Genomic DNA, 115,215 nt, shown 5'->3' with positions numbered 1-115,215 from the left:
AATATAAAACATTTTATTTTAAAAAATTAAACTAATAATTATTTTATAATAAATTATAATCAAAATGTTTTATTTCACAACTAATATACTTAAAGAAAACTTAAAAATCTTTCATTTAAATATAAAATAATTTTAATTTGGTTTTTAAGATCTATTGCTTTTATATAATTTCGTATTATAATCATATTATTTTAACATATTGTATAAATATACCATAATATACCATAATATACCATAATATACCATAATATACCATAATATACCATAATATACCATAATATACCATAATATATTGTATTGTAAATATTCTGTTATTAATTTAAATTAATATACAGTTTTTCATTATTTTTTCATTATTTTTCATATATTGTATTTAATTGTTTAATAAGTTTGAACAACATTTTGAAAAAATACATATTATGTAAATTTAATATTTGTAATAATTTATATAAATTATTTATTTAAATAATTTAAGTTTAATATACATTATTTTTAAGTTAAAATATTTAAACTAATGATAATTATTTAAAATACATGATGAGTTAAAATGATTTAAAATAAACATTAAAATATGAATAAATTTATTTTTTGTTTGACATGCTTTATATGTAATTTTTGCTTAATTTATACAATTAAAATGTTAATATTAATARTATAGTTTAATAGGAACTTCAATATTAATATTATTTATACAATATATAATAGAACTTTTGATATAATTTATAATTTTATAATTAATAAATAATTGCAATTTTGTAATAACATTTATAATAACAGTTTTTTCTATATAAGACAAACACTGTATTAATTTATAAATAGTTATAAGTATAGTAATCTTATAAATAAATAATATATAATTAATTGGTGTCCAATTGTTTGTGTCTAATCCTAATGTAGTTAAGTATCGGAAAAATATCATTCATATCTCCGGCACTCCTCCTAAAGGCCATCCTTCTGATGGGTCCCTTAAGACAAGGTGTTGTCGACTCATATCCGGCAATATAGTTGGCTCTCTTACCAAACCTCGGAGGCTTCTTCATGTCATAATTATTACAACCAATCGGTGCTGCGCTTAGTATTATTAGCGACAAATAACATACAATTATCAATAAATAAAACGCTGATATCTTTGATATCTCTACCATTTCAGCAATTAATCGGTAAAGTCTCTAAATTTATAAATAAATAGTTTTTTCTATATATATATATATTATTGGTTTTATTTTAATTTAATATTTAATTTAATTGTTATTTAGTAAAAATTACATTAATTATTTAATTAAGTTAAACAGCTCAAAAAAATTAATGTTTAAGAAATAAAATAAATATCTAATTCAAAATTATATTTTGTGAAATAATAATTATTAAACAAGTTTAATATAATTAATATTAAAGCAGCAAAACATTTCAAAAATAAGTTTTAAAATATAATGTAATTTTTAAAAACAAGTTAATTAGTATTAATATAACTTTTTAACTTTTATAAATATATTAACATGATTAATTATAAAATATAAAACTTTTAAATACCTTTAATAATTGAAGATTAATAAATTAGTTAAACTAAATAATAAAAATCACAAATTTATAGCATTTATTAAATAAGTTTTTGTTCAAATGATATTCAATTTATTGTTCACACATTTTTTACATACATTTATAATAAAATAATTATATTGTAATAGTTTTGAGAACTCAGTTGTTGGCTATATATGTAACGACACCAACACTACTATCTGTCTAATGAATGGCTACTCTAATGCTCAGACATAACAAATGCTCACCAATTGTCTAAAAAAGAGACAAAAGTTTTTTATTATATTGAGTTTTGTGACGTTATGTCATCTAATGTTTAGTCTCACCTCACCATAAGCTCATCACTAATGATAACACACATACACTTCGGTGTTGAGGACTGTTAGCCCTAATACTAGACATGACATACAGTTTTTAATTATTCATTACATAATAAATTACATAGTTTATTTTATCAACCGTTTTATATATACTTAATATTATTATTACTAGTGTCTTGATTTCCAACTAAAAAAATTATTTTGTCGGTTCAACACTTATAACTTTGACTTAGTATGTCCACCTAACTTGACCAGTGGACGCTATTTCCGAAATTTTATTATAACTATAAATAACTATTTGTTGGGTTAGAAACTATAAAAACTTATAAATAACTATTTCAGTTATTTTGAAAAATATAAGCATTAAATTGTAAAATTAAGCACAAATATATGTAAAAACAAAAAGTAATAGTTATATAAATTATATAAAATGTGTAAACTGTTTCAACTCATATTACTTTTTTAACAATAGAAATAATTAGTTTATTTATATAAATCATTTTTGTAAATATGCTGAAAACAAATGAATTATATATCAGTTGAAATATTTATAAAAAATAAATAACTATTTAAATAACTATTTGGCTTTTTTAGCAACTATATACAACTATTTAATACAGTTTAAATAACTATTTTAAAAACTATTTGACTTTTTTAGCAACTATTATAACAACTATTTAATAGAGTATAAAAAATTATTAATCAATACACTAATTATTACACTTATCAAGATTATTCAATTCATTATCTAATTTAATAGAGTGTATATTACTGTTAAAATTATTGATAACATTTATTACTAATCTAACATTATAACATATTTTAATAATTAATAATTAATGACAAATATTGACATATTAAATTTAATTATTTCAGATATTTAAAATAATTTATTATAATAATATAAAAAGTATGCTAAAAGTTAACTTTATTTTTTCTCGGAAACATATTATCTCTAGTATTTATCTCTTGGGATAGATTTTTATCATTAAGGTTTCAAATTGAAGTTAATAATTTAATAGTGTATTTATATCAAATTTATATGCAATGTATAGAAAAATTAAAATTTATCATTCAATGATTCATTAATAAATAATTATACTATTATTTGTTATTACAAAAAATTTAATATTCATTTGACTTTTAATGTTAAATGACATCAACACATATACTATAGTCTATTACAGTTAAGGAATTAAGTTTAAATATTATTACATTTTGTGTAAACAATTGAGTTTAATCTGAAATTGATATTTCTCTTTAATAGAATTATAAATTATATTATTAATCTTAATATATTATAAAACAAAAATTAAATTAATATATTTAAAATAATATATTTTGTATTAACAAATAATATAATATTCTGATAATATTTATTATTACTATAAATACAATATAATTGTTGTTTAAATTAAAAAGCATAACAATATTGGTTAACACTATTATAGAGTTATTGTTGCATTTAATGTATGATATATACTAAATAGTACATTAAGATAATTTGTTTTTAAATATTATAACACTATAAAACATAATTTTATATTATTTTGCGAAGAGAATCAATTTTGTCATAATTAATATTTAATGGTTTATTAGAAAATGTTAGTCAAAAATATATAAATAATCGAAACATTATAACTATACAATGAAATATAAAGTAATCAATAAAATATACAAAAAATATAATTAGATAAATAATAAAAATAGCATTTTTTCTAAGAAATTAATTTTATCATAAAATACACACTTCATGTGTATAAAAATAACAAAAACATGACAATAGAGAAGTGAAATATTAGTAATATAATTAAATTAAACAATTATAGTGTTATTTGCCAAACATAGAGAGTCTATAATTTAAAGACAAACTTTTATTGTTATTATTTTACTGTAACTTATTTATCACACAAACACAACAATTGATGGATTATATAGTTTTGTTGAATGTGTCACTATTTTTGTTGTCAGGAAATGTATAGTCAATTGAGGGGTTTAATGACTCGGACTTTACTAGGAATTTACTGTATTTTTTATATTTTATTATATATTCAATTTAGTAATAAACTTCTGCTATGATTTAATTAAAATATTATTAAAAATTATTAAATTAAAATATGACAATAATTTCTATTAAGTAAACAATACTGTTTTTTATTTCTTATGGTTAATATAATAAGTTATATAATGATTTAAGTTATTTATTATTGTCAAACATATTTTGYGAGTGATATCTCTAATTTATAATATAAATAATCAAAAATATATTTTAATACATACAACATATTTAGCAAATTCTAAAAATACAAATCAATTAATTAATAACAATTTGGACAATTATACTAAAATTTATAATTATAAACTATAAACTATATAATTAAATTATAATTAAATTTTCAAAAAATATATTATTTTGCAAAAAGTCAAATTTTAATTTTCATATAATTGACATATAATTAAAAATAAATATATATTATGTGGCAATTATTTTAAAATTGTATATTTAGATAAAATAATTGATTATAATTTTAAAATATTTTTAAAAATATTTGATATTATTTTATTAAGAAAACAAGTTCATAGTTTAAAATAATGTTTATTTTAAAATATAAATTATGACTCATTTTAAAAATTAATTTATATAATTAATTAATTTTTATTTTAATTACAGCTCTTAATGTGCTTTAATATGTTATTTGATGTCATTTTTAAGTGTTTTATTTTATAAAAAATTAATTTGTTATAAAAGATAACATTTATATAATAGTGAATATTAAAACTTTATTTAATTATATAAATAGGCTAAATATATTTTTTAAATTAATAATAAAAATAATACAATAATTAGACTAAATGAGGAAGTTTTTGAATCACCCAATTTGAATGATACAACTTTCCTCTAGTAAATAATCAAAATTTATAAACTAATAATTTTGTAATCTATTTAAAAATGAAAACAATATTGTTTTAAATTTATATTAGTTATTTAAACAAAGTTAGTTAAAATGATTAAACTAACTATAAGTCTATTTATAATTATAATTTTTTCACAAAATTCATTAAATGCTGAATTGCCGACACTTTACGAGTATTATACTAATGGTAGTATCACTAGTGGTTTGATAAGTGGATCCAACGGATTCACATTAAATGGTAAAGACATAACACTTTTGAGTGGAGAAATGCATTACTTTCGAGTCCATCAAAACAATTGGCGACCAATTCTTGAGCGAATGAAATCGGCCGGACTTAACACTGTTTACAAATATTTAATAATATATCAATTGATATAATATTAATATTTAATTTAAAATTTAGATACAATTTTACTCGCCTTGGAATTTACACGAAGAAATTCCTGGAAATTTTGACTTTGAAACCGGAATATTAAATATCAGTGATTTTTTGACAGCAATACGTGAAGCAGATATGTTTGCTATGTATAGACCCGGACCGTACATATGTGCCGAATGGGAGTTCGGAGGTCTACCCGCTTGGCTGCTCAGGGATTCTAATATGAATGTCAGATCCATGTATAAGCCATATATAAAAGCAGTTGAAAGATATTGGAAACAATTGTTTGATACAATCAGAGGATTTCAATTCACTGTAAACGGCGGACCAATTATTGGCGTCCAAATTGAGAATGAATTTGGATCTCTCGGTAATACTGCTAAAAGTGTTAATGATTTGAATTACATCAAGACTTTAGGATCAATTGCTAAGAAATATGGAATTCAAGAATTATTGTTTACATCAGATGGTCCTCAAAGAAGTGGATCTTCTAATGGTTTGATATTCGCATAAAATATTTATTTTTTATAAATTGCTTTATTTTATAGAATATCTCCAAACAATTAACTTTAATAAGAATTCGTTGAATAACTTAATGAAACACAAGAAAGCAAATCCAAGTCAAGCCTTATATGTGGCCGAGTATTGGATCGGTTGGTTTGATAGATGGGGTGCTAAATATCATAACACACAAAATGTCACATATTTTGCTCAACAATTTGATGAAATAGTATTTCAAATGAACTCATCGTTTAATGCATACATGTTTATAGGCGGCACTAACTTCGGATTTATGGCCGGCAATGTAGGCACTATAGACAGTGGTGTATTGGGACAGGCATTTATAACCAGTTATGATTATGATTCACCTCTTACTGAATCAGGTAAGGTATATCTAATATAATATTGCATTATTTATAAGTATTAACTCATACTAAAATTATTAATATTTAAGGTAATTATACGATTAAGTATTGGAAAATTAAACAATTAATTCAAAAATTTAATGATGAAAGAAAATTACCAAAATTACGGACACAATTACCGCCTCCTATTAATAAAGCAGCAAATTATGGGGTGATTAATATAACTGAGAAATTAAGTTTAAGTCAAGTTTTGAAATATATAAAACCGTTTCAATCAAAAACTGTTGTTTCAATGGAAAACATCAATTTAGGCCCAAATTTTGGTCAAAACTATGGTTTTACTTTGTATCGCACAGTTATACCAATTAGTAAAGTCATAACTTTTTCTAAAGGTATTTAATTTTTTAAACAAATTTTTCAAACAAATAATTTATTTTTGTTTTAATTTTAAAGGCAAAGTCAACGATAGAGCGGCAATTAGTGTGAATGACATTCAAATTGGTTTTGTTTATTCAAAAAAAGTTCATTTGAACACAAAATACCTGAAATTGTTTTTAATTCAAACAATAAAACTACTTATAATTTAGATATTTTGGTTGAAAATATGGGAAGAGTTGGTTTCACAGCAATGATTAAGAATATGACAYTACAGAGGAAGGGTCTCAATGAAGATATAATCATTGATAGCAAAGTGCAAAATGATTGGCACATCTATGCTCTAGAATTAAAGAAACAGTTTATAGATAATCTTAAAAATGAAAAATGGGAACCAATTGGCAAATATTTAAGTCCAGCATTTTATAGAACATACCTAACCATTGATGACTCACCACAAGACACATATATCAAGTTTGACAATAACTGGACCACTTGTGTTGTGTTTGTCAATGGCTTCAATTTGGGTCGTTATTGGAATGTCGGTCCACAACGGACTCTATACATACCGTCACCAATATTGAGGAAAGGATCAAATGATATCATATTATTTGAAACTCAGAAAAATGGATATCAAATAGAGTTAATAGAAACACCAATTTTAGGTTAAATACAGGATATTTGAAATAAAGTATCAATATTTTTATAATTTCACAAATAATAATTAAAAATCACTTATATTGGTATTGTGCAATGAAAGTGACCCTTGATATAAATTTTTTTAAAACTAATTTTATAAAAAAGTTAATTAAGTTAGATTAATTTTATTTTCACTTTATAAAACTATAACATCTCCTCATTTGTCATGAAAATTTTTAATACATTTGATAAACAACTTCCTGTGGTTTTTAATCGAAAAGCACATCGACTACCATTTAGACATCATCTGGAATTTTGATTTTTTCGATGTTAAAGGAGTGTTGTATTGATCGAAACAAATAACATTTTGACAAAGCAATATTTGATCAATATGATAATTCATGAACCGTTTTAATCAATCTTATAAATCACTTCGAATTTACTAATAAAAAAAGTTCTGGCATATTTGCACTTAATTAGCCTATTGTGTAAAAGCAAGATTATATAGTAGTTAAATAAATGACAGATATTTTTAGTAAAATGAGGTCAAATCTGTTTTAATAGTTAATAAAATCAATGACCAATATATCTCGAATTAATTTAAATTAAAACATCAAATTTATCACTTATAATTTATATATTAATTTCATTTAAACCTTTGATGTCAGTCACGGACTTTCTTTATCTTCTACATTAACACCTTTTGTTTTTAATTTCTTTAACTAACGCTGATATGCTCTCTTAGTGACGGCTTCAAGATAAGTATAGCTAAAATTTATTGCGGGTTTCAATAGATTAGTTTTGTAATGATATTCATATTCTATCTCATATTTTAATTGGATGTCATGCGAGTTCAAGCCGTCTAACTATTTTATTTTAAGTTATATTACAATTCTTTAATATCAAAATTAAAGACTAGTAATCAATGTATCTGTATGTGAACAAATCACTTTTTAAACATTACATGGGGTCACACAAAAATAAAGTTACTTTTTGTTATTTGATTTAGCTCACTTTCTATACACGGCACCAATATATATACATTTGTATGTTTACTGATAATAATAATTTATAATCTATTTATGATTTAATAAATTTTGTTATTAAAAATAAATTATGGTCAGTCAAATTTTATAAAATAAATTTTTGTTAACTAATTTATGATTTAAATCTGTATATAATATAAATTAGATTGTTTTGATTATTATAAAATTATCTAATATATGTTAATTTAAGAATATAGTCATTAATAAAAGATCCAATATATAGGACACTCTGTTTATCATTGATCCGCACTTCTCTGACCTCTGAAAGCAACGTATATATCTCATGATTGCCGTGAAGTGTTTGAATAATATTGCCATTGATGTCGATCTCAACAATCATACCATAATTTCTTGAACTATCTTTGAACAGAATGGCCCCTAATATAAATCCACTCTTAAAATATGATCCAAATTCTTGAAGAGCCGATACATTGAGGATATCTCCGACAGATGTGATAGCACTTCCCAACAAATGTGTAAAACGACACAAAAATTTTCTCATAAGAGGCCTATCCATATAAAAATCAATATTAGATGGCTTAGAGGCAGTCCTAGCAGATCCCAGTGCTACCCAATATGTCTCACATTTAGTGTCAACACTTCGCCTTATATTATCGGGTTCTCCCGGTAGGTCTGCCAAAATAGCCGACTCTCCTTTTTTAGGACCTTTAATATAATGTTTGATAACACGTCGTGTAATCCATTCATTAAATAGTATAGAATTTTTGTCGTCACTTATTTCCATACCGTTTGGCAATAATATATCTTTTACGACTGATTCTACTTTACGGGCATTTATGTCATATTTGACAATTCTTCCCGTATCTGATCCAAAGACAGTAAACATCATTTCAAAAAAGTCAAATCTTACACTAATATCGGATACATATAATACATGTCCTCCATTAAGTCCTGCGCCCTCATCAATTGCTACATCATTGAAAAACTTTGATGATTGTCCTCCCAGTGCTTTGGTGTCTTCAATATCAAAAACAAGTTCAACTTTTGGTGTCTTTGTAAAAATATTTTTCACCAAAAATACACCAATATTTGGATCGACAACATATAGTGTTCCTTTAGAGTCAAATCTCATACCCGCCGGACGACTACACTTTGACCGGTTGTATGGATTGATTTGATAACAACTTTTCTCTGAAAGTCTAAGCAATCGTTTGACATTATTATCGTTCACTTCATAAAGATATCCATCTTCAGCGCCGGTGATTAGTCGGCCATTGAATTGTGCTATAGATTCGGGTCCCACGATCTGATTCTTCAATATTACCGACGATTGTGTTAAAGCATCGTTTGCTTTGAACGGACCAACAAATTCTTCGGGTAATTGTCGGTCACGTGGTTTCGGGTCGATGTCAAGTAATATATTTGCCGGTAATATTAATATCAGTGCAATGAAAACACCAAAATAAAGAGCTATTTTAAACATTAACTTGATCATTTTAACAAAGTTACATTATTTTTTAACAAATATTATTATTATTTACTATTATGTAATATTTATCCAATTTAGCTTTATTTTTTTTAAATGTTATACAGAAACATTAATTTTTATTCTCATTAGACAATAAAAAATTAATATAACAGTATTGGATTCAACATTAAGTATACACTTAAAGTAAGATTTTTAAAAATATTATATTAATATTTCTATCAAATCACAGCAACTTTTATCAATGAAATTATGTTGTACTTTGAGATAAAAATAAATTGATAATAATTAATAAATTAGTGCTTAACATTGATATAACAGCTAATCAGCTAACAGTAATTAATATACAGTGAATGTATTGTAACGTTATATAAAAATAAACAGTTAATGAATAAAAATTAAACATAGTATTTATATAACATAAATTATATTTATAATTATACATTTGTAGTATAAAAAAATATTGCATATTCAGTTTTATATGAGTAATTTCTAATAAATTTTTCTTAAAAATTTTATACAATGTTTCTGAGTAAACGTACAAAATAAATTACAAAAATCTATTAATTTTGTAAACTTTCACTAGTAATTAAATATCAATGTCTAATAAGTAAAAAAAATTAATTATTGCGATATATTGTACAGAACTGATATGAGAACATAAATTTCTTTTAGAAATTTTCAAAAAAGTTTCTAATTCTCTAGAAATTTTCCGTTTTGACATTTAKGTCTATTACACAGATTAGTACTCATCTGATTTTTTACATTAATAGTAGAGTACATATAGTATTGTTAATCAATATTGACGATAATTGACTCTAGGCAATTTTGAAATAAGCATTATAACAAGGTTATCTAAATTATATTAATTAGTTGTTAAAAATTATATATCATTTATATAAATTGTTTATTTAATAATATTTTTATAAATTGTTTTATCTATAATATATTATTATAATATAATTAACAAAATAAAGTATAAATAAAACTATGTATTAAAATACAATTTAGTTAATGACATTTCTAATTATCAATTAAAATAAGATAAATAATTTGACAAATTTATCTTTTTAATGTTAATTTTCCAATAAAATTATTAATATATGAACCAATATATAAAACCGATTCCTTATCATTGAGAGGCACTTCTCTGACTTCGGACAGTCGGGTATAAGTGTTGTCATTTGTCTGAAGAGTGTTCACTATATTGCCATTAATGTCGATCTCAACAATCATTCCGTAAGAATTTGATTCAAATTTCATAACTATTTCTTCAATGAGACCACCGTTTTTTAAATACAATCCATAACTCTTTACTAAATCATTGCCAACAATCTGACCGCTATAGTGGACAACACTACCCAAGAGATGCAAAACACGACAACAGAGTTTTCTAAGCAATGGTTTCTTGAGATAATAGTCCAACTCATTTGGTTTGGTTGTTATTCGTGCAGACAAAAGGGCTAACCAATAGGTCTCTTGTTTAGTATTACCACTCCTCCTAATATTGTCCGGTTCTCCGGGCAATTCGCTTATCAACTCAATTGACTGACCCTTTTTGGGTCCATTTATATAGTGCTTAATGACTCGTCTGGCGATATATTCATTAAATAAAATAGCATTTCTGTCATCAGTTATTTCGACACCATTTGGAAACAACAGTTTATCCGCCACTAAATTGACTTTTCGGGCATTGATATCATATTTAAATATACGTCCCATATCTGAACCCATTATGATTAAGATAGCTTGGTGACATCTAAATTTTGTGCTCACATCTGATATGTACAGAACATCACCACCATTAAGACCGGCGCCCTCATCGATGGTCAGGTCGTCTAAAAATTTCGATACCTTTCCCATTGCATTGGTTTGTTGTATATCAAGGACTTGTTTTATATTTGGATGACTTGAGAATACATTTTGTATTGAAAATACACCTAAATTTGGTTCGACAACATAGAGTACTCCTTTGGAATCAAATTTAAGACCCAGAGGTCGGCCACAGTTTGTTAAATTAGTTGAGATATCATAACAACTTTTTTCTGCTAATTTGAACAGTCGTTTCTTAGTGTCTTCACCGGTAATTTCATAGATATACCCGTCAGCAGAACCGGTAACCAAGCGATTGTTAAATAAAGCAATAGACTCGGGACCTATAATTTCATTGTCCAACAGTTTGCTTGACTCTGATAATCGATCATTCAGTTTGTATGGACCTTCAAATGCTTTGGGCAGTCTATGCATGAATTTCTTGGGTTTAATGTCCAGGAGTACACTTCCAGGTAATATCATTACAAGTGTCGCAAATGCACAAACATAAAACAATATTTTAATCACTGTTTTTAACATTTTTGAAAAATTTTTATATTCAAACTTCAAAGTATTATAATGTTATACAGTATAGAAATATATATATCGGTAAGTTTATAATGTTTATACTGTTATATATATATATATATATATATAAGAAAAAATTATGTTTGAATACAATGAAGTAGTTTTATTTATTGTTTAACAAAACCATTATTAAAGCTACAATGTATAATAAGTCAGCAATTTTAATCAAACAATAAATAACAAATAACAGTATAAAAAGTTAATCACAAATTAAAACAATTATAACTGACACTATTATTATTAGTTGTAATAAAACTGAAACTGAATATAATTTCAAGTGTTTATTGGATATTAACTTTTATTATATTATATTATTTATAAATTGTTTCGTAAATGTTTCATAGGGTTTTTATTAAAAAAAACATTTAAGTTGAATTTTGAATTTTATTTCAAGTAATTTATATGTTATTTTTCCATACTTTTTATAGATAATCAATTAATTGGTAACTTATCAAAGTAAATAATACTAATTATTTGCGTCAATAAACCAAAGTTTTAATGAACAATAAATGATAAATTATTGATAATACATATATAAAAATTACATTCACTTCAATGAGTTGTTCAAATAATAACTTAATATTGTTTTTGATGTGCGATAAGACATTTTATTAGTTATTAAGTTAATTATAATTCACTTTTGAATACTTAAATTAATTTTATTATATTATAAATATTTTATTTATAACTAAATATCTACTGTATTTTAAATTATTAGTAGTATTGTAAATTTATTTTATTAGATAAACTTCTGTATTACACTGTATTTTTATAATAATTAATAATAATATTTGTAAAAAAATATTAGTTTTATAATTGCAATAAAGTTTAAATTAAATATTAGTTCTCAATAAAAGCGACATTATTTGCCATTTGTTAACCATTTGTGCATAAATTGCAAAATGTCTCAAATGACAGGATATTTGTCACAAACATTGCATAAATAGATAAATAATTTCCATCTTTTAAATAATTTGTATGTTTGACAAACAAATGAAAGGAAAGCATATTTTTATTTGAATTAATTATTTTCTAAAAAACAAGTTTACATTTTGTCACATTTGTATAATTTATTAATAATACTGATGTCACCATCACTATAGCCATCATCTACTGGATGATCATAAACAGTGTTTGTTGAGACAATTGATTCAATAGTTTTGCGACCATTTCTGCTGAAAGCTGTCGGTCCGTATAACATAATTGAGTCAAAATCAAATGCTGTCATCAATTGATTTTCGTTTTCTATTAATTTAGCGAACTGGTAGTCCATACCAAACTTGATGTTTTCAAAGTGTATTTTGATATATTGATCCCTATCCGGTCGGTTATGTTCATGAAATAATCCTATAGCGTGAGTCAACTCATGCATTACTGTCCTTAGATAATGACAACCCTCTCCCAGTGATAAGTCTTGTCTTCCATCATAACGGCCCACATATGAGTTGCATCCCTCACCGAGATATACAAACACATAATTTGCTTCATTTGTCCTCATCTTAAATGTAATACATGTCCGCTGAGTGATGTGATTCATTGTCCGATGAATAAGATCCAAGTGCTCTGTTAATGAGTCGTCAATTTTATAGTAAATAATACCATCTGTCCATAGATTGACCACTTTGGAGATGGCTTTAAAATTGCCATTTTGTCGGACTCCTAATATATCGCCTTCAAAAAGTTGCGGATTTTCCATAGGATTTCTACCATTTTTATCCACTTTAATATAATTACTATTTTTAATAATCGTTAAATATTAAGAGTTTTAAAATCATTATATTACCTGGGTATGACATCAAAGTTTGAAATAAGTATAATATTGATAAAAATGTATAATTAGAGTAAATTTTGATTATAAGGGTAATAATCTTACCAAAATATTTACAAAACATAAAATTAAACATTTTTTAATATAAAGTAAAGTATTAGAAAACCAAAATTTCATATAAAATAATTAGTATTTTAATTTTATTTCGTTTTTGTAATTAAATTATGTAATTTACAATGCGGACTATATTAATATATCGAAAATTAAAATAATTTAGTATAAAAATTATATTTATAATAAAATAAAATTTGCTAAAAATGATGATAAACCAAATTATTTTGTTAAATGATTTTAATTATTGTATATGATCAAGCTAAATTTTAATTATTATCATTTCAATTACATGTGTTTATCATAATATTGATTACGGTATTTTAAATTATACACATATAAAATTTGAAACTAGTAAATAGGTTTTATTTAAATTTTATTTTTAGTTTATATTTTAAATATAATTAATATCAAATTATATTGATATTAACTAATTATAATATAGACAGCATACTATTTAAATTATAATTTAATAACTATCATTAAATATAACATAAAGTAAAAGTTGTCTTATACAGTATAACTTGATGTACATTGATTAGTAGTGAGGTCAATGCTTTATAAATAAAATAAACTTTTATGAGTATTAATTTTAAATATACTATTATTTATTATGTTTAACTGATCAAATAACTATAATATGATTATTATTATTATATATATATAATGTTTTTTTGTGTTTTTATAATTATAATATTTGAAAATAATATTTATAAAGCTTGTTATGTATATACTGTATATCAATGCATATATTATTATTTAATTTTATTTATAATTCAGTATTCAAATGCAGTATAAATATATTTTTACTAATAAGGAGTTTTAGGTTATTTATAAACTACAATATACTGAATAAGTTATACACTGTATACAGTATAACTAATAGCTGATAAAGTTTGACTGTTAATCTTTTAACTATTAATTTAATTAAATTTTGAGTGACAGTCATTTTTGCTTAGTTTTAAAGGGGTATTATTAAACGTATTAAACAAACAAATACTGATTAAATAGTATTTATAAAAATATTTGACAAAATTATAAATAAAATAAATATGATAATACACTAAAATGAACTGTATCCATCTATGAGTGAGTGAGTGAGAGAGAGAGAGAGAGAGAGAGAGAGAGAGAGAGAGAGAGAGAGAGAGAGAGAGAGATTTATATGTATATTGAATATAAAGTTTATAAATTTATATTTATATAGTGATCTAATTTCCTCATATGATATTCATATGAAATACAGTATTGAAATACCAGTCATATTATACTGTAGTGCATTGTAATTATGTTTTTAGTCATTGTATCCAAAAATGATGGTTAAATCTCCATAAATATGCAGTAAATATAATATATCCTGTTGTTTGTATAGCAATGTTTATCATTGAATATCTCATATCATTTTGTGGCAATAATTATTATAAACATATTTAATGGTTGAATTGTATTGAACCAAACTTTTAACTTTTATTTTCCTTATTTTTTTTGTATACTTTTTGTTTATAATTTAGTGTTTTGTCTGTTAATAACCAAAAATGAACTGCAATTGCAATAAGTTATTGATTTGTTTCTTAAAAGTTGTTTTATTTTTATTATGTGTTTCGCATATAGTTTTGTACACAAAATTGTATTCAATTCCCGAATACTATCACCTATTAGATGCCGAAGCACTAGACAAAAGGATATTCATCTTAAATAAGATTATCTATTACTCACTTTTGTTGATTTGTCTCATTTCTGGTATATTCAATGGATCTGTATTTCTTCAGTCATCAACTATTGGACTGTTTTTCATTTGGTACGAAAAACATAAGCAAAATCCGGGTTTATTATGGACCGGTAGTATTGAACACATAGCTAACTATGTGTTGCTTATATCAGTGATAATCATTGGCCAACTCTTAGCATTTATAGTATCGTCTTTACGCTATACACCCGTACACTACCGATACTCGCCTGCCATCAAAGCAACCAATGATTTCAGTTATAAACACAATCGCAACACAAGTGAGACCTCATATCTGCGACCGACGGCTAATGGCAACAGTCAAACACATATCCATTATTTTGATCAGTAATTTCCAGTTAATCACTGAAATTCATCTCTTATTTTATTTGTGATGTTTAGTTGAAAATCTATGTTAACTTTAATTATGTTTAACACTTTTTTTTAATTGTTTTAATACATTTATTATGAATATGCAATCAATTAAATCTACTTATTATTATACTATGCATTACTGGTATTGTAATAGTATTTTTTAATTATTTAAAAGTTATAAAAATATCCCAATAATGTAAATCTGATTAAAATATTTAATATTATTTATTTTTATACTACAATATTGTATAATTATATTATTAAAAACTATTATAGAAGATACATGAAGATGCTATTATATGATATATTTACTTTTAATAAATAATGTATATAAAATTATAAATTGCGTAAATAAATAAATAATAATTTTTATTTAAGGTCACTTATTACTTACAATAAAGTGTTTAATTATACACAAATTAAAATTATATTTTATATCTAATAACTTATTATTTAAAATATAATAATAAATTTTATTAACAGTAATAATAGAAATTTGTTCCTTTAGTAACCGATTATCAAAAAATAAATATTTAGGTTAACATTAAATCAGATAAAAATAGGTAATAAATTGTATAAATGATATTTTTAATACATTTATCTATTAAATATATACATTGTGTTGATTGAAAAAATGAAATATTTTGCTTATAATATATTATTGAATTTATGAGTTGATATTCATCACAACGACAACAAAAATTTATTAATTGAATAAACTGTTAATGAATTCAATTTTGTTTACCTGACAATGATCTAAATATTTAGTTTATTTTAGAGTTTATTATAATATATTAATAATATAGTATTAAGGTTTCAAATAAACATTATGGTTTTAAGTTGAATTGAAGTTTCAATTGAAATATTACTTAAATAAGTGGATACTAATGCCAGTTCCGATGCGCCGATATCTCGGTCGGTCAGCCCTACAAAACAATGACCAGAGACTGATCCCGGCTATAGTTGCCTGTAATTTCTCCATATGTTTCCTTTTGTTTGGTGTCTTCTTGACCATTGCTGGTATTATATTTCGGTCGATAGCTTCTTCATCGACAGATCCAGTAACACATGAATACAACTATAATCCCTCATCGACTGCAGTAACTGTGGGAACAATTATTTTGAGTGTCGGTTCAGTGCTAACAGCCATTGGATTAGGTCTACTGTTATATGCGTGGATTAGCTTTAAAAGATATGAAATGGTTAGAAATAGTCAATTGCATCAAAACTCGACTACCAATAGTAGCGTTGGATCAGTTAATAACATTTATGAGACCACTTTCCCAAATGGTCAATCCAGTAGTCCACAAACGGTCATTCAATCTCATCCATACCCACAACAATCTACTGATTGTAGACCACAACAGGTGTACACTATTGATAATGATTACGAACCGCCACCCAGTTATGCATCTATTGTTGGCAACTATAGCGCAAATAATAGTCAATCAACGAAACACTATTAAAATAAATAGTATTCATATTTATATATTATTTTACTTAATTTTCTACTTGTATATCGGAAAAATATTTTAGATAATTACAAAAATTATTATAATTAAATTAAGCATTTTATTTATTAGATAAATTAATTTTTAACTTAATCATTTATAATCTATAATTTATATAATTATCTATATTTTACTGTTAAACATAAGATTACCAAAGAAAGGTTACCAAAAAATGATCACTTGGTTATCCTCACCAATAATATAATAATTTTAAAACATTTAACTAAATAATTTAGTTGTGAAATATATTTATAATTGAAATATGATATCAAATGAATTTTCTTATATTTCTATTTGTATTAAATTTATTAATAATAATATAAATGTTTTTCTTTCTATAAAAATGAAATATAAATTATATTTCAATGCTGTATTAAAATGACAATTATATAAATAAAATATACTATACTTTATAATAGAAAAGTTATTTCAAACTAAATACAGTATAATATGATATATAAAATAAAATGTTATTATCTATTGATTTAAAATTTAATATCCTAGATTTATTTTAAATTTTATAAACAATAAACTGATGTATATCTGTATATCGGTCACTGTCAACCATAAATGTCTCAAAAGTGATAAATAAATTTAATTACATATTAATGATTGGCTAATACAGATATTAAGTAAAAATTTAAATAATCATTAAATAGTTGAATAATAATTAGACAATAATTAAACAATTGTCTTCTATTTCATAAGTAATATATATTTTATATAATTATTTAATTTAAAGTATAATTTTTCTAAATATATATCTTTAGTTTATTAAATAGTACTCTATATATACATTTATAATTAAATGTTATATTAGATTTTATATAAATATATAATTACAAAAATAAGTATATAAATAGTACTCTATATATAAATAGTACTCTATATATAAATATATATATATATATATATATATGTATAATGTAATGTAAAATATAAATATATATGTATATATATATATATATATAACAAATTAATGATTTGATTATAAATTAATAACTTAATTAATGCGACAAAATGTAAATACAATAAAATAAGCAATTTATGATAATTGTATATTTAATGTTAGGTATTTTGTTGAGTCAGTTAAACATTAATTGTCTAATATTATGAAAAATATGACAAAATTGATAGTAATGTTGAATAATTGCCAAATAAATAATATGAATGCTATGAATGTCTCAATAAATTCAATACTTTATTTACTTATTACTTAATCATTGCATATGTACTGTAAATTTACTAACATTTTAAACATTTCATAACAGATTGTTATAAAATATGATTCATAAGGATTTTCAAATTCATGTTATCATTTAAATTATAAAATTTTAATTAAATAATTTTTAATTTACATTGAAAATATGTTTTAAACAATGAATAATAGTGTGATAAGTAAATATTTATATAAATCATAAATATTAATCAATTGAATGAAATAATCATGAAATTCATTAAATATTTTTTGATAAGTTGTCTATTATATACAGTACTGTATAGTTATATCGTGTATAGACTGTATAATACAGTTATTTAACAAACATAGCAACCGTTAACATATCTGTTATAATCATACAATATCTACATGTGCATAATTTTGATTGTTTTATTTAAATATAAGTAAATGTTTGAATGTTTAACGAGAGTAATGATGAGTGCACTTATCAGACATGTATGATATGAGACAATGATTGCATTCAATATTAATAACACTTTCACTCTTTTGTCAAACATTTAGTGATTACTTGACTGTTGTTGTCATCAATTGATACCTGTTTTGACACTTCAGTGATCATAACATTCAATCACTTGCAACCCATTTATCATATCATAGACTATGTCTTCAATACAGTCATTTCAAGACTCAAAGTTTCAAAACTTTTATCACGCCTTTAGTGAAGCGGTTAAAGACAACGAAAGTACGGCAAATATCGGCAAAATCATCGAAATGTACTTCGGCTCCAATACTAACCAATTGGCCAATAATTGGATATTTTGTCATCACTTACTTTTCACTTTCATCGGCGAATCGCTTGTTCCCGAAGAATCTGTCAATCGATTTGCAATTAACCAGCGATTACTGGGCGATCGGTCACAATTGGTCCGTCAGTTTGTCCATCAGTATCCAGAGTATCAGTTAAATTTGATACTCTTGTTGGCCAACATTAAGATCACTCTTCAGTTAACTGACGATCTATTTAATGAACTGATTAAATGTCTTTACGAGATGAGAGTCATCTCACAACACGCTTATAGACATTGGTATCTCTGTAACCGTGACTTCGAGGGTCGGGTGAATGCAATCAACAGTTGTCTCGATTTACTTGACTTTATTAATGAGACCCGAAAAGAGATTTTCTATGAGAACTACAAACAAGACATAGAGTGATCTCTTATATAATTACCAACTCTTCTTAACACAAAAAATCCGTTTTATATAAAATAATATTTTTATACATTCAATGATAATATCATATATTCACTAATTTTTACTTTTAATTTATATATAATTGACATTACTTTTGATTACTTTTATTGATTATTTGTAATTTCAAAATTATTTTCATAAGTATTCATAATAGCTTTAATAAGCGGCCAAAATGTTTATAGTGATACAAATGCCAAAACAACAAACATTATTATATTACCGGTAGTGTTAAAATAGATATAAAAATTTTAATGTAATTTTAATAATAATATAATTTGTGGTTTTAATAAATAAAACTATTATTCAATTATCTTATGACTACAACTTATTGCCATTTTTTGTTACTATAGTTTTATAATATTATCATTAATCAGTTTATTATTGTATATATTTAATACTACATATTATATATATTGTATTATTAAATAATTTATTATGTTGCAATATTGAAATAATTATTTAACTAATATATATATATATATATATTGTTAGTTTATTTAGTTAATAAATCATTTCTTAATGAATATTTTTATCATAAATTTGAAATTAAAAATAGTTAAATTAGTTTTTTAATGGAAAACAAAAAGAAATAGTGAATAGTAATAATATTTTATATAAATTATTTATAAAATAAAAATAATTCTAAATATTTAATTACGATATAAAAAACTATTCATTATATATTATGACAATTAAGTATATGATAATTTATTAAAGTAATAATTATACTGTAAATAATGAAAGACAATAATTAGTTTTTATGTAAATAATTTGTGTGAAACTTGTGTTGTATTATCATCTGTTAAAATTTTTTTTAAAAAATTAGATATATATCTGTATTCATAAAATTCAGTTTTCAATAAAGCAAAAAAAATTAATTTTAATAATATATATTTTACTTTATACTTATAAACAATGTCAGCTAAATTAACAAATAATTTTAAAATTAAAGCACATTTTATTGGATTATTGTTAACACCGAAACAAAATCGTGATATTCTTGTCAATAATGGTTTAGAAGATTTTGAAAATTTTTTATCTAAATATTTGATTTTAATTTCACCCACTTTTGATGACTATGCTATTGGGAACAGACCTCGACGTAGGATTGTCCGCAAACTAATAATATTGTTTGTGTGTGTAATGAATTGTCTCAGATATGGTATATCTGGATCAGTCAAAGATGTCAATATTCAGGCTTTCTTTAGTGATTCTAATGCTTTGATGGGTAATCAAAGTCTTATATCGTTAATGATATCGTTGTTTGCATTTAATGTATCCATATATTTATTAATTGTTATTTTCTGGTACGACATTAATGGCAAGTTATTTGTAATTAATTTTTTGAATGATATTAAACGAGAAAAAGTTATTTTTCCATTAAATAATATTTTAAGTCATAAATACCAATTGTATGCAAACATTTACGGCAAACACGTTATGCGACCGCTATTTTATTTGATGACATTTTGTTGTTCAATAATTTTTATCATATCATCATTTATTGCTTACTTTTTGTGTCCAGAAATGCAATTTTCATTAATAAATGTCATCATTTGGAACAGCATATGGTTGTTATGGGTGGCCATCGAGTTCTCCTATTTTATGGCATTCTTCGGCTTTCTTTACTTATCAACTCTTTATTGTCGCTATCAATTCAAACAAATAAATCAATCCATTGATAAATGTGTCCGATCATCGGTTTTAAACATTTGTCAATTCAACCAATTAATCAAATATCATCATTTGGTGACAATTAATATAAAACAATTGAATCACTTTATCAAACACATACTATTTATGGTATACTATATGTTTACACCAGCAATAAGTATGGTATTGTTTATGGTGATCGACAAGAACAGCAACAACTATTACAGAGCTGTCTATTCATTGGCCATAATATTCTTGTTTAGCGTATCCCTCGTCACTAATATGATCTGTGGATCACTTCACAAGTGTAGCCATCAGTCGTTGGCAATGCTTTACATGATATTAGTTAGACAACGATTGTCATTGTTTARCAAATTGAAAATATTATCATTTATCGAGAAATTATCTGCAAATGAAATTGCATTTTATATAATGAATTTATTTCCTATGAATAACAGATGTTTTGCTAAATATATAATTAATTTTATATTATATTTTATTTTATTTGTTAGCACATTTAAACTAATTTAAACTAATTTATTAATCTATATTTTAATTTAAATATAAATAGTTAATAAAAAATATTTGTAAATAAACTAAATCAATATTTTTGCATTAAATTTATTTATTAACTCTTTTAATCGATAAAACAATAAAAAATATTTTTTAAATACCGTAATGACATAAATTGTGATACAAATATTTAAAAGTCTGAATTGTTTAATAAGATAAATACAGGAAATAATTTAGCTGTTAATTAAAAATAAATAATTACCGGTAATGTGTAATAATAAAACAGATATGATTTTACAGATAAAGCAATTATTTATGATAGAGTTTGTCAAACATTGCAAAGAATGGATGACTTAATCCATGAGTGACTCGGATGTGATCTTTGATAAGTTTATACCAATACTTAAGCAATGGTTTGGTAGCCTTTTGTGAATATTGTGAAAAAAGTATAAAATTGTTTACAATAGTTGAAGTAATGTATGGATGATATTCGCCAAATATAAGCTGCAATTGAACCATGAATTGTGTGTCCATTTCATAGTTACGGTGAACAAGTCGTGCAATACGGGAATCGCTAATAGTTTCCCAGAGATTCACGTGTTTGTCATGCATTTCATCGTATTTATTATAATCGATATCTTTATCCAAATTGAGTCGACACTTATGACACTCACAATCATAACCAAAATTATCCATTAATTGTTTCTTTCGTTTCTTCTTATTTTGATTGATACTAATCCTGGATCTCGTAATCTCTTCGCCAATTGCTATGTCTTTAATGGCTCGAACTTCAAATGTAAGACCTGTTTGTCATTAAATAAATAATGATAATTGTAATCCAAATATCATATCATATTATATCAAATCAAACCATTAGATATCATTGCAGTGTTTGGGAAACACGAGTGTTGAAAGTCATTGATTCCAATAGTGATACCACAAGCTATGGGTTTATCCGAATCGTTATTCATTATGTCGTTTGGATTATCTGTATAATAGACACTTCCAGATGTCATTCGCAACTCAAGAAATGCGTACCAAAACACCATTTCTTGTATATCACTATCGATTTCCAACAATTCAAAGAGTGTTCGCAATAAATTCAATTTAACTGTATTTTTCCTATCTTTGGCCACTTTGTCGACATCAATGTCCATATCTTTAATTCTAAGATCTGTTCGGTCATATGTCTGATGTTGTTCTTCAATAAAATGTGGATTAGATTTGCTGTAAAGACATAGACGAAGAATAAGATGGTCGACGACATCAATGGCTTTCTTGTGGTAAAGTGCGGCAAATGTCTGGCCAAACATCACTCGACACTCCTTTTTGTGGCCATTATTCCAGTCATTCATTTGACAACTTTGATCGCAATAAAACATTAGATGACATTTGGCGCACCTCTTCAGTTGATTGGATAGTTTGAGACAATTGTCACAATGTTTTCCTTTATAGTCGTAATGAAGACAATGTATTCGTGATTTAATTTCAAAGACAACGTCTCCCGGAATATAACATTGCTTTGAGATAACAGGCATTTCAATGGATGATAATGTCTTTGCAATGGATGATAAAGACTAATTAATTGATGACAATTGCATGAAATGTCAGTTAAGTTACATCTTATAACACAAATTGTATGGAAAATAGTCATCAATTTGGAAGACTATCTTAAAACTCGACGAATTGAGACTATTGTTAGTTTATATTAAATATCTKGTAAACCATACATTCAATTTAAAAATGATCAAGGACATAATTGTAGATAATATTAAACTCAACATTATTGTAATTGGTCATTTTTTGATTAATTGTAAATCCAATTAGATAATAGTCAACTATTCTATCTCAATGTTATTATCATATCTAATTTGATTTACAATTAATAAAAAAATGACCAATTACAATAATGWTGAGTTTAATATTATCTATAATTATGTCCTTGATCATTTTTAAATTCAATGTATGGTTTACAAGATATTTAATATAAACTAACAATAGTCTCAATTCGTCGAGTTTTAAGATAGTCTTCCAAATTGATGACTATTAATACCTTCACTATTACTTTGTGTACACACAGTATACTAAATACAATATAAATACAGTTTACTAAACACGTGGTTATTGTAACATAAATGCCATTACATTATTATATTCATTGATTTATCATATAATGAATAAAGTATTGAATTTTAATTTAATAATAAATTTTGTTTTGGTTTAACCTCTTATTTSTAACCAAAAGTGACATTTGCGAGAAATCTGTGGTTTAATTGTGTTAAGCTTTACCAAAGTTTTGCATTGTTTAGAAGTTACAAGACTTAAGGCCCGTTTTAATTAAATTAAATCATAAATTGTTTGTTTATTATAAATACTATATTTTGTAGTTTAAAAAGTTAACATCATATGCAAGTGTCACTACAGTATGTACGTTATGTGTAGTACACACACAAAGCATACCACTCCTATGTGGGGTTCGGTAATGAGGGTCGCCTACTGTGCTTTATATACTGTATGTATGTAATACATACTATGTATATATTACCGTAATATTGTAATAATACAGTATTATAGTAAATAATTTAAGTATTATTTAATAAATTGTCGACATTTGCGACAATCAATAATAACTGAATCAATCTTTTGTATGCATTCAACATTACCGGTAATTATAATTAACAATTACCGTTATATTTAAACAATTGAGTAAATATAAAAAAATTAAAAATATAGAGATAATGTCTAATTATTTTCAATATTAGGAACTATTAAAAATTTAATCATTTCAATAAATTGTTACTTTTAATACACGGTTACATAAATAGCAAATGTAAATGAAATTACAATATAATTCAATCAATTATCAAATTCAGTGATTTTAAAAACTTTTGTAAACATTTCATACAATGGATGTCCTAATCCATGTGTAATCTCAATGTGTTCAATGATACGATTGTACCAAAGTATAAGCAATGGTTTGGTTGACAAATGAGAATATTTTGCATAAATTAGATAACTGTTGACCATTGATGTCGTTATGAAAGGATGGTATTCACCGAAAATCAGTTGCATTTGTAATAAAAAACTCGAATCCATTTCAAACTTTTGGTTCAATCTTTCGGCCGTTTTGTAGTTATTCGCAGAATTCCATTGTTTTTTGTGATCAATCAATAACTCGTTGTACTTCTTATAGTCCAAGTCTTTGTCCAAATGATAGAGACATCGATAACAATGACATTCAGTCCAAAACCTTTCTCCCAATTCTTGTTTCCGATAACTTCTTCTCTTATCGATTTCAATCCTATTTATAGTGATTTCTTCGCCAATCATTATCTTATTCATGGCTCGCACTTCAATGTTAAGATCTAATTAAAATATATATCATATAATTAAAACATTTTAATAATAAACAATTTTCTTTACTATTTGTAACTATGGCTGCATTGGCAACACATGAGTGCTTAAAATCGCTGATCCCAAGAGTGACAGTTAAAGCAATGGGCGGTCTGTTAAGACATCGATTCAACTCAAATACATTTTCGCTTAAGTACTGAATCGGATACAATAGTTTCATCCGAAGACATGCATACCATCGATGAAGATCATTGATATCATAGCTTTCTTTTAAATATTTTAATCTTCCAGTGATTGCCATGAATTCTGTCACTCGTTTGGCATCTTTTGAAAACCTTTGGAAATCTACTTCAATGTCTTTTAGTCTAATCTTTGATCCATTGTATGTTTCAACATAATTGTTGACAAACTGTGTATTGGATTCAACGCAATGATAGAGACGAATCAAAAGTCTGGTAAATGAATCCATTTTTATATCAAAGCTCTTGTTGGCCATCACTCGACACTCGCCGTTGTGACCATTAGTCCAATCATTTATCCGACAGTCTTCTGAACAATAAAACATTTTCCCGCATCTGTCGCACGTCAACAACTGATCCGCCCGTTTCAGACAATTGTCACAATGTTTGGCCTTAACATCACTATGAAGACTGTGAACAAGTGGTTTACATCTCAAGATGACATCTCCAGCATTATATGACTCTTTGGCAGTGATAGTCATTGTTGTCTTTGTTGTCATCATTATTATCATATCATTCATACCATTCATTCAACTTTTATACCATTTATTACAATCATTGCAATCAAACCAATCAAATCATACAAATTCAATCACTTTTCACTAATAATACATTTATCACACAAATAATGTCTATAAATGTAATATAACTTTATATCAATTGACACTTAAAGGGTTGTAAAGTATATGTCGTTATGTATGACAACAACTATTGTTTAACATTATGTATCAATAATACCTATGGATCGCAAACTTATTGTAAGTCTATCTCTCAAAACTTTTCAACACTTTTTTTTATATTACTTGTATATAAAGTTTATAATACTATTGCATTCAATAGTAGTTTTCAATTATTTATTATACGGTATATTAATATACAGTACATTCAATCAATTATTCGCTGTATATATACTTAACTATACATTTAATCCTTTAACACAACTTTAATTTATCCAAATTTTATAATTATTATACAAGTATTATATAATATATTAATACATTTTTTTTGTATTTCACACTATTATCTATTAATTTTGATCAATTATGACAAATTAGYACATTATATTTAAGTATTTGACAAAGTTTTTAATAATATACAATACATATTATAATTTTTAAATAATTGAATGTTAATGACATATAAATAATTTATGCAATCATATTATAAATGAATTGAAATTTTTGAATATTTCTTAAAAAGATGTGATTTAGTGGATGGTCGACACCGTGAGTGACTCGAGTGTGTCKGATAACCATTTGGTGATAATCCATAATCAATGGCATTAGTCTACTATTAGGTATTTCATAAATTTTAGCCCAAAAATGTATATATATTATGTGATCCAAAAGAGATAAAGTTAGCAATGGATGATAATTGCCATAAATGCGAGAATAGAGAGAAATGAGACGATCAGACAATATCTTTATAGGAGATCTCGACTTCAAACGTGAAACAGTGTCTCTAACTTCTTCTATAATGATTTCATCAATTATTGAGTAATTGATATTTATGTCCAAATGTTGTTCACATTTTGGACATTTACAGCCATTGAAACCAAATTTTKTGTCCAAAATGAAGTGTCGCATCGGTTTATTTCGCTCAAGACTTATATAACTTACTGTTATTTCTTCTCCGACATCAATGTCTTTCAAAGCCCTCAATTCAATCGAAAGTCCTAACAATTGATAAAATAAACTATATTTATATCATATATAAACTTAATAATTATGATTACCATTGTTAACGACGGCTGAATTTGGCAGACATGAGTGACTCAAAGACGATAATTGAGGACAAAAAGCGAAACCAAAAGTAAAGACAATACCATTATCGTAACAAATAAGGTTAACAAGTGATGGATTCATACAAACTAAAGCAACACTTTTAACAAGACTTTTGCGATCACATTGAATGCCAATCAGTCTTAAGATGTTTTGTATGCCATTAAACATTATATTTCGTGAAAATTGTTGACGAAATATCTTTTTGTTAATCTTAATATCGTTTATTGTTATGTTTGATTCGTCCAACAATTGAATCACTTGTGAACTAAATTCAGGACATCTTTGGTACCGAAGATAAAATCGAAGAGCAAGAAGTTTGGACGTCGATAATGACATAAGAAATACATAGTTGTTGTCAGACATGTATCCACACTCATACTTATGGTATGACTTCCAGTCCTGCTTTTGGCACTGTTTGTCGCAATAATTCATTTGAAGACATGCCTTACATTTCTTCAAATTGGTTGATGGTTTGAGACAATTATCACAAAAATCGCCTTTAAATTCATTGTTCACAATGTGAGCAATGGGTTTAAATTCTTGAATGACATCACCCGTAATAAAAACTTTTGGAGATTTTAATGGCATTATGTAATTATCTATCAAATGCTTTTAATTTATTTATGTTTTGTCTTATTTATAGTAAATTAACCGGAAGTGCTTTGAGATCTCACTTATGGTGTAATCTTTATCGGCATTATTGATGTCTCTATCAATAGTTTCCGACAAAAGTTTATGATTTCAAGTTTATTACCATATCGTATATGTATTGATACATATACTGTACATACTTAACATATACAGTAGTAAACTGTGATAAATAAAATGGATATTTTTGCTAAATTAGTTAATTTTTCAATAGTTTTATAAATATAAATTTAAAACTAATAATTAAATTTAAACAATTTATAATTGACTAAACAATCAATGTATAAATTGATATTTATCTAGTCATTTGTTAATAATAGTGAAAATAACTAAATTGTCTCAATTAACTAATTGTTTAATAAACTAAGCAATTTGTTTAATAAAGTAATTGAAATTTGTATGAAATCATTCAAATAATATAATCTTATATGAAAAGTAAGAGTCAATGACTAAACAATATTTATTAAGAAATTCAATTATTTTGTAATGTTTTCACTGAAGACCCAAACAATAAAACACTTTTGAATTTTATTTGTCATTTAAGTCTCCAAATGTATTGAATAAATAAATATTAAGTATTGACACAAAATCGGCGCCTTTTGAAGGTTTGCCGACAATAGACTCAATTGTCAGTATTTGAAAACTAACCAAACCGTTAATATTTTGTTATATTTACAAATAAGATTGAATCCGATAAACTAAAACTATTTTTTATTTTATAGTTTTAACAAAACCAAACCGTTTATGTTATCCTCTAAAATAATGTCTRCAATTAAGACATCAATGTTTGCGCCAAACAATTGCATATTTGATAATAGATTTGATGTTACATTATATTTGAGTAAAGTATATGTGAAGACTAGGGTTGGAAAAATACAAGGTTTTGAATTTTGACTTTATAATACAATAAAATACAATGTACAAATTACAATGTACATTATTCAATGTATTAGTATTATACAAATTTTAAAACTAATATACTGTATATTATGTTAAAAATTACTTAAAAATATTTASTGAAAATATAATTTCTAGAAAATGCATTATTATTATAATCCTTATTTCTAAGTTATAATAATCAAATAATTTAAAATAAAAAATGAAATTCAATAAAAAATAATATTAAATCTATATTTATTATAAAACATGATTTACTTTGTTTATATCAATGCTTTTAACATTAGGTGGTACTAAAAAAWATAATCCAAATTWGGTCATGTATTTTACATTTTATTATTTGTATTATACAAACATTTTGTCTCTGCCAACACTAGTGAAGACACTTTGTCGACAACAAAATTAAAGCATTGCTTCAAATAACTAACAATTTATGAAATATTGATTAATTGATTGTTATTTATAAACTAAATGCCATTAATAACACCAAAAGACTTAACCGCCGGTCAAATCATTTATGATATCAAACCTGTGGCTCATATCGTATGTCAAGAATTTAAGAACAAATTCTGTGACAATTGTCTCAAACGATCGGATGGTTTGTTGAAATGCAAAATATGTGGACAAATGTATTATTGCGGTAAAGAGTGTCAAAAACAGGATTSGAAGACATACCACAAGAATGAATGCCAACATTTGGCAAATAAGAAGTTCAATTCTAAACATTTCTTAGACGAAGAGATGCTCTTTCTTCGTATTTATCTTCGGCTCAAAACTTGTGATTCATTTGCTATCAAGAAGTATGACTTGTTTGACGGCTCACAGATGTGTTTAAACGACATTGAGTTTGATGAAGAGGTCATTAAAAAAGACACCGAAAGGATGGAAGAGTTTGGACGAGTTTGTTCTCACATGAGATCAATTGGCATCAAATGCGATGATAAACGACTTCTTCATTGGTTTGGATGTCTKTCTAGTAATCCATCGCATGTCGGACTTAAATGGTATGGAAAAGACCCGAAAGATTATGATTTGGTTTCAGAGATAATTTGTCGCGCATTTTGTCCACAATTATCATCACTAAAGCACTCATGTCTGCCAAATGCAGCCCACGTTACCAATGGTATGATTTGTTATATTATTATTATATATCTACTACAGTATGATATWGTGTAATAAATTGAATATTTCTTGTATTATCCATTAATTCATTAATAGGTTTATCACTTCAATTGAGAGCTATTAAAGACATGAATAAAAGCGATGAAATAACCATTAGTTATATTCGTTTGGATCAAAATAAAGACAAACGACTTATGCAATTGAAGACTGATTTTTATATGCAGAAGTGTCAGTGTCTCAAATGCGATCAAAACTTAGATAAAACTGTTAATTATGAAGCATTTGATGACATAATTAAGAGAGAATTGAGTCAATTTGCAACATTCACACCATCTGATCCAAAAACATGGATTCAATTACAATCTCTATCTGAAAGAGTCATTCCTCTCTATTGTATGGTTTACGGTGATTATCACCCATTTCTGACGGCAACTCTTATGGAGTGTTCAATGGCTACATATATGACGGCAAAGATTGCACACAAATCAGCGCACAAATGGAAACCATTGCTTCTCGAGTACTATCGTCTCGTGGATCAGCACTTGAAGGTGACTCACGGTATCGATCATCCATTGTATGACATCTTTTATTCTTCTTTTGTTAAAATGTAATCATTTCATAAATTTATAATTCATATAAAAATCTTGATTTACGGTAATTATTATAAATTATAGTTATCGGTATTTAATATTTAAATTTTCTATAATTATTTGAATCATTAATAATGTGAAATACAAAAAAAATGTTATACTAAATGCTTTTTAAAAATGTATTAATATATTATATAATACTTGTATAATAATTATAAAATTTGGATAAATTAAAGTTGTGTTAAAGGATTAAATGTATAGTTAAGTATATATACAGCGAATAATTGATTGAATGTACTGTATATTAATATACCGTATAATAAATAATTGAAAACTACTATTGAATGCTAAACTGTATTATAAACTTTATATACAAGTAATATAAAAAAAAGTGTTGAAAAGTTTTGAGAGATAGACTTACAATAAGTTTGCGATCCATAGGTATTATTGATACATAATGTTAAACAATAGTTGTTGTCATACATAACGACATATACTTTACAACCCTTTAAGTGTCAATTGATATAAAGTTATATTACATTTATAGACATTATTTGTGTGATAAATGTATTATTAGTGAAAAGTGATTGAATTTGTATGATTTGATTGGTTTGATTGCAATGATTGTAATAAATGGTATAAAAGTTGAATGAATGGTATGAATGATATGATAATAATAATGACAACAAAGACAACAATGACTATCACTGCCAAAGAGTCATATAATGCTGGAGATGTCATCTTGAGATGTAAACCACTCGTTCACAGTCTTCATAGTGATGTTAAGGCCAAACATTGTGACAATTGTCTGAAACGGACGGATCAGTTGTTGACGTGCGACAGATGCGGGAAAATGTTTTATTGTTCAGAAGACTGTCGGATAAATGATTGGACTAATGGTCACAACGGCGAGTGTCGAGTGATGGCCAACAAGAGCTTTGATATAAAAATGGATTCATTTACCAGACTTTTGATTCGTCTCTATCATTGCGTTGAATCCAATACACAGTTTGTCAACAATTATGTTGAAACATACAATGGATCAAAGATTAGACTAAAAGATATTGAAGTAGATTTCCAAAGGTTTTCAAAAGATGCCAAACGAGTGACAGAATTCATGGCAATCACTGGAAGATTAAAATATTTAAAAGAAAGCTATGATATCAATGATCTTCATCGATGGTATGCATGTCTTCGGATGAAACTATTGTATCCGATTCAGTACTTAAGCGAAAATGTATTTGAGTTGAATCGATGTCTTAACAGACCGCCCATTGCTTTAACTGTCACTCTTGGGATCAGCGATTTTAAGCACTCATGTGTTGCCAATGCAGCCATAGTTACAAATAGTAAAGAAAATTGTTTATTATTAAAATGTTTTAATTATATGATATATATTTTAATTAGATCTTAACATTGAAGTGCGAGCCATGAATAATATAATGATTGGCGAAGAAATCACTATAAATAGGATTGAAATCGATAAGAGAAGAAGTTATCGGAAACAAGAATTGGGAGAAAGGTTTTGGACTGAATGTCATTGTTATCGATGTCTCTATCATTTGGACAAAGACTTGGACTATAAGAAGTACAACGAGTTATTGATTGATCACAAAAAACAATGGAATTCTGCGAATAACTACAAAACGGCCGAAAGATTGAACCAAAAGTTTGAAATGGATTCGAGTTTTTTATTACAAATGCAACTGATTTTCGGTGAATACCATCCTTTCATAACGACATCAATGGTCAACAGTTATCTAATTTATGCAAAATATTCTCATTTGTCAACCAAACCATTGCTTATACTTTGGTACAATCGTATCATTGAACACATTGAGATTACACATGGATTAGGACATCCATTGTATGAAATGTTTACAAAAGTTTTTAAAATCACTGAATTTGATAATTGATTGAATTATATTGTAATTTCATTTACATTTGCTATTTATGTAACCGTGTATTAAAAGTAACAATTTATTGAAATAATTAAATTTTTAATAGTTCCTAATATTGAAAATAATTAAACATTATCTCTATATTTTTAATTTTTTTATATTTACTCAATTGTTTAAATATACCGGTAATTGTTAATTATAATTACCGGTAATGTTGAATGCATACAAAAGATTGATTCAGTTATTATTGATTGTCGCAAATGTCGACAATTTATTAAATAATACTTAAATTATTTACTATAATACTGTATTATTACAATATTACGGTAATATATACATAGTATGTATTACATACAGTATATAAAGCACAGTAGGCGACCCTCATTACCGAACCCCACATAGGAGTGGTATGCTTTGTGTGTGTACTACACATAACGTACATACTGTAGTGACACTTGCATATGATGTTAACTTTTTAAACTACAAAATATAGTATTTATAATAAACAAACAATTTATGATTTAATTTAATTAAAACGGGCCTTAAGTCTTGTAACTTCTAAACAATGCAAAACTTTGGTAAAGTTAAAAAAACTTAATTTTTTTATATTTACTCAATTGTTTAAATATACCGGTAATGTAATGTACAGGTATTTCTAATACAGTAAATACTTAATAATTAAATATAAGCACAAAATCATTTACAAACAAATAAAAAATTAATACAGTTTATTATACGATTGCTTTTATACTATTAATTAAATGATGAAACAATCGTATAATAAAATGTATTAATTTTTTGTTTGTTTGTAAATGATTTTGTGCTTAAATTATATTAATTATGCACTAAATAGTTATAAGTTATACTGTACAGTATGTGTATATGTATGATATTTTTAGTGTTTTTTAGAAATACATTATATTTAATAATAATTATTATAATTTATGAATAAATAAATGTTTAAATTATTGGTCGATAATATAAATTTTATTATCATTATTTTATTATAAAAATATTAAAACATTTTATCTTTACATATATTCATAAAGACATTAACACATTTAATAACAAATATTACAATATAAATCTGAAATCAAAAGTAAACTATTAATTAAAATTTACAAAATAATATTAAAAACAATAATTTATTTATCAAATAAATCTTTCAAAATATTTGAGGCATTTGTGGTCCAATATTAAAATTTTCATATAATGTTAAAATTGACTAAAAATATAAATTACAGTTTGAATAAACAGTTAATTGATTTAATAAATAAATAGAAATGAAGAGATCAATTAAATTGTAGATAAAAATTGAAAAATAAATGTCACAATTAATAGTTAATCAATTTGTTTCAATTTAGTTCATTAATATCATTACAAATGCAATTGAGATTAAAATATATTTTTTCATAAATTAATTGTTAATTTTATTATTTCATTTATAGTGATGACTAGATCTCATTTGACCACTTAGTTGACCACTCATTTGACCGCCGGTTCGGTCATAAATTAAACCGCTTTGTGAGTTAGCGGCAAATAGTTTAACGGTTTGCGGTTCACTCTCAAACCGTACAACTGATGTCCTCCAGTGATGTCCAACATTTGAGGACTCGGTATCACAACTGGTCTCTTGTTGTACAGTTGCTGTCAAATATCAATGAAATGTTGGAAACATATATTAGTAATTATTTATATAATTTAAAATCATTCAAATTAATTGATTACTCGGATATTGATATATATGAACATCAGACCGGAGCTGACGGGGTGTCCGCTTAACGGTTGCGTATATAGCGTCGTGATCTGCATTGTACTGTTGATTGTGTTGTTGTTGTTGTTGTTGTGGACAATAATATTTGAATCATAGATATTTAGGACAAAAAAAAAGACATTAATAAAAGAGATTTAGTTAGTGAGTGCTTATTAGAGATAAATGTTTCCACAAATTGTTATAAAGTGGCTCTTAATGGAAGTGTTGGGTTTCAAGACAACCAACACAACAACACTAATAGTCTAGTTGTCAAACATATAAGGTATTTATATATTGTATATATTTGTGTTAAGAGATGTTCAGTGGAGGGGTTATGAGGGGATGGAAAGTGTGGGCCAAAAATAATCAAATAAAGAAATGCAATACCGATTTAAGTGGCGACTGGCGTGACATCGAGTTTAGTGGCACTCGTTCTTCATTATCACCCATTTTGGTCATAGCGTACGGCACAGGATAGTGAGCTGCCATGCCTTGAGTGCAGACGTCCTCCAAAGGCAGTGACATTTTCTTTACATGACTGGCGTCCAGTTCCGTCAAATTGACACTTTCTGTACAGTCCTGATGCGACACTTTGTTTGGACTATAATTTGCTAAACATTTCAATTTATATAATTTCATTAAATTTTTATTTATTTAAACAATTTTCAAAGCAATCAATGTTAGTATAATTGGTATTGATTTGTATTGACATTCGTAACATAAAATAATATCATTATCRGAAGCTTACAGTATATATTAGATCCATGTCTTGGCTTTCGCGTAAATATCACATAAACCAGCGATAAGAGTACTATCACAACAACTAACGATACTATTGAGGGGACGACTACCAGAACATCGGCATAGAAGGGCACAGACGGTGCAGACTTACTGCTTGACAATACTCCCGGTTCATCGTCTATGGAGGTAATCATTGAAAGCATAAAAAGTTATATAAATGTATAGATATATAGATATAGATATACTGTACTGTMATTTAATTATATTTAAATATTCAATAAAATTGTTTGAAACCTTGCAATTGAATGGAATTAGTGGCAAATGTGTACTGGGCTTCAGTACTTCCGGCCTCATTGAATGATGTTATCTTAATGTCATACGAAGTCGATGGCATCAAATCGCTTAATACAATCTGTTTTTGATCGGTAAAAGCCCGGTTCGATAGTGATATCCATTTACGACTTTTTTGTGATTTGTACATCACTTCAAAGTTTGTTACCGGACACCCACCTATTAATTACAATTATATTAATTAATTTTTAAATCTTTCAAAAATGTTTAGTTAGATGTGATACCATCGTGAAAGGCATCCAAGTATATGATGGCAGTAGTGGTGTTAACGCTGAGCAATGAGTTCTTATCGGGTGCTACCGGTGCTGTATTAATAGGTAAAACAAACATTAATTTTTATTAAATATTATCACTATTTGTTTAAACATAAGATTATATTACAGATTATATTTGACTTTCTTTTGCTTATATAATAATTACTGCATAACACATAACACTTATTGACAATAAAATTTTAAACTCCGAAATTGATATTTTGTTTGTTTTGCTTAATAAAACTGCAATAATGACCAAAACTTATAAATAACTCAATTGAAGATTATGTTTAGATTGGTCTTAAAATTCAATTTCAAGTCTTTTTCCCAAATAATTTTATTTTCATTGTATTGCTATTATTATTAACATTTGATGACTTGAGACTTATCTTATTTTATAAAATATATATTATGTTTGTATTTGATATCATTGAAAAACATTTTGTTTCGAGTCATTTGTTTTAACATAGAGTTGACATTAAAACACATTTTGAAAACACACAATGATTTTGGTTTAAAAAGTTACTTATATTTTTATTTGATGGCCAACTATAAGTAAAATTTCAATAAAAATTGACAATAAATCTAATCATTTTCCATTAGATTCAAATATATTTCTTATAAAATTGAAAAATAAACTTAGTATTATTATAATTATATTTAATACAAATCTTATTAAAATAATATATTAATTGACTAAATTATTGAATTTTTRAAAAATTTATAATACTATTATTAAAAAGTTGATATAAAAACTAAACAAAAATTCATTGAATGTCAATTCAGTATATGTGATAAGTTATTAGTCTTTAAAATATACAATAAAATTTTATTTGAATTATTGGTCTCAAGAGTGCTATAATAAAAGCTTAAAAATTTAATGTTGAGCCTAACTTTTAAGTAACAGTTTATCTATAACTTTTAAAAACCCTATAGATTTCTCTAAAAGTATTTTTGATATTCTCTCATGAATTATATTAAACAATATAAATCATTACATTGAATAAGTATATTCTGCGGCAATTATAAAATTAGAGTTTAAATACATTAAAAAGTATAACTGTTTTATATAAACTTTAATATATTATGAGTTTTATGAATTATATAAGAAAGTCTAGACAACAATCCATTAAATAGCAAAATAACAAATAAAAACTAAATTAATATCAAAATTTTATGTAAAGTGAGTTAAGGAAATCACAAATAAAATAAGATTGATTTACATCTAATATCTATAGTATTGTTATTAATATTAATTTCATTACAATTATAAAAGATAAATTTAATAAATAAATGACTCAGAAATGGACAAAAAAAAAGAGATAGAAATATATATTGTATATAAATAAATGAAAATAAATTTATTGAATTGGGATTACAAATGACAATAATGAGTACATACTTGAGCCGTCAGTCTTTGCCGACACAATACTTGAGGCATCGCTTTTGCCGATAGAGTTGTAGGCAATTATGTAGTATTGATATCTTGTGCCACATTTGAGCCATTGGTGAGCGTAGGTCTTAGTGTCGGCTAATCTTAGTTCATCCCAATCCTGTGACTCTCGTTTGTGATATAAAATAAATCCTACAAAACATTGCCAGTAATAATAATAATAATAATACTTATAATAACAACAATACGTATAATACAGTAGTATGTATTGTAATAATGAAAACAATTGTACAATTTTTGTAATAAAAATAATACAATCGTTGAAATACTATTTTTTATTTGATTACCAGTAAAATGATGTAATTTTTTCTTTTACTATTTGTCTATATATTTATTATACAGTATAACTTAAATGCATTATATTTGCAATCACTGCTAATAACTACAGAACTATTGATAATATATWTAATTCTATAATAAATGCAGATTTTACTAGTTTTGCAAATCGGTATTAGAGAGCACTGACCGGTGATTGGGGTCGAGTCGTCGGCAGTCATAATCCACGAGAGCTGTATTGAGTTGGTTGTGGCGCTCACCACACGTAGACTCGGTGTCGACGGAGGATCTGTTAATTGTAATTACAGTCATGTTTTTAGACACATTATGTAAATTATTTAAATATATCGAAACACTATTTGTTAAGATAATACACTAATACATTGACTAAATCTTTGTCAGCTATTTGCGACTCTCAACCAAATCATTAAAATTAATACCTTTCTCTTTCACTATAATAAAGTCCTAAATTTGGTTTAAATTGAAACATATACTCATTGATGTCTGTCTTACTTTTGTTTGTTTTTTTGAGAATCTAAACAAAAATTTGTGTCTCTTTTAACAAGAAGTGAAAATTAAATTTATATATATTGTTACACTTAGTGTCCATTTCACTGATGGTATATCTATTTAGGTTTTGTGCAGACATTTGCAGATAATCCTAATCTTTTCACTCATTGGTAGCGCAAGTCGTAAATCAAACTAATTAATGAATAAAAACAAAGTAATATTTTCTCCGTACGACTCAATAATTCAATTATAAAATGTGTTAAAATTTATTTKTCTACTCAAAACTGATGGTCTGTTTGTTTTAATAAAACTAAACTAAAACTATTGTATTGTTAGTTAAAACAGTAAATGTCAGTAAATGATTTTGCGATGCATTCAAATATAAATTAATGCACTGTTTGTTTGATATACACTGTATATAAATCTCCGAAAAGTTTTATCTCATGTGAAAACAGCCATAAATTTTATTGTAATCGTTATAATGCGTTAAAATATAACGGAAATTAAAATTTCGATTAATTCAATATTAAAATTATTGTCAGTGAGTGAAACAAATATAGTAAAATATAAGTAAAATATAATATACAGTATAACTCTAATATAATAATAGAGAATAATGTTTGATAAATCAGATTATTAAATATAGTTGTTTGACACAATAGCTGTCGTAATATTTAAATATTTGAAACTTATAAMACAAAATCAGAGAAAACATTGACAGCAGAAAATTTTCCCTTTCCTTGAATTTAATACAACTAAAAACAAATTTAATTTAATAAAACATTGCTTTAAATAAAAAAATAATACAAATCTGAATGGTATTCTTATATGTGAATACATTATATAAAATACAGTATCAATTGAAACAAAAATTGTGTTTAAATCTTATTGAAAAAATGTTTGCAAAATTGAATTCAGTTGTTGTGTATAATCGAGTGAAAAGAAGTTAAAAATTTTTGAATAAATAAAAAGTGAATTATTATTTTCTTTATATTTTAATAATAGTATAACAATAAGTTGGAGTAATTTATAATTATTTAACTGATTAAAAAAATTATAGTTAAAAGTCATACCCATTTCCAAAGTCTTAACAAACGTGGCCTCAGATGGAGGTCCGGCGCCTTTACTATTRTAAGACTGAACTATAATCTGGTATTTTGTGGATCGACTCAATTCATTGACAGTACATTCCTCAACAATTTCATCATTCTTTACGTCCAATGTTTTGAAAATAAAATCTTTGGTTGAAGTTTGAGATGAATCGGAATCAGTGGTTGAATCCGATATTTTGTATCCGACATAATAACCTCTTATTGTTCCGTATTGTAGGTCTTTCCTCGGAGGCTTCCAACTCACCTGAGAATCAATTGATTGATAAAATATATATCGTTTCAATCAATTATTCAAATCAATATCGCCTTAACTATATATATAAATATATATAAATATATATATGCTTTCTATTTGCTGCTGGTGTTTTTTAGCTTTTTTATTGAATTGAATTTAAATGTAATAACAAATATCAATATTTTTATTTTGTCTAAAAACTGTTGGTTCAGCAAAACTCAGTTAGTAGTACTGTATATAACAGTATAATACAGTTTAATATTATTAATATATGTGTTGTCGACTTCAATGAATAAGCAATGATTTCTAAACAAACTTCAGATATCAATATTGAATTTATGATTATTAGCTAAAATAAATCTATTATAAAAACTTTCTCTTTTCAAAAAATAACTTATATATTAAATTATCATTGGATTGAAAATAAAATTTTTAAAAATGCTAGACATTAAGTAAAATAAATTRACTGAAAATAATAGCTTTTATGTGTAAACATAAATTGAATTTTCAACAGTTATAATAGTTATCTTTTTAAAATTTTTAATATTAATAATCATTATGATAAATGAGTATTTTATATAATTTTAAAAAATAAATATTTATAATAAAAATCTAAAAAACATAAACTGYGTTTAACTACGTATGTGTATTTATTGGTCACTAAAATCTTAAACACTTAACAACATGTTTAGCATAAGTTATTATATGATACGATACTGTATTAATAAAAATCGATAACTGTTTTTATTTGCAAACCTTAATTGACTTTGAGCTGAGAGGTATGGCTTTGATATGTAGCGGTGGACCGCCTGGTGTTTCTTCAATAGTCTTAAGTGAAATCACTTGACTGGGCTCACTCTTTCCGAGACCGTTAATGGCAAACACCCTAATCTGATAGCTGGTAATGGGACGCAAACCACCGATCAGTACTGTTGTTTCCGATGCCGATACTGTTATGTTAGGCGTACGAGTTGTCCATTTATCTGAAAGGCATCAAAACAAACAAATATATTATATAAACTATATAAACATTTTTGCTTTTCATAAATGTTATTCACATTTAGTCTTTATAAAATTTGATGCAATTTTTCTCATAAAAAATGTCCTAAACTAAAAAAAATTATTTTTATATCTATTATATATTTGTAATACAATATATATACTATGATATATACACACATTAAATAAAGTACTGAAATATAAATTATATTTAATGAGAAAAAACGTTAAAAATGGGACAAATGAAAAATATAAAATATAATGAAAAATAATTTTTTATGTGTGATTGAAAAAAATTATGATGAATACCGGTGTCCAGTTTGTATTGAATCATATAATGAATAATAGGACTGTTCCCACTATAGGGTGGAGCCCAAGCTGTTCGGGCAGATCTTCCGTCGTGTTCTACAATCTTAAGATCTGACGGCGCATCCGGTGGCTCTACAATTAAAACAATTRTATTTAATAATCAATTTTTAATTATTATTAATTAATTAATTAATGACAAGTAATAAAAGTATAATTAGTTATTTGATTATAAATTCAAATGACTAATACCTTGCATAATAAGCTGAACATTGGTGTCGTCGTGTCCGTAGGCATTGCTTGTGACACAACTGAATAGAGCGCTGTCTCGTCGGTCAGCGTTTCGGATAACTATTTCCGATTTGAYGCCGTCGTTGACTATTACCTCAAGAAGTTCATAACGAGGATCATCTCTTGGATTAAATGTTATCTTATCTTTCATCCATGAAATAGTTATCGGTCTAAATAAATAGTAGATTAATATAATATCTTTCGACATTATTAACAATAATATAAATTAAAAAATTATAATTACTTATCGCCAATAGCTTCACATTTGATTCTGGCTTCCAGTCCTTTTCTAACGGTTTCGGCTCTAAATTTTGTCTCAAAATGTGCGGCAACTAAAAGATCAAAAAGTAATAAAATATTACTTTAAAAAATATTTTCTTTAAGTATAAAAACTGTGTATTTTGTCTTAAAAACAAATATCTAAAAAAAGTCAATTTCTATTTATATAAAATAAGGTATTAGTGAAAGCCTTGTCATTCACTATTTCTTTGCTTATCAATAATGACTATTGTTTGTTGTTTTTTCATACCATTGACAGTAAGTTTGATGACTTTGCTGAGTCCGGGACCAATACCATTGGTGGCCGCGCACATGTAGTATCCGGTATCGGCCTTTTGTGCGTTATGTATAGCCAGTGATCCATTTTCATATGGACGCAAGTGGGAATTGGATGTAATCGCCTTAAACTCATTGGGAGACTCTCTCAGTAATCCTATTGAATAATATGACAAACATATTGAAAGATTTAGATTTTTTGTTTCTTTTGTATTATCTTTTGTCTATATATTGCTGTTATCATACTATCTTTATTTGAACAATGTTWGAGCCAAACATGTATCTCATTTGTATTTATATATTTATACTATACGGTATAAATATAATACCATTTAGATATAAAATCGTTTTCATAAACAAAAATAGACTAAAGTTAAAATAAAAACACATCCCGATATCAGAATCTAAATCTAAAACATTGTAAAATGGATATTACTTTATGTCAAATATATTTTAAAATTTTTATTTATTATTTTTAGTTTCAATATAAATGAAAAAATATATAATATGTTTCATATTTAAATGTTAACATATTTTTCATATACCTATATTATATGTTCCGTTCTTTATATTTACATAACACTTTAAATATAAACAAACTTTAAATAATTGTAAAAATATTGAAAAAATTTCACTATTTCATSTTAATTAAATATTTATCAAATGAAAATGATAAAACTTAAAAAACAAATTGTTATTATAATGAGATACTCAATTATCAAAGTGGTCAACTAATGCTAAATTTAGAAAACATAGATATTGTTAGCTCAACATATTATTGTCCTAATTAGCCATTCATTCATTTTTATGTGTGATTGAATGTGAAATTTTAATTTAAACTCTAATTACTAAAATGTTTTCAATTAAATCGTTGTACATATAATTGAAAATCAACAAAAATGCATTGCAATGATTACATGCAGTTTTGTAACCAAAATGCAATAACATTGTTGTGCAGTGAAGTGGCTTTTAAAAAGCATAAAATCAAACAATGGTATGAATTGTCGGTTCATTTATTGTAATTAGTTTGTAAAAAACATTACAAGACTTTTTAAATTAAATTCATTTTAAATGCAATAGTTTTTATGTGTTTTTGCATTTTTTATATAGAAAAGTAATTAGATAATTAGTTAAAAATAACATTATCTTAATTTTTACTTTTGTATTCAGATAACAAAATAATTACATTAACTAAATATAATAACAATATAATAAATAAAATAATTAAATTATTTTGAAAGAGTATTATTAGATAAAATATTTGTTTAATATTCAAAGTTTTAAAAATATCATTTTTCATACAAGTTTTTATAAGATTTTATAAATATATAGTATATAAATTAGATACTAAAAATAAAATAAAATTGAGTTAATTTTAAATAAAAATCTATTATTTATATATTTATGCGTAACAATAACAACAACACCTAATTTATAGTATGTTTTAACATTTAATAGTAACAGACATTTTAAAAAATTGTTGAAAATTGTTGATAATAAATAAATAATTATAACACAGCATTTAAAAAGCAAATTTAAGTTACTGTAAATAATATAAAATCTTATCATTAAATAGCAATAGAAAAAAAGTGAAGTACTTTAGAAATAAAAACATGTCTGAATTCACATTTGAAAAAAATCAATTTAATTTTATTCATTTGCTATTCATATGAAATACAGACTACATTAACCATATGTTTGCTCACAATTTATATCAGTTGTTATTTTGATTATTGACTTCAAGTCTCTCCCTGTCCTTTATACTGTATATAAGCTTTACATAAAAGGCAAATATTTTTTAGGTTAACTTTATATTCATTTTGTATTCAAAAATTCTATTTTTATAGTTATTGTTATCGCTTTTTAAAAAAATATAAGTTTCAAACTATATTTAGCGGTCGAAAATATTTTTTTTATAAATAAAAMCTAATAATATTTAGAATATCTAAGTTATGAATACAATAACAATGTGTTTGAGAGATAGACTTACCATCAGCTCTGGACCAACTAATGGTCGGCGGAGGATAAGCATCGGTATCGCAATCAATAATAGCATTCCTTCCCTTTACAACTGACGTGTCGATGGGCTCTATTCTCCAACGCGGAGGAACTGTATGTGTGTTTTATAAATATTTTTTTAATAATAAAATTGAAATTTAAAATTTAATTTCATTCAAATTAAATAAAACCCTAAGCATTAGTTTAAATTTAAGTGAAAATGAAAAAATAATATATAAAATAAATATACCGTAGGTTTTAATATTAATATATAAATAAAAGATTATATAATTTTAAAAATGAAAGAATGCATTAATATTTAAGTCTAACTAATCTGCTGTAAAAAAGTTCATAACATCTCTTCATTTTCTCGCTTTCTCTTTACATTTAATTGGATTTTAAGACACAAAAAATTAAATCTAAAAGACGTGACTCTAATATTACATTTGGATTATAAGATGGTTTTAAGTCATGAAAAATAGTAAGAAAGGGAAAGAGAAATAAAAAAAATAGAGAGAAAGAGAGAAAGAGAAAGAGAGAGAGAGAGAGAGAGAGAGAGAGAGAGAGAGAGAGAGAGAGAGAGAGAGAGAGAGAGAGAGCTTGTATCTCATTAAAATTTGATTTATCAAAAGCCCTAAAAACGTTTAAAACAGAAAAAACAAATAAAAATAACAATTTTCACAAAAATCATCTATGTAATTTTTAAAATATAAAATTAGATCCTAACCGATAATTTAGAAATATATATAAAAAATGCTTATAAAAAACTAGTTGTATTAAACATTTTATTTTGTTTTAAAAATATTAAGTGGTATATATATAAATTTGCTTAGAAAATAATATTAATAATAATAATGTAAAGTACAGCCCATACCGTGTATAACCATTGAGGCACTATGACTGCTACTTCCAGCTGCGTTTGAGGCCACACATGTATAATTGCCTGTCCAGTTGTGAACAAAATAAATATGATATATATTATTATATAATATATAATCTATAGTATATAAATGCTGATATACAGTATACTATATATGTCACTTGTCATTTAGTTATTACATTTAGTAATAGTTTATAATAGCAAAAACATTTTGTTGTTAATATAATAATCAAAATGGTTTTGCAAATACTGTATAATAGAGAATATTGTATACAATGTTAATAAAACAGTAGTAATACCCCTGTGGTCTGGTTGTACCGACTCAAATGCCATATTCAATGAGTACTCCGTTACGTGAATTAAATTAGTTTTAAGTAAATATCCATTGGTTAGTTTGTGACCATCTTTAAACCATTCAATCTATAAAAATTACAATTATTATTATATAATATTTTAACATAAAATGTATAACATTTGAAAAGATAAAGATCAAAATCAATTTGTTTTAATCGATAGCAAACTAAAAAAAAGTAAACCAAAATAGTAGAAATAAAAAAGTTTTCACTACTATTTCAAGTATTTGTAATGACAATAATAAGTAATGATTTTTGAAACAATGCTAAGCGAAGGGAAATGGAGTGTATATAAGTCGGCAAATGAGAAATAGATACCTGAATTGGTTGATCGCCTTTGACAACAGTACACAACAAATTATATCGTTGTGATTGATGTAAGGATTTGGGAAAAACAAACGGTTCAATGACTGGCCGTACTGTTCACACAAGTAAAAGTGCCGTAAGTTTGGTTAGACATGATATAACATTTTATTAATCTTTAACAATAAGAAATATTAAAACTGACTTTATTGCTATTTTATATATAAAAACATTATCTATATATATGTATGTATATATTCAATTTAAAAATGTATTTTATTTGAATTAGATTTTCTATCCAAAAAATTTAGTAGTTTTAATGAAAAAAAACAATAAATTGATGTTTTATATGCCCATGTAATTGCTAACACCATTTGAATGTGTAAAAACAATTTGGGTGTTAAATAGGATGTAACACTAGTGCAGTACTAATAGGTTTACCCAATGAATAGTTGGGTGGCACTCACTAATTATAACGATTAAAACATTTTATTAATATATACTATATATCTAAATCATTATTGCTATTATTATATTACATAATGATTAAAATCAATTGCCATTACATAGTAAAAAGCAACTAAAAAATTAAGGCATTCATTAGGGAATTTAGAAATATATGAATTTCAGTGTATGAGTTATGAAAGCCTATTATTACTAATATTCTCATATTTTCCAGATAGCCTTTAATGGTTGTATTTGTTTTCACACATCAATTAACTTTTGGAGAAAAATATGGAAATATGAGTTTTAGGTGGGGGTCGACATCAAACATATTATATAAATTCATAGCGCAAATAGATAGAGAGCTCTTTAAATTAATAGACTTTTGTCTTATCTATTTGTGAACATATGGGCATATCGTTTACCTCAATGTTTGTTATGTGGCATAACATATAGTAGTTTATATCATATGTAATATATAAAACTAATAGCCCTTTTGCAAGTGCCTTATATAACACAATGAGTGTTAACGCCATTAATATATTGATATATCATATAAAGAACTCACAAAATGATAGTAAAAGTAAATGTTGAGGCGTTAACCATATATTAAATATTAATAAATAGCAATAAATGTTTTGGTTTTTAAATATTTATAATAAATATCATATCTTTACCCAATACTTGAACCGTTAGACTTCCCTGAGCTGACTTCGACTCTTTTGTTTGTCGAGCAATACAAGTATATCTGCCCTCATCGGTGGCTCTTTCGAGATCTACAACTGTTAGAGTGCCGTTTGGGAACACCTTTTGCCGGTGATTGTATGGCAGACGTACACCTTCTGTAAAGATTCATTCAATCAAATCATCAAATCATTACAAATGTGTTTATATACTGTATATAAGCAAAGTTTAAAACAAATTAATTTTATTGAAATATTAGTTAAAAATGCTGACAAAATATATTTGCTTTAAAAACAAAACTTTAGTAACTTATTAGTTAGAGAATGCTGTCAACCCTATTAAGTGCTATAATATAAAAAAAATTTCGCTGATTTGATACACTTGTCTGAACTGTTTATCTATGATATCAATAACAACACACAAATGTGATGAACAATGTATTATAGAAATCTGGAGTAAGATTATATACACTAAAAATTTGTAGCCAATTATGGCAACCGTTTAAATGTTTATTAAATGCAATTTTTGCCGACGGCTTCAATTGATTACATAAGTATAGTAAAGCCTATGTTTTGTTTGCCACTGTTTTGTTTAACTAACAACAAATCTCATGTCGTGTTAGAGGAGGACGTAAAACACAATTTGTATGTTATATCATATAATAGAAGCATAAGTGATGTCAAGTAGAAAATTGAGAGAAAAGTTTGCCCTAAAGTGTCATTTGCAGAGACATTGAGAGGTATAGGATCTGACAGTTAATAACAAGTTAGCAATCATCCAGTATTTCTCAAATTCACACACAAACACATATACACACAAATTGTATATTTCAATACTTGTATAATCAAAATATAATTTTTCCCCATTTTTTATACCCTTCCTGTATAGTTGACTCTCAGTACACATCATATATTGGCTTTATTTAAATTAATTTATGAGACAAACGTGTCGTTGAACTCAGCATACAATATATATATTAATGATGCGTAAACTAAACAACAAAATACATAACACTTTTATTATGACTATAAGTGAAAAAATTTGTGATTCAATAGCCAACTGCAATGACTGTCATATATATATATATATATATATATATATATGTATATATAAAAGAGTGGGAAAATAATGTAATGAATCGCTTCATAGGAAAGATGAAACAACAGTATAATGGATGGCAATGTATATCGAAATGAATAGTAACACATCTAAAGTATACTATACTACCAGTGCTTCACTAAGAAATGACATCCACTTATATGAAAGCGTTGATTGTATAAATAGGATGTAATTGAAGTGATGAAAGTAAAGTGCTTTTGCCAAACAAAAAATACTATAGTCTAGAGTCGAGACATAAATGCAAATCATTTGAAATCACTTTCTCAGCGTTTAATTAATACTATAAGCCCTGCAAATGACTAACTATTGTGTATATATTGATTATACTTAACACATGTCATTAAAGGCATGATATAAGACTTATAATAAAATATGGGAAACACTGGTGACACACATTTTGTCATTCATTTTATAGACATCAAGTACTATAGACTACCGTATATACAAAAATAATATATAAATGTTTTCAATAAAAGATGAAAAATATATATAAATATTTGTCGATCATATTTAACTTAACACTAAATAAGTTTTGTGAATATTAATGTTGTCGAGATTTTAGACATTACTAACTGAATGCACTGGTATTTACCTCTTTCCCAAATAATGAGATCAATAGGATATCCTCCAGTAGGACACGTCAATGACATCCTCTCTCCGGCCACAGCCGTCTTATTAGGCATCGGTCTAATGCTTGGCTTCCCGTAGATGTTAATCCTAGCGGTATGTGAAACACTGGTCACGTCATTGGCCGCCGAACACGTATATAATCCGCCATCTGTTCAGTGAATATAAGTATCCCATAAATAAGTGATTTGCAAAATCATCGTTTAGTGATTAGGAGTAATGCAAATACTGGTGCAAACTTACCCTCTGATGCTGTACTCGAGATATTTACATAACTTACAAGTAAACCCTCGCGAGTCACGTAATCACCGGTTCTGTACCGGGAATTGTCGGGCACTGGTATGCCATCATATAATTGCCACGTGACCTGTGGTATTGGATTTCCTGATGCAACACACTGTTTGGTCAAAATCAAAATAATAAAAAACAATTAATTATTTTTATTGTTTATACGTCATGTCGTTTTGATGTTAAAGTAATTCCCGGATCCGCTTTTAACACAGAAATTATTACAATTTTGATTAACAATTACATTTGATTTGACCTCCAAATGTTAATATTTCAATTGAGACTAATTTTACACTAATAGTTATCAGGTCTTTGACTTTATTATAAGTAAAGTTATAGTAAGTAATACAATACATCATAATTAAGACACATTGCTTTCATTTCTCTCAATGATTTTTTACTTTCATTACATAACATTTATATAATAATAAAATGTTTTATTATAATTGCATTAAATTCTTATTTATTATTAAATTTATGTTTTGACGTTCAGACAACTAACAATATACATGAAATTATATGAAAATAAATGTCATAAATAAGTGTCAAATAAAATAAAAAATTATTTTAAAACAATGCTATAAAATACTATATAATTAGCAATAAAAGAGAGTCAATGAAATCAAGTAATTGCTAGAAATAATACAGTATTTTAGGTAATTATTTAAAAGTTTTTAATTCTTAACGCTATCTAACACTCAAAATTCATATATTTATTATATCTTTATTTTTACTATTAATATAAATTAATCATTATTGTTGTTATAACAAAAATTATCCAGCATTAAGAGATTATAATAACATACAACAAATAAAAAATACATTTTTATATTTCTATTACAAGTCCTACTAAAGACAATTAAATTAAAATTTTAAATAATAATTTTAGTCAAATTAAGAGTTAATATATTTAATATAATATTATACTGTGATATAAAATAATATAGTATTATAATTGAGGAAAGTTTAGGGTATATTAAATAATGAAATATAAAAGCACAGGAAATCTGATGATAAGACATCTAATAATAAACATAAATGTTATACTATTGTATAGACTATAGTATTTTATAATTACTACTAAAAATAATTATTTTTGTTAATAGTAATTTAAGAAAAATAATAGTAATTTTAAGTAATATTTTTTTTAATAATATTATATTTATATCTAAATCATAAAATAATCTCTATAATTTTATTTTATTATAACTTATTATTAATGATTGATAATAAAACGCGATCAAGTAATCACTAAGATTATTAAGATATTTTATCTGAAATATAATACAATATTATTATACAGTACTATGTAATCATAAATATGATGACATTAACAACAATATTGGTATATATAAACAAAATGCTTAAATGATTATATCTAATAGTTTTATAACTTTTCGTGATTTAGAATATTTTGCGATTAATTTGTGGACAATCAGTGATTGTGTGTTTGTATGTATGTATGTATCCCTCACTTGTGTTATATTATAACAAATGAATAACAATAACAATACTTTTGTATTTATATTTTTTTTTGACTGCCTTTTTTGTCTGTGTTTTGTATTATTTTATTTGTTACAAAATCTCTCTTTTTTGTTACATTAAAATATCAATACAATAGTAATAGTGACACACAAAGACTTGCCATTGGTATAGCATTTAAAGAGATGTCTGTCTATAATCTCATTGTAAATGATTGCTAACGAGAAAAGCATTTTCTCGATTGCAATGCAAACTTCTACTAACTCTTCGAGTCATATGTTTGATTGTAAAGTCAAATAGAAATCCTATCAAAACTAAGGGAATGTCATGTAATGGGAAGGCAGACAAAGATAGGGAAAGAGAGAGAGAGAGAGAGAGAGACTATAAAAGCTGAATATATATTAAAAAACAAGACATATAACAATTGCCTGTGGGTTGAAATATATAATGTCATTTAAAATTAGTTACACAGCTTTGATTTAGCATTTAAATTAAGTTTGATTGACAAAACAAATAATCTAATTATAAAACTAATCTATAATTTGATTAAATTTAACGGCGTTTTTTAAAGTCAACATACCTTTAACGATAGTGATTGTCCCGGTTGTAGAGTTTGTTCAGAAAATGTCGACAAAAATACTGGTGCATCGTCTATAAAAGTAACACAATTTGAGTAATATATATAAATATCAGTATTTATCGATAAACTTTGGTATTAAGTGATAAATAAATTTTCGTAGCGATAGTATAATCAAATGATGGGTTATTTCGTGCAAAGAATTTTGATGAGATGTTTGAGAAAATTAGATAATGAAATGATATAGAAATAGACAGTTTGAATACATTGGACACATACCTCCCAAATCGATTTGTGCCGATGTCTGTACTGAATCAAAATCATTGTGAGTTAAGCACTGATACATCCCTTTGTCTCGTCGTTCAACGCTTGAAATGTGGAGCACATCTCTGGCCAGTAATCTGATCCTCGAGTTTATCACAATAGGCTGTCCATTGTGTAACCATTGAAGTGAAGCTACAGGAGTTCCCGTTGCAGTGCAGTTAAGTTGAGTACTCTTACCGACGTCTACTCTGTCCACCCGTGGATTTAGCTCAGCTGATAGTGGAGCTAATCAATGAAAATTAATTTTATATTAATTAATGCACAGTATTTAATAATGTATAATATAATAGTTCAATATTTAGTATAAAATAAATTTTATTTATTAAAAACTACTGTAAAACATAATGATTTCTTAAACAAAACTGATAGTTAATAAGTTTTGATAAATTTATGATTAATAAAATAATTGCAAAACTGCTGTCTTTTTATTAATAATATTCTTCAAATAAATGGACAAATTCTGTGTCGTGAATACGATTTCTATGAATAAATTGGCACATATTGTGTACTAATGATAACTATATCTATAATAGCTTTGAATATGATGTTAGTTGACCTCATTTGTTGGATTGAACTCAATAGTGTGTTAGATGATTGCACTATAGTATACTCATATTTTTTATATTAGTAGTTTAGTAAGTATATATATATATATATATATATATATATATATATATATGTAGTTTCGATGGGAACTCATAATTGTTAGATTGATTTAACACATTAAATTGCGAATGACTTGTGCTAAAACTACCAGTGCTACACACTTACTTCTTTATATTGATTGCGATAAAGATATGGTTAGTAATGTTTTATGCCTTACCGGTCACTATTAGCTGTGTTTCCATCATTTCAGATCCGACACTATTATTAACAGCACATCGGTAAACACCGGCGTCGGACTGTAGCACTTGGCTTATCTTCAACGAGCCATCCATTTGACGGATCCTATTAAAGGCCAATTGTCGGATTGGCTGTAAATTTCTTGTCCAAACGTATGTGGGAACTGGATATCCCTGTGCAGCACAAGCCAACTCCACATCCTTGCCTTCCCTGACTGTAACCACTGGTTTACTATCAGTTATTCTCGGCGGTTGATTACTAAATGCCTCTATAGTTATGTTATTTTTATCAAAACAAAAAATAAATTAATATCATAAATAAATTACAAAATTACAAATAAACTAAAATTTTTAATTAACTCCTCTATTGTGCGTTACATTCAATGAAATCATTTGTTATATTTTATAATAAACTTAAATACAAAAGAAATTTTCTTTAAAGAGAAACAGCTTTAGGCTTTCTTTAGCTATTAAAATATGCGTTAAATTTGCATAAAAAATGCAATTTATATATCGAGTCTTATTTTTATAATAATAACTAATCTCAATATTATAATATTCTTTATACTAGTGTTTGAAAATACTTTTATTTGTAATAATTTATTCATAAAAAATAATGTTACAAATTATCTTTGTTTATTAGTGCTTATCTTTTAATATTTTTGTTTATATATAAATTTTGTTTATTAATTATTACAAATTTATAGTATATAATTTTATGTATTTTTTGTAATGCTTATACTGAAAATCTATGACAAATAAAACAATTTTTCTTGTTTAAATATAWATATAWATATATATATATATATATATATATACTGTATATATACTGTTTTATATTTTCATTTACGTTGTTTGAAATAAATATAATAAAAAATAATTTGTGTTCATTTATAACATTTATTTATACAATAAACGCAATTTCAACTTTAACTGAGAGCTCAAATTTATAAAATAATCCACAGATTTTATTTTAAATTTGAAATAATTTAAACTCACAAATAAAGACTCATTTTGTGGTATAAAACTACTGAAATCCTACTAAAAATTAATGAGAAGTCATTTAAGTGCTCATCATTTATATAATAGTATTTTATATATTTCACTATAAGTCTAACTTAAATGTATACGAATTCAATGATTTTGATTATCTCAAAAAAAAAATAAAAAGTATTTTCGATTTATTAATATATGATATAAAATACAATCAAAAATTATTATTATTATTATTGTCTAGAAATAAAAACAGTACATTTAAAATAGTAATTACATTTTTGAGTAAAAAGCATTTAATTTTATTAATTTAAATATCGATTATTGAGAGATATTGAAAATAAAATAAACACTTATTTAACACTTTTATTAAATAAAATATTCATTAAATTGCTGTTAATTGACATACCGGTGACATAGAGGCGACCGACCGATGAGCTAATGAGTGTTTCTCCGGTCAATCGGTGCCTCACTTGACAGCGAAAAGTCTTTAAGGCATCGCTTTGTTGGACGCGACGGATATGAAGCTCTCCCGAAGCAAACACTGAGAAGCGATCGCCTGAATGGGTGTGCAATCAATTCAATAGTCATTGCAATTGTTAGATAAATGACTGATAATTTAAAAGCAGTGTATATTCAGTATAAAAGATATAATGTAAGGGGAAATGGGATTGAATACGCACCGGGAGGATCATTGGCCTGAATGAGTGTTGTCGAGTCCTGAATCCAAGAGACAACATCAACAAAATCTTTAATAAATCCGGGAATATGACACCGAAATACTGCAGTGTTTCCAACTGTCACAAAATCATCATAAACCTCTACCACGTAGTGTTGCTGAACCACTATATTATCATTATAAATAGCACAGGGAGGTTAGATATTAGCAACTTATTTGAGATATGGCAACAAATTAGATGCTCAACACAATAGTGCAAAAAAATTTATATATATTATCATCAAAAAATGACATTATATTTGATGGTAAATATAGTTCACTATTAGTTATTACAGTAAAAAATTATATTTTTTTAAAACTATTTCTTTTCAAAGTTGAAAAATATAAGACAAATGATACAAAAATGTGTGAAACTAGAGATAAATTATATACAATATATATTTCTTTAAGTACATACAGATGTGGATATAGTGATCAATAAAATAAAATATCATTTTTTTTGTCTCTAAATGTATAGTATAAGTAAGAGAAAATAAAACTAAATTATATAATTTTTAAGACATAAAAAAACTTAATATAAAAATTTGAAAAATGTATAAAAAGTTTCGATTTTTTATATAATATCTAATTTGAAAATAAGTTTTCATCTTTCCTAAGACTAATATTTTTTACAAAAAAAAACTATTGCAATCGTAAACAAACATATAAGCATACAAAAAATTTAAAATATCAACAAAATCATATGATATTTTTTATATATTATATCAAATATCTAACCTAACATTCAATTTTGATATTTTTATTTAGATACATCATATATTTTAGCATAAATAACATATACTATTTTTTCTGTATATATTTAATATAAATGTGTAGTAAAAATTGAGTTTTTATGTTTTGAAACTTACAAATATGTGTTTGTATTTCATGTGTGAAAACTCATTAAATAGTAATTTAAAGAATAATCTGTAGAGTATATGTTTTGGTACTACAGTATACTCTCAAACATATTATACAGTACTGTATATAAACTGATAGGTTAACTAAAATATATACTATGTATTTATATCATATGTTAAAAATTAATATTTTTATTTTTACTTGAATTATTTATGAGTTTCTAAATATTTTCTTTTTTGCAATTGCTAGACTCACAATTGTATATTAATTATAAATTTGCATTTAATTAATCCACTGATTTTAAATAACTCTTATAGACAACTAAGTACAGTATATTCTGTAATTCAATTTTCAAATGTTTTATATATAAATCAATAATAATCATTACAATAGATTATTAAATATCTGACCTATTTTGTAATTTGATAAATACTCTCTCTCTCTCTCTCTCTCTCTCTCTCTCTCTCTCTGAAAGTCTTCAATTATTCAATACTCTATGATAACATATGGACACAATTGAGCGCACAATCAACATAAGGTTTATAATATTTTTAAAAAATAAAAATTTGTTTTATAACTTTTTATTTGAGTCAACAGTTAACTGATAACTACTATATGCTTTATTTATCATAAATATTGTAAAAATAAAAATTTTATTTTTTCAATTTTATTTTTTATTTTGTAAAATATTTATATAAATGATACGCTATATAAAGTCATACTTATATTACACATATATAATAAAGATAGTAACTTATCTTAAATTCAATACAACAAACATTATTATATATAAACTTGAATAGTGATGTTATGATTGATTTTATTTTCATCAAATTTGTTGAACTATTATCACCCAAAACACATCAGTAATATTGTAATAAATAGCAGAATAATACTATTTAAATTTTTTTAGTAAAACTCAAAACAATTTTCCCAAAACACTACACAATAAATAATATAAATTTTGCCTCAATTGCAAACAAGATCTGAATTCACAAATATAACAAACAAATTATTATCAAAATGATGTGTAGATATTCTGTTTGTATATTAAATTGAATTATTGTGTAGATATTTATATAGTATATTATTATTATATATAATAATAATGCATTTTGTGACCAAAATTGCAAAATTTCTTAATAATAAAAAATCAAGTGTAAAACATTATTATTGTTAAAAATACAAATATATATAATATTATTGAAAATCAATTGAGAAAAATAAAGTAATGTTTAGAAATTTAAGAGAAATAATGAAAATGTAAGAGTTTTTTTGGTTCATTGAATTACATTCAAGTATTGCTTTACTCTCTATATGTCTTATATAGTACTGACCATTGGTATGATATGAGTTCACATAACTATCCTCTCATTTCTTTTATTTATGTCATTTCTCTCTAATATATGATTTGTTAAAAAGTGCGAMAAAATAAGCGAAACAAAGACGAACTCCAAATAAAAAAGGAAGTGATTTCTAAGTCTAACTTTTTTTCTGTTAATTTATATCCCATTCCTTGTCATTCATTCATATCATACTTATTCTAGTTATGAGATGTGTATACCGCCACTGGCTATACTAACTTATATCAAATTATATAATATTATCAAAGAATCAATAAAAAGAAAGGTATATTAGAAAAGAGTCAGTCGAAAGATAGATAGATAGAAAGTAAGAGAGAGAGAGAGAGAGAGAGAGAGAGAGAGAGAGAGAGAGAGCAATAATGTTGAATGCTTTACCATGTGTTTGATGAAAATGAAATAATAGTAACTAATAGCATGAGTTATAGACTGAAACGACAATAGTTGGGTTATTAACGAGACTTTTGGTATCGTATGTTATATACAATCAATAAGTAGTCAAACAGTTTGTTATCTATGAAAACCTCTGGAAAAGTAGTCTTAAGAAAGAAGAATAACAAGAATAAGAATATCGAAGAGATATGTATTATAACGTTAGTTAATATTATAGATATATATGGTATGCATGGATATCCAAGTTATGCCTTTACACAACATTTATCATCAATGAGATGAAGAGTAAAAGTAGAGTTCATTTGATCCATTGATAAGTAATGCATTATTTGCTACTTATATACTCATATAAGTGATAACTACTACAACCCAGTTATTACTCGACTCTTATATGAATTATTCGCTCACAACTATAGCATATTAATGTCAAACCATAGCACTGGTAGACAACTTACACCATAAGCACTATTACTACTTGAATGAAGAACTTTATACACTTCATTGGTCTCATCCAAGTTCTGACACATGGTATGTAATGCCAACTCTAACACAGTGTCTATGAGTAACAAAAAAAAGTGAAACAAATGGCAATAAATGAATGACAGACCCAATAGTGCAATAGTTTTGCTCAAAGAAATGACTTTGCCTTTCGTTTACCATTTTATTTACGGAAATTTGTGCCGACTTTGGCTGTAAAGACAAGGAAATCAACTAAAAGGAAATGATTCATACATTCTATACACTACTCATAGCAGACAATCATTTGTATTTTGAAGCACTTGTAGTCCTAGATATGTGTCTCTGATTTTTTCATTAATAATATTATACTCTCCCCTATATAATGATAATAGTGACCATGAAATCAATTGAAACAAACTTTAATAAAAGCAATATAAAATTATTATAAATACTTATGCTATATATATTTTTTGTTGATTTTAAAAGTTTATATATCAATAGATAAAGTAAATGGCAATCAAGTTAATGTTTATACAGTAATATAATGAAAATTAATGGTCAATAATTAAATTAATGGTTTGAAAGTGGCCACTAAAAATTGACTCATAAGTATATTTACACAAACATTAAGAGATAAAGTGTTGCCATAGTTGTAAAAATATCTAACAGTTTGGCATATAATCTACAATATATTACTTGAAGAGTTGTAGTATTAGTATTAGTATTAGTAGTAGTAGTAGTAGTAGTAGTAGTAGTAGTAGTAGTAGTAGTAGTAGTAGTAGTAGTAATAGTACTGTAGTAGTAATACTAGTAGTATAAGTTAGACTGAAAAGTCGATTGAATTTTTGATAATCAAAACTAATCAAATAAATTGTGTCTGAAATTGTATTGCAATCACGAAATTTAGTTGTTGTTAACTATATTTTTCGGTCGATCTCGACATTAGTATCCATTACTTGGGAAAGAAAGAAGAACTGAATACCAGAATAATACTTATAAGTACTGTCTATACCAATGATTAAGAGAAAAATTCTTGAAGTAAACAAAACAATTACTATTTGGATGCTATGTTAGGGCTGAGCCGTTCCCCTCAATATATTCTACTTTTTTTTCGAGTGAATCCTATTTTATCGATCATTTGTGTTTTGAGATGAGACACAAATTTTAGGGAAAACCTAATATATAGTACACATTCTGTGGTCATTTATATTAGGCCTTAATCTATGAGAAGTTTATTGTGGACGAGAACCGACAGATTGACTGCTACTGAAACATAGTGAGCCTTCAAAGCTTAAAGCCTTAATTTTAGTTAATACAATATTTAGGTCTATCCCACTGTTATTTATTAAATGTCTAAACCTATTGCCATCAACTATTGACGTGCTTTGCTATCGTAAATGTTATATATATATATAATATAAGTTGTACTCTATATATCACACACATGTTTATTATGCATGAGAGAAGCCATCGATTAGCCAAAACAGCTATATATTGACTTTAGAAAAACTATTTACAATATTTTAACATTTAATGTATTACTGTTTTGTTAAACAACAAAATTATAATCTCAAACATAATACCCAAATCAGTTAATGTTATTTTTACCAAAAATTAATAACTGTTATATTATACTACAGTATAACCGATCAAACATTTCTGTACTATCATTCATACCAAATGTGAACTAAATTATTATTAATACTAATATCATAACATAATGTGTGAAATCTAAATTAAATTTTATCAATATAGCAAATAAAAAATATTTTATCAATTTAATTATAAACTAATATATTATTATTATATTAAGTTTCATAACAAACTTGAATTGCGAAGAAAAGAAATATATTAAAAATATTTCATTAAATATTTTCTATTAACGTTTATTTGCAAAACACAATAGATCTATGAGTATCATAAACGCAAAATTTTAATATAAATAAAATAATATTTTTATTAATTCTTAAAATTAAATAATTATAAGACAGTTTATATAACTGAAGYCAAATATATAATGTAATAATCAATTTAGTTTTCAAATACAGAATAATAAACACATATATTAAAGTAAATATATCTTTTATTAATATCATTATATAAAAGTATTTTAGTGTCAATGATTAGATTTTATATATATAAGAAACGAGATGTGAATATTTGAACCTATTATATGTTAACCAAGAAAAATGCAATTATATAAAAAAATGTAAACAAAAATAAAAAATGTTATATACTTATAATAAATAAAATTGTTACCCAAAATGCAATTGAATGAAATCAAATTAACTGCAATTATTGTTTGCCGTAAAAATAAATAAAAAACAAAATTTTTTAATATAAAGTCTGTTCACATAATATAATAAAGGTATTCATTAAATTGAGTTAATAGAGTTTGAGTGCTTAATAGACATGTGATATGTTTGGTACAAAAGTATTGCTTATCTTAATGTATTGCTATCTATGATATGACTGATAAAATCTGTTGTATTATTACACTTAAAGCTAAAGAGACATTCAATTTGTGAAGAAATGCAATATAAATTGAAATCGTGTGGAAAAAGTTAGTCATTCAGTAATTATTGTTGAAGTCAAACAAAGGACACATACATACAAACATACTGTACACACACACACACACACACACACACACACACACACACACACACACACACACACACACATACATACATACTGTACACATACAGACACATACATACATACAGTACATAGACATATACAATATGGACACGTATGTAGTCTATGTGATAATCTTAATATATATGAGAAGAAAACGAAGTCCCAATTGATTCCTATAGAGCAGTGCTATTGACTGAAACTTTTTTAGACTACCAGTGCTCTACCGATCAGTATATTTCTGTTTTTGATTCTCTGAATTAGTGATTCTCTGTGACTCCCAAACAGCAAACGGCAAAACACTACTTGAATTACTTTTCAATATATATTAGATATACCGTATATATTGATATAATAGTATAGATATATACAATACTGTAGTGTATCTATTATATACAATAGCTGTATATATAAATGATGACAACAGACATAGCACTACTAGTACTTCCCCTGCAATAGCAATGCAATCACATAAAAGATGAAACCAATTGGGAATTTTAAGTCTTATATCTTTAGGTTTTATTTACAGAAAGTAGTGGACGGCCACTAAAAATAAGAAAAACACTTAATTGGTGACCAAAATAGCACTAACTATAGTGTCATTGATATTATATGTTAGTTGATGTGTGACTTCAATATAAGACAACTTTTATGTAATACATAAGGCAATCATAAAAATTATTTTCTATTAAATAAAAATGACATAATATAATACTAAAAAAATAAATAAGATTATTAAACATATTAATATATAAATGTTTTAATAAAATTTTAGTATATTATAGATTCTGTCTAATTTAATATATTAATTATGATTACTAGTCTTATAATATAATTAATAATTAAATTTGTAAAATTAAAAATAATTTTAATGATTATACTTTTACAATTAGAATCAACATAAGGTATATACAGTATATATGACTGATTTATCTGAAAGTAATTACAAACACTTAAATAATAAGTTTAGTTGGACTTCACATAAAGTCAGTGAAGCCTGAGTAATGGATTTTCATTTATTTTTCAACTTAAAAGCACTCATCTCCTGAGCCATAAATAAAAGCCAACTGTCCTTATGTAGGTCATAGATCTGAGTAATATTTTTTCTCTATAACTTCTAAGGAAGTGGGGGCCGGACTGTCGGCATTCATCACAATATATAAAAATGGTTTAGATTTCAATGTTTGTATCATTCAGTTAGTCAATGAAATGCTTTACTGACATTCATGATAACAATGCGATTATTATTAGCGAAAGTGTGTTTGTGTGTCCTTTACTAACAAGTAATACAATAAAAAGTATTTTTAAAAAGAATCACATTTTTATATATATATATATTATGTCTAAATTTAATGAAATAAACAGTAGATATAGTAATAAATAGTTATTTTTAACATTGATATACAAAATCAAATAATAGTATACTGTATAAGTTAGATATAATATTTTACTACTGTTCAACTATAATATTAAATATCAAATAAACATTTTGTCGATGATTTTTTGGATCACAGAACATAATAAATCATTACTTAATCATAACTTTTTGTTCAACAATATTATTCAAAAAAAATGTTACTTTCAAACAGCAGAAAACAGTTAAAATATTAAATATACCGTATATTATATCTTGTATTCATTTCTTTATAAATAGATTTGCGTTTTTATTTATTTTATTATATAAGTTTCATAAATCTTAATATATTTACCATTTGAATAGAAAAACTTTTATAGATATATACAATATATAAAAAATTTCTATTAAATTTTTTATATATCGTGAATAATAATAAATGAACGATGAATTGAATAAATAATTGCATAAAATTAAAGTATAATATAAAGAAAATGAATATAAACTGATAAATAGAATTATAATGTATTAAAATAAATAAGTTAAAAGTGTGTTTCAATAAAGGAAAAAGAGTTTTCCTTATAATTAAATTTTCCTAATTTTCTAACATTGAAATCGTTAAAAAAATGCAGAAAAAGAGACACAAAAATATAAGAAATGAATTGAAAATATAGTGAAATTTTATGTGTTATGACTTAACACACGATACGACAAAAATTGAATAAAAAGCAGTATTGAGACAACAAATTGCGGAACAAATCTATTCTAATGTATGTCTTCTTCAACAACAAAGAATATTCTGGTCTTTCGTCTCACACTTTATACACAATATTCCTATGCTTTCAATACCTTTCAACCAAAATAAGTCTAAAGTCTTAAAAAGCCGTCGCTTTCGCTTTTGATCACTCTTTTAGTGAGTGAGTGAGTAAGTGAATGAGTGAATGAATGAATGAATGAGTGAGTGAGTGAGAAAGAGAGAGAAAGAGAGAGAGAGAGAGAGAGAGAGAGAGAGAGAGAGAGAGAGATCACATACTGAGAGGACATAAACTCCAAGAAGTTATATTATACTTATAAATAAACGTTTTGGACAACAGAGTGAAAGCCACTGACCGAGAAAAAGGAGGAAAAGGATCAAAGTTTTTGTATAAAATAGAAATGTGCGGAAAGATTGTGAAAAATGAAAAAATTTTGTGAACAAAATATGTGACAACAGAGACAACAACTAAATTGTTTTGAAGGAATTGAAAAAAATCAAAATCAATAGCACTTTTCTCATATAAATATATATCTTTTTTTACAGAAACTTCAAATAAAAATAAAGCCAAAAAAGTCATTTAAAATTATTTTATGTTTTTTCTTCTTTTCTTTGTTGAGCCTTAAAAATACAGTCAAATCACGTTTATTTGACATTTAAAACTTCTCTATAAGATAAACAAAAGTAATAATAAATAAAAATATAGTTTATTTGTAAGACTTTATCAACAAATATGTTGCACATATGTTGTCAGTTATAACTTATAAGACTCTATTGTTTGCTATGCTTTCATAACTATATATATTTATGACGTCGACTTAAAGTATACCATAAGTTAAGATTAATTTTTTTGTTAATACACTGAGAAAAGTTAGTCTTAATAACAAACAAGTAATGAAAAAATTAGATAATAAATGACTTTTTTAAGCAACAATTCAACGCTACATTACTTTCATTATAAAATTAAACGCCAATTTTTTCAGCACTCTATCTCAATATCTAATAATATCATATAATATAATATTAACCATTTTTATGGGTTTTTAGATGACAAAGCTATGCCATAAAACTCTTGATCTACTCTTAGATAAAACAAATTTTTATAATCTCTGTTACATTCAACACATCAATGATAACAACACAAAACATAGATAAATACAGTATATATTACTATATATATATCAATATATATTTATATAACATAAATTGCATTTATTTTTCCATTTTTATAGTTGGCAAACGTTATTAAAAAGCATTACTAAAAAATTTCACAAATAAAATATTTTCATTATTTGGCGAATATTTTATTGGATGAATGCATTTGAATTTTTCAAAATATTGCGATTTCTCTCTCTTTCTCTCACTCACTCAATATCTGACTTAAGTGCTTATATGATATATATAATGTTATATATATATATATATACCATAGTGTATATGAGAAAAAATTCAGATATAAAATGAAAGGTTTTATGAAATGATCGTTTGGATGAATAGACTATTCAGTGGGTGAGTGAGTGAATGAGAGTATGTTTGAAGTACCGGTAAGTAATAAAATATGTAATTTAAGGCTTTAAGGTCTGCTCTTTATATGTAAGGACAGATAGACATGAGTTATGTAATGTTCACTCACTCACTCACTCACTCACTCACTCACTCACCCGCTTTTCTACATATTTTTATTATTAAAGATAATTTTATTCGCTTCTCCCTATCTATCGTTTTCATTGACTGTATAAATATATGGGCAAAAAATTCAGACCTTTTATTAGTTTTGATGAACCTTTCCATATATTTCATAAAATGCAAAAAATTGAAAATACAGTTTGAGTTTAGGTAATAAAATATGTTCACAAAAAATAAAAGTCAATTTTATTAGCAAATATAAGAAAAGAAAGAAAACAACAAACTATGCAATACTTTGATAAAAATATTTTACTTTTTATTTCAAAAGCTATAAAAATGCATTTAATAAAAATAATATATTTGAATGCAATACGAGATTAAATACAAGATATATTTGTCAATCCAAACACATATATCATTAAAATGTCTAAAAAATTCCACAATTGAATTAAACAACTAATGGTAATCTGTATTAAAATATAATAAATAATAGAAATATTTTTCTTATTCAAAGATTTTTAATCAAAATAATAAATTTAAATTTATTTATATTAATGTATGTTTGCTCTTATATTAAACTTTTTATATTAAATACACAACTAATTTTATATAAAACTACTTATTAATTTTTATTGTAAACTAATTTAATTTGATTTTTACTAATGTGTACTAAATGTTTGATATATTAATTTTTTGTTAAAATACTTAATATAACTGTTAGTGAGAGAAGTCAAYAAACTTATATAAATACAGTTAATTGAATATCAAATATACATAAAATATCTTTATATTATATAATATATCGACGTTTATAGTAAATTCAAATAATAAAAAAATCAATGATTGCGTGAAATTTGTTGCATAATTGAAATATAATCTATTTTGTTTTGACAATATGTTTATTATATTGATTAAGACATTAATGTTTTAATTTAAATAGATTTGGAGATATAAATGCAATCTAACAGTTGAAATTAGAGATGGACAAATAGAAATTTTTTAATAAATATCTCTAAGAAAATTTCTAGAAAGTTTCTCACGAATAAATTTCTATAGAAATTTTACTTTATCATTATACTATTGGATCCCCATTTCTATAGCTACAGTAATACTGTATTAATTATACATAATATACACCACTTATTAATATAACTTATTAATTCTTATTTATAAAATTAATAAAATTATCTAATTATAATTATAGTTTTCGTAATATTTTATTTATAATTGATTTATATTTTTAGTATAATGTAATTAAATGAATTATTTTGTACTTTAAATATTAATTAAAATACTAATAAAATTTAGTTAATATTTATAGTTCTAATGAATTGTTTCAAAATAACAAATATCGAGACAACAAAATTAATATTGGTATCCCATAGACAAAAAATTCTTTAGAAACTTTCCAGAATATATTTTTATAAATTTCTCCTTTTAACAACTCTAGTTGAAATAGAAAAGGAAATAAAAAATAATTTAGATAATGGTTTTATTAACAATTTATTTAAATTTTGTCAAAAATAAGTATATCTAAATTAAATTTTACATTATATTATTAATAATAATACAATAAAAATAACATAATACCAAACTAAGTAATTATCAACATAATTGTTGATTAAATACAATTTATATAATTTGATGCAAACAAAATAATTATTATATATTATAATTACTGATGATATTAATATTACCAATTAAAATATATTTTACACTTTGAAAAATGATTTTAATTAATTTATCCTTATTTTAATAAATTAGTTTTTTGTTTTGTTTGTTGATATTATTAAAAATTATATTGGATATATTAACTACAATATAATAGCAAAATTACCAAAAAGTAACATATACTATATTAAGATAAATTTATATAAAATATATAATATAAATATATATGTATTGTATTTGAAGGAAATAAAATTAAACGAAAAATAACTTTTGATATGATATATATAAATTCAATAAAGAGTTTCGCAAAATGAAAATAATAGTAATAAGAAATACAGTGTTTTGAAGATATGAGTGAATGAGTGACTGAAACACACAACGAGTGGTGAGATGTAAGACAATGTGCTTAAGTAAGCATAAAATGAAGTAAAAAGAGAGAAAACGTTCACAAATTTCTAGGCATTCATACATTTTTCTCATTTTATCGGATATATTATATTACAAACATTTCTGTATTTTATTAAATGTTATGTAAAAATATGAGATATCTATTGAAGTGATTGGATTTTGTTTAAAAAATTATTTGATATGATATGAAGAAAAAAAATTGATACAAATTGTATTGTATGAAACATTTATATATAACATATACTATGTAATACATAGTATGTATGTATCTTAAATAAAAATTAAATAAAGTTACAAATGTATTATAAGTCGTAAGTGTATAATAATAAAAACGTATATACATAACACATATTGTCAAATATTAAATCGGTATTATTTTAAGCACACACACAAGTTTGCTGCTCTTTTCTATTATTTAATATAACAAATCAATTTTTGAGAAAAAAATTGAAAAGATATACTCATCAATATTGAATGATTGAGATATAAAGGCAATGATAATACAAAAATAGCAAAATAAAAAGTGAATCAAACGTTTTGAGGCATATTTTGACTCCAACTGAGAAATCACTTGTTTTATTCATTTGAATTACAAATTTTTTAGTTTTTAAAATTCATTGGGGCTTTGATAACAAGCAAAACTCACAAAAAATAGACTCTCTCTCTCTCTCTCTCTCTCTCTCTCTCTCTCTCTCTCTCTCTCCTCTCTATCTATATATTTATGTATTAATTTCAATCAGTCATTCACTCATTTATAATCACATACATAAAAAATGTGTGACATTTTTGTTCAACTATTTGATAGCACAATATTTCAATGATTTTCATTGAATAATCTTTTAATCCATATAAAGTTACAATAAGATGAAGTAATTTTGTGAGTCTCATTAATAAAATTATTATCATTATTAATACAAAAAAACTGTTTGTTGCAGTCTTATTGAATTGACAAATAATGATAAAAATATATTTGGTTAAATATTTGTATATTTGAATGTAAAGTAATACTTAAGGCCAAACAAGATATAAGGCAAACATTTTTGTTTGCACTTTAAAACACTTGTGCGCTCCGGTTATCAAACTTTATTACATTTATTGTAATAATATTGAAGTAGTGAATCTCTATCCTTAAAAAATCCATTTCAATATTAACATTATGTTATTATTCAATAATACTTTACAGTTTTCTCGCTTTTTTATTATTTTAGTTTTCAATATTCCTGTTTCGGCTTTTATCTCATTTTATTTATTTATAAAAGTTTCTCTCTCTCTCTCTCTCTCTCTCTCTCTCTCTCTCTCTCTCTTTCTCGCACTCACTCACTGTTAGATTTAAACCTCTAGTTTTAAAATAGATTCACTTTATATTCAAAAACATTTAATGTCTCCAAACATATGTATTGTTTGAATATTTCAGTCATCATTTTCATTCTGACTTTACATTTCATTGCATATAATCTCATATAATATATTTCAATGACTTTTACTACTTTTGCCTTATATAAGCCGCATAAAGTCATATATATATATATATATATATATATATATATTGAATACATATATAAAATGGTATATAATATAATCTACAATAGATTCTTATATAAGTTTAAAATGCATTGAATGAAATCATTTCTCATTTGTTTAATGCATTTAAAAATAAATTTTTACGACAAAAATTTGAATTCTCTTTCTCTCATTTCTAACACAAAAATTGATTTGACTTTTATTGCATTACATCTTCAGTGAACCTAAAATACAGTTTTATTTTTCATTTTCTATTCATTTATTTATTTGATGACAAATAACCTAATCATTCAGCTATTTTAGGCATTCAATTAAACTTTAAAATTTAATAATTTATTAAAATTGCTTATAACAAAGTAAATGCAATTTTACAATAATTTATCTTCACATCATTTAATTTGGTTTTGTGTAATTAATAATTGATTRAAATGTTGTTTAAAATTAGTATTTTTCTAATTATAAGCAAACAACAAAAACATCAATAATATGTGCATATTTTACATAAACAAGTAATGGCTATTCAAATATTATATGTTTGATTATTTAGTCGCCTAAATATATTGCTGCTATTTGTATGACTTTAATAGTATTCACCGTATGATCCCCTTTACCAACGTTGACATCAAATGTATGTTTGGATTATTTGCTAATTATTTGTCTCTCTTTTATTTTCACTGTCTTTTCCTATGGAAATAATTAGTGAATCTATGACTCGATTGCATTACTTATTAAGCATTTATTTGATTCACACAACTAATACATGTAATAAAGGAGATGTCCAGCCTGTAAGTCATGAGATATATAACTGTCTATATATCAGTGCTGTCTATGTATATCTCCTAATCGATAATATAATACATTTGGATCAATGATGTCGAGTGGATATCACAACTAATAATGAGTTTCAATGAAGACATTACTCGACAATAATGAGCACAAATGACTTCAACTCCTTTTGATACAAACTATTGATTTTCATCTAATTTCTTACCTATTGTTTCGTCCATTCAATCACTTATAAATACAGTCATCACTTAAATATAAATAAAATTTCTTTAAACAAAATAAATATTAATTCATATAATTTATACAAAAAAGCAACCATTTATCTGCTATTTCTGTAATTAAAGAATTTAAATCAATTTTAAACAAAAGAATTATTTTAATTAAATACAAAAATATTTAGATAATTGTTTGTTATACTCCTATTGCTATTGCTTTTGGGTAACTAAATATATGATCTGGACTTTGAATCACAAATCCCTTTACAAATAATTCACTGTTTATTAATTTTATATTAAAATTAAGGCATTTATATGCAAATACTTATGCAAAACAAAATTTAATTATTAATTAATTATAAGACAATTAGTTTGTATTATATAAAATAACATACACTAATTATTATATCATATCTATGAAATACGTATGTATTTGTCATTCAACACAAAAAGTAAATCATTGAATATTAATGCAAATTTGGTGAGAATAACATTTATTATTTTATATAAAATATTTTTACAAAACTTTGTATTATGTATACAAATAAAATAAATATTTATATGAATATGAGTATTAAGTATTTCAAATAAATATACTGAATAAATAAAATATTTAACTAAATTATATGAAATAAGTACAACAATACTCAATACAGTATTTGTTTATAATTATATTATATATTAACACTTAATAAGTTATATTCTTTGTCTTAGTTAATGATTATAAAAATTAGAAGTATGTCTCTGAAAGAAAGTGAGATTTTAATTTAGTCACTAATTTTATATAATAAATATCACGTGTTGTTTATATTTTGTGTCGCAAAACATGTTTACATTAATTTTAATTTTCAACACATGTATTCAAACTAGAATCAACTTCATTGAAAAAGACTAATTAGTTTTAACTTATTTTGCATAAGCTTTACGTAAACATAGTATCAAAGATATATATATATATAAATATTACGACGAAAAATGTAATTCATATTACTTCCTATCTATCAATATTACAATACATACAGAATATTCTTAACATTTAACAGTTAATAAGAGATTATGGCTTACGTTGATAAGCAATATAATACTAAAGTAATACTTATAATATTTAGTCATTTATTAATAAATTCATATTAAATATAGAAATATAATTTATATATCAACAAAAAACGTTGTCATATTTAATATTAACAATAATTCTACATTCAATTAATAACTTGCAATAATATCATTTAATAAAAGTTAATTGAAAATATTGGAGATTATATATAATTTTAAGAATTTAATGACATTAGTATTTATTAGTGAATATCAATCAGAGAGAGAGAGAGAGAGAGAGAGAGAGAGAGAGAGAGAGATTTCCACTCTTTTAGCAAACATTTTTGATTGAGGTTTGCTTTCAATGGTTCGACTTCTAAATCCATTTCATTGATTACTTATGATCTATAAATACTAAAACTAGTGTGACCAAGTGTATCGGATTAGCCAACATAATAACCAAATAATATACTGTTTAATACTATATACAAATATTTGAATTATAATTATTTCATTAATATAAATATAATTGTAATAAAAATAAATATCAAAGGTTTTGTAAGAAAAGAAATTATTAAAATTGTAAGGGATTGAAATTATTTAGTATATATTGCGTAAATAACATTTAAAATAAATATTTAATAGTTTCATAATAATAAACTGTTAATTGTTTCTTATCTAAAATAAAGAAAAATATTTTTTTAAATAATGTTTTATAATTATTATATACAGTATTTATTATATGTTATACGTTATTATTTGAAAGAAAAAGTTAGAAAATTGATGTTAATATACGTAATTAATTAACAATTAGTTGGTCACTCTAAATGCTAGTACTATAACTAACACTAATACAGTACAGTATATAAGCTATATATGGAATAACTTTTAGTAATTTTTATTATTATTTAGTCTTCAGTCTAAAAGCTGAACATATAATATATCACTCGTTATACGATTCTGTCTCTCTATTCGTTAGTATTTCCTGTAAATCCAGTCATTAAATGTTAAGCACTGATAGTATAGTATAGTATAGTATAGTATATATCTATTAAAGAGTTTGCAAAAGTCTGTCTTTCCTTCTGAATATTCTCGGACTCAACATATTATTAATTATAATAAAAGTCCATAAAATATACCCAATATATGCCTAAAATTGTTTGATAACAGGCGGGCATCGACTGAATACCAGTAGAAAGTACAGTATTATYGGTCATCTATATTAATGTATCGGCAGTTTTCCTGTTATGCRCTCATATTGTATGACATCAGCACAATAACTATTGTATAATATAGTAATGATTTTATATGTTATCAACAAAATTCATAAAACAAGTCAAACACTTTTCATTATCTCAAACATTGGATATTATTATTAATAAATAGCTGTCGACTCTAAACAAAAATTTCGTTTAATATATTTAAAACATTTCTTTCTCTTCTCTCTATTCAATTGACTTTGTTTATAGCCGTCTATTTCAATGATAAATGTATTAAAAATTACAAAATGCATAAATTTAATCGATTTTYTTGTTTTTGTGACCATATTTTCCAGTTTTGTCATTATAACTAATATATTATCTTCAAATTCACACTATATTTTACAATATGATTACATAATTTTATCGTAAAATATGTAATAGTAGTTGTAAAATGCTTAGTAATGCATTGTTTTTCTATTGATTAACATATTAGTACAATAATTCTTTACTATTAATGTTCATCAATAGTTATTTTTATAAAAAAAACTTACTTAAAAATAAAAGAAAAAATAATAATTTAATAAATAAAAAATATGTATTTTCTAAATAATACTAGTTATCAATAATTTTTTGTAGCATATTTTTAATAAATTTTTATTACGAAAAATTATATAATCACTAATATACAAAGTTTTCTAAATTAAATTTTATAAGAAAAAAAGTTAATAAAATCATTGTATATAAAAAATATTAATAAATCAATAAATATAGCAAAACTATTTTTTTTTAAAATAARTAAAATAATATTAAAAAATTGTTTGGCAAACATATGGTAAAAAAAGATGTAAAAGATATCGACAAAAGTAAAGAATTTATTACAAGAATTTCAGACGTTTTTTGCAAATGAGAGCAAAAGAATCCAATGAATCGAATGTCAAGAAATTTATTGAAGAAATATAAATACAATTCTCTATACAATATCCAAATGAACTCACATTTTACAATACAATATATTTATATAAATATATATATAATTTTATTTCTCATTTTGTTTTCATCAGACAAATAGTATCCGAAAAAAATTGATTAAGTATTTGATATTCAATGCAATACTTGAAAGTCTATTGTATTTTCAATTAAAGTAAGACAAGAAATTGAGAAGTCATACTCAAATATAACTATACATTTTTGGCTTTCCTTATATAATAATGATGTGATGCCTCACATTAAATGTTAAGACTATGAACAGTAAATACAAAAATATATTTTCAATTATATCTTTCGTATAAAATAAGTGGTAAAAAAAGTTTTCAATAAGAGACCTAAATTGCCATTAAAGCTATTGACTTATACTTCATATTTTATAGTTGACTATTGAATAGTTTAAGTGGTTCACATTTTTAGTAATAGACTGTAATATTGTACTGTCCTTTTATAGATCCCTCAGCTCAATGAAAGCTAAAAATAGATTTCAAAAACTTTTGATAAAACAATTTTGTCAATCATAATAATATACTAATAATTTAATAGAAATGTATTCAAATTTTAAATATAATTAAAAATTATAATTAATTTAATTTATATATATATTTTTGTAATTTATAAATAATAAATATAAATATGTTTTATTTTTTGAACTATTTTAATACAAATTTGGCTATTATTTAAACAATAAATCACATATTAAAGCAATTTAGATAAAAGCATTATTTTGTTTCTTAAAGATATTGGTTTCAATTAAGAGAACAAGTGATTCAAGTTTGCAGAATAAAACAAATTAATAATTTTATTATAAGATTATTTTTATTAAATAAAAAAAAATATATATATAGATAATCATAATAGAAGTAACAAACTTGGAGGCCATCAAAATAATAAGTAAAATTATAAGCATAAAGATTGCGGAATAAAAAATAAGAAAAAATACAAAACAAAATAAATATAAGGGAAATAAAACAAAAACATTTTCTCAATACTTTTATGAATTATTGGCAAATCAGTGGAGTTTAATAGCAGAGAATTTATTGCAGAACTGATTCTATTATTATTATTATTATTATTATAGTATATATCAAACAAAAATATAATATCAAAAATTTCTGTAAAGATAAACACAAGTTTGGAATCGCGATGAAAGTTAACTGATCTCTCAGTTTTGCTCATTATTTTTTTCAACTTTTTTATTGTACTCTAAGTTTGCAGTCTCTCTCTCTCTCTCTCTCTCTCTCTCACACACACACTCTTTTTCACTCACTCACTCACTCTCATTCATTGATCACTCACTAAAATATATATTAAAATGGGTTATTTCAATGATATATAAAACAGAGAAAAGTAAGTAAAAAATAAACGAAAATGTTTTCTTCAATTCTCGACTTTTAATATAACATAAATAATATATAGAAAAATATTACAATTTTGAACAAAGAATTTCAATTTCAAATATTATTATTATTTTATTATTATTCAATTGTCACTCATTCTCTGTCTTTACATATCTTTATTAAATTATGAAAAAATATTTTGCATATAAGATATATTTTAAACTATATTTACAAACATATACACCAACATTACATAGAGTACAAAAAAACAAATTGAAAAATTAATTATTTTATTGTCTAAAATTGAATAAAGTTGTTTGTTTATAAAATTATATCAAAAATATAATATCTATTATAAACTTCTAACTAATTCAATATTTTTAATGTATTTAAATTCAACTATTAATATAATATCAAATAATAATTATCTATTTATAAATATAAAATTATGAATTACTAAAGTGTATAAAAATAAGATTTAATTATAAAATGTTTATAAATAACTATTTTTATTATATTTTAAAATAAATATCTTATAAAAAAATCAATCAAATGAAATAACTCAACTTTATTTGATATATCATTAATTCAAATATCAAATGATTGAATTACATATACGTTTATTACTTAATAGCTAATAAATAAGATATTTCAAGTATTATACAATATATTCAAATATAATCTTATTTATAATATTTTCTTATATTAATATAAATATACATATTTTATAATTAAATGTTAAATCATATCAAACCAATATATTGAACAGAAACAGAAATATATAATATTAACTACAGTACAGTATAACTGAATTAATAATATATTAACTAATTTTCATACAATATTTACAGTAGTAGTGAAATTGTATTGAAAGTGAAATTGTGTTAATGTTATAAAATAGAGAAAAAGTGATATAAATTATAGTATAGTGTATACTCTTTATACTTTTAAGTTGTAAAAGTGTGTTATATTTACTATATGTGCTATTAATGAACAATTTTTTTTATCAAATAAGTGTCATTCAAATGTTTTTGTGAAAAATTGTTATGAAGTGTTGTCTGCTTTTTTGTGTTGTTTTGTCACTACTTATTCAAGTTTGCACTAAAAGCCAACACAAAACACAATATCCCAAATCAAATGACAGTCCATTCCCTAACCATAAGACGACTAACACTTTCATCTCATTTCTTGTAAGTGAATGCCTGTTCTCTACACTCAAACATAAGTTATACTAAAAACACATACAAACAAACAAAAGGCCCCAAAGAGTAGTAAATCAGTGCCTTTTGATGGCTGTCTCTAACATATCTGACTAATACTAATAATGGGAGTTCTGATACTCTATTGGGTTACAAACGGCTATTGCATTAACAAAATTGAAACAAAAAAGTCGACCACAAGTGAAAAGCAGAGACAKAGAGAGAGAGAGAGAGAGAGAGAGAGAGAGAGAGAGAGAGAGAGAGAGAGAGAGAGAGAGAGAGAGAGAGAGAGAGAGAGAGAGAGAGAGAGAGAGAGAGATGTTTAGTATATTGAAAGTGTCTCTCTTATTGTCGTTTTGTTTAGTTTAATCACCACTTGAAATATTGTGCAAAACAGTAGGAATCGGTTTCAATAATTAAATTTGTTTGTGATTTACAGCACTTTTTTAGTATAAATGCATTGCATTTACAGAGTCGACGACTTATTCTTCTTTCTAATCACTTGTTTAGGGACTTTCACTTCAAACACTCAAACACCCAGAGATTGAGATATCGATTCCCAGTCTATTGGCTCTTATAATAAAAATACAATTGAGAAATAGCGGCAAACATAAGGATAAACTTAATGCTTAACACATACACACATTTGTTTGCAATTTTTTAAATAACAAAAAAAATGTTGTAATATTATTTTAACAATAATGTTACAATATAAAAACAATAATCATAATATGCAATACCATATATGGAGATAAACTTTATATATACTGTATAATAACTATTTTAATTTATTAAATTATTAAATTATTAAAATTATTATTTTAATCTATGCTTATTTGTTGAATAATTGATTAATATATTTTTTAAACACTTTTTAATCAGAATTTCAAACAATATATTGGATAAAATATCAATTTCTATCTTATGATGTTTCATAAAATAAATAAATAAAAATCAATAAATAATAACAACATTGAGTGATAGTGTGATAGAGAAAGCATTTATGGACTCGTAATGCAAATGAGAAGTCAATGTTATATAAGCTCTGAGTTGAGCCCTATTTTTAATGAGAAACAAATTTCAATCTAAAAGACTTAAATTTACCGCAACTATTGATTTATAAACAATAGCATCACAACACACACACACATAACACACATACTCTCTCTCTCTCTCTCTCTCTCTCTCTCTCTCTCTCTCTCTCTCTCTCTCTCTCTCTCTCTCTCTCTCTCTCTCTCTCTCTCTCTCTCTCTCTCTGACTAAAATGCTATTCTCTTTTTTTAGAATTTCCTTATTTTCAATACTATTTAAATACAATATTATAGAAGAATATGTAAATAAATGCAGTTTTTATTTAACATTAATTAACAATTGATTTATAAAAGAAGCGGAACATAGTTTCGGATTTTTCTATTAAACAACATATATATAAATTTACTTCACTTTTAAAGATAAAACCCTTTTTTCTTTTAAGTCTTTCATTATTTAATATTATTTTAGCGTAAAATCAATTCAATAATTTTATGAATGACTTGTTTTAATATGAAATCATTTGTTTTGTAAGGGAAAAGTCATCGCCAGAAAATTCAAGTTTATGTTAGTGTATAAACATTTTTTCATTGTTATAATACTGTATTTTGTAAGAAACAAATATAATAAATATATTTATATTATATTTTCAAAAAAGTCTTTCTTAAAAATATTATGCAATTACAATTTATATATATATATATATGCTTTATATGATAAATTTTTATCATTATATATCATATTAAGTAAGAATTAACATTAAAATCATACTGTATTTATTAATCATATGACTAGTGTTAAGCATTTACTAATTGATTATTAAGCACTGAATTGATTGCAATGACATACCGGCCCTCACTTGGATATAACGACTTCTTATAGTACCGACTGAATTGGTGGCAACGCATTGGTAGACATTTGAGTGAATGTCTTGTCGGTAATCTTCAGCTCTAAAGGGCGGGAATACCAGAGAATTATCGTGTCTTATGTGACGAATACCTATGATATGTAAGGAAAGGCATGAGAGAGATGTATCGCATTATAACAGATAACGAGCTTTAATGATATAAAAACAAATGTCAGCACAAATTACAGGCTATTTATTACAATATAAATGTGTTTATTTCAGTTAACAATACTTTTTGTGTCTTTATTAGTACAGGTGTTGTAATATTTTAGTCAATTTTTATACATTAATTTGTTATAAAATATTTTACTGACTTTACAATAAAAATGCTAATATAAACAAAAATATTTTAAATAATGTAATAATTAGCTAATAAAATAAAAATTCTCAAAATATACTCTTTAACTATTGATGTTATAAAATATACAGTAATTTCATCAATAAAATCAAATTGTTGGTTATTTTAAAACTCTAGAAAATATAGTTTATTATACACTTTACGGTTAAAGATATTACAATGAAATAGTTTTAGATTTTATTATAGTTATAAAAAAGTAATAAAATTTGTCATAGAATTTATTTATATTCTTTGAAATCATTATTAATTGTTATGAAAACTTTAAAACTTAATATCTATAAGTTATTATAATAGCTAACAAAAAAAATTTGTTCAAAAAAAATAAATAACAATCATTGCATTATATCTAGAAAACGCTTACTCTATTTCCCTTTATATTTGTTTAATTAATTAATAAATATATTTATATTTCTTATTTTCTAAAAAATAATATAAAAATCTGATTAATTTATATTAAATATATTTTTTAAATTATTTCTATATAATAATAATTTTATTTGTTATCATTTTAATAATTTATTTAATAAGATAATCATTTTTCTATTCCATTAAATTTTATAATAGACATCTAAATTTAGATCATTAGTATTTGTTAATTTTTTGAGACATTCAATACAGATATTACATTATCATAACTAAAGTACACTATAAGCATAATAATGTATTGTATTAAAACTATAATGAAATTACACATTAAGGCTATAGCAATAATATATGAAATAAATTTCAATCAATACATTACCGGGTATTTCATTGACGACAATCCCGTCTTTAGTCTCCCATTTAATGGTTGGCATCGGATTTCCATTAGCCGTACAGTAGAGAACAGCTCCGGTACTAATCAGATCATATAATAGGCAACAAATTTTATTTAATTATAATTCGCAATTTATAACTAATAGTAATGTAATGTCTATTACTTTATCAATACAATAAATTATTGTATAATAATGATAGTAATAACATAAATATATAAAAAAATGTAATATGTTTTCATTTGTTTTTCTCTTTTATAATTAATTGCTATTCCAATAATATACTGAATATTTGTATGTAATGCTAACTCATGTACTCATATCATAGTCATAATGTCTCTATACGTTAGTTATAATTGTATGCAAAAGTAATAACAGATGAGGAGGTGGGACAGTGTCATCATATATATAGATATATATAATATACATAAATATGACTATATTAATGGAATGGGAGATGACATACCTGTTCGAGAAGTCAATTGTATGGTTGGGTTCACGAGTAAAATAAGGTCCATGTCTTTCAATGGCTATCACTATATAAAAAATATAATAAATTACATGTTATTATTTAATATATAAAATAATTATTAGTTTTATGTCTGATATAGCGCATTGTAAATGCAAAAATGTAAAAATACAGTATAAATATGTAGAGTAAAAATATGATAACTATTTTATTTTGCTTATATATATATATATATATTAACTCATATTTATAAATAATAATCGCTGGGAGGCAATGACTTTATAGCCGTGCAAAAAGCGCAATGTGTTTAATACAAGTTAATTCATTGTGTTTTTATTTTTAGTGAGATCTCATTGTAAGCTAAACTATTAAATAAATCACATGTTGTGTTGTGTTTCGCTTTTATTTTTATATAGTGTTTCATTTTAGTCTATCACTCACTTCTCATATTATAGCAAATTAATGCCGAGATTAATGTTTTTCATAGCATTGTAGTAATACTGTGTGTAAAAAATTGTGACAAAACATTAATTTGTTTGGTATTCCCGCAGAGATTATGAGGCTTTTACTTAACGTATAGTATAATCAATGAAAAGTGATGAGAGAAATATATATATATATATATATATATATATATAGTATTTATAACTTATAAGTTGGATATACAGTGAAAAGGGATTGAGCACTGGTAGACAAAAACATTGGTAAAGATAGATAAAGAGATAGATAGAGGGAGGAAGGGAGTGAGAGTGAGTGAGTGAGTGAGTGAGTGAGTGAGTGAGTGAGTGAGTGAGTGAGTGAGTGAGTGAGTGAGTGAGTGAGAGAGAGAGAGAGAGAGAGAGAGAGAGAGAGAGAGAGAGAGAGAGAGAGAGARAGAAAGAGAGAGAAAGAGAGAGAAAGAGAGAGAAGGAGAGAGAAGGAGAGAGAGAGAGGTGGTTTAGTGTCTCAACGATGCCATATAATGTATACTATATTATATTACATATATTACAGAAAACAATTTCTTGATATTTTTGTTTTGCAAATATATTTTTTGTTAATACTTCACAATTCACTACTGATTTCAATGACAGTGAATGAGCTGTCCGTCCCCTTAAACCAATCGATCACTCAGTGATTCGCCAATTGTTGGCAATAGAGTATAACAAACACAAACACACATATAGTAAATACAGATCTAAATGTTATAATAACATATAACTTATACTCTTAGTTATAAAAATATTTCATTTTTAGTAGACTTACAATTTAGTTATGTATACGGTTTGCACTGAATCTAACTTCAATTGATTTACTTTTAAAATCTAATTTAATTTTAATGTCTTTTTATTAAATAATAGACTAATATTTTTATAAATTGATTTCGAGAATATGTAGATCTTATTTTAATAATTTTTTTATTATATTGTGTTTTATGAAAATAATGTAATAAATTAAACAATAGCCTTACGATTAATATTAACAATGAAATTTAATTAATAATAAAGTAAACCTAAAATTGTTTTTTTATAAATATTAATTTTAAATATAAAATATTTTTTTAAACGTCGTTTAACTTAAAATTCGTGATATAATTTATAATATATTAAATGGTGAATATGAATGGTTAGATTTACTATCCACTGTATATACTAGAATTCATTGATGACATTATAGCTAAAAAACATTTTTACCATTACATTACATTTTGCTTACCGATCAATAGAAAGCCATTTATTTATTTTTTGTTGAAAGTAAAGAATTTACTGTTTATTTATATTACTATTATTTATAAATAAAAATTCTGTTATGAAATAAAAATAAATAATTTTAATAATATTTCTTATAACATTAAAATCATAATTCTCATTATTGGTATTTTAAATGAAAATTCAATATTTATGTTATATATTTTATATTATTATTTTTATATAAAATATCAATAAATTATTACAGACTAATTTGTTATTTACAGTTTTTGTAGTAAGTTATAGTTTTAATATTTAGTATTTTTTATACAATAAATGAATTTATGATAAAATTAAAAAACACTTATAATTATATATATATATATAACTTACAAAAAAAACTAATAAATTGTTCACAAATATACGTAAAATCTATAAAAATTAATTTCTTTTATTTTAACTGAAATGACAAATATATCTTTATTAAAATTAATTATTTTCACTTATACTTAACTAATTTATATTATAATTAAATTTTCTATTTAACAATTATAATAAAAATTAACATCCTGATTTTATTAATTATAGTTGTAATCATGTTAAATTGTTGTAAATTTAATGCTCATTTATATTTTAATATATAATATTAAAATCCCGTAATTTATTTAATAATTTATTTATACTGTGACTAAAATTAAAATAAAATGTATTATATATATATATATATATATATAAAATGAAAATAACAATTATCATCAACATAATCACAAATACTTTCATACTATATATTCATTATAATTATAGTTGTAATAATAATTATTGTTACATAAATATCAACTGAATTATAATTTGCAAAAATAAAAACAAAAAAATGGCTGCAAAAGCACTTAAATAAATGGAAATATATTATATGTATATATATATATATATATATATATATACAGATAGTTATATAATATATAAAATATTCAGTGTATATCACATGAGAAATAATAAAAAGTTATATCAAGTTATGGATGCACTCGAGTTAAAGAGTTTGGGCACACAATTGTGTCATACATATAACGATACAGTGTTTTCAATTCATGTTATAATATGTGAAGTGTTTGACATAAGAGATGAGATGAATATTAGGAAAGAGAAAAAACTTGAAAATATGTGTATAAACAGAGAAAAAAGGCAAACAATATTCCTATTGTTTAATACATATATTTTTTATAAGTCTTCAAAATTGTGTGTATAAATAGGCATAACGTATGAAAATTCGTTTTACTATTGAATATGAAATTTCAAATGTAGATAATATAGTTGACAGGAATAGTCAACTAATCAAATTTGTTATATAAATATATACACACAGTATATACGGTATATTTGTGTAAATATATAAACGAGACTTATGAATAAAAACATAACAAAAATGGACACAAATTTTTCATATTAACATATTATAATATTTTCAGTGGGATATAAAAGATATACTGTATTATAACCCTAAATAAATATATAAATTTATATTAATAATGTTTTGTATAATGTAATGGCAAGAGTAGACCTTTCCCTGATTATCAACAATAAAATTGGTGTTTCATATGGTGTGTGTGTGTGTGTGTGTGTGTGTGTGTGTGTGTGTGTGTGTGTGTGTGTGTGTGTGTGTGTGTGTGTGTGTGTGTGTGTGTGTGTGTGTGTGTGTGTGTGTGTGTGTGACTCTATGTGAATGTAGACAATATTTAATAAATGAGACCTTAAATTAAGAGGCATTTATTTCAATGAACGGCAGAGACGGGAGTCAACATATATATATATATATAGAATATATATATTGTATATAAATTTTTATATATAAAGAAAAATGAGATAAACGAGTCAAAACACATATAACAAAAAGTTAATAAAAACTTAGTTGAAGTTAAATACAGAAAACGAGAAAAAAAGTGAAGCAAATATTTGATTTGTAAGAGTCTATCGTTTTATTATATATATATTGAATAGTCTTTTCAATAGTCAAGTGTCTCACTATTTATAAGTTATATTTTCTGTAAGAGTTTTGTGTGTTTGACTTTCAATTTAGATGGACAGTCAAAAAACATCGTTTAGTTTATGGGAAATAACATACATAAGTATCAACACATACAAACTTATGATATATACTAATATATTTAATATATAAAATATATCTCATTTATGTCAATGACTCAATCATTGTCTCTTTTTTGAGGCAAACAATAAATATAATTTTTGGTCAGTTAAAGAAAAAAACAACAAATATATTCAATTAATAATATAAGAGACAGATATAGTTTGAGTCACAAAACTTCTTAAAATATTATTAATTGTTTGTCAGTGTCGGTGAACACGACGTGAACTACAAATTAATGTCATTAGTCGACAAACATTACAATAAATAACATAAAAACTTTGTATTTTAATTAAAATCTTTATTGTTTTTATAATATATATTTGTTGCTCACTATTATCATGAATGTACACATTGTGTGAATAATTTAATTTATTCATTCATTACTCTGATAATAATAATAATAATAATAACAGTAATGTTTGTCATTTCAACATTCATAATATTATGTATATATAAAAACAAGAAACCAATTTTAGGGGCTTTTGGTTATATTATGCGATGATTATGCTGTACTACAGTATGTCTCACTTTATTCATATTGCAAAACAATAGTAACACAATGGATGGCAACATTTTTTTTGTTTTTTCTTATTTCTGTTTATACTGTATTTCCCTTATGTAAAGACACGTTTGTTAGACAAAATGAAAGGCAATGAGATATATATAAATATATATACAAATAGAGAATATAAGAGAAAACTCAGAGATAAACAAACACCAAAATATTGTGTGTTTGTGTAACTTATTCTCTCTTTTTCTTTGTTTAAACAGAATAATTACTCGTAAAACTAAAGAAATCAAATGTATAATATATATAACAATATATCAATTTAATACATATTATAAAGAAAACTTTTTAAGACATTAATATACGGTATATTATATTAAAGTGTATATAACAGTAATATACTTATTAATAGAAAAGTGAATAAAGAAAAATCAATAAATAAAAAAGTAGTTGACATGAATTTGCCATTAACTATAAGTTTTAGCTATGACTCCATCATCACTACTAACAACAACAACACCACCAAACTATATGATACCACCCGTGCTATCCCTTCTAAACTACTGTACTGTATATTCAACTTCAAGACTAAAAGCATTTCACTCATAGTGTGAATGGTGTGAGAAAATGAAGACAACATTTTTATGATTTAGATTTTACTCAACAAACCTATCTTTTTATAACTATGTATTAACACATATATTATTTTATACATCATATACATCATAGAAGGCTATGGTGTATATACTTAGATAAATAAACACAATATATATTGTTTATAATAATGTATAACAAGAAAAGTTAACAGAAAATTGCAAAAACTTTTGTATTAAGAGTTGTTACTTAAAAAAGATGTATTAGTTTTGTTGTATTGAATGAATAAATGAAATAAAGACGTCTTCAAAAACGTTATATAAAATTGTGCGACAATTTCCGGCAACACATAAATATTATTATGCAATCGGTTTTATTATATAGATTTGATAAAACATTTCATTTTCCGCATAAAATAAATTATGTTTGTGTAATACAACTCCAAAATGTATTATACATCCCATAATATATGTTATATTTGTTTGAATATTGAAAGACATCACGCAATTCACAAGCAGTCAAATAAAATGCATTTGGCTTTTGTTTATAGTATGAAATATTAATAATAAACTCATAATAATTATACAGAATATTCTGTTCAATGTTTGGACATAACTTTTTGATTGTTTATTACACGATTATTGAGGACATTGACTGACTGTTATGCCTATTGGGCGACAAAATCTCATTTACCAGAAAATTACTATAAATTTTTAACATTCAATATATAGTTATTTGTTTCTCTTTTGAACGCAATAATTGAAAAACAATCATTTTCAATATATAATAAAAATAATATTTCATTAATTTTATATTGCTATACTATAAATGTGTACTAAATGTCATACTTATTATTAATTAACAATTATAATATTTTAATATATTTTATTTTAATATTTTTATTTTGTCTGAATAAAGCAAACATTAACAAAAAACATATAAAATAATTATATTTTAATCCCAACAGCAAAATGTATTTAAAAATATTAAAATAAAATTAATATAATGTTTTTATTTCAAACAAACATTTAAATAAATTATATGATTGAAAGCTAACATTCGCTTCGTTGACGAGTAAAAAGCAAAATCTTAAACATTGCTTGAGTTATGAGAGAGAGAGAGAGAGAGAGAGAGAGAGAGAGAGAGAGAGAAAGAAAGAAAGAAATGCTCACAAAAATCCCTTTAAAAATGTTTTTGCGATTTCAGTTATAGTAAAATATTATATAATATAATACTTATATGTTGTATACATACACACATACATACATACTGTATATACAATATTATAAATGATATCAAAGAAATTTTTTGAAATGTTTAACAATACAATCGCCAAAAACCTATTCTTTTGGAAAAATACTTTGAATTAAAGTTACACATCATCTCTCTCTCTCTCTCTCTCTCTCTCTCTCTCTCTCTCTCATAGTTTGACAATACGTTTGCCTTTTAATAAATCAATACATTATTGTGTATAACCATTCAAAGACACAAATTCTGTAATATCTGAGCCAAACTATTATTATTAGTATTAATGCCAACAAAATCTATAATAATTTTATATAATTCTCTCGTTAACTTACAATAATAATACACTATTTATTGCAAATCTGATAATATATGTATTGTTATTTTTAAAATCATTAAAATAAATTATCTCAAAATCTGATATTATTTTCTAAGCTTAAATTTTCAATAATAATTCATTAATAAATATGAAAGATTTATTTTATTTAATTAAAATACAATTAAATTTTAAAATAAGTTATATAAAATCAAATTATGCAAAAATAATACTAAAGTAATATCTGTATAATAGTTTAATAAATAATAAATTAAGTTATAATAAAACAAAATATAGTGAAGAACAAAAAATTTAATTTAAATTTAATTAAATTTTATTTTAACATTATTATCATATTTTTAATTTGGATGATATTCGACACTAAATTCAAAATATTTGAGCGCCTATTGTTAAACAATGATATCTAATTATTTTAATTACATTAAAAGCGTTGAATCAAGGATTAAAACAATATGTACTGTAAGTGTAATGCAATCAACATTTAGTTGCAATATGTCGTTGAATAGCATTATATATAGATATATCGGATATTTATACTGAATATTCTTACAAAATCAATACACAAATGCTTAGCCAAAGTGCTTAACAATTAAATAATGGATACAAAAAGTATTTTGTCGTTTGTTTTTCTCGGGTCTTCTCATTAATTGAATCCCAATTGAGAATTAGAGAGCAATTAAAAATTGATAAATGATTCCCATATACTCTCAACACAATTGCATTTTCTCTACACTTAGACGTCTATTAAAATAGATTAAACTTTTAAATTTAATTTTGTTATATAAACAATAAAACAACAATAATAACAACAAAAATCATGTAAAAGAGTTGTAAATCAAAAGTTGCCTATAATTCTTATGCCAACCATTTTATTATAATAATTAGTAAATTACTTTTTCCAATACATATAATTATTAGTATTCCCAATAGTGTCTGGATCTTCAAAATAAATTGTTGACAATTATTTTAATTAATAACAATTATTATTGCAAACAATAACAAAAGTATTTAAAAATTGATATCATATATTTATTTTGTATACGTTAAATAATATACAGTATATATACTGTATATATACTGTATATAAGAAATTTCTGTGTTTGTCTGCATAAGCTTTTTGTAATATAATTTGTATAACATTTATAATAAAAAAGGAAATATACAAACAAACAAAAAAATCTGTAAAATGAATAAAATTTACTGCAAAACATTATTAAATATTAGATTAAAAACATCACTAAAACAATTTTGTTTATTAAGTTATTATTTTATAACAAATCAATTATACTGATTTATTGTGCTTAATTTTAAACAACAAAAAACTATTATTCAATTTTATATATTAAATTATTCATTGATTTTTTTCTTTGGAGTAATTGATATTTTATTCATTTAATACTACATAAGATTATTATCGGTTTAATAGCATTTTGTTTTCAKTCAGTCGATACATATATTTATGTGAACTGAAAAAGACATTGACTTTTTTTATATGGCTTTACTATTCATACAATTGTTTTATTGAAAAATGAGATCAATTTTGTTAGCATTCAATCCAATATATTTATCTGTCTTTTTTCTCTTTAGACATTTATTTAAACTGAAAAATAGATAGAAAGATAGTTAGATAAATATTGATATATATAACTATACAGTTTAGAAAGAGAAAGAGAGAGAGAGAGAGAGAGAGAGAGAGAAAGCATTATAAGGTCTTATAAAATTTAAGCCACATTTCAATGCATTTTCCGCTATTTTTATCGTCAAAATAATAAGTTACAAAAATTGTCTTTTAATATATTAAAATAAATGTTAAATTTGCAATATAATATTATAATGCAAACATGTCTCCAAATGACTGATTACATATAACGTCAAAGTATTAAAATTGTAAGACTATTAATAAATTAATTATGCAATCAAAAACTAAAACATTGACTAAAAACCTTACAATTAATCAAAATATTATGTTTTTATATAAGTATTCTTACAAACAGTAATATTTAGTTACAAATGAGTCAATTTAAATGATTTTTTATATATAATTTTCATTTATTCTGTATTATATAATAATTGCTATATTCCATCACATAATACATGCATTTTTTTTATTTAATTATATTTTTCACACAATTAAACGAAATATTTATATAAGATACTAAATTTTAATGAATGTATGCTTGAATAAAGCTATTGTATAATATATTTATATAAATCCTTAAAAATAAGTTTAACTTAAGTTTTTATACTCACAAACAGACTATACTATATATAATAACAATAAATATTGAATAATAATATCGTTTTCATCACTCACTATAATTGAGTGAATATACAAATACATAGTAAAACTATTTCAAAAAAGTGTAGAAAATATGTATGAATATCTTTATTTATAATAATCAGTTAAGTCTCTCTCTCTCTCTCTCTCTCTCTCTCTCTCTCTCTCTCTCTCTCTCTCTCTCTTTCTTTCTTTCTCTTTCTTATCCATTCACCCACTCTATAGTTATGAGAAAATAGTAATCATTTATCAAAAGAAATTTAATTTTTATGCTTTATATTTATGTGCTGTCATTTGTTTTTATATAGTATACAGTATTTATTAAAACTTTTTCATATCATATATTATGTATTACTGCAAATATAATAAAATAATACTGTTATRGAAATATAAAATTTTTTATTAGTGTCACTAACATTAAATCAATTTCTTTATTTTTTTTGGCACTAATATTATTGGATTATAATCTCCAATAATGGTGATACTAAAACCTTATTGTTTTTATATATGTAAATATACTATCAATGTATTGTCCAAAAAATATAACAATTTATTATATTATTTGACTAATTTTTGTCAATACTATTAAATAGAATGTTTCTATGGTTTTCCTATCATTATATTTTCATTTATATTTGTTTCTCTATGTAATCAAATGGTAAACACAATAAATTGAGAGTTTGGCGAACATTACCTGAATTTATGAGTTGTTTCTGAGTATATGTGCTCTCTATATGTATAAGCCTTTGGTTTAGTCACTAAAACCATTGATAACTAATGTGTGACTCATTTTTATCGACTATATCTCACTCCCAACCATCCGTTGCTTCAATTGAATTCAAATATAACAATACAATGACTTAATATATATATATTATGTGTGTGTGTGTGTGTGTGTGTGTGTGTGTGTGTGAGAGAGAGAGAGAGAGAGAGAGAGAGAGAGAGAGAGAGAGAGAGAGAATGAATACAATGCATGCGAGCGCAGGCATAGCATTAGCATCACTCCCCACACACATACACACAGTGCTAAACATCATTTTCCACCAGTTTTAATACAAAATTAAAGTTTCTCTATAATAGACAATATAAAAAACAATCTCTCGTGTGTTATATATAGTGATTGTGTTGTTTGGTTTGTGTATCGATTTTTGTGACCATAAATTTATAATCAACTCATGCTTACTAATATCGATACAATATTGTGTAAAATAACATTTTATAAATATATGCATTCAAACTACTCGAGACATGATTGACATATAGTAAGAGTAAACACTTTTAAAATTATTTTTTGGTACCAAACAACACTTATTATTGTAGCTATAGCTGTGTGTGTGTGTGTGTGTGTGTGTGTGTGTGTGTGTGTGTGTGTGTGTGTGTGTGTKTGTGAAAGTGAGGCAATAAATTGTTGTTTGAATATAACTATTATATTAATACATAATTTATATTCAATAAGTATCGACCCATAAGGCATTCGCCATAGAGTTAAAATATTTGTATAAAAAACCAAAACATTAAATGATTAACGAAAATAATATTTGTTTCAAACAAAAATCCATTATTTTTAAAACCAAATGTCAATTCGTGTTTGAAACTGTTTTTTATGACACCTACGTCTACATCAAAATATTAAATGCAAAACTCTATTCAAATTAAAAAATACTCAAACATAGTGTGTAAAATCAAAAAGGTATAACTATTTTATGTCAAGAGGTAAACCAACAAAATATATATAAAAAATTGCATAAAATTGATGCAAAAACATTAGCAATATGTTTGTCATACGCTTGTCTCGCATCGGATAATATAATTGAAAACTTTGTTGCTCTCAACCAACCAACTAAAGTATAGTACCTTAAAATAAAAGTTTAATTTCAAGTACACTATACGTGTGTGTATTTTTGTAAAACTCTTTATATATATATTTTTATGTATTTCACGATAAGCATTAAAATGATTGAACACAAAATATTTTTGCGATAATATGATTTTTTCTGGTATATATATGTGTAGTAAATATGTTTTTGATTGATTACAAATTGAATCTAATGCTCTCAATAACCCAAAACACAACATCATATACATGTATTTACACACTGTTTGTCAGTTATTTTTTAATGTTCAAAATTATTATTATTATTTATTTTTAATGTACCATTGTTTTTAATCTATACTATAAACTTCAAACTCAGAAATTGCTTAATATATCATCGAAACTCCGGTTTTATTATAATATTTATGGCTAACAAACATGAGATTGAATTGCAAATTAGAGACAAACATTAAAAACTAAGACTTAATTCGTGATTTCTGAGTTTGACTTTTAATAAACTATTTATAAACTATACTAATAATTATAAATAATAGTAGTATAGTATAGATTGGTGGTAAGGGATTCAATATTATTATACATAGAGAAATGGCGTGAATTTTATAACAAATAACACCCTTTTCTAAATGATATAATTATGTTTATGTCTAGTTTTACTAGTTTTGAATCTTACAATATTATATAATATTATATATATATTGTACAATACATATATACTAAATGTAGTAAACAGTATCCTACACATCATATTGTCTATACGTTATAATAGAAATTTATGTTAAGTATTGAATTAATGAATGAAGATTTTTATGGGCAAACCCGACAAACAACACATTGCTATTTACAAATAATATAATTTATAACAATAAAAATAAATTAATGAGTTTGCAATGTAAAACATAAACAACTAATTTCCTGAAAACAACTTGTTATATAATAGAGTCTATCGATTGATTTACAGTATACAAAAACTACCGCTTTATTACTAATCTCAATAACATTATAATTAGCTCATCAACACATATTCACATATATTAGCTCAACAAACATCTATTGAATCAAATGCCACAAAAATTAATTGTATGAACCATTGTCTGTAAAAACATTGATAACAATATACAACTTTAGGAATTAAATGACATAAAAACATTATAATTGTTGAGACAATGTCTCGATAGTTACGATAATAACATACTGTAAAATATATTGACAGTTTGATATCCATTATTAAATGGTTTATATAAATGATTGTTCACTTGAATAGCGATGAAGAGATGAGAAACGATTTTATCTTATTTTAGGAAAACATCATTTTTCAGGGATTCAGACATTGGTCTTGAAAATACAGTACATATAAATATAATTTAAATGTTACATAAAAGAGAGCAAATATATTGATTGCTATAAATATAAAATTTCGTTTATCGGAATGTTTAACACACGGAATATTCTTTACTTCAATATTTTTCCACTTTTTTTTTATTAAAAACATTGTTTTCCCCTTATAGTGTACAACAACAACAAAAAGTTTTGAATTGAATCATATTTTTTATGTATTGAAAGGAAAATATTTTATATTCATAAAATGGATATCCATTATTATTATTATTATTATTATTATTATATATATATATATATATATATATATATATACAGTATATATATGTTTTATCAAATATAGTTTTTTTTTCATTTTACTTTCTGTGGTCTTTCAAAAAAAGCAAATGATAAGAGTGTGAATATAAACGTTTGTAACAACTGAACCTAAATACCGGTGAAGTTAAGGTTGTGTTTTGCGATAAAATGTTAAGATTATAACACAAAGTAATGTAATTTAATGTTATGTTATGCAATGTGTCTCAATTGTATTTGTGTCGGTAGTGAGTCTTTGAAGAAAATTATTTTTAAAAATACCGTTTATCCAAAAAATAAATAATTATAGACATAAGTCTCAATAAAATACTGACAAATGTCATGAATATCATTAATTTAATAGTTTTTTTTGCGATGATTTTTCTTGATTATGCTTTGAAATGTCATAAAACACATCGTTTTTTTCATCACAAAATGTAAATGAATTAAATGAAATGTCTATTTATTTATTTTGATTTTTTTAAACTAGTTTTAAGTCCAATTGTTTGTATATATAATATTAGGCATAGTTTAACTGCGTTTTATTATTATTGTTATTATTATTTTTCCTATTAGTCTAGTGTTTAATTTTATTTTGCGATAAATGCATGAAATAATACTTAATAAATAGCTATTTCGCTCTTAATGTGAACTTTGTATTACTTTTTTTAAACCAATATTATATTTAATATCTTTATCAGAGACTTTTAAAAGTCATTGTCATCGCAACCGATGGCACACAACATAACATCATATGTTAAGTTATTTTTAAAAATATTAATTTTCACGTAAAAAATTATTATGTTATACAATATAATTAGATTATATAAAAATAAAGTAAAAAATTTGCATTTACTCATAAAATATATATATGATATTTTTAGATGTAAATAAACAACTTTCTATAAAAATATTAATATTATGTTTATATAGTATATAGTACTCTCTAAAACTTATTTAAATAAAATTTTTGTTATCGCATCTAATGCTAACAATTTACATGAAATTTGTAAATACCTTGAATAGTGTGCGTCCAAAGTGATGACCAAACTATTGATATGATTGTGAATATCAAACATAAATCCTTATGACATGACATCATATACACAGTCAATACAATACAATATTAGAGATGATGTGAAATTTGGTATGAATTGTATGAAACAAATTAGACATTTTTTAATTAAATTAAAAGTTACATGGTCATTTAATGATAACAAGTTAGCATCAATTTATTTAACATATATAACATCATGGTCATTTTTGTATTAATTTTAATTTGATTGTTCTAAATGTTCAATCAATTCATGTATCAAATTATATTATGGTTAACATTCAATATAATCACTGATGAGTTTCACATTATATTTCTAATTCATTGCCGATATTATTAAGAGTCGGAAAGTTTTGGACAAAATTGTCGCCAAATTGTTAGTCTATTTCTCTCTTTCTCTAATAACAAGTCATAAAACACTGTTATATATTGTAGTGAATGTTGCAGTCAGTGATAAACACGATTGAGAGGAGAAAAGCACTGCAAACTGTATTCAAAGTTAGACTCATATTGTATTACAAACTGTTGTATGCATTTGAATGCATTGAGAAAACTATAAGACCCGGGTATCTGACAGCTGGCGTTTGCAGTGAACCACACAATACAATGCTATGACTGTGGAGAGTGTGTGTGAGTCACACACAGTTAGGCCACACCATAGCCAACGGTGCTAACAGTTAGCTGATTGTGCGCACACTGACTGACTATCACATCTTAAATTTATATACACTACTTAATAATAGGGTATCATTAATAATTTAGTATCATAATATTTGTCCAGGCTTATAATTTACAATTAATAATATAAACTTAAATTATATTATATTTCAAATTGAAAATTAATACTTTATGTTATAAATTATAAAAAATAATTGAATTTCAGTATTTGAGTTTAGATTATAATCTAAATGTATTGAATAATTTGTTTTGACTAAAAAGTTTTTTATGCTTTTGTTATCTCATGCGAACATTTGGACCAATTTTGGAGGACTTTAAGAGAGAAAGAAAGGCAGCCATAGTTTGTACATAAGTATGACCCAAACCCAACATCCCTGTCCTACTTGTCTGTCCCCGCATTACAATAAGCAACACATTTGAAAGACATCCATTGAAATGAAGTGAATTTAGTCTTAACTCAAAAAAATTTCACTCTTTTGGGATTTTGTTTAATAAAAATATGTTAATATCATTTTGACTGACTTTATACTCGCATATCATATCTTTTTGCTCTCTCTCTCTCTCTCTCTCTCTCTCTCTCTCTCTCTCTCTCTCTCTCTCTCTCTCTCTCTCTCTCTTCACTGTATATCACAGTTTGCATATCATATGTCATTGACTTGACTAATGAAATACAAAGCCTAGACTGTTATTTTCACTGACATTATTGACAATTATAATAAATACAAAAAATACAAAAAATATGTGACACATTTAAAAATTCATTTCTACATATTATACTGTTTAATATCATTAGTAAATATTTATATTTAAAATATTTGTGATAATAATATCATCTAAAAAATATTTGTAAATAAAATTAACAAATACTAAATTTAAATCATAGTTTTATAGTTTTAATTTTTTGTTTTAAAAACTGTTCAAAATCATTTTAAAACAAATACAATAATAAATTTGTGCATTTATTTAAAACGATACAAATAACTATAAACAGTAACACCCAATAAACAAGTTGTTTGTATTTAGCTATTTAGTGCCCAAATATGGTATACATGGCTATTATTGCCGTTGAATATTGTTATATATTTATATGGTATATAAATAGCAATTTATGACCATTTCTTTTAGTGTTTTAAATTAGTTTTTATTTTGTCTGAAAATTATTTTCAATTCGCTTTCCTGTTTATATTATAACTTTGGTTAGCAAATGAATGAATAAATAAATATATAAATAAATAAAAATCAATCCTTTTTTTCCTGTTTTAAATGTCTTACTATTATTATGTTTTGTAGTCTTAACTTAACTTTTATTTGATTGCTATTGAAATGCCAAAAAAGAAAATCTTTTGACATTAGATATACAGCTCATTACAGGTTCATTATATGCCTTATGTGTTATATAAAGTACAATAAGATTATATATAATAATAAAAGTTATTCACAATACTATTAGTAAACTTTTGGTGTTTAATTCAATAGTTATTTATACGAAACGATATGTTACTGTTTACTCTGTGTTTAACTTCAATATATGCTTTATTTTATAGCTTAGTTGATAACATATCTTAAATATATAGACGTTTGTGCAACAAATCTAATTTATTAATACAGTAAATTAAGGTCTACTGGAAACTCATATCATAGATATTATACAGTATTATAGTGTATAGTGTATAATGAAATAACACACTGCCTGATACATACAGTATTATGATATTTAAGTAATTTTGTATATTTTTTGATAATTTTACTTATGAAATAAGTTATTTACAAAAATACAACTTAAATAATAATTTAAGAATTTTTATATGTAGTTAGTTATATATATTATTTTTGTTTATTTTTATTAATATATTTTTTTAAATTGAAGTACAGTAAATTTAATTAAACAAATTACTATTTTTAAGATTACATAAATTGCAATATACTTTATTTTATCTTAAATATAGATTAATTTAATTAAAAATGTAAGATTATATTTATAATAAAACATTGCTTTTTAATATGTATTAGTACTGTATTTATATACAAAAGTTGCATTTAATGATAATAATAATTTTTAATAAGAAAAAAGGTTTTATTATAATCATTGTTTTATTTTTAGAATGTTTTCAATTTTAATAATTAAACCAAAGTTTAGTTTATCATATCATAATTATTACAGTATAACATAATTTTATAAAATGTATTTTTGAGTTTAAATTTTAGTACATAACTAAATCACCCGAAGTCTAGTTTTTACGAATATCATTAAATAAATTCATAAACATATAATATTATAGTTATATAATATATCCAATTGTTTAAATAAGATATTTAAAAGATGTTAATAATTTAATAACATATAATATTTGACTCAACGATAGTTTAAATTTATGTTTGTATATTAAATTATATAATTTTTAAATTAAATATATAATATTTATTCAAAATTACTTATTATATATTGCAAGTATATATTATAAATATAAATTTACAAATGTCTACAATTTTTGTTTGCTAAGCAAATAATGTATATACTTTGCATTTTTTCTTTATGACACATACTATAAATATATAATTTTATATTATATTGTATTTAAAGATACTTTTAAAAATTATATTTACTAATAGATAATCAAATGTAAATAATTTATTGGTTAAAATTATTATTAGAATAAAATTTATTTTATTAATTTAACTAAATAAACTTGTTGATCTAAAATGATGTTTATTAAGATAAATATTATATATTTAAATCAAATATGTTAAACACTAGCAACCTGTTCAGCCTAATATATGACTGCCATAATATATGTTGGTATCTATTAATGATAGTCTATATTTATCAAGTATTACTTTAAGAAACATACAATATATGTAACATAAATTTGAAGAGTCGTGAGAAATGACCGGAATTGTTGAGTCAAACATAAGGAATTGGTTGACAATTATTGAGGAAAACTAACAATCATTTCGATAAAATTTATGTTATTTATAAAGAATTCAATTGTTAGGCCAACATCTCATCCAACCATCACTTACATACTCTCTCTCTCTCTCTCTCTCTCTCTCTCTCTCTCTCTCTCTCTCTTTCTCCCTATTCTTCAGTTATGTCTATGACAACTATATATATATATCATACAAATATAAAAGTTGGTATTATTTGTAGAAAATATAAATTGAAAAATATAAATAACAAAAGTGATCCAAATCGGTGATCATTAGTATAGTAGAAGACCGACCCTTAGGACAAACAGACAAATCTATTGTGTATTAGTTTTTCGAGAAATAAGAAATTGAAGAAAACTTAGGATTTGTTATTTGTATTATACAAAAGTTACAGTATTTTATCAATAAATAGTATAAATAAATAACTTTGAAAATCTCCAAAAAACATATTACTGATTTTTGTTTTGTTTTAATAATAAGTTAAAAATCTATTTTTTATATATAAATACAGTAGTATTACTAAATACAACAAAATATTAAATTACATTTTCAGTAGCCAATCAAATAAATAACAACTATAAATATCAGATAAAAATATTCATAATAATACTTTATTATTATTATTATTATTATTTGAAAATAGCTTTAGTTAACAAATGAAGAGAATTGAAATGAATTTTACTTTTCTTATTATAAAACATACAAACATATTATACCAATAAAATAAAAATTCCCATATATTTAATGGTCAATAAATAAAATGCAAGTTAACTGTATTGTTAAAAGTTTTTCAATACAAATAAATCTCAAATAAAACTCAAATTATCTTCTCTCTCACTTATATATATATATAATAAAAAAGTAAAAATAAAGTAATATCTTTAAATTATTATAAACCATACATTTGTGACATAAGTTTATTATAACAAAAGTTCTTTTTGTTGCTATAATTCAATTTAAGGCTTAAATACATTTACAGTATATTTATTGTGCTTTTACTATAAGTGTGTGTTTGTGTGAGTAAGTTATTAAATCAAATTATAAAGAGTGAAAACTTGATAGACTCTATGGGTAAATAAAAACAATACAAAAATATTTTTCAAATATTTATTAGATAATAATTAATTGGCCATTAAATTAATTTTTTATTTTTTAAAATTAAATCAAACTTACTATAATAACAATGAAGTGATTTAACAAAAAATTTTTGTTTACTTTTGGTTTTAGTTATTATATATAATATTTTATTTTTTGTTTTAGAAAAGTTATACTTAAAGTATATTATATTTGTTTTTAAATAATAAATAATAATAATTTTTTAGAAAAATTCATTTGTATTGCTTTTGATATTAAATATAGTGATATAAGCTTCGGAAAGGAAACGTCAGCACGACTTTCTCTAAAAGATAATACCATTACTTAGAAAATGAATTTTACTTTACTTTTTTATGGACAAAATTGACAGATACTATAGATTTTTTGGTTTAAATGTGGCCATTGAATACAACATACGAAATATATAAGTATTTTATAATACTATTTATTGATTACATAACACACAAACTGCTCATAAAATTCAAGTATAATAGCAGTGACGGAACCGATACCCGCAGTATATGTCGTGTGCCGTGTCTTCCGATCGATAAATACTTTTACTCATACATCACATCATTCATTGATATTATAGTATTTTTTAGAGACTCACGATATGTGAACACAACTACTAATACAACACACAGACTATTAAATATGCTTTGATATAATAAACACATTTTTAAATATATATATATACAGTATATACAACCAAATTATTATAAAACATGAAATTCACATTCAATTTTTTAAACTAGTAAAACGTCAATAATATTTATTTAAATTTTTTTTCTAAATAATTGTTAGTCAAAAAACATTAAAGTAAGCATATTAATAATATTATTTATATATTATTTATAAAGGTTGCAATAAAACGATACAATTAATGTCATTTGCACTTATAATTAAGAATAAACCGAAAAAAGCAAAATATCAAAATAAAAATTACAAATATATTAATGATATTTATTGATTATAGAAATATATATAAATATATATATTGTAAGTCCTATTTATTATTAGATGATATACAGTATTAAATATAATTAGATGAGTGATGAGATCTAAGCCAATAAAAACCATTGTCTACTACTGTACTGTCTTTGAGTGGCAATACTATTCATTTCATATATTATAAGTCACTGTTGATAATGACGAGCGACAAGTGATCCATCTTTGGCACCGAAAGCCAATCATTTTGAAAATACACACAAAATCGACGTTTGAATTAATTTTTTGGAGACCAATGACTTAAAATGTTAAGTATATATAATGAATAAAAGTGACATATTGTATGGTATGTCTACTCAATTGGATACCTACTATAGAGTACGGTTAGCTCAGAGTAGGTCTGACTGAAAAATCAGGTCATTCCTAGAGAACAGTTTTCCTTCAATTTCTACTTTATTTGAGAGCAAATTCTTGTGCTATAGTTTACGAGACTCTATTGTGTGATATTTTGAGACAACTATAGTATAAAGTGAGTGAAAGTATTAAGAATTTCTTAATATTAAATTTATTGATGTGTCAAACCATCACTATATATATATATATATATATATATATATATATATACATCATTATATAATACATCAATATATTAGTCTCTCTCTCTCTCTCTCTTTCTTTCTCTCTCTCTCTCTCTCTCTCTCTCTCTCTCTCTCTCTCTCTCTCTCTCTCTCTCTCCATTTACTTACTTAATATTTGCAAAATGTTAGTAAAAATTGATGAAAAGTTGTGAACATAACTATTCTATGACTCTTTAACTTACAGTTTATACTTTTAGGTACTTTAGTATATAATTTGCATAATACTTAATATTTTGTGGATATATTATGAATCTGTTATTTTACACAATATATAAATAGTACTTTCATCTGACTTACATTTCAAGTTAATAAAATGTTTTGAAAAAATATAATTAAAAATGTATCATTCATATATCTAATTAAATAATTATAATATTTTACAAAATTTTATAAATAATCATTTAAATAAATAGTTTTCATCAATTGGAGCAAAATACTAAATTATATAAATGTTTTAAAAAATGGTACAAAATATAATGATTGTGAAGTCTATTATGTGTTAAATTATTTTATAAAATTTTTAATTAAAATCTTATATATTAATAATGATTAAACATTAGTAATTAATAGATTAGTAAATAAAATAAGTAATTAAAATTCAAATATTATAGCATTAAGTGCCATATTTTGCGCCACCTTTAGTTTTTATTAGTAATCTTGATATTAATACTGTATTAACACTATTATTGTATTATTATTGTTAATATATTGCAATTAGAGTTATATTAGATTCCATCGTTTTTTAATAACAAAAGTTCCTTATGTTCCCCACTCTCTGGGAATTCCTAATGAATCTAATTCCTTGTGCTAACAACTATTAAATCCTAAACAACACATTTTACTGTAATGTTTGAAAAACAAATATTATATTAAAATGTATTTTAATTTGTACTGATATTATTGTATCACTAAATTTATTGAATTAAAATATGTTTTTAAATATTTAAATATTTAAAAATATATATGTATTTAAGTTTTGATAATATTTATTGTAATAATAAAAATATATGTAAAACATAAGTTGAGTTTTACATGAATTGTTTATTAGGCGCAACAATACATTAAAAACTAATTGTATTTTTGAAATTATCATTTTATTTTTATTATGAATATGTAGTTAATGTTGCAGTTGTAAAGCACTGACATATCGGAGCATGAAATGTATGGTCAGTGTTATCCCTTATATAGGGATTTAAGTCAATAGATTGGTCCATAAAATAGTCGACAGTTATTGAAAAGTAATAAAGTTATAAAAAATAAATATTTTCTATAAATGGCATAAATATTTGATTTAATTAAAATTTTTAATTAAATTATATTAAATTTTAGTGAAATATAGTTATTTTTAAGTTACTTTCAGATATAAAATATTTATATTTAACATATATTTTCACTTTCTAACGATCAATTGAGGGGAAAAATATATTTTGCATAATTTTGGATTTTATTAGGAAATTTTCCACATTAATAAAGTAGATCGAATCCTAATTATAATCAAATCAATTAAATATAAAATCAATTTACAACTTTAGGATTTGAATTTAATTTGAATTAATTTTATATTATTATATGTTTTATAATAATTAGTTTAAGTAAAAATGAATATCAAAATATTTAGTTTAAATTATACATTAAAATACAAAAAATGGTCATGCTAATTTACTATCAATGTATGAATGAATAATTTTCAAACAAACTTTGAAATAAGTTTGTTTTCTTGAATCTATTTGTGTGTATGTCTGTTGTCTGTTTTTTTTTGGAAATTTGGAAATTCTGATTTCCGATTCGGTTAAGACATCAAAAATAATGTATAGGGGATTGGTATCAAAAAATGACTCATCTGTCTCATCTYTATATAGACCAAATATTTTGCGACCAAAGTATTTGCAACATTGAACTCATATAAAGTTTACAAATATAGAATAGGATTGTCTTAAAGAGTATTATTGTCTTATTTTGCCATAACTTACTCAAAATTGTCAATCAACTTATTTTTTAATATCTTGAAAGGAGTTATTAGAAATATTATATATATATCAATAAAGTAATTCTGATTAGTTATAACTAAATAAATAAATTATTTGATATATTAAAATAACTATAATATAACTTATAATAACTAATTTGATTATAAATGATTATTTTGGGTATAATATTACTCATACAGATTAATGATTATAAACAATGAATATTTTGGTTAGAATTTGATTTATAGAAATTAATGATTATTAGAAATGAATATTTTGGTTATAAAATAACATACTGTATATGGACTTTAAAATGTTAGTAATTCATATTTAGTGTATTTTATTATTTATATGAAGTAATTAATGCTATTGAAGATAGTGCTATCTAGCATTGTCAACTGGTTTTATAATAGATATTGTTAAAGCTACTAATCTAAAAATTTTGATTCATTATATTTATTTTAAAAAATTTTATTGTAATAAACTTGTTTTAAGCAATTTATTTTTAATCTATATTATAATCAAAACAAATATTATAATCAATATTATAATCAAATGAAATATTATAATCAATATTACATAAAAATATATAACTGATCAAATAATAAGTTTTAATTATACTTAAATATGTTCATATTTTTTTATATTTTAGTTTTTAAAAATATTTATATAAATACATTTTATACAAATGTTCAATTAAAAATGTATAACTATTTATTATTATATATTGCCATTTTAATATGTAAGAAACTTTATTGTTAAATTTTAAAGTTTTGTATCTAAATAACTATTAATATTTAACAAAATTATAACAATTATTAATATTATTATTAAATTTATTAAAGATTTGATTGAAGACATCAAAGCCATAGATTGTGTTCGTCGGTATGCAATGTGTGGCGGATTTGTGGGCATTGATTGCTGTCCGGGTGAAGGCATTTGTCTATTATTTGGTGGCGATTCTGGTTATTGTAAATAATTAACTAATTTTTCATATTTATACAAATTGTGTTTTTAATAAAGTAGTATTATTTAATATTTAATATTAATGTTTAACAAATTATCAATAAATATTCTTATAGTTATTATTTTTTACTAGAATACACATAACATGAATTAAATGAACACATTATTTTTTCAATACACTTGTATATTATATTTTGTTAAATCATAAATATTAAAATAAAAATCTTAGTCATTATGTTTTAAGTTATTTATTTAACAAATAGTACTGTAAAGATAATTAATTATTAAATATTTAGATGGAATTATAATTAAACTAACTTTCCTTCACAAAAGAAATTAATTAAAAGTTTTTTAACGAAAAAATATTATATATATGAAAGAAACTGACTGTAATGTCAACACAAAGTTTACGTTTAGTTTTAATATATGAAAAATTTGTTTAACAATATACTGTAGTGTATGCAATAAAACTGTGTGTGTCATACAATATACAGAATCTTCATATAATATTTTATGTGTTATATCATACATAAGAAAATTAATATCGAGACTTTTTAATAAATAATAATATTAATAATACAGCGCTATTACTACTAAGCATTTTAATAATAATAATAATATAAAAATAAGTCAATAAATGTATTCAGAAAATGTATTTATGAAAAGTGATGAAGAAATTACCTAATGCTGTGTTAAATAATGTATTTACAAAATACTGTAGAAAAGTATAGAAAACTCACCAAAATCTAAGATAATAAAGAGTTTTTAGACATTTTGCTTGACTTAAAGCAAAAACTCTATAGTAAAACATAATATTACTAAACATTTAATGAGTTTTTTGGTTTTTGGATGTGTAGAGTGGTATCCATCACATAAAATAGTGTTTTTACACAAAAAGTGTGAGTAAATATCATCCATATATTATATACATAAAAACTATAAAAGATTCTCTATATTATAGGCAATAAATCATTTTTGAATCGTTTTGTTTATCTCAAGCCAACACATATACCGAAAGGACAGTATATAAATATCATAGATATAGGCTTTTATACTACAATAGTATTAATACTATACAACATGTGCTAAGTTACCACCAAAATTGCACAGTTGACTAAGTTGAAAAATCTATGAAAATATGTTTCATAAATTATTGATACATTAAACTCAATATTTTATTGATTATAAGCATTACTATCAAAATTTGTGATATATGTTAAATAGTAAATCAAATATTTCTTCAAAGGTTCTGTCGGTATTTTGTAAAAAATAATTTTTAATAATTTATATTTTAATTGTTGTTAATATATAAGTTAATAATTTCCATTAATTGTATTTATATTCAGCATATAAGCTGTATTATAATTTAAATAAAATCATTATTATTAATAAATTTATTATATTGCTTTTATTTTTATAATCATATTTATTTAAGATTTAAGAAATTTTTATAATGATATACTATACTAATGATTATAAATATAAATAATTTACTGTTAATATTGTTTTCAATTGAAATAAATTCTATAATTTTATTTAGACACTAATATTTTATGATTTAGAATTTTCCGACATTAGTTTTAATAAAAACATTTCATATTTAAAACTTAAAAGAAATTGACAAAAGTATAAAATATTATAAATAAAAGTTTCTGTTTTAAAAGTTAACAGAAAAATACTATTGAATTTTTACATGTGTTGTATGAAACTGTTATCTCTGGGGTACGTTTTAGGGCTTATATATGTTAAAACAATTTTTTTCAGTCACTATCATATTTACACGTTTGCAATACTGTATGATTTAATATATCGTATGGCAATACAATATAGAGCATAAATTTTATTAAATCTAAAAAAATATTTGCACCTTTATCTATTTACAAGTTTCTATAATATTAATATTTATATTTTATTAAACTTAAATTGGTATAACAATATATACCGCTATTATATTTATATTTATATTGCATATTTAATAGTTTTAATTTTTACTTGATTTTATTGTACAGACTTTATTTATATTTTAAAAGATGTTTAAAAAAATTGGATAAAAATTAATCACTAATCAGTAATATTTTATATATTAATATACAGTATATTATTTATGCATGTGTTTGATAGGATAAAGAAATAAATCGGTTTATTTTACTATTATATTAAGAAAACTTAAATTTAGATTCTATTGTGTGATACATRAAAAATGATTTTTAAAATTTTGTGGTTTTTTGTTAACTATCATGTGTTTGCTTTACTCTCGACTTTAAGCAAAAATTATTTCAACAGATATGTAGCCCTAATGTTTGGTTTTTATATYTGTTTGTATATGAGCTTTAAGAGTAGAAAAAAGTAAGCAAACATATAACTAATTTTATGTGATATAAAATACAATTTTCTTTATTTTGTTATTTCATGCGATAAAAGTTTTGTATAAATATTTTGCATTCATAGTCACAGCGGACTAAAATAAAAAAAAATAATTTTTCATTTAAACAGACATATGAATTGCAGAATTGATAAGAAAAATTATTTTAGTTACTGAATAAATATATTTAAATATATATTTAAATAATATTATACAAACAACAATAACAATATAAACTCATTTTCTCACTCATCTTTACTATATTGTACTGTACTTTATCTCATTACAGAGAAACTATAATTATTAAATATATTTTTGTATTAACAAAAAATAAAATAATAAAAAAAACTTTCCTAAAAAAATTTGCATAAAATCTATATTTTAGCTAACGATCCGTAGAAATAAATTGTTTCTCATTTTATATGATAAGTCCTATTAAAGTGTTTTATAAAAAAATTAAAATTTTTACTTTTGTACAACAATTTTGTTAATATTAATTCTGTATATATAGTACACTGTATGTATAATTTGTAATACGAAATATGAATTTTTGTTTATTTTATACAATATATAATATTTATTTTGATATTCATTTAAACGATTAATTACCTTATTATTTATATTATTATTATATATTATTAAAATATTTTCAAAAGACTTGCGAGATCTTTTAATGTTAATAATAATAATAATCATAATATAAAAACCATAATTTATTTCTATGAATAAATAAATTGAATTTTATTTATACACATTTTCCATTGACATTAAAAGTATGTTTTATTAAAAAAATATATAACAAAACTAATGGATTTTGCTATTAAAAGCAAACATTAGTTTTAAAATCAATTTTTCTTACGGTATAATAATAATAATAATAACATAAAAAATTGGTTAATCTTAGACATATAAAAAAGTAAGATATTCTGTGAACCATATAAATAAATGATAAATAATATGCCTCATGAAAGAAAAAAAGTTTCAAACACTGAGTTTATAATTGAAAATAAAGTATAACTAAACAACAAAAACCAGATTAGATTAGGTGTTAGAGTGAAGTGAAAACTCTTTTTTTATATGTATATAAACACAACATTATTATCATAACAATGGCTTTATAAGCAAAATTTTTATAGTTTAAGACTCATATACTATAAGTTATAGTATGATATATAAAGTATAATATAAATTTTAAATATTAATGTTTGCATTGGTAATCTATGATAACACAAGCATAACATTATACTGTGCCGTATATTATTATCAATGCTTTTTTTACTTAATATAACATATTACCTTTAAAATACAATTTTGAATAACATTAATAAAAAAATATTTTTATTTAACTAAAAATAGCTAAATATTAAAAATTTAGTTATGTTTTTATATTACATTGATTAAAAATTTCAGTTATATTAGTTGTTTATTTACAATTGAACTTTTAAGATAATATCATATTAAGTATATGTATTGATTGAGTCAATGAACAAAAATGAAAAAATAGTTATATTTATTCATCCATTAAATAAATGTTTATAGAAATATTATAAACTCTATTATACTTATATAACTATTAACTAAATAAACTTTTATGAAACCTTAGTTATGCCATAATATTGTTGTAAATAATACTTATATTATCTATTGTTAGCCGACTTTTCTATTGATGAGAGCTATCTGTTGCCGCTTCTCATACATATTGAATGACTCAATCATTGAAGTGATAGTCGAGAGTCATCACACTATCGCTGCAAATGATTGACGCTTTTTACTGTTGATATCTTGTGTGGCAAACACTAGAAAAAAATGAAAGTATGGCATAAAGTGGACACACATTTGCGCATATTTTACAATATAGTGTTTTACAATACAGTATAGTGCAACCCATAGAGACAGACATTTTAAATCATAGTAAGATATGTCTGTCATTAAATTTTATAAAAAAAAATTTTTTTAAAGTCATCGATATTTTGTTATATATGTCTCTCTAAACTAAAAATATTTATAAAAAATAGATTAGACAACATTTTTTTAAATATTCTTAGTAATTAATTTATATCAATAATATACTCTATATATATCAGGGTTAAGTAAGGAGGGGTAGGGGGTAAGGCCAAAATACCCCCCCTAGGATCGAGATTTTGGGATTTTACCCCCCAGACTTTTTGACCAAATGGGAAAAATTGTCGCTTAAAAACGAGGAGAAATGACCCCCTCCCTAAAATTTCGGCGAAGGCGCCGAAAATTTTGAAGTTTTTAAAAATTTTAATTTTAGTTTTTTTAGTGTTTTTATGTTTATTTAAATTGATATGAATCTAATTATTGATTAAAAATAAGTAAAAAAGTTAAAATAACGTTAATACTCATCTAAAAATAACATAATTTTAATTAAAATATAAAACTAAAAAATTAAAAATTACCTATTTGTTGAAAAGAGTAACCATATTACAATTTAAATATAAGTTTAAGATAGTTTAAGAAGTTAATAAAACAATAAATACTTATATTACAATGATTTTATTAATATTTTTTAAAATTTTAACAAAAAAAATAAAAATATTTTCAATTTTATAATTAGTATTCAGTCAGTATTTATATAAAAATAACATTAAAAATAAAAATATATATCTATAAACTATAAACATTAAGCATTATTTAAAAAATTAATTATTTTAAAAGTTAAAAATTACTAAAATAATAAAAAACTCATAGTGTATCATTAATGCTTTTATGAACTATTTTTAAGTATTAAATACATTATTATTTTATTTTTTGTTAAAATTTGTTTTTATTAATTTTTAATATTTTTTTTTTAAATATTTATTTTTTGTTAAAATTTAAGTTTTTTTTTAATTTTTAAGTTTTTTTTTGTATTTTTGGAAATTTTACCTATTTTCATGGGAATTTATATRGGAACTTGTGGGAACTTTATCGTATTTTACATGGGAATATTCGGGAATTTAAGGGAATATTAGGGAATTTTCTCTTGACCCCCTTCTTTTTTTTTTGATTTTTGAAAAAATTGCCGTTTAAAAATGCAATAAAAATCTTACCCCACCCAATACCCCCCCAAGATTTTTCGAGAATTTTGTAAATTTTACCCCGGTCTACCCCCCTAAAATCCAAAACCTTGCTTAACTCTGATATATATATATAATATTATTTATGCTTAATTTATTTTAATATCTAAAAATATCTTAATAATTATTTTATATACTTCTAATCAAATTTTTCATAACTCTTAATGTTTTGAATCAGTGATCGATAATTATCTCTAATTGTGACTCTAATTCTAATGKGTATTGTATTAAATATACATGTATTGTATAACAACCTAATGCTCACATATTTTAAACTTCTAGATATAAAGTAGAAATGAAGTTTGCAAGCCTACGGTCAAAGGTTACGTTAGCTTTATAAGCACCGGGAGTAGAAAAATCTACAATATTATAGAAAACAAAATGATGAGTGAATAAAATAACTTTATTCTAAATACAATATACAATAATTTTGTCTTTTTGTATTTATTTTTTGTAGTATAAAAATGATAACAAAAAAAGTTATAAGACTGTACTCATAGAGTCATAATTAGAGTTTATAAATATACAAACAGATAAAATTGAATTTACATTAGATTTGAAATATATAATTAATAATTGTGTGCTAAATAATATTATAAAAATAATATGCAAAACAATTTGCATATATAGCAGGCAGATAATTTGTATGATTTCTATAATAAATAGCATTCAATACTCCCTTATAAGTTATAGCAGAGATTTTATACACATTTGTGAACACAGAATAATAAACACAATATGATTGATAAGAATTATAATCAGAGAACAGAGAGAGAGAGAGAGAGAGAGAGAGAGAGAGAGAGAGAGAGAGAGAGAGAGAGAGAGAGAAGTAAAATAAAATGCAATATTAATATATTAAGGAATAATAATTCAATAAAATTGGGGCATCTGTTGTATCAGTGATGCAGAATAGTGTGTGTAATATAAAAATAATAGAAAAACAGTCGGAAAGATAGAGGGAGTGATGGCATCGGTAGTGAACAGTAGTCGCTCTCATTTGTAAAGCTATCAACTCTTTGAAAAGGAAGATAAAGAAAGAGAAAAAACAAAAGGAAGACTTGAAGACAGAAATTGTTATATAAGTTTGTGATCCATTGCTTCGGAAACAACATATTACTTATAAAGCCCTCACTTACATGACTCGGATTTGCAGCCAATATCTGAAATACAGAGACGACAGCTGAGAGAGAGAGAGAGAGAGAGAGAGAGAGAGAGAGGACACACAATATATGATTGACTCTCTTCTTATTTTTCTTTTTTTGTCTATCTTTATCATTGCCAGAGATATTGATTTTGCTATATTTTTAAACAACAAAAGCTCAAAACCCGAACAAATAATAAGAAATAAAATATTATTATTCATTTGATTTGTTTTTTTGTTTTCATCAAAAATCTAAAAACTTATAAATATTTTTTTATTTTGTATTCTTTTCTCATTTTTTGTTTGTTTTATATACTGTATATCAAAAATAATCTAAAACATGATTATAGTTTGAGTTTGATATATACAAATAGGTATAATATAATCATAGTATTGAAAAACTTATTTATCAAACTATATAAACACTATGTTTCTAAACAAAAAATTTCTCAAACTTTTTAAACATTATATTTTTACAGTATATATTGAAACTCATTTATCATTAAATACATTTACTTTATTTTCTCCATTATTACTATTGTATTGCATTTTTGGTGACATTATTAGCTATAGAGATGTGACATTTTAAATCTGTATATAACATTAGATATACTATACAGTATATATAGTGTATGTTATGTATGGGCTTATGGACATCAATAGGTATGAGCAAAAAAACTAATAATGGTGAGTCCATAAAAATATATAGCAGTCATCAAATAAAGTTTCATAAATTTCCATTAGTGTAGTAGTAGTAGTAGTTGTTGTTGTTGTAGTTGTTTTTGTTGTTGTGGATCACATTTTTTAATAAAGTTTAGACCAAACAATGACATTGTATTGTAAGTGACTTTTATGATGTGCCAAAATCTTCGACATTACAATAGATTTTGATTTTTTTCTTTATCGCAGAAAATACAAGATTTAAAAGTTTAATTTATTTTCAATTGATATATTTAATAGCTTGTAGTGTCTGTCCAAAGTAGTGGTCTGAGTCTTATTGTGGTTTAGCGATAACATATAAAGTGCCCCATTGTGTACAGCATTATAAAGACAACTTTTATTGATTATATAAAATTTACTGAATTTTTGTTCAAATAAAAAAATACTTTTATAATAATATAAAAATCATTTGATAATTTTATAAAAATTAGATCATTTTTATTTATTTATTTATTTTCAAGYAACTCTTTCATATATATTTGTATTAAAATAATTTATAAAACTAATTAAATTATATTAAACACAAAAATATTAATTATTAATGATAATTGTATTGATATATTTGAAACATTTTTGTCAAAATACTTAAATCTATTACTTGTGTTATTTGCTTCTCATACACGTATGAATGCACTAATGGTAAGATAATTTATAATCATTAATATAATATTTAATAAAATTATATAAAACTATGATATATAATAGTATACTGTAGTTACTTTACATTTACATTTAAATTTTCTAAAATATATTTTATTTAAAATTATGATTTAAGCACAATTTTACATAGATCATTTTTAAAAATTATTTTTTACATTTTTAAAATAAATAATTTATCAAAATTAATACATTTCTATTAATTTTATAAATATATTTATAATATTATTATTTGTTATTTTGAAAAGTAAATGTTATTTATAATCAATTTCAAGTGACTCGTAATCAAACAGTACTGATAGCACACAAACTGAGTACATGTATCGTATATACTGTATTAGTATATAAATTAAATGAATCAACAAATTAACAACAATTATCATATAAAAAATGTATTTAAWTTATGTCTCATTTGTGGCACTTATTACCACATTATATGTGRTAAATGCTTTAAAAACTAATCGATTGGATTGTGTCATAACAAGTAAATAAATTATTTGTTTGATTTAAAACTAATTTTAAATGAATTGTATTTATTTTTAAAAAAATTAAAATAATATTAAATTTAAATTGTTTGTGTATTTTAGATAAAAAGTTTAGTGAAAATCAATGTCTGGAAAGAGATTGTATATATGATGCAAATCCGGAAAGTCCTGACATTCCGTACTGTTATTTCAATGTCAATAAAATTGGTTATAAAGTGAATGAAACTTCTGTCAAGACATCGGATACCGGTTTAGAAGCTTTGATTAAACTCAAAGACACAGCAAAAGACATAAAATTTGTTAAACAATTTGATACTTTAAAAGTTGAGGTCAAATATTTAACTAAAAATATTGTCAGATTTAAAATATACGATCCAAACAATAAACGATATGAAGTTCCCATTCAATCCGAGTTTCCTTTACTTAAGAATCCACCCAAACCTCCAAAAATTRATGATTTAAAATATAGATTTAACTTAAGTAAAAATAATTTTGATTTTACTATTGAAAGGAAAAGTACTGCAACTAAAATGTATGTAAATAAATGTTTATAAAATACTATAAATATGTACAAAAAAATCACAACAAATTCACTTTTTAATAGTTTTGACACAACTATTGGTGGACTTATATTTAGCGATCAATTTATACAAATAGCTAGTTATTTACCGTCAAATAATGTCTATGGTTTGGGTGAGAATACTCACCAATCATTTAGACATAACCTAAACTACAAGACTTGGCCCATATTTACCAAAGATTCACCTCCTGATGACGTAATCGTATAATTAGATTATTATCATTAGTAATATCTATCTATAAATTTGGTATCAATTTATTGTATATTTGATACTCAGAATGAGGTCAATAACTACGGTCAGCACCCGTTTTATACAGTATTAGAAACTAATGGCAAATCACACGGAGTCTTATTGCTTAATAGCAATGCGATGGGTATTGTATTAAATTAAATATTAACAGTAAATTAGTGATAGTGTTAAGTAATTTAAAACAATTTAAATAATATACATGTAATATAAAATATTGACAACAGAGTACACATTGATGCCACGGCCGGCCATATCGTTCAAAACAATTGGCGGTATTCTTGACTTCTTTGTCTTTGTTGGCGATAATCCCGAACACGTCATACAGTTGTATACATCACTGATTGGCCGCACATTTATGCCGGCTTTTTGGGCATTGGGTTTCCAACAAAGCAAATATGGTTATCATAATACCAGTCATGTCAAGGCTGTCGTTGACAGACAAATCAAACATAATATTCCTTATGTAAAAATAATTATAATATTATATGATATTAACATTTTGTATATTTCATAATAATAATAATAATGACAATAATTTATGATTAATGCATAGGACGTACAATTTATTGATAGCGACTATAAGTATTGGTCACGTGACTTTACAATAGATCCCAATTATTTTGCAGATCTACCAAAACTTATAGACGACACTCAATCCCAATATAACCTTCACTGGAYACCAATCATTGATCCGGGCATTCAGGGAAATGCATCCAATTATGATATATTTACAAATGGCAATAACCAAAATGTGTTCATCAAATGGCCAGACAGTGTGCCAATGAAAGATAGACATAATCCAGAACAGGTAGACATAACCCATAATAATATATACGGTCGGGTTTGGCCCAATGGTCCGGTAGCCTTTCCCGACTTCTTCAAAAATGCTACCCAAATCTGGTGGCAAAATAATTTTAAACACTTGTATTCAATTGGATGGAAATTTAATGGACTTTGGATTGTAAGATATTATTTGAATTAAATATTATGATATATTTTATTTATAATAAACTACTGTAATAGGATATGAATGAACCGGTCAATTTTTGGACGGGTAAAGGATATAATCTACAGTGTCCTATCAATAATTATGATAATCCTCCTATTAATATAAGTATGATTTTTWWAAAAATTATATTAATTATGTTTTTAATTTATCTAAATTTGACTAATTATTTATGTAAAATAGAGGCGCTTTGGGTTAATAATTTCGATCAATTAAGTAGAGGTACTCTGTGTATGATTGGTGTGGAGGGAGAGTCGGGTCAATACAAACACTATGACGTCCACTCACTCTATGGCTTGACTATGGCTGTGCCAACTCAAAAGTATTATTATTATAATAAAATAATTGAAAATGATTTTTGATATTTATTTGACATTTGACCCAATTTTAAAAATTTATATTTAAGAGCATTACAAGTAATCACTGGTAAAAGAGGTTATGTGTTATCGCGATCGACATTTGTATCGTCGGGTCGCTATACAGGTCACTGGTTAGGGGATAACCATAGTCTATGGCCTCATATGAAAGACTCGATAATAGGAATATTGGAATTCAATCTCTTTGGTATACCTTATGTACGAATTTATAATTTATTTTAAATATTAGTTATATTAATATAAAAACATATAATAAATATTATATACATTAGATCGGCGCCGATATCTGTGGTTTCTTTGGCAAACCCACACCAGAACTATGTCTTCGATGGCAACAATTGGGAGCTTTCTATCCATTTAGTCGTAACCATCACGAGAACGGTCAGGAGTTAGAACAGGATCCGGCCGTTTGGGCTGAAAGAGGAAACCCTGAAGTGACAGAAGCGGCCAAAAATGCACTTTATTTGAGATATTCATTACTTCCCTATTTATATACTCTTTTCTTTAAAGCCCATGTCTTTGGCAATACAGTTGTCAGACCACTATTTCATGAATATCCCACAGATATACAAACATATAGTATTGATGAACAGTTTATGTGGGGATCGGCTATACTTATATCTCCTTTTCTTTATGAGGTATATTAGAACTTAAAGCATAAATTGATATAAAAATTATTATTATCTTTATTTTATTTTTTAAATATAAGAAACAAAAAGAAGTGAAAGCTTACATTCCTTCAGATGTTTGGTACGAACCGAGCGGTGATTTTGTTAAGCTTTTCCCAAACACCGGTCGCGTAGCACTCGCCGACTCATCACTTCATCCGCCCATCCATTTCAGGGGTGGATCCATAATACCAGTTGCTTATAAACGTGCGGTCAATACTCAAGAGTTGCGTCAAAAACCAATTCAATTGGAAGTTTATCCCAAAGACCGTCGAGCCGTCGGTGATTTGTTTTGGGACGACGGAGAGTCTATCAATACTATTGAAGATAATCGATACAATTTGTATAGATTTGAATTATATCCTAACTGTTCACTTGAGATTCATAATCAAAAACATGGATATCACTCATCAACTCCTCATATAATCAACAAAATTTTTGTGGCAAACACTAAAAAGACTAAAATAAGTGCAACAATTGATGACAAAATTATCGATAATATTATGATTTACAACCACTATATAGTGTTTCTCGTAAACATTGACTTGAATTCAGGCAAACTGAACCAAAAGTGGACAATCAGTTGGAAAAGCATTACTGATAACACATGTAATTTGAATTAATTTTCAAAACTACGATAATAATACTAAATTCATTCAATAATAAGCTTAAATATGCCCGTATAATACTGTATAATTTTATATTATATTACAATACACGTAATAATATTTTTTATAAGTATTTATTTGCATAATATAGTATATTAATATTTAATAATATAAATATGAATAATGCATAAGTTGTGTTCATGTATTATTGTTATAATTTAAAAATTTTCTATTATAATTGAAATTATATAATCGAGAATTTATATTTATAATGGGTTTTGATTTGTTGTTTATAAGATACGTATTTTTAAAATTATATTCAAAAATAAAAATAACAATTGATATAAATGTTCCGATAAAATATGGACCCAGGGCAGGTTTGATTTTGACAGTGTATGTCCAATAATGTTGAATATGCTTTCGGGACATAAACTCCCTTTTATTGTCATCAAAATAATGAGAAGCAACTATCATAATATCATGAGTCCATTTAAAATACAATCCGGTTTCCAATATRTCGTACAATCTTTAATAAAATAAAATTATAATTTATTATTAACATAACTATCATATAAATCATATTTAACTGATATTACATATCATTTAGTTTGATGACTACTATAGGATCCAAATTATTCCCGTAAACATAGCCCATGTAATGATCAAATTGACTCACWCTTGCTATATGTGTCAGTGCACTGTCCCTTTCGCTTATTGAGGTCTCAATCATTTTTGCATTTTCCTCGTAAGCTATTAACACATGTGTCTTATTATACATGATTTGTTCCCTTAAGTCATATTTAGCCTCAAATATTTTGCTGTGATCTGAAAGTATCTTTTTTGGTGTATTATTTAAACCTAACTCTAAATATTTTAATTCAATTTTATTTCCAGATTTCTAAATATTAAAAAAATATTCTTAAATAATAATTATATTTATTACTGTATTTAAGATAATAAATAAAATTTACATTATATAGCGATATACGTTCCTCACTGTAATGCAAAATAGGTATTAAATCATATTTAATTAAATCGTTAATTGAATCAATTGTTGTATAAATTTGTCTCATTGTTGAGTGAAGTATTGCAGATGAAGTCATTTGTAATATAATTAGCATAATTAATATGAATGTACCATAACTTGAAAATAGTTTATTTGTCAATTTTTTTGCTATATATCATATGTTWAAAAATATTTTATTAAATTATTTACATTATAATAATTTAAGTATATATTATACTTCCAAAAAATGATGAACTTAATAGATACCATTGTTGATATCCCATACAATTTAAAAACTTGATTAAATTTTTATATTTATCTTGATTAGTATATATGATTGTAAATAATATTGGAATAATAATAAATGTAAACAATAATAATATCCAAAACTATTTTATAAATTATTTTAGATGAAATATTATACGTTATAAAAATAGATTCAAAAAGTAATTTTTAAATATTATAGTACAGTATACTACTGTAAGTCGTTTTAATAATATTYAAATATAAAATCACCAAGCTCATAAAGCTAAATCCATCTAAATTTATTAAAAAAATCTTTTCATAAAAACTAAATTAAATAAACAAAATGAATTTTTATTAATAACATTAAATAATTATTAAAGTAGTATTTAAAATATTATAATTTTAATTAAAATATCTTAGTACAAAATTTTTTAATTAGTTTAAATGAGATGTTTTGGATATTATAAATTAACTAATATCATACATATTATTTTAAATGAATTTTGTATAATAACTTTCTGTTAAATTAACATTTATAGTTTTTTTAAAATTTAACTTAGCCTTTAAAAATTGGTGATTTTAAATTTGTTAGATAAAAAAAATACTGTACCAATTTGTCATATATATGAAAAATACCAAAATAATCATTATTAATTACTGGRTAATATGAACCTAATATAGTGATTAATGGCAAAACAATTAATAAAACAGTGGGTCTACTAAATAATGCAGTTGTTTCAGTAATTGTTGAATCCATTAATAATAGATCCGTTTCCTGTAATACTCATAAGATTACATAAAGTTATTGACAATAATAACTATTAATTAAATAAGATATAATACATTGTTATAAAGTGCAGTAAAATATGGTCCTATGTGTTCGCCATTGATTTTTATTGTATTATTTAAATCGACAAATTTGGAAATTGCCCTTTTATAATAAATAATAAAATTTTAGTAATAAATCTATACTTATTTTCTTATTATATATTTAAATACATATAATGTGACCGTCGGACCAGTTCTCGGGCTACAAATAAAAACGGAGAACAAAGAGGTGCTATGACTCCATTAGACTAATTGATTAATAAATTACAAAAACAAAATTTAACATAAAATATATATATATATATATATTAAATATTACCGCATCATTATGAGTAAATGTGAAATTACCCAATGATGTGAAATTATATCCAAAATTGATGGGTAATTGTTTAAGATAATCGCCAAAATCACATTCACAATTAACAGTAACTTCAAACATTTTATATCAATTAAGTAATTTTAAAATTATTATACTAATACTTTATTTTAACAATATCTAGATATTGTATATTTTATTAGTGAATAATATTTTAGTAAATGTAATATTTTTAATAATGTTAAATTGTAATTTATAATATTAATAGTTCACAATCTTTAAAAACCACATACAAAAAAACAGTTTTAATATGTTAAATTTATTTTTGTATGTAAAGATTTAATAATCTATTTATTATTATTTAATTATTATGTAAAACAATAAATKAATTATTTCAAAATTATTACAATGTTATTGAATTATTACAATTAAAAATTCAATATTGTCATAGCAATTTAGTTATTATTGAGAATTATAAAAGTAATTATGCTATAATAATTATTATCTTATTTATTACTAACTATAATATCAAGGTTAATTTTTTTAAATATGTATTAATATATAAATTATAAATAGTTTTAAAAGTAAAAGTAAAATTAGTAAAAGAATAATAATTATTATATTTTAAAAAATTAAATATTGAAATATTCAGATAAATTTTGGTTATTATTTATAATACTGTAGTAAGTTACTACTAGTAACTAATTTTTCAAAAATAAAAAACATTCTTGAATAAACATAATATAATGTATATATAAATTTAATTGCTATATATTTATCATATTTGATTTATTTTGAATTATAATTTATTTTTATTGATTTTTAAGACATACAAGTTTTTCCAACACTAAACTAATAATTGATAGACAACTGCCAATAAAATAAGGTCCCAGTGCTGGTCGTATCTCAACTTTAAGTATAACTTTAACTGTATTTACAAATCTGTAGTGGACAGGGGTTTAGTCGAGTCCACTTCAAGGAACTATAGCTCAAATTGATGAACTTCTGGTACTCGGGGTATCTTCGGAAAATATATCCGGTCTATAGATATCCTTATTCTTAGAAATATAGATCTCTAGGCTTCTCTATGTCGGTTGAATCGATTAGACTACTATTACAACACTCATAATCACTGTTACACTCTTAATAAACACATGTTTTCGTATATTCATAACTTATTTACTAATTCAATGATATACTTAAATTCATTGATAATTAGATTAAATACATGTATAATTAAAATATAAAATAAATGATATTATAATTTATGACTTTTCAATAGCACACCCTTTTAACACTCGGATCTTAACATGACTTCTCTCTACGACAGCATAGCACACACTGCTAACTACTCTGCATACTCACAACTGCACACTCTTTCCCTCTTTTTCACCCCCTTTTATAGTCATATCATATTAACATAGATTATTGATTAAACATAAGATTATTGATAAGTTGAGAATAATATGAAATAATAATTATAAATCTTAGAAAATAATAATATTGAATATCTATTAGTAATAAATGTTAAAATATGAAATTGAATAGATTTTATGGCCTTATATCATATAAATCGGGTTATCCATTACAAATCTTTGATCACTTTTCCCATTAGGCGTTTGTTTTTCAACTGATACAAACTTGTCGTGAATTCCCGTTTCTATTACATCATATAGACTACGAAAATAAGATTTTAAAATAAAACAAATGCATTATTATTATTATATATATATATTATTAAAAATGTTTGCCACATCTTTATTTAAGTATTTGTTATAAACATATCCAATAAGATTATAGATATAGTTATTAGCGCTTATATGAGATAATTTCTATCTTAATATTGATCTCTCGATAAGCTTTGAGTGACTAATAGATGTAACAAAAAAGTGATTTTTATTTTGTAAAATCATTTCTTGTAATATCGTTTTGGCGGCAATCAGTTGGACCTCATCTGTCACTATGTTTTTGTCAGTATTTGGACTAACATTTTCTCCAAATGATTCCCARATATCTATTATTAATAATAATATTACAAAGTTAT

At 24.0% G+C, this 115,215-nt stretch overlaps 11 protein-coding genes across 11 annotated transcripts; 5 read left to right on the top strand and 6 right to left on the bottom strand.

The window, feature by feature from the left end:
- The first annotated feature begins 4,861 nt into the window (after positions 1-4,861).
- On the top strand, positions 4,862-7,061 carry LOC128960154 (beta-galactosidase-1-like protein 3). The gene is made up of 6 exons (XM_054306229.1): positions 4,862-5,113; positions 5,175-5,646; positions 5,699-6,034; positions 6,106-6,408; positions 6,470-6,517; positions 6,604-7,061. The coding sequence occupies exons 1-6, from the start codon at positions 4,862-4,864 to the stop codon at positions 7,059-7,061; spliced, it is 1,869 nt and encodes a 622-aa protein (XP_054162204.1).
- A 1,181-nt stretch (positions 7,062-8,242) lies between these two features.
- Positions 8,243-9,543, bottom strand: LOC128960143 (adipocyte plasma membrane-associated protein-like). The gene is made up of 2 exons (XM_054306218.1): positions 8,824-9,543; positions 8,243-8,742 (listed from the first exon to the last, which is right to left on the bottom strand). Exons 1-2 carry the CDS (start codon positions 9,530-9,532, stop codon positions 8,243-8,245), a joined length of 1,209 nt encoding a protein of 402 aa, XP_054162193.1. The 5' UTR covers positions 9,533-9,543.
- A 9,504-nt stretch (positions 9,544-19,047) lies between these two features.
- LOC128958257 (uncharacterized) lies at positions 19,048-19,954 on the top strand. The gene is made up of 2 exons (XM_054304077.1): positions 19,048-19,086; positions 19,153-19,954. The coding sequence occupies exon 2, from the start codon at positions 19,252-19,254 to the stop codon at positions 19,801-19,803; it is 552 nt and encodes a 183-aa protein (XP_054160052.1). The 5' UTR covers positions 19,048-19,086; positions 19,153-19,251; the 3' UTR covers positions 19,804-19,954.
- Positions 19,955-22,249: 2,295 nt separating this feature from the next.
- LOC128958181 (histone-lysine N-methyltransferase SMYD3-like) lies at positions 22,250-23,581 on the bottom strand. The gene is made up of 2 exons (XM_054303999.1): positions 22,880-23,581; positions 22,250-22,811 (listed from the first exon to the last, which is right to left on the bottom strand). The coding sequence occupies exons 1-2, from the start codon at positions 23,544-23,546 to the stop codon at positions 22,318-22,320; spliced, it is 1,161 nt and encodes a 386-aa protein (XP_054159974.1). The 5' UTR covers positions 23,547-23,581; the 3' UTR covers positions 22,250-22,317.
- A 1,239-nt stretch (positions 23,582-24,820) lies between these two features.
- LOC128958149 (N-lysine methyltransferase SMYD2-B-like) lies at positions 24,821-26,218 on the bottom strand. Its single transcript, XM_054303967.1, has 2 exons — positions 25,432-26,218; positions 24,821-25,373 (listed from the first exon to the last, which is right to left on the bottom strand). The coding sequence occupies exons 1-2, from the start codon at positions 26,129-26,131 to the stop codon at positions 24,865-24,867; spliced, it is 1,209 nt and encodes a 402-aa protein (XP_054159942.1). The 5' UTR covers positions 26,132-26,218; the 3' UTR covers positions 24,821-24,864.
- Positions 26,219-26,613: 395 nt separating this feature from the next.
- On the bottom strand, positions 26,614-29,656 carry LOC128960132 (uncharacterized). The gene is made up of 4 exons (XM_054306207.1): positions 29,606-29,656; positions 27,337-27,665; positions 26,855-27,276; positions 26,614-26,625 (listed from the first exon to the last, which is right to left on the bottom strand). Exons 2-4 carry the CDS (start codon positions 27,551-27,553, stop codon positions 26,614-26,616), a joined length of 651 nt encoding a protein of 216 aa, XP_054162182.1. The 5' UTR covers positions 27,554-27,665; positions 29,606-29,656.
- On the bottom strand, positions 27,553-27,987 carry LOC128960121 (uncharacterized). The gene is made up of 2 exons (XM_054306196.1): positions 27,633-27,987; positions 27,553-27,583 (listed from the first exon to the last, which is right to left on the bottom strand). The coding sequence occupies exons 1-2, from the start codon at positions 27,971-27,973 to the stop codon at positions 27,553-27,555; spliced, it is 372 nt and encodes a 123-aa protein (XP_054162171.1). The 5' UTR covers positions 27,974-27,987.
- Positions 29,306-30,663, top strand: LOC128960111 (SET and MYND domain-containing protein DDB_G0273591-like). Its single transcript, XM_054306185.1, has 2 exons — positions 29,306-30,053; positions 30,149-30,663. Exons 1-2 carry the CDS (start codon positions 29,402-29,404, stop codon positions 30,661-30,663), a joined length of 1,167 nt encoding a protein of 388 aa, XP_054162160.1. The 5' UTR covers positions 29,306-29,401.
- A 541-nt stretch (positions 30,664-31,204) lies between these two features.
- Positions 31,205-32,602, top strand: LOC128958159 (histone-lysine N-methyltransferase SMYD3-like). The gene is made up of 2 exons (XM_054303977.1): positions 31,205-31,991; positions 32,050-32,602. The coding sequence occupies exons 1-2, from the start codon at positions 31,292-31,294 to the stop codon at positions 32,556-32,558; spliced, it is 1,209 nt and encodes a 402-aa protein (XP_054159952.1). The 5' UTR covers positions 31,205-31,291; the 3' UTR covers positions 32,559-32,602.
- Positions 32,603-33,981: 1,379 nt separating this feature from the next.
- Positions 33,982-89,666, bottom strand: LOC128960100 (cell adhesion molecule DSCAM-like). The gene is made up of 30 exons (XM_054306175.1): positions 89,585-89,666; positions 76,333-76,402; positions 75,854-75,948; positions 74,696-74,845; positions 52,977-53,138; positions 52,703-52,852; positions 51,282-51,569; positions 50,414-50,683; positions 50,138-50,208; positions 48,031-48,184; positions 47,753-47,938; positions 46,035-46,199; positions 44,929-45,029; positions 44,557-44,677; positions 44,252-44,320; positions 43,370-43,489; positions 41,354-41,536; positions 41,069-41,156; positions 40,786-40,994; positions 40,537-40,668; positions 39,985-40,211; positions 38,955-39,237; positions 37,562-37,660; positions 37,045-37,227; positions 35,613-35,693; positions 35,332-35,547; positions 35,045-35,215; positions 34,684-34,907; positions 34,272-34,359; positions 33,982-34,190 (listed from the first exon to the last, which is right to left on the bottom strand). The coding sequence occupies exons 1-30, from the start codon at positions 89,664-89,666 to the stop codon at positions 33,982-33,984; spliced, it is 4,647 nt and encodes a 1,548-aa protein (XP_054162150.1).
- Positions 89,667-107,191: 17,525 nt separating this feature from the next.
- LOC128960089 (sucrase-isomaltase, intestinal-like) lies at positions 107,192-110,852 on the top strand. The gene is made up of 11 exons (XM_054306163.1): positions 107,192-107,285; positions 107,389-107,818; positions 107,891-108,062; positions 108,144-108,240; positions 108,341-108,579; positions 108,670-109,077; positions 109,140-109,230; positions 109,306-109,444; positions 109,529-109,697; positions 109,772-110,137; positions 110,209-110,852. The coding sequence occupies exons 1-11, from the start codon at positions 107,192-107,194 to the stop codon at positions 110,788-110,790; spliced, it is 2,787 nt and encodes a 928-aa protein (XP_054162138.1). The 3' UTR covers positions 110,791-110,852.
- The last annotated feature ends 4,363 nt before the right edge of the window (positions 110,853-115,215 follow it).

The sequence above is a fragment of the Oppia nitens genome, unplaced genomic scaffold (assembly GCF_028296485.1).
Source record: "Oppia nitens isolate AA-2021 unplaced genomic scaffold, nextdenovo-longstitch-racon4-pilon3 scaffold13_pilon_pilon_pilon, whole genome shotgun sequence".
Lineage (NCBI taxonomy): Eukaryota > Metazoa > Arthropoda > Arachnida > Sarcoptiformes > Oppiidae > Oppia > Oppia nitens.
This window is presented reverse-complemented; position numbering and strand designations above follow the sequence as displayed.

Coding starts and splice junctions, on each gene's coding strand:
- LOC128958149 (XM_054303967.1), bottom strand. CDS start 26,131: ATGAATGGTATGAATGATATGATAATAATGATGACAACAAAGACAACA. Junction 25,374..25,431: donor TGCAGCCATAGTTACAAATA/GTAAAGAAAATT, acceptor TATTTTAATTAG/ATCTTAACATTGAAGTGCGA.
- LOC128958257 (XM_054304077.1), top strand. CDS start 19,252: ATGTCTTCAATACAGTCATTTCAAGACTCAAAGTTTCAAAACTTTTAT.
- LOC128960143 (XM_054306218.1), bottom strand. CDS start 9,532: ATGATCAAGTTAATGTTTAAAATAGCTCTTTATTTTGGTGTTTTCATT. Junction 8,743..8,823: donor AGATATATTATTGCCAAACG/GTATGGAAATAA, acceptor ATTATATTAAAG/GTCCTAAAAAAGGAGAGTCG.
- LOC128958159 (XM_054303977.1), top strand. CDS start 31,292: ATGAATGGTATGAATGATATGATAATAATAATGACAACAAAGACAACA. Junction 31,992..32,049: donor TGCAGCCATAGTTACAAATA/GTAAAGAAAATT, acceptor TATTTTAATTAG/ATCTTAACATTGAAGTGCGA.
- LOC128960121 (XM_054306196.1), bottom strand. CDS start 27,973: ATGCCATTAAAATCTCCAAAAGTTTTTATTACGGGTGATGTCATTCAA. Junction 27,584..27,632: donor AGTTCACAAGTGATTCAATT/GTTGGACGAATC, acceptor ATTAACAAAAAG/ATATTTCGTCAACAATTTTC.
- LOC128958181 (XM_054303999.1), bottom strand. CDS start 23,546: ATGCCTGTTATCTCAAAGCAATGTTATATTCCGGGAGACGTTGTCTTT. Junction 22,812..22,879: donor CACTGCAATGATATCTAATG/GTTTGATTTGAT, acceptor AATGACAAACAG/GTCTTACATTTGAAGTTCGA.